The following is a 144,179-nucleotide window of genomic DNA, read 5'->3' as shown; positions in this document are numbered from 1 at the left end:
AGATCAGTTATGTTGACAGACGTGATTACATAAACTTCCTGTGTGTGTGTCTGTGTGTGTCTGTGTCTGTGTCTGTCTGTGTGTGTCTGTGTGTGTGGGTGGTTATTTGCTAATATTTCTTGTGAACATCTGGGGAGTGTGTTGTGGTTGTGTGCCTACGGCTTCAGTTGCACGTACACAAATTGCATACGTGTGTTCATGTTTGCATGCCTGTGTGTGTGTGTGTGTGTGTGTGTGTGTGTATGTGTGTACGTGCAGCTGGTCAGTGTTGGAGGAAACTGGATCAGCCACATTTGCAGCAGCAGCAGTGATAAGAGCAGTCGAAGCCTTAATGACTCCGAAGACTCACAAATCTGTTCTAAGACTCATGGTGTCAGTCAGAGTGTAGCCCCGCCCACCACCTGTGGTGACCCTCAGAATGATTGACAGCTCTTCTCTCACAGCGACAAACAACAGCTAAAGTTTTCAGTGTCTTGTGAAGCTGTTTAAAGCTGTTTTTAGACAGTTTGTCTGTTACTCGACTCAAATTCACTCGGAGGAAAAGTCAAAGGTTTGAACCAAACAAAAGTCAAAATACTGAAACTGTAGTTTGACTAAAATCTCAACTCAAGGTTGACTTTTTCAGGAGCTTTCAGCAGCATCTCAGGGTCTTCAACAGTGGGTGTTTCCTCAGTAAGTGAAGAAAATCACAAATAAAAAACATTTACATTCATATGATTTATATAGTTTAAGATGTACATTTGGTCTTTATTTTATCCTGTCGCTTCAATAACAACATTTGTTTATTTATCAGTGTATTACTCCTGTTATTGTCTTTTTTTTTTCTTTATTATTTCAATAAATGTTTGAAATTAAAAAGCAACTGGTTCTTGGCCTGGACAAACTAAAGAGCTCCAGTGCGTCTGAATGTTGTCCTGTTTCTGATTATGACTAACACGTAAGTATAATTACATTTGCAGGAATCCAACTAAAGCAGTGTCAACGAGAAGAAGACAGAGCAGCTTTAAAAAGGAAACGTGCGAAAAGAAAAGTCATCAGGTTGTAGAACAGAGTGAAAACTTCACTTCAAAACCTCACAAGAAAAATCTTAAAGAAAATTAATTTCTGTCTTTGTCCAATGGAAACGAGCCGGGCAGTGGGGCGGGGGTTTCCCTGCATCCCCTCCCTGCGGCACCGCGACCTTTCGACCCAAACAGGAAGTGTCTGATAAGCTGAGAGCAGCAGACGGTTATCAGAGCTGAGACTGTGTCAGAGTCAACAAAGGCTCAAACTGTGAGTTTCCTTCCAGGAAAAACAAAGAGCAGCCGCCACCGCCAGCTGATCCCCTGTCAGTGACACAACACGACCCCCTGTGAGGTCAGCGCTGGTCCCTTCACTGCTGCGGCCGCACGTTGTTTTTTCAGGTCGTGACAGACCTTCATCAGGCTTTAAACTCAGTCTGTGACAGAAACAGTGGTTTTTTATAAAAACACAGACATGACTGTGTTCAGAAGTTTACTGATGTCAAATACATGAAAATAAAAACTCTGCAGCCAAACAATAATTTAATAATAATTGATAATAACAATAGTTTTGAAAGATTAGGACTGAAAATGTAAAATAACAGCTGACTTGTCTGATTCTAGTCATATCTTATGGCTGTTAAGATAAATGGGTAAAGATTTTTTTTTTTGCAGATGCACTACACAAATATCCAGTGTGGTGTGGCCTGCCTGCCATGAAGAACGCTTTTACTTTGAAAAGGTCATGGAGCAGAAAGATCAACCTTCAATGTTTGAATTTTCCTGAAAGCGAAGACGCCATGTTTGTCAGGAAGCAGATAAAAACAAGAGACTGTCAAGAAAGTCATTAATAATTTAATTTTTTTAAAAGCATTTTGTTCTTTTCATGAAAAACCACAAGTGCAGAACAGTACTTTATATTTTATCACTGAGGGTTGTGAAGATTACTCCAGCTCACCCCGCCGCACGCAAACCCCTCCACTCAGGCTTTTATTGTGATGTCCCTGTTTACCTGAGCTATGTGGAACGTGGTTTTTGTGTGTACACACAGACAGAACTACACCAAACCACAGCAGGTCTACATCTGTGCAGATGTCAGCAGCACCACATCACGTCCCTCTTTTATTGTGAGGTGGAGACTTGCACGGCCTCGACTCCTCTGCACGCTCCATAAACCCTCAGCCTGCTCACTTCCTGTCCTTTGGATCATCGACACACGCGGCTTCATACAGGAAGGTCACAGTGGAGAGGAACCCTCATCAAACACACACCTCCACCTCCACCACCAGCTTCAGTGCCCCCACTGACGTCAGCGTCCACCACCTGACGTCTGTTTACACACGCACCACATGCAACCACACGGACGCCATGCCCCCCCCCCTCTTCTGGATGCTCTTAATGTGAAGAGGGTTGGTGGGCGGGGCGGGGGAGTCGAGCCCCCATCAGTGTGCATGCGAGTGACTCCAGAGCTGCACGTAGAATCAGGTCTTCTCGGACCCCCCGCCCCCCCAACCCCCCCACTGATAAAGAGCGACCTGCTCTGAAAACCACAGGCGACCTGCACTGAGAGGAAGCAGGGGTATCACACCACCACTGAAGCACGTACACACACACACACACACACACACATACTCTGGAAAACAAAACGCCTCAGAGAGTCAGTTGGAATTAAACTTTATCTTATCTTTCTATTAGTGAGGAGGAGGGAGGAGGGAGCAGGGAGGAGGGAGGAGGGAGGAGGGAGTAGGAGGGAGGAGGGAGGAGGAGGAGGAGGAGGGAGTAGGAGGGAGGAGGGAGGAGGAGGAGGGAGGAGGAGGGAGGAGGAAGGAGGGAGGAGGAAGGAGGGATTGTGGGAGTGTGAAGAGGTCTGAGCAGAGGTTTGGCAGGTTTCCAGGCTGCTGACGCTTTAATGACAGAGCTACGTGAGGAGCGTGAGGCTGCTGCTCCGCCTGGACCCACTACAACCACCAGGACTCAGCTGGCTTCATCCACCTCAACACAGTGGTTCCCAACCTGGGGGGTCAGGACCCCCAGTGGGTCACAAGATTAATCTGAACGGTCACAAGGTGAAAAAAAGAGGAAAGAAGATTCAAAAACAAGATTTAGCTTTTTTCTTGAGATTTACTAAAAAGTTTTTACCTGAAACTGTACAAACACAAATCTGATCTTTAGCCACAAAGATTAGTCAATTAACTGATCAGCTGATCAACAGAAACAAACCGGAAACTATTTTAAAAATCTGATTATTCCAAACATTCACTGGCTCCAGCGTCTCAAACATGAGGATTTTATTCTCACATGTCACGTACGGCACAGCGGTGCAGGGGTGAGCACCGCCGCCTCGCAGCAGGAAGGTTCTGGTGATGTTCTCTGTCTGTTCTGCAGCACCTGTCTCAGTGAGACGTGTCACTGTTCTGTTGTTTTATTCAATGGAAATAAAAAAAACGTTGCACCAGGAAAACTAGAAGTAGAAAGTTTGGTCTGAGTTCAGACAGCAGCAGGTTTCAGCAGAGAAACACCTGAAGGTGAGGAGATGTTTACTGAGCTGCTGGAAACTAAACCACAGGATACGTTTATTAAAGGTTCGTAGTGTTCTCCAGACAATAACTTCTTATCCTGCTCATCACAGTTATGTTTACTCTCCTGCACCGTCTGCAGATACCTGTGTGTGTGTGTGTGTGTGTGTGTGTGTGTGTGTGTGTTCCTATTGTAACTGGGTTGACCTGTTTTCTTAAGAAGTCCCATCTGATAACACACAGACACATGTGATAAGGGCTCACTGTACGCTGCTGCACGTGAAGATGGGGCGGACATGCTGGGAAAGTGTGTGTGTGTGTGTGTGTGTGTGTGTGTGTGTGTGTGTGTGTGTGTGTGAGGGAAGTCAGGACACTGTAAATCAGTGGGTGTGTACGTGAATGAGCGGACGAGAGAGCATGACTGAGTGCTGAGCAGGAGAGAGGGAGTGAATAATTGAATAAGTGGGTGAGTGTGTACGTGAGAATGTCTGCATGCCTCTCTGAGCTCTCATGAACAGGTGTGTGTGTATTTAACACACACACACACACACACACACACACACACACGTTGTTCCTCACCAGATTATTTTAGTGTTACATAAACTATGGCAACAACACTTCTTCTAAATGAAAGTTCACTTTTGAAGAGAAAAAAATGAAGAAATGTGTCGGAGCTAAAGCGAAGCCCTGTTTCACTCCGCAGCTGGAGCTGGAGCCTCTGCTGTAACATGAGCTAAACCTGAAGGAAGATAAAACTGAAATGCTTCTGGTCGGCCTCAAGACAAAAGAGACGTACTCTCCTCTAAACTCGGGCCCTTCAGTCAGATCAGCAGCGCGACGCCTGAGCATTATTCTGGATGAAACAGTCAGTTAACAGTCAGGAAGGAGAGCGAGGGCGCCACCTGATAGCTGAGTGGTTAAAGTAGCACATGAGCGTAGATGCTCTTAGCAGGAGAGTCACTGGTTTGACTCCTGCCTGTCTCCTGTCCTATCAAATTAAAGACAAAAATGCCCAAAAATATCTTTAATAAAAGGAAAATAAGGCGACCAAGACAGCTTTTCTTCTTCTTGTTATTTCTTATTCTTCTTGTTCTTATTTTTAAATAGATTATTGCTCTGCTCTTTTCACTGCTCTCCCAAAGCAGCCAATTAAAAGACCTGAGTTTATTCAGAGCTGACCCCAGTTTCAGCTTCTCTCCACTGGCTCCCTGTATGTTCCAGAGCAGGTTTTAAAGCTCACACTGCAGACTCTCTGTCGTTTCATCATCCTTCACCAGCTCTTCCATCTTCCACTGCCAGACTTGTAAATACACAGTTTCACGCACGGGAAAACAGGCGGTGCAGTGTTTTTAACTACGCTCCAGAGTAACACCCTGCCAGGAGCTTTAAGAGATGCAGCTCTGTGAACACTTTTAAATAACAGCTGAAACTATTTCTTTCACTCAACTATTCTCTTTTCACTGACTGATTTACTGACTTACTTACTGTTTTTATTTTTTCCTGTTTTATATTTTTTTGTTTAAGTTGATTGTTCTTTCATTCACACTAATTTTAATGTACTATTCCATTTCTTATGGTGAAGCTACATCTCCTGTATGATAAGTGCTCCATGAATTATTATTTATTATTATTATTATTAATATTAATATTATTATTATATATTAAAACCTAACTAAAACAGTGAAGTGATACAGTCCCACTGAAAGACAAGAGGTAAAAAACCAGTGGAAACAAACCACGATTAATAAAACGATGAACTAAGATGTTGTGGCTTTTGTATTTGTGTTGACGTGTCTGGGCCACCATAGATACTGATCTACTTATAACTAGATTATAGTTTATTATGAACCATTTATTACATGTTGCTTAGAAATACAATTTTATCCCGTAGCCAGAGATAAACACATGATATCATATTCTATAAATCTCCTGCGTGTTTTTCCCAGGAAGCAGCAGATTTTAGCGATCGTTCCTGCCCAGTACCTGCGTTTCCCAGGTATTCAGCACCGGCCGACATGTCTGTGTGCTGACTAATCACCACACGGCAGCAGACTACACCCAGAGAACCAGACCAGGTCCGGTAAATGTCCTGTCCTTCCTGGAGCGTGTTCTGGTTTCTGAAGCTTTGGCTCAGGGCCCAGACTGGGTCACTGGACTGTTGCTAAAAGGCCTGAACGTCACAGAGAACAGGAAGAACACGAAGTGACGCCTCGATCATTTCATCATGTTTCCATATGACACAGATGAAGAGAAAAGACGAGGTTTGTTTTACAGATTCCTGTTGAGCTTGTTGCTCTTTGATTATGAAAAACAGCAAATACACAAACAGCCTCTTTAATTGTTTCTGTGTGAACTGCTGCTGAAACATCACTGATCAACACAGAGCGTCACTAATGAAGTGTGGTGCCACTGGAGAGCCAGTTCATCACAGGAAGTCCTCAAACGAGCATCTGTGTCCAGCGTCACCTACGTGCAGCCTGACAACCTGAACACAGAGTGCGCACAACATGATGGAGGGATCCTGCAAAACTTCACCAAAGTTCCTATAAACTGGTGACCTCTGAGCCAGGACGGTGAACGGAGACCGTTTGTAGTGAAGACGACATGAAGAAGGTGTTTCAGTCACACATCTGAAGGAAAAGCTTCTCACAACAACAAACACTGAGCGCACACAGGGACCTGTCCATCATCGCCCCGCATCACAAAGAGAGACTGTAAACACCGCGACAGTGGGGAGGAATCATAATAATCATAATGATAATAATGATAATAATAACGTGGTGGTGATGTCAGTGGGAGAAATCTCAAGCTTTAAAGTCAAATCTGCACTGTAGTTGTTGCGGCTGCTGTGAACCTCTTGCATCCATTTCCACAGCTGTTCCTATTGTTCTCCTCACAGTGAACTCAGCAGCTCTGGTCCCCCTCAGAAGTGATCCAGTTACTTCTTCTCTGGGCATCTGTGAGTCTGGCCATCACCTAATTCCCACCTCGACTCTGCTAAAGTTCAGCCTGAGCAGATTCAGCCTGAGCCGCTGGAGTAAAGCACCCGTGCAGCTCTGCAGAGCCTGCAGGGAGATCTGTGTTTTCAGAGATTTTGGTTTGCAAGAAGAAAACAAGCAGCGTTTTCACACACTCTGGTGTTTTCTTTAAAGAGATAAAATGAACTGATAAAAGAAGAAAGGCCTGCTCATAAAGATAATAGAACATGTTTTCTTTCCACCACAGGGCCACTTCACACTCTGATTTGCGTGTACGCTGACACACACTCACACAGCTTCATGTGACCTGAACTTTGATAACTTTGTCTATATTTGCTTCATTTCCTTTGCTGTAGGATTTGTGTGTTTTATTTCTGCTGTAATCACAAACCAGGGTCCTGTATCAAAAGCCTTTTGTTAAAGCGCTGAAGTTTTATCAGAAAATGTGACTGAAGTATTAACAGTGAAAGTGCTGATGATCATTTATGATCATAAACCAGCGCAGTGACGAAGTACGTCCAGCAGTGATTTCATTGGTTTATTATAAACTAAATAAATTGTTCATGTTTGTCACAAGCACAGATCGACTCATCATCAGATGAGAAACATCGTTTTAACCTAATGAGGGATTTAATGAAATGTATTTATTTATTTATGTTGGAGAATTATCTCACCCCACAAATGATTCTGAAGAATTCAGTCTGAAGTTCAACAGAAGAAAAACCCACCACCACTGTGATGAGGAACACAGTGGTGTGGACGCGTCACTGTGATTTCCACAGTGGAAGTTGAGCTACGCCGCGCCCCCGGCCCCTGGCCCCCGGCCCCCGGCCTCTGGCCCCCGGCCTCTGGCCCCCGGTCCCCGGCCCCTGGCCCCCGGCCCCTGGCCCCCGGCCTCTGGCCCCCGGCCCCCGGTCCCCGGCCTCTGGCCCCTGGCCCCGGCCCCCGGTCCCCGGCCCCCGGCCCCCGGTCCCCGGCCTCTGGCCCCGGTCCCCGGTCTCTGGTCCCCGGCCTCTGGCCCCCGGTCCCCGGCCCCCGGTCCCCGGCCTCTGGCCCCCGGCCCCCGGTCCCCGGCCCCCGGTCCCCGGCCTCTGGCCCCTGGCCCCGGTCCCCGGCCTCTGGTCCCCGGCCCCCGGCCCCCGGCCCCCGGCCCCCGGCCTCTGGCCCCCGGTCCCCGGCCTCTGGTCCCCGGCCTCTGGCCCCCGGCCCCCGGTCCCCGGCCTCTGGCCCCCGGCCCCCGGCCTCTGGCCCCCGGCCCCCGGTCCCCGGCCTCTGGTCCCCGGCCTCTGGCCTCTGGTCCCCGGCCTCTGGCCCCCGGTCCCCGGTCCCCGGCCTCTGGCCCCCGGCCCCCGGCCTCTGGTCCCCGGCCTCTGGCCCCCGGCCTCTGGCCCCCGGCCCCCGGTCCCCGGCCCCCGGTCCCCGGCCTCTGGCCCCCGGCCTCTGGCCCCTGGCCCCGGCCCCTCTTACCTTGGACCTCTCCCGGATCGCCTTGTTCCCGAGCCGGCCGGCGCACATGGAGACCAGCTTGTCGATGAGGTTGAGCAGGAAGCTGATCGCCTCGCAGCCGCGCTCCGAGCCGCTCACCCAGGCGATCTGGTCCCCGCGGATGCTCTTGCGGTGGATGCCGGGCACGGAGCCGGCCAGCCGGCCGTCCTGCAGCGCTCCGGACAGGTGCATCTCCTTCACCTGCTCCAGCACCGCGTCCCCGGCCAGCTCCCCGAGCAGCCCGTCCACATAGCAGAAGCCGTGGGTGAGCAGGGCCGGGACGACCCGCTCCAGAGCCAAGCGCTCCAGGTCCCTGTCCGAGACGTGCTCGATAAAAGGCATCTCCGCGGCGGTGGAGAGAGGTCAGGCGGACACGGAGCTCTCAGGGCGGACACGGAGCTCACCGGGCGGACACGGAGCTCTCAGGCGGACACGGAGCTCTCAGGCGGACACGGAGCTCACAGAGCGGACTCACAGCCGAGCTCAGACCCGCTGAACGACCTCTGACCCCCCTGTTCTCACCCCGCTCTTATTGAGGCCGGAGCGCCGTCAAGTCGGCGGGCAGGTGACGACATCACTTCCGGGTGCACATTTCAGAATAAGGGCCTTACTAACAAAACTCAGTTCCCATCTCACCTGGGTCTCCTGTTTGTTTCTAATGACCACTTAGAACCAACCTTCAAATAAACCAATGAGATAATAAATACAGATGAATGCGACAGCTGGACCGTGAGAGAGGGGAGTCCTGCTTAATGGAGGACCAAACAACAGGTAAGGTGATGAGTTAACAGAATATTAATCAACTGCTGCTTTGATAACAGCTTTTATTATATATTTAGAAAAAAACAACGTATTTCTGGTTCATGTTCTCAAATGTTTGGATCCTTTGGTTTTATCTGCTTTAGATAAATTTGGTTGGAAAAATGAAAACAACTTGAAGCTGACATCTGGAGCTCTGAACTGAGATGACTGTATTTATAAAGAACATTTTAACAGTTGTGTTTTTAAGAGACAGCCCCCCCGTCATAAAGCCCACACCCATAAACCCACTCCCCTCCTCTGGCCCCCAGCCATCATGAGCAGGTCTCCCTTTGGTTGTCTGGTCGTGCTTTTAACTTGACAGTCCATTCACAGACTTCCGGTCGTGTTGCAGCTTCACAGTGGCTGCGGTGAGAGTGAGACGTGCTGGATGTGATGTGCACTGTGGGGGGGGGGGGGGGGGGGGGGGTCACACTAACTCACCGTGTGTGTTATGATCATCATTATGACGTCACGTCTCCTGCTGCCTGTGAACACTGACGGATCCGCAGCTTCAGTCTTTTCCCGCCTCTGTAGAAACAAGTTCAACAGGATGAAGGGACCTCTCTGCGGCGTGCCCGCGCACTGGGCGTGCCCGCGCACTGGGCGTGCCCGCCGCCATTGAGGACTCCACGAGCAGCATGTAGCCCTCGCGCTCCCTCCCTCAGATCCGCGCGGAAGTAAACAGTTGACGTGAAGTTGGCCACGCGCCGGGAAAAGACTGAGCAGCTGATATGAGACAGATCCCCCCCGCAGGGTAACATCAACAATAACAACAATAATAACAATAATAATAACAATAACAACAATAACAACAACAACAACAATAATAACAATTATAATAACAATAATAACAACAACAACAACAACAATAACAATCATAACAATAACAACAGTACTAATAACAACAACAACAATAATAATAATAATGGTAATGATAACAATAACAACAATAACAACAACAATAACAACAATAATAATAATAATGGTAATGATAACAATAACAACAATAACAACAACAATAATAACTAATAACAACAACAATAACGACAATAATAATAACAACAATAATAATAGTAATAATAATAATGATAATAATAATAATAACAATAATAACAACAACAATACCAATAATACAATTATTATTATTAATATTAATAATAATATTAACAATAACAATAGCAATAATAATAGTAATAATAATAATAATAATAATAGCAATAATAATAATAATAATAATATAATACCACACTTCACATGAATAAATGAATGACCCACTTGGTTTCTTGTTAACATTTGGATTATAAATCATTCATAAGTTGTGTTTTGTTCCAAATATGAACAGAAACTTTCTCATGAACAAGACGACGAGACGCCACAGACGCTGAGACTGTATCATCATCACAAACAGACAAGAGTAAAATTCAGGAAAAATACAACTTTACCAGATGATTCCCTGAGGACATTATCATTAATGGCCAACTTAGCAGCTACTTTTAAAATTTGATGCATTCACACGTCATTTTCTTTTCTTTTAACCATACCACGAACATTTTTAGTCAGCAATGTTGGAAAGTAAATACTCAAATAATTTCAAATCAATAATATCTGTGATGGCCAGAGTTATCGGCTCATATTATTGTCAGTTTTTAGTTTTTCCTTTTCATCTGAGGCCAAATTTAGGAATTAAAACAATTGAAAAATTTTCATTCTATTAGGAAATTCAAAATAGCAGCTACTGATCCCCTCCCCATTTCACCTTTAATATTAGGTCACTGAATTGGCAGCCAACGTTGATTATATTTTTAATTCAGGTAAATTAAAGCTGTCGGATAATGTAGATGCATAAAAGTACAATATCTCTATAATGTAGTGGAGCATTAGTATTAAGTAGAATGAAAGGAAAATACTCACTACTCAATACTCAGGTACACAAGTACCTCAAATTTGTACTTGCAGTATTTCAATAAATCATCTTAATAGATGCTGCTGTATAGAAGCTACAGCAGGAAACAAATGGGTTTGCTAATCTTGTTTGTATGACCATCTTAAATCTAGCTGAGTACTGATCAATTAATTCTAATCAATTAACTAGTAAAATAATTGTTAAGGCAAAAAAAAAAAGTGAATATTTTCTTGATTTCAATGTTCTCTCAGCAAACTGTCTTCCATTCCTCACCCTGTGAACAGTTTAACTAAAGTATAACGATCATAATTCAGTGAGTTTTCTACCTTTTTACCAGCTTTCTACCACATCTAATGGTCTTCCTCACAGAGTGGAGCATCAGAAACTTAGTAGAACACGAACCACAAGCTGAGTGAGGCTGAAAGCTCCAGAAAGTAAACTGACACCTACTGTCACTTAATTCTTTGGTCAAACATCCAGAAGGTTTAGAATTAAAGAGAAGACGTACGTGCTGAGGTTATTAGTCAGTGAGTGTATTATAGTCAGTTTAGAGAAAACTAATCAACAACCACAGATAATTGATTTCTCCTTTAAATTTCCTGCTTTTGTACAACAGGAACATGACGGTTGTTTGTTTGGACAAAAGAAGCCTGAAGACGTCAGATAGTTTTCAGTTGAATCAGCGAGTAAGAAACCATCGTTGGCTGCATGCACACTGTAATTATTGCTGCTATCTGTATGTGTATGGTTGTTATTGCAAATATTATGTATCAATATTATTATCAGTGCTTATTAGAATCATTATCAGTCCCTTGTGACAGTAGCTCTCTGCAGCACAGACACACACTGCCCCTGCAGAATGCATTCAAGGACATCTGGAAAAGAAAACACCCTGTATCTGATTACAAGACACTTAATAAGTGTCTATCAGTGATTGTGTTGGTCCAGCTGGTGCAGACGTGTCACATCGTGCCCCGTCTCCGCCGCCGCCGCCGCCGCCGCTCTCTCCCTGGAGCTTCATTTCTGAGGAATGTGTGTATACGTGAGGCTCCACACTGCAGCCAGCTTCCTGCTGCCAGATGAAACAGCGACGGTGTGAAAGAAGCTGTGCCAGCTCTGCCACGAGGCCTGCTGTTGATCAGTGACGCCCCCTGATCATTCACTGTCCGCTGGAAACTGGTTTCAGAGTAAACACTGGATTCTTTTCTCTCCGCTCAAACACAGAGTTCAGAAATAGCAGTGACACAGATAGCGAAAGGTCACAGAGGGCCCGGGGGGTCGGGGGGTTATTTTGGTAAGTTCAGCTCAGTTCTGTTACAGGAGTTTGGATGGACACCAGTTCTGTCACTGCAGTAACTTCTGATTTAGTAGAACTGACAGAATTATGTGTCAATCAACAGGAAATGGTTCAACTGTCAGCTAATCCCTGACTAGGGCTGGGTATGGATTTCATCAGTGCTAACTGATGCTGTCAAATCAAACAGGGCCGAATTTCAGGACATGAGAGTGTGTGTGGGCAGAGAGCGACAGAGTGCGGAGAAAAAGAGAGAGAGCACCAGAAGAAATCCAGAAAAAATGAAACACAAAACAAGCTGAAAACTGACGTTTACTGATTATATACAGCAGCTCAAAGTCATGAAGAATCCACATTAAGAAGTTTGTCTTTGAGGGAAACTGATGGATACTGACATCTGCTCATCAACTATTATTTATAAACTTTTTTTTCCTTATAGGTCTCGGTTCTATATTAATACTGTGAACGGCCTGTATTCAGAAACTGAGCCTGAGAGAGGAGATGTAAAACTACACTGAGATGGTTTTTGGTTCTTAAAACCACAGATATATGTTCTGATGGAGATCAACACTTCAGATAAAACACTGGAATATAAAACTCAGATACTTAATAACTGTAACAACTATTTCTTGATTTCTCTTATAACTAGGACCAAACTGCGTCGACCTTTCCCAGAAATATCACTGAAATGGTTTATTAGAGTGAGATGAAGCTGCAGCTTCTACAACATAGATCTTAATATCCCTTTATGCCTGAGTAAACAAGTACGCATTGCAAATGACAAAGGTTCATTTCTAGACACAACATTCAAAGGAAAAAACCCAGGAGCTGAATCAACTGCTTTCTGACAGTTTCACCAAAAACAGCATTTTCAAAGGTTTACAACCAGGATTTGTTGTGAGATATTGTCTTCGCAGTATATTGTCAAGTTTTCCTGGTATTTTCTCTATTTCCCTAATGCATGAACCTGGATAAACCACACTGAACATACAAGAAAAAGAACCATCACGTCCCAGGATGCTCTAAATGCTGCTCCAGAGGCTTTTGTTGATTTGTTGAAATGCATTGCTGGTGATTTTACGGGCATGAAAACTATCAGGAATTGAAATCTACTGATTATCATCACCAGAAACTTCAATCAACCCCTTCTGTTTTACTCCCAGTCTTCAAAACCACATCAGTTGAGCTCTAAAGTAAACCTCGGGAATTATTTCTCGAATTACAACACGTACACACTCTGCCAAGGAGTCGCTCTGTGCGTCGCTCTCTGGCATCAGATCAGACAGGAAACAGGGGTCTGGTTACTGGTTAACTCAGACGATGAAGCTATTCTCACGTACGCACAACAAGCTGCTGACTGGAGTTTGAACCGACAGTCAGCTGTGCCCAGAGTGAATTAACACAGTGGAGCTAAACTGTTCTGACTTGTGAACGAGAATCAGGATCCATTTTTTAAAGTGTGTTTTCAGTCACTCTCAAAATGAATGATCAGTAACTGGATGTCATTGTGCCAGAGTGCTGTGTGCTTCATGTGCTTTTCATCCCTGGGCTGCCGCTTTGTAAGTTTAAATGAGTGTCTGATAATGCAGGAAATTACTGTGATAGTCCATATTTCTATAAACATTAATATTCCACATTTCACAGCTTTGCATCTTTTGCATCATGTGCTTCTATGTTGCATGTTTTAAACAAGACCTGATAATGTAAATACATTTTTTACAGACACTAATATTCTCTCTCTCTTTTTTCTTTTTTGCTGTGCATATTTATGAATGATCTCAGCTACATTCTGATCTTAATCTTATATTGTGTTTACAGAGGGAATGTGTAATGTCTGTCCGGGGACGACGGATGAAGAACTGCAGTAATGTTTGCTAATGTGAACTGTACCTGCTGAACAAACCGATGAATATTATAGATTAGTTCTGTCATATACAACCTGCGTCACAGCTTCTGTTTGTTTCCTAAAACGTTGTGTATGGCTGACAGAAGGACACACATATATATTATAATTAGATGCAATTAAACAACATGTTGAAAAACACGATTTAAAAACATATGATTTACTGCTGTTTTATTTATTGAATTTTACATTGTTCATACTATATTCTATAATGTTATGACTGCAATATATTTTGTAATTGGGAAAAGAAAATGTTCATACAACAGTCAGCCTGACTTGTTCTTTGAATGTCTCTATAATCCCACTTCTGGAGGGAGATCTCTCTCCTCCTGACTGTTTTGGGATTTTAAAACTGGACACGTCATTTGCTCCAAGTCAAACAGCTGACTGTTTTTGGCTGACCTTAAATTTTCTTCTACTCATTGAAAAATGTGTATTCAAGCAGAAAAGCATCTAAAACATCACTAATTCTGAATAATGACATATTCTTTTAGTCGTATACTTTGGTTAATTCTCCTTTATTTTCCTTTTTTAAATTATATTTTTCAATGACAAAACTCAGTAAATTATTATTATTTGTATTTATTTTTAATCAGTATTGTTTATATTTTCAGTTGTTGTTGTTATTGTATGCTGTATCTCCGCACTATTACATTTTTAAAATCTTTAAGAAGAGTTCATAAACCAATAAGAAAGGGTCTGTCAGGGGGTGGGGGTCGGGTCAACCAATAGCAGCGTTGAGCTGAGCTGACTAACCAATGAGCTTTGGTTACCGGGGATGGGGGCGGAGTGAATGGGAGCTAACGGTCCTGTGGAGTCTGCCATGCTAGCTTCCAACAACCTACTGTTGTTTTTGTTAATAAAGTTTCCTGCTGAGCAGATGTTGTCAATAAAATCAAACTACGAACCCTGGCAGCGACTTTTCGGGGACTCGGGCGTGTTCGGAGGCTCAGGACCGGGACCTGCTCAGAGTCCGGACATTAGAACCGACATCGTGTATCGAGGATCTTTGTTTACAAACCGTGTAAAAAAACAATATGGCGCAGAGTCTGGAGAGTTCATGAACTCTTCATGTCATTTAAAGGTAGAATATCTAATTATTCAATAACTGGAAATATAGCTGTCAGTTAAATATAGTTGCACTGACATATAAAATCAAATCAAAATAGCTGAACACTTAAAAATGTCTTAGTTACATTCCACCACTGATTAATTAAAGTAGATGCAAAATATTTGTACAAACTTTAAATGAAGACATGTTTTGACAAAGGGCCCAGGGTCAGACACTAAGGCAGGAGCCGCTGTATCATGTCTGTTGATGTTGTGGTTGAATGCTGCAAATTCCCAAACAACTGTTCAATTCAATTAGTACCAAGCAGCTGACACACTGGCAGCCTGGGGCTCCCGGGCTCCCAGGCTCCTGGGCAGCAGGGCCTCGCCACCTGAAACTCTCACTCTTTAAATACTGTTCCTTCTCATCGTGGTGGATGACCTGACAGATCTTCACTTGCTCTGACAATAACCAGCATATTCTCTGCTGTTTAAATGAAAATGTTTCCTGGTGGTCTGCAACAAAAATATGTTTACAGTAAAGTTCTATCAAAATCAAAAAACTAAACTTCATTGGTTGATTACTTTTTAAAACGTTTGAGAATTTGTGTTCAGATCTGAGTGACAGGTCAAAAACATGGAAACACTCCCATCTAGTGATTAATAACAGCAAATACATGGAAAATATAAGAAGCATAGGAACACTCTACAATTTGTTTGTAAATTTTACCAAAGACGAAGAAATTTTTAAATGTAAATTTGCACAAACATAAAAATTTATTTTATCCTTTAAAAAAAAACATGTTGGAGGATTATCTTGTTTGACTTCTGCGAGGCTTAAACAAGTAGGTGAGTTATCAATTTCTCGATGCCCAGAAAATTAATTTGCAACTATTTTGCTTGTTGATTTGAAGTCATCTGTCGAACAAAAAGTCCAAAAGTTCTCCAGTTCTAGTTCTCAAATGTGAGAAATTGTTGCATTTCTTTATCTCGTGTGATCTTTTGGGTCGATCAATAATGAAAATAAGCATTAGTCGCAGCCCTAAAAACATCAATGAAACAACAGCAGCTTTAGACTTCTACAACTGACGGTGTCATGACCCTCACTCAGGACCGTTCAGGTAAAAATGTAATTGTAGACAAAGGGCTTTGGCTTAGTGAAATATCCCTTTAATGATTTCAGAGTTATAGAACAGTATTTAGCATCAGTAGCTCACAAAAACCACAAATATTTTATTCTATACGCCAACATATCCGACTACAAAACTTTACAAATATGTATACAAGATTATATACACAAACTTGAGAAAAATACACAATTTTGCAGGGAAAAATAATCACAATTTTTTCAGTGGGATACCTGTAGCGGTAGGAGTACATATCATAAAATATGATGACATACAAATGGAGCTTCTTAAACATTTAACATTTCTGTGCAAAGAAGAAACCGTTAGCATTGCCTGCTGTGTGGTTTACAATAAAAGTGGGATTTAAAGCACAACTGTGTCGTTTTCAACATGTCTTCCATCATTCTCCATCACGCCGACGCCTGCTCTCCAGGCTACTCTCTATACTGAGCTTTACACATTCCCGTGTCACTTCACCCCTGACCTCAGAACTGTCCCCGCTGCTTTTACAGAGTGATGCATATGTACAAGCAGCTGCAGCCAAGACCAACTACAACCCTGCAGGGTAGAGTGGTTAGGTACTCTGCTCCTGTGGTGCTGCAGTGGGGTGTTTAGATAAGACTACATAAAGGAAATGTGTTCTCTACATTTCTAGACAAAATATTTTTAAAATAAAGACGGTTCTGCTCCAAAGGCTCCTCCATATGTGGCCTTGTTGAGACCACATTTGGAGGACGCTGGTGTAGGGCTGGGTATCATTTAAAAATAAAATATTGGTACGGAAACTGATACCTTGACTTCAATACCGATTCTTAAGGAGACCAATTTTATCAAATTCATTTTAACAAAAAGAAAATTACAATGTTTTATTTCTAAGCTCAGGTCTCTTTACACACTCAAACGTGTTGGTGTAAATTAACAGCCAATCACCAGCATTATTAGATCTTGGTCCAAGCAGTGGAACTGATGCTGCTCTAATAATCATATTTGGCTCAAAAATGTATTCTCTCCATCCACCACTGTGTTTCCCGCTGCTGAAGAAAACTCTGAGACAACAATGATTTGATGTCTTCATGGAATAAAAATAACGCTGTCCAGTCACGCCACACAAGCAGACGTCCATATAATTACACACTTTCAGAACTGGAAGGTGTGCTTGGTTCAAGGAGATAAAAACAAAACACATGAAACAAACCTAAGCACACTCTTCCAAGGCCTCGTCTCCGAGCCCAACACTGTTCACAATCAGAAAACATTGCAGATGAGTGAAGGAGGAACAGTCACAGGGAACAACACCGTCCATCTTGGTCTCCAGCACCACATTCAGAGCTCTGGTGTTTGACACTGAATTAACTTTGGAAAATAGGAGTGACGTTCTGTCTCAGCATGGTTGGAAACAATCCCCACCTCAAACCCAGGAGAGACAGGCAGGCAGGCAGATGGATGGACAAGATGCCAGAGACGGATGGGACCAGCGGGTGGACGGATGGAGTCATCGTGTCATTGGACAACCTCGAAGTAGTGAAGGATAGCCATGATGTGCTGAGGCATGAAGACATAGCCGGTGTAAATGGCCATACCAGCCACGGAGATGAGCAGAGAGTCTGAGGAGGAGACGTTAAGGAAGAACCTCTGAAGGAAGTTTCTACTGCAGGGAGCTGAAGATACAGAAACTGAGCTTTGAGGCAGCTTCACATCAAATCTGAATCTTTGTCAGTCACTTGATGATTTATTCTCTATGAAAAAATGAGCAGGATACCAGGATAACAGCTATGTTTTATACTATGAGTTTTTCAAAACATGCAAAACATGACAGATCATCACAAGTAAAGAGTCCTATGTCAGGATTATGTAGTCTGATCAAATGCCAAACCACCCTAAGTCTAAATATCAAATGGAAATCAAGTTTATCTGAACATTCATGAAGTTGTCACCATGTATTTTTAGCTGTTACTCATTTATTTCCTGTAGATCTATTTAAAAACAGAATGAGCAGCTTGATCCCTGAGCAGCTGAAGTTCGTGTAAACCTTTGATGGGAAACAGCAGTCTGATGGCTGATGGTGAGCAGGTAACACAACCTCCGACTACTTCACTCCAACACACCCGACCCTGAGGGAAAACAGGCTGAGGGAAACACCAACGTACATAACATGATCCTGACGTCTTACTGCACCTCCACAGATCAAAGTACAGCCATCAACACAACACACTTTAATTAGTGACTGACAACCTTTCCTCCTGGATGAACCTGACTTTCCAGGTTTAAGTTTTCCTGACTGACTTCCCGACTTTACTCACTGCCGAGTTAAACTTGAGTTTATGCTTTCCAAAATGAGAATAAAATTGAAAACATATGATGTAACATCCATGTACTAGCATGTGTAGATCACCTGACTGTGGCTAGCTTAGCCTCGACGCTGCCCGGACTCTTTACGAAATCAACAACGTGCCAAATTCCATTGACAATTTTACCTCTTTTGTGTTTTTACTTACAGGCAAAGGTACAAGAACACCAGAACGGAAATCGAGACCTTATCTAATCCGTTAATGGGGAGACTTTAATTCGGCAGTTATTCAAAAAACAAACATGAATGATTTTTTAATACAAATACATTTTCTTTTCCTCTTCCGCGAAACACGTTAGGGACCAATCACTCAAAACTCCATTTAAAATTCTAGCCCTTTAATTATAGTTCCCTTTCAGATTAATGCACGTCCATTGTAGGAGACATATTTGGGACTATTTCTAAACACAAGGGTTGGCTTCTTAGTTCGGCATACATTCAAGAATAAAAACGTTATTTAATTTGATTACACAGCCGAGTTTGTCTTCGTATACGGTTGCGACTGCTTCAACGTTTAATTCATTGCAATTTCAACAACAACAGTGACTCACCTGTACAATGTCTACATGCCGAATTTTTCATAAACCTTTATAAAATGATAAAACGCTTTACCTGTTGTCGCAACACAAATTAAATACGTGTATCCATTGGAAATGTTAGCGTTATATAGCGGTCTGAGCGGTCAGTTAGCCCTGCTACCGTTCTAGCTTAAATTAGCATATTAGCTTGTTTGTTCGGCAGAAGTTAGCTGACACGGAAAAGGATACTGAACACCGTCCGCTCCCAGGGCTCCAGCATGTACAGCGCCGTCACCAGAAGGTACTGGTAGTAAAACCATGATAACTGCTTCCAACAGTCACCCAGGGCCATGGTCCCAACTTCACAGACGACTACTTATTTTTCTTTCCTCGCCGTTTTTTCCCTTTCGGCGTGATTCGCGGTAGGGTGATTTCTCTTAACGTACTGACGGCTAATCATAAGTGCTCATTTTCAGCCAATCACAACTGCGCGTTCCAGCGCACGGCTGTGACGCAGACCAGGGAGTTCCAACATCCGGGTTTCAAAATAAAACACAGCTTAGATGTGAAGGGTTTGTAATTGTGTGTGTTGTATTTGTGTGGAGCTCGTTTTATATAATTGGCAGTTTCATATGATGTACACTGTGTCTCCCCACTACTACAACTTTTCACACTTTCAGAGCTGAATCATCTCTTTTTTTCCTCTAAATGTTGATACAGTGCTACATGTTTGTAATGTGTATTTTATTTAAAGAATAAGTCTCTTGGTATTATATATTTTTATTTGTGTCAACAAATGCAACAAACAACTGATCCTACTTAAAAATACCGTCTCATACCTTATGTCTGTCATCAGAGATCCATTGTCCAAAACCAGAAACACATCTGAGCCACAGTTGCACTGGGTGACATGTTCCTTTATCACTTCATGATCCGCTGCTGAAAATACTTCCGAACAAATGCACCATTTCCTCTTGTTTGTTTGATAAACACTATACAGACCAGCTGCTTAAGAAACTACTGTTTTTATTTCTTATTATGATTGACATTTGTGAGGTGTTTTTAAAGATTAATTCAGTAGAAGCCAAAGAACCTGGGGCTGAGACCACGACAGAGTTAGGAAGTCAGTCGTTTGAGTCTTTTTATGGGGTTTGTTGACAGTAACAAAAATACAGAATAATGTGAGCCCTCTTCTGAAGCTAAACCCTTGCTCAGTAAATCTTAAGACAGCTTCTGAAAACCAAACAAAAACAGTATTTTTATTACAGTATCTATGAAGTTGTTCTGCCTTACAGCCACGACACCAGCAGAAAAAAGGAGTTTCTTTATCACTTGAGACATCCTACAGTTACTGGTGGATGTTATGAGGCCGTACAACTTTCCTGTATATTAGAGTGATACCAAAAAGTTGGCAAATACCTGCTTGTTGCAGCTGTATCACACATACATGTAAGTAGACAAATAAGAAATCTCAGTTCAGAAATGTCAAAGATATATTTGAGATCATGAAAAAAGTCTGTTCACCTGACACCACTGACAAGTTTATTTTTAACTGCAACATGTTCCAAAAAATGAAAAAACCAAACCATACAAAAACTGACCCTTGTTAACAAGGTTTGTGTATCTCTGTGTTACTACCTGATGTTTGTCTTTCTCAAATCTAAAGTCCTGCCTCGGTCAGGCTCTCCTGTGTACAGCTCAGTACGACCAGCAGATGTTCAGAGTCAGACTCCAGTGTTTGTCAGATATTTAAAAGGTGTCACGGACAGGTGACGTGTTAAAAGTTGCAGCTGAGAACGCTGAGGTGAGGAGACTCTGCGTCCTGCTCAGAGCTCGCTCGCTCAGTCTGTCTCAGCAGTGACTGGCCAGGATGTTGAAGAAGTGGTACACCTCTTCTTTATCAAACACGGCCACCTCTGTGGAGCACTCGGAGCACTGCACCGGGTGGTAAACCTCATCAGCGTCCATCCCCGCTGGCGTCGGGTCGGGAACCTCGTTTACTGGTGTTTCTGTTTTCTGCCCCCTCCTCCTCTTCCTGTTCCTCTGTTTCTTCTGCTGCTCCGTTTTGTAGCGCAACACCTCGTCTCTCTTCACTGTGCAGTTCATGACGAACATGGCGCGGTACTGCGTCCGGTACTTCTCATGCCTGAGTGGAAACAACAAAGACATCTCAATGTAGCTGCAAATCCCTAAAGATTGTAAAGACACCAGTCAGCATTTCATTGGTAGGTAACATAGGTAGGTAAAGACGATGACATCAGCTGAGAGGTTCCCATTTTGATCAGGGTCAACCTGACAGTTGAAACGAGTTCACAGATACTGTGACACTTACACAACAGATGAGTTTTTACACAACTTCAGCTGCACAAATCAGTTTAACACCAAATAGTAATATTAACTCAGCCACTCTGACAATGTTTGTTTCAGGATGCAGCTAACACACTAATCATCTGTAGCGTTGTTTTGGTTTGTGGAAGTTTGTTTCTTTCATTTTAAACCAAAGATGTAAAAATTTAAAAATTTAAACATTTTCTGTTTCTGTTGTCACAATAAAAAAAACAAACAAAAAAAACAAGAACATCAAATCAGAAGAAAACGTCCAATCTGTGTGTTTGCTGAGAAAGGCAGTCAGGTGGCACAGAAATACAGGTAAATATTTTCAAAATAAAAGCCAAGAGGACAGCTTGGCCAAGCCTCTCAAATGTGAAGGTTGCTTATATGCTTATATGCTTATATATATATATATATATACAGTGTGTATTCATCATATTTGATAGAAACCTGAATACCTTTTGAATACTGGACTGTTGGTCTAACCTGGGCTCCACAAAGCTGCTGTGGACAATTTTCAGTATTTTCCTACATGTTATGATCAGTTCATCAACAAAATAATGATTCATGTAACATTCTGTACAAGATATACTAGAAGAGGTGCAGCAAAGTTCAGGCACAACGGCCACTCCACAGGAGCACAGTGTATATCTATTGCACTTTAATAAGGAGTATCCACTATGACCTGCTCACTTTTCAAACTTTATTACAAAACTTTTCAGACTTTATTTCTCTTCTTAATTATTGTCTACATCAGCACATGAAGAAGAGAGCAGCCCATCAGGCCACGTGTCAGTCCAGTCAGGAGGCGTCTGGACAGCTGATTGGAAAGGGAAAGAAATCATTTCTTACAGCACCCCTCACTTTCTTGGAGTGACCAGGCTCCACATGATGGGAAGCAGCAAACAAACCCTGACTTGCTGCTGGACCGGCTGTGAAGTCTCACCTCTGACAGTCCAGACAGAGCGTCGTCATGCAGGCGGGACAGTTGAGAACGGCGTCGCTGGTGGGTAAACCCTGAGGCCGGCGAGGCTGCGACCGACACGCTGCTGCTGGTCGTTTTCTGCTGTTGTACCTGGACAGGAAGACAAGACGCTGGATGACTACAGGGTGATGAAATCCAGTGTCAGTCTTTTCCAGGTGAACTGTCGCAGTGTCTTACTGTCTCCTCCTCGCGTCCACCCAGGCCTGGTCTCTGTCGTCCTCATCAGGGTCGTACAGCAGCTCGTCATTGGTCAGTATGACCCGCTGTCTCCGCCTCTGGCCTGTGGAGCTGCCTGCAGAGGATTACAGACTCAGTGTAATGATGCATCATATACATTATCCATCCAGACCAAATGACAACAGTGACTCATGTTTACTTGGTTTGTCCTCTTCCTCTGAGTCAGAGTCAAAGTAGACGTTATCGTACATCCGAGGATTAGGACCTCCAGGACCACTGCCGCCGCCGCCGCCTCCTCCTCCTCCACTACTTCCTGAGGTTTCTGCTTGAGAACAAACACAAAAACATGCAAGTTAAGTTTCACAGAACACAGTGACCAGGTTCGTGCATTCACTGTAGGGTTACCCTCAGCTTTTCAGTCCCACAGAGATAAACTGGGTTCAGTTACTGAGTCCAGATGGTGAACTTGTTGCTTATTTGCACATCCAGCAGTTACAGAGCAACAAGACGACTCTCTGTTCTTGTTTCATGTTACTGCTGATATCTACCTTTATTAAGGCATAAAATACTGCAGACAAAACACCTCCTCACCAATCAGCTGGACCTGTCTGTTCTCACTCTCATTTCCTCCATGATCTCTCCACTGCATTATGTTGGGGGCTGCAGCTTCAACCAGAAAGCTGTTTCACAATAAACCAATCAAATCTCTACTCATCATATTAGCAGGAAGTGGACCCAGGATGGAAGGTGCTGGTTCTAAAGTTAACACCTAAAACCCGTTTGACTCCTCCAGCATAGTTCAGATATTTGCTATATTGTGAGGTGATAGATCGAGTTTTACCACATTTTCACCTTCCAATCAAATTCCCTCCATGTTGGGTTGTTAGTTAGTTTATGTCCTGCTTTCAATGTTTGCTCCCATTTTTCACGTGTTATTAGAAAATTTGTTTCCATCCACATTCTTATCATCACATTCATGTTATTGTGCTTCATATATTTGTGAGACAACCTCTTGTAGTCCACTTCCTTCAGTTTGGATGGAGCTTTACAAATCTTTCCTAGTCCTTGTTTGTGACGACAGTCATGGCCTGGCAGGTTAAAGTCCAGCTGTCCCATAGTTAACCAATATAAATGGCACATTCTGACACAATCTTTGCTCCATTTCCACCACAGACTTTTCTTTTCATGGTATTTGCAGGTGAGTGTTACCTGTTGTCGATGGTCCCCAGGTACCCTCCATGGTCCTCATGGTGGAGCTGAGCTCTGCCTCCATCTCCTTCTCAAACTCATCCCCGCTGGACGACTCGCTCTCCCCCGTCAGATACTCTCTGATCAGTTTCTTCTTCTGGTCCGGAGTCCCGTTCAGCAGCACGTCCAGCTCGTCCTCCGAACTGAAACACGGCGAGAGAGAGGAGTTCACATTTCATTCTGTTTCACCTCCTCAGGCTACGGATCAACTAACGAATCCAGCTCTGATTCACACCGGCCTCCCCAGCAGAGAGCTGTGAGTACTCACTATCTGCTGTCACTTATAGACCGAACACTTCACTGATTAACCGAGAAGAGGAAACATCGACTGAAATTGAAATTGTTAGTCAGCTGGAGGCCTACCTTCAAAACCATCTCAGAAAACTTTGACAATACAAATCAATCCAAACTGGCACCGACCAGAGGCTGAAAAGACCACACCACTGCTGAATATGTTTATAGGTTTTAATCAATTCTTTATATTCTCGAATCTTAAACTCATCTAAATGTAAATAAACCAGATCATCAGGTTCTCAGTGAGCTGCAGGTTCCCCTCAGGGTTTCTGGCTCAGACACACAGGGTGTGTCCACTGGACCAGTAAGATGCCCTTGAGTAAATCCTCAGTTTGGACAAAAGTCTTCTTCAGTCCAGGATCAACATGTGGAACTGAAACAGATCCTGACTGAGGTCATTTTAAACTCAACCGGAGACGGTTTTTGCTGAACATTCAAATTTAAAAATACTATTTCTTCCTACAATATAACTATAATTGTTTGCGTCTGCGTTTAAACACATGCGGCTGTTTGTATCTCTAACCCCAGGCTGTGTTGACCTGTATGACCTGAGTATCGTGTACTGATAACAAACAGCACTAAAACAAAGACAGCGTCGGTGGTAGATCTAAGCACCGGCCGCTAACAGCTCTGCCATCGGGTCTTTAACGCTGGATTAACGGACGTGAATAGAAGAACAGTTGGTCGGAATCAGTTCGCCTCTCCAGCGTGTTCCAGTTTGTTTACGTTAGCATGCAGCTAGCTAGCCGCACCGTAGCCTCCCGGTGCTAACGCTACAGCGGTTGAAAAGCTAAGTGTTGTGCGGAGTTCCGACCTGCTGGCGGCCCTCTCCTCGTCGCTCGGCTCCTCGATCTCATACGAGTCAAACTCCTGTGGTTTATTCAGTTTGTTCATTTTAACTGTTTGACAGAACTCAATTACAACCACACCAGCTGCTAACCAGCTAGCCACAACGGAGTTAGCCGTGACTGTTTCCGCTTCTTCTTCTTTGTTAGTTTGATTAAACGGAAGTTGCTGAACATTAAAATGATTCACTACCGCCACCTACTGATGAGGACGGTGGCCACCGCCGAGAGCCACCGAGTCAGTTTACCCGAAATTATCAACACACGTCCATGAATACAAAGATAAATAAATAAATAATTAAATAAATAGATAGATAAATAAATAAATAGATAAATAAATGTCCTCTGTGCCTCTTAGTAGAACTTTGTTTCAGAGATTTGACAAACAGCCACAGATAGTGTTTTTCAACCAAGGTCTCACTGAAATGGTTTTGTTTCCATTTCTGCTCCATTAGCAGTGGTGAAACCTGATTAATAGCTGTAGAAAAGAGAGATCAGCCTCAGAAATGTGCTGCTGCAAACTGCTGCTGTTACGTCACATTACCTCTAGGTGGAGCCAACAGATCAGCGATGCTGCCACTGAGGCTGCCCCCCCCTCTCAGAGGTCATGGCGGCTGAAGGTTCATCTGAAGGCCTTGTCCATGAAATGATATAAGAGCAAATGATTTCATGTCTATAAATGTGTGAATTCCCATCATTAGCATGGATCTGGATGTTGACCTCTGACCTTTCTGTGGAGAGGGAAGAAGGACTTTCCCACTGTGACAGGGATGAAAAGGCCTTTTCCTCCAGTTTTGTTTTACTTCTTCAGACTGACAGCTGAGGTCTTTCATTCTTGGTTTTGTGATATTTTTTCTGTGTTGTGATTTCCTTTTTTTTTTGCTCAATTTTGGGTTCTTTCAGCTTTAATCTGATTTCTTTTTTAGTCAGTTGCTTGCAGCTCATGCACATCATTCCACATATTAGGTACAGATCATAGATGTGATTCTGAATCTCCAGAGGATCCAGCTGTGAGCAGGTCTTCAATACAGTATGATTGACAGGTGCTACGAACTGAGCGCTCTACTCACACAGTTACACTGGTAACTGAAACCTCTGTGTGTAAACTGTACTGAAGACGGTGTTCTATTATAATAAACCTGCTGAAATGTGGTGGCTGAACTCTCAGTATGACACACCTGATGTTGGTGCCCGACTCAGACCAGTGTAGCTGGGCTGATTCTGGTGCCTCATTCATCTCAAGCCTGGCTTTGGTCCTGCAGCCTGGCAAACCAGGTTTAAACCTTCATCAAGGATCAAGTATCAAGGTAGACTTTATTTTCCCCGAGGGGCAATTTGTGTTACAGCTAGCAGTACAGCATACACCCAAAGGTCACAAGACACATAAACAGTCAACAAGTAGGACAGTTCACAACAAGTATGACGGGCAACATCCACAAGAAATCAGAATTAATAAATTGGGTTGAACCATTTCAGCTACCAGGAATCCAAACTTGGACAAACCAATCAGAAGCTAGATTTATGCTTTCTCAGAAAAGCCTAAAACAGTAATAGAAAAGGCTTCAAGCAAAACAGGTGGAGCCGGATTTAGACTCAGTTTAGTGCAGATACCTGCAGCACTAGATGTGTGCATCACATGCGATTAAGCTGTATCATGCTTTAATTACAATATGCACTGACGTGATGCTTCAGGTGGTGAGACATGACACCACACAGGTAGACCTCTGAGACAGGATTTTACCACTCCAGAAAATTAGAGAGGGGGGTCCCATAGCAATTTTCCCGTGATCACATTGTGATTATTTCATGTAATGACAAGTAAATGTAAAACTAGTGTTGAGTCTGTCTTTTCCTCTGTGTGATATTTGTTATTTGGACGTAAAGTCTCTCGTTAAGTCCCAAACGAGGTGTAGACTGTCTGCAGCTATTTGACATCACAGGACAAGGCTGCACTGAGTTCTACAGCTGTGTCCCAGTTCAGGGGCCGCGTCATTTGGAGGACACAGTCCACAAAGGTGTGGCCCTTTCTCGCCTTTGTAGACCGCAATGGACGAACCGAAAGGAGGCGGTCTGGCCCACGGAGGATTCGCTTTGCTGTGCCCACCCTTACCGTTGTGTCGCAAAGTGCAGCTCCTGTTTCTAGGCTGCATTTGAAGGAGCCTTTGAAGTGGGAAGTCCAGTCAGTCTTCAGATGCAGCCTCTGAAGGATCCGACTCAGATATTGTGTATTAACATGAGACTTTCCTGATGCAGAAAACATACCCAGAAAGAAATAACACACTTCTCTAGACCAATTAAATACATTTGTAGGAGAACGTGTTCAGTGTTTGTGTGTTCAAACACACGTGTTGAGCTTCCTGTGCCTCCGTTCACTGTTTGTGTGTTTATGTCTTCCTCTGTTTTTGTTTGTCTGTGTGTGCTGTTTGTTTTGTGTCTTTTTCCTCCAGTTTGTTCTTCAGCGTGTCTTTCTGTTGTGTGACTGTGTGTCAGTGTGTGTGTTTGTGTGCAGAGCTGCTGGGTGACATTTTCCTTTCCAGGTGTGACATCTCGCTCCCCTGACAGCCTCTTCTCCGAAACACACTAAACAACTACTCTCTGATTTTACCTGCCTCCCACACACACACGCACACACACAAACACACACCTTACCGTCCACCTCTGTCTCAGCTCTGCCGCTCGACAAGCTAATTTAGCCAATTACACACAGGTGTGATGCTAATTTCCCCGAGCTGGCAGCCAGCTCCTGGAGGAGGTAAAAATAACATAATTACACCCATCTGTCCCCCTACAGGCAGGTGGGCTCTCCCACTGGGTGTCGGCTCCACCACAGCCACCACAAAACACACACAGGAGGGAAAAAACACACACTGTTGGTTTTGATAATGGAGGAGAAGACAATGGACAGTGTGTGTGTCTGTGTGTTTGTGTGTGGAGGAATCCAGGCTGTAGCCACAGTTGCTTTTTCTCCTCTTTGTTTGCGGCTTTCAATGGATTTTCAGCGATACACAGCAATTTCCTGCAAGAAAAGAAAAGCAGACTTTCGGTGCAGTGGGATAATTATGTGAGGCTGTTTTCGAAGGCGATGGGGTTGTGTGTGTCATTGTTAGACTGTGTGTGTGTGAGGAGAGGGGAGGAGGATTCTTCACAGCTCAAAACACAAAACACAACGTGGTCCGAGCAGACAGAGGCCTTCAGACAGTGACGGAAGCTCGGAGGCTCGTGACGGGAGCAGCGTTTCTGTCTGCAGGAGAAACCCCTCCATCACAGCTCATACAACTTTTTATAAAAGTCGACAAAACACAGTTGTGAGTGGTTTGTGTCTCCACTGAGTTTTTCAATTCAATTTTCAATTTCATGTGTTTCCACTTCTTGTTTTTAAGTTTCAAATTTCAAATTTTGCATTTTGCAGGTTGATGGAATCAAGCAGGAACTGTTAGCAGGAACCTGATACAGTGCTGATAGAGTGAAGAGTGAACATTAGTAACATGAAATCGGCTGGAATCAGTAGTTATACATGTCTGTCAGTGGGCAATCCTCACTGCTGCTTTAAACCACTACACAGACAGATAATTACTGACTCGCTGTCCTCGTGTTCATTTGAAATCTATGACAAGAAATATTCAAAACATTCAAACTTTCTCTTACGATGAAAACAAGACCAGAACTAAATATAAACTCACCTTTGAAAAGGAGAACTATGACAAACTGAATCATGCTTTTCATCGATGTATAAAAACTAAACATTTCCAAGAGGTATTAATGTTGGTGCTGCTGTCTAGACTGAATATAACAGAATACAGTGACTTATAGATGTTTGTGTCTGGCTGCTAGCGCTAGCGTTAGCAACATGGCTACCACTATCAGCCAGGCTACTGACCAAAGCAAGAAACAACCATAAGAATTATTTGATGATTATTTCTCATGCATTAATGTGTTTCTATTAGAATGTCTTAGTTCGTTCATGGTTTTTGAAGCACAGCTTGTCATAGAGCCAGAATCCAAAGGTATGTGTGAGAGGAAGCTGGTGGAGGGTGGTAACGTTCACTTCAGTGAAGCTGTCAGTGATTTTTGTTGTCTCTGAGTTTAACAGTAATGAAACAGGCTACTGTGCAGCACAGACATCAACATGCGAGTTTTGAGCCACTGTTGTATATAACATAGTGTTGTCTGCATACAGATGAAAAAATTATTTCATTGAACTGGAACAAATCTTTAACAGTTTGATTGCAACTAATGGATTAATCTCGTATTTCCTATCATCTAAACTATTCTCTCAATTAATCAGTTGGTTTTCTGGTTTGAGAAAATGTTGCAGTCACTCAAAGTGACTCCTTCACAATACTGGTTTTTGTCCAAACCCCAAAATTATTCACATTAATCAAAGGAAAAGCATCAAACTGTTACATTTGCAAAACTGGAACCATGAAATCTGTTATTTTCATATGAAAAGGGGATCATCATAATCCAATTAATGGCCAATTAATTATTTTCAGTCAACTGTTGTTCAGTTTAATCATATTTTATTATCTTATATACAACAACCTTAATTTGTAAAGTAACTGGTCACTGTAGCTGTCAGATAAAACATTTCCTGCTGAAATGTAGTTGAGTACAAAAGATGGAAATACTCAAGCACTAAATTCCAGTACTTGAGTAAAAATACTCCTACATTACATTAATACATTCTACAACTAGAGTCACTGTCATGTCTCTGCTTTGGCTCTGGTGTCACTTCCTCCAGAAGATTTATGAAAGACAAGATTTGATAAAAACTAACTGTGAAGCAAAGCATCTGATAAACGGACATAAACAACACCTGTGTGGAGTCTGCAGCCGGCGGCCAGCGGCTCTGCACAGCGCAGAGAAAAACGCTCAGTTTTTCACCTGCAGTAAGAGAAGTAAACATGAGGTGGAGACACAAAGACGCTGATGGGGTTGATCATTATCCAGACAGCCCACGGATCATCCTACGTGTCACCTCATTTGATCTGAGTGTCTCCGGATCTAAATACAGTTTGAGAGGGTTTCATTATTGAGACTTCTGCTGTCATGTGGACATGTGAAACATGTCTCAGAGGCCTTCCCACCCTGCCAAGAAAAATAAATTGGTCCTCGCACATAACCTTCTTATCTACATTCCTGCCGTCACGTAGTCCCTGTTTCCTATGGCGCGTGTGTGATGACTCTGTCCATACAGGTGGTATTATTCTACATTCTCACATAGATGGATCTGTCAGTCTATCTGTCACACAGCAATGTGCTCCGGAGCCCCGCTGAGACCCAGCACACTCTGACAGATAAAGGTCCAGAGTCACCACAGAGGGTCCGTTTCACTCTGGAGGAAGAGGAGGACACAGTGTATGGAGGACTGAAACTACCAAAATCAAAATAAAGAAGTAAATGACTCAATAAATAGAATAATATTCCCTTAAAAGCACTGAAAGTAATACATAAATAAATACAGTTGTTAATGAAGTAAGAAAATGTGAGAAACTGATATTTCGCAGCACCATGCTGCTTCTCTTCACAGTTCTTCAGGATCTGGTTGTTCCAGCATCTTGGAGAACCTGCCTCAGGTCTTCTGTCTCTTCATGTGGTCCCAGCCTGACTCCATGATGCTGAGATCAGGGCTCTGTGGGGGCAGGACTCTGGGGCCAATCAGGAGCCTCCTGATGGAACAGATGCTGGAGAAGAATCTAAATATCTGCAGGGCCTAAAACTTTTCCTCTGTTCTGTACAAGTTTATAAGGAATAAATGTGTTTGTGTGGAGCTGAACTCACCAGAGCTCCTCATCTCTGCTGCTGACTCCAGTTTCACTGCAGAACACAGCTGATTCTGTACAGCCAAGGGAATTGAGTCATGTTGCATTCTGGGTAATGTAGATGCCAGGTTCTCCCATTGTATTGATAAACTGTTGTTCTCTTAATTCAGCAGTGGACGTTTGGTTGTACCAAACTGTGGCATGTTCACCCATATGCAAATATAATGTACTGTACATACATTGAATTTCCATATATTAAATATACATAAAATAAAATAAAAACATATATGTAAAAATGATATGAATCTTGTTGAAATTGGAACAATATCATATATTATTTATTTTACTTTATTTGAGACACATAGGTCCATATCAATTTCAAACTAAAAATAAAAGTAGATAATAAGATAATAACAGAAATGACCATAAAACATATAAACATCTGTTCCAGTGTTTCCAAAAACAAGAGGAGCACCTTGTGTCACTTTTTGTAGGCTCACTTAAGGAAATTATGATTTCATTCCTTGAATCAGTTGTATAAGCATATATATATATTTAAATAAATTTGCATATATGAATTAAATAGATTCTGTTGACATATTTGGTTGCAACATGTTATTCCATATAAAACTTAATCATAGATATTTTGAATATATGTACAGTGCATCTCCTATATGGCAGCATCAGTCTATACAGGGACGTACAGAATATATCATATCTGAAGTGATGTTTCTTCATGTTCAGGACGACTTTGTGATCAACCACCAGACGAGTTCACAGCCTGAACCCGCTGCTCTCAGAGTGTGGGCTCCACCTGTTGGTCTGCCCTGCAAACACAGGAGACGGCCCAGCTTCATTATCTTCTGCCACCTCCGATGAGCTGCACACTCTCTCTCTCTCTCTCTCTCTCTCTCTCTCTTTCTCTCTCTCTCTCTCCATGTAAAAAGTGTGGGGACTTGATTATCAGTCCATGTTGGTGAGCTGTGATCTGCTGGAACCTGCGGACAAGATTGAAACACACCTGTGTGGCCACACACACACACACACACACACACACACACACACATTCTCCATGAAGTCAAATTAAATGACTCGGTCCCTTGTTATTTCCTCACACTTTCAATGTTCCTCTGACACTGGGGAATATACCATAGACTCTGTATGTGTGTGTGTGTGTGTGTGTGTGTGTGTGTGTGTATTTCCCAACAGTTTGTCGCTGGATCATTTCCATCTTTTCCTCCCTCCTTTTCGTACCTCTGTTCTGTTCTTCCTTTATAAATCTGTTTTCTCCTCCACCTCCTTTCATCTTCTCCATCCCTCTCTTCTATTCCTCCTCTCTTCCCTCCATCATTCCCTTCTTTCTCACCTCAGTCACATTTCCTTCCTCCATCTTTCCTTTCTTTTCCCATGTTGCTTTTCTTCAGTCTCTGCTTCATCCCCTCCATCCTCCTTTCGTTCCTCCATCTGTTTATTCTCCTCCTGTAAGCTTTCTCTCTTCCATCCATCATTTCCTCTTTCTTTTCTCTATCCCACTTCATTTTCAATCTGTCTTTATTCATCCCTCCCTCCCTGTTTCTTCTACATCTCCATTCCTCGTTCACTCTTTTCCTTCCCCACCTCCCTTCACTTCCCTTTTTTCTTTTCCTTCATTGTCAGTTTCTTCCAATTCCTTCATCTCCTTCTCCTTATTTCCCATCTCCATCTTTCTTGTATCCCTTTCCATTCTTCATCCCTCTACCTTCACCTTTACCCTTTCAGCACTCCTCCTCCCCTCTCTCTCTTCCTTCATCCCTTCTTCCTACAGTATCTCCACCCTCCAGCTCTATTGTTTCTCTTCTCTCTGACCTTCTTTCAGCCTCTAAACAAACACTTGTTAGACATCAGGTAAGGAGGTGTCTCATGTTTAAATTTACCCATAATGCTCTTTGTCAGTTGAAATCATCAACATTGTGAAATGAGACACATTAACGAGGCTCAGTGGATCCTGTTGTTGTTTAATATTAAAAAACACGATGCACTGATACTGATTTTATACCTGGTGAGGCGGGAGGTGAAGGTGTGGGGGTCAGGGTGGTACCTCACTTATTTAGTGCTTTGCAGTGGGGGCAATTTGGGGTTCAGCATCTTGCCCAGGGACACTTTGAAATGTGGACTGGAGGAGAAGGAAATCAAACCACTGAGCTTCTGATTTGTGGAGGAACCCCTCTAGCTCCACCCCTGGTGGATGACATGTAGCACCACTGATATATTTCGCAACCTGATGAATCATGTTTGTTTTAACAACCATGAACATCATCTTTCCCTGATCTTCACCCTTCTGTGTCGGATTCTGTCCAGATACATTATTCTAAAAATCTCCGTCAACAGCTGGACGTTGTAGCTGGGCTGGTTACAGGAGGCGTCATTGGACCAAACTGTTCTGGGGACCGCCCACTGGGGGGCTCTCCAGAGAACTACATACCTTCAAGGACTTCTACTTCCTGTTTGCATTGCACCAACGACAGGAACGCTGAAGTGACACAACCAGCCGCAGCTCGGGATAGCAACGCTGCTTCTGCATGACATACAACAACCGTTTCTATGACAACAGCGACCAGATGGAGGAAGGTGTGGTCAGAGGTGTGTGTTTGTTGTGTGTCTCAGGTTTCATGTTGGAAAGGAGGTGTGCAAATTTTGAACATTTGGTCCATTTGCTAATGTTTTATACAGGCTTTTAAAGATGGCGGTCACCGCTGCTGCATTGGCTGGTGTGTTCGACCAATCACCAGACACTTACATCACTCAAAGTTCCTCTTGTGCTGGGAGGTCTTCATCATTTACACCCCCCCCACCCCCCACCCCCATCTCTCTCTTATTGCCATTCGTCTATAGATTCAACCTTTTGTTGTTTAATTTTTCTCTCCACTTCCTCCAAACCAGCCAATCGCTTGGCCCAGATTAGCATGTGAGAGAGATGCTGTGCAGCTAAAAAAATAAAAAGAGAGAGAATGAGAGAGAGAGAGAGCGAGATAGAGAGGAAGAGCGAACCAAAGAACGACCAAAAAGAAAGGACAGAAAGAGAGGAGAGAGGAGAGGAGGCGATGGAGAGAGACAAAAGTCCAGCTGTGAGATGAACGTGGGATGAACGGAGGAAGAATAAAACGGATCTCATCTTTCGTGGAGAGAAACTTCCAGAGGGCGGCCCGGGTTATTACCATGTAAATCACTCACTCACTCACTCACACACACACACACACACACACACACACACATTCAGCACGATGTTGCACAAACACAAACCGCACCCACACACACTCCTTTGACTGCATTTGATTGGGTGTTTTTGAATGAAGTTGGCTCCTGCCTGGTATTTTGATGAAGTTGGTTATTTATTGGATGATGAAATTAAGTTAATTGCTTATTGGTATTTTAATTAAGTTTCTTTCTCTGTGGGTGTTTGAGTGATTTTTTGGAGTATTTATTGGTATTTTAATGAAGTATTATTTGGCTGCAGACTCAGTGGGAGAGCAGCTGAACAGGCATACACACAGCAGGTGGCCCGAAAACACACACATGTAGAGACGTACACATGTCACACAGGCCCAGCAGCAGACACACGCACACGTGATGACATATTATCACACAACCAGGCGTAGATATAAATATATATGCATACACACACAGGAACAGACATGCATACTGTAGGTGCATCAATACAAATTTATTTCCAGCTGCGTTTTCCCACTTTGGTCACTTTTCTGATCCCATAAAACCAACAATGTGTTCGTCTGCTGCTCAGCACTTAGTGATTCCTCCTACGTCTGCAGCGACGACCGCTTTAGCTCCATATCAGAAATGATCTTGGTTCAATTGAAGACACCTGAAAACGCACACATGTGACCACTGTGCACTGAGCATGTGCGAGTCCGTGTAAACAGGAAGCAGATCGTCCGCTCTGCAGTTGGTTAGTTACAGGAACAGCAGAGACAGTTGTAGAGTTCAAATCCAGGAGTGAATTGAACAACAGCTGCTGCAGAGACAACAAGGTCAGTAACACTTTCATTCAGGCTCTGAGCCTCTCTTCTGATTGGCTGACTGTTCTCTGAGTGATCCAATAAAAATATAGCAGATTTCAGGTAAACACTCAGAGAAACCAAATTTGGATTTGGTGGGCGGGGCTTGGGGCGTGGCTGAGAGAGGTGGCTGCTTTGTTGTGACATCACAAAGTTCCAGAAGTCCTGACGGCTGGTTTTAAGGCTCAGTTTCTGAATACAGGCTGTGTGCATTTCTCTGTGGACTGAGGCTTTGATACTTTCACAGTATTAATATAGAACCTAGACCTGCTTTATAATCACAAACACATGGACATCTACCTTTAGACTGGGTGGAGCTTTATCAACAAATGAAAAGTATCATTTAAAAAAGAGAATCTCAGTAATTCACTGAAACAGCTGCTCCCTGTAGTTTCTAATCAAACAAAACAGGAAGAAATAGAAGTTTTGGTGGGGACTATTTTCAGCGGCGGATTAAATCACATTTGCTCCTGTAGTGAGTATTTGCAGCAGCAGGATGATGTGTGTGTGTAAAGAATATCACCAACTTATACTATAATTGTCTTTATGTGTTAAATTAACCTCCGGCACCTTATTGATGCCACGATCCTCAGCGGCGTCACTGAGGTAAACAGGAATACACAGAGCTCATAAACAAACGCTGAAATCAGCTCTTCCTCGTGATGCAGCGCTGGTGAGCAGATGATGTCTGACAGGCTGTTAGGAAACACGTCCGCGGCTGCTAGTTTGTGTCACATGTTGTTCCAGCGGCGCCGACATGTGATTCAAGGTGGCATGTTTGGGTTCAACACGCTAAGCGTGGCTCCTGGCTGTGAGGAGACGGACTGATCCTGCAGACTGTCTGCATGGCTGAGAGAGAATCCAAACCTCTGAACCAAGAAGTTTTGGTTTGCCACAAAAATGTTTGACTGAGCATGTGACATGATATTTATATGAGCAGTCTGTGAACACACAGAGGGAGAACACACGAGCAGCTGATCCTGATGCTGCAGTGGATGTTTGTAGAAGAGTCACACTGATTGTTAAACTGTAAAACCACTCAGCTGTTAATAAAGCGTAGGCACGGTGAGCACAGGCAGTGGAGGAGTCAGGAGGAGGCTGCAGCCAGCGAGGCTGCTCATAATGTCTCTAACAGAAATTATAATAATAATAATAATGATGATAATAAGAGTAGGAAACAAGAAAACTGGCCCAGCTGCCTGCACAGCCACAAACTATCAGGGGCTTGTTTTGGACCCACACTCTCTGACCATGAGTCTAACCTCTGAGCAGCAGGATACACACAGACGACACTGAACAAGGCTCTAATTTCTGTGCTGCCTCACAGCGAGCGCTGGTCTCGACCTGACCTCCTCTATGAAAACTGTGTGTCTGCCAGAACTACACAATGCAACACAATCCCACCTCTGGAAAGTTAGGAGACAAAGTGACACTGAGAAACACAAGATGGAAAAAGTTAAAAAAAATAACAAAAGACTAAACGGAAATGTCTCAAAACACAAATTAAAAACTCACACACACACAAACACACACACACACAAACACACACACACACACACACACACACACACACACACACAGTAAGGGCATCGAACAGCAGCTGTTTAAGGTTACGAGCTCAGAGCAGGAAACCAACCGTCAGTCTGTCTGTTGACTTGAGGCCAGAGGAGACTCCTGGGTGAAGAGATGGGACAGCACACACACACACACACACACACACACACACACACACACACACACACACACACACACACACTGTCACAGGCTGTGAGTTGTGAGAACATTTTCTTGAGGCCTCGAGGTGTCAGGAGCACCCATCAAACTACCAACAACTAATTATTACCTTCCTTTCCTTTTCACTGTGTGTGTGTGTGTGTGTGTGTGTGTGTGTGCGCACTGGCCCCTGGGGTCCGTTGGTGTACATAATGGCTTTTTGAAGAGATTGTCGGTTTGTAAAGACGCTTGATTGACACCTCTTGATGTCTCAATCCAATTAGAGAGAGAGAGAGAGAGAGAGAGAGAGAGAGAGACCCTTTGTGTACACTAAGAGTGTGTGTGTGTGTGTGTGTGAGATGGACGAACAAATAAAATGTGTGCGTCTATGAATTCTGCCTAATTCTCTCTCTCTCTCTCTCTCTCTCTCTCTCTCACACACACACACACACACACATTGAACTGATAATTCCTTCTGATAACCAATTAATAATTTGAGCCATTAACAAGGTAAAAAGGTAAAAATTCACATTTTTGTTGCTTGTTTGTGTCGCTCTTAATTGAATATTTTATTTCATTATAAATTTCATTTTATTCGAATTTTCCTGTTGATCAGAGAATAACAGATAATAATGAGAGAATAATCAGAGAATAATCATTTTAAAGCAGCAACAAACTGTTTCTCATCTACATCACTGAGCTGTCAACAGTTCAGTTCCAAATCCAAACCAGTAATTTCATAAACAACTGAAAGAACTGAAACCCGCTGACGGATCTCTGGTCCAGACGCTGCAGCTGTGATTCCTGCCTCAGGTTTAAACCTGCTTGATCACACGAGGAGAAGCTTGGAGCTTGGCCTCCTCTGCTCCTTCGTCCCACAGCTTCAGACACTTCAGCAGTTCGTGGTTTATTCACGGAGACTGTTGTGATTAGAGAGTTTTGCCCTTTGTGCAGCTTTTCATGATTTTTAATGGGTTTAACATTTTGGAAGAATTCATTCACTTTTACATCCTGGACTAATTTATTCACTTTAATCTAAAAAGAGAAAATTATTAATAAATATCTGACCAGAAAAATAAGTTTTTTTTTTAGAAAATGTGTCTCACTGAAATTTTTGAAATCAGTTAAAAAATATGGAGTTGCACAGAAAGTCAGACATCCTTCTACCAGGATTGTGAAAATATTTTTATATTAATACTCAAACAAAAACAGAAATAATGAAATAAATATATTATTTTTTCAATTAACCAAAAGAAATAATAAAATAAATAATAGAGTAAACCAGTTTTTTTAAACCAAGCTATTAGAGCAGGGAAGCAAAAGGAACAATAGAATCATTAAAATCAAGTGAAAACAAACACCACACACACCACAACCAATAAATAAATATGATTAAATGAAAATACATGCAAATATGACATAGGCTACATGTTTATGTAATTTGTTAGTGAAATAATAAGACACATAAAATCAAAATTTTTTTTTAATCACATTACAAGAAATGTCTTTTTTCTTCATTTTATTTATTTATTTAAATTTTATTTCCCCCCAAAATTGTATTTTCTGCTGCCAGGAGCAAAATTATGTGTTAGAAATACTTAATAATCTTTATGTGTTCCTGATTTTGTCTAAAATTAGTCAAGTTAAATATATCAACACTGGAATCAGGGTCCATCTGTGTGTTTTTGATTGTGCAACCGACAACTTCAAACACACAAAAATTAGAATAATATTGTTTCTTTGTCTTTTTCTCTTATATGTAGGTTGTGATTATTTGTATATGTGTATTTATTCTAATGTATGTAAGGTTTTATTTCTTGTTTTTGAGAATGAAATTTTAGAATTAACTCTCCCTCTCTCTCTCTCTCTCTCTCTCTCCCTCTCTCTCTCAGGCCTCTCAGAGTCCTCTATTCAGTCTGAGTAACAAAGCCCGGGGCCTCAACCCAGCATGTCTGAAAAAACACTCTGAGTGTGTTTTGTAAGTGTGTGAGTGTATTTTTTTAGTGTGTGTGTGTGTGTGTGTGTGTGTTTTGTATTTGTGTGTGTGTGTTGCACTAACAAGGTCCAGGCCTCAGCATGATGACGATCTTAACGAGCTGTCTGTCACTCTTCAGCTCTCAGCTCAGACCTCTGTGTCATTAATGACTGTGTGTGTGTGTGTTTGTGTGTGTGTGCGTGTGTGTGTGTGTGTGTGAGAGTGTGTGTGTCTGTGTGAGTGAATGGTATAAATGGAATAATGTCTCAGCAGGACAGAAAAAACATTTAGTCTCTTTTGGTGCCACAATGTCAAGGTTTCAATGGCTGCTGTCTCCTTCAGTGTGTGTGTGTGTGTGTGTGTGTGTGTGTGTGTGTGGGTGTGTGTGGGTGTGTGTATTTCAGTGTATGAGCAGCTGCCAAATCCCTAAAATTTCAGTATTTTACCAGCCACAGTAGATGTTTAGAATAACAGAATAGAACTCTGCCCCCCCCCCCCCCCCTCCCCTTTTTGTGCATTTTTCAACATCAATGACATTGCAATATGTCATCCCATGATGCATTGCAACTACATGTCTCATCTTGGGGGGTGGGGGGGGCAGGTTCAGCCAAAGAAAGATTTGTGTGTCTGCCGGTTCAGGGTGATGAGGCCCTGACAGGATCCTCCTCTGACGACCACGGGCGCCATGACGATCCGTCCGTACGTCAGTCTGGACCGACTGAACGACCGACTGACAAACTGAGGCTGACGCCCACATGATCCGGTGTGTGACCATACAACACAAACCACAGCTGTGTGTTGTGAGTCTGTTCTGTTTTAAAGTGCGTTTGTAGTCAGGTAGCAACCAAAAGAGCCTGAAGCATCAGTGCTGTTGCTATGGTTACCTACAGGTTAACACACCTTGAGCTCTGATTTCAGCCTGAACCATGTTGAAGGTGAATGTGTTATGATTTTAACAGCCAATAAAAGAACAGGAGATACAAGTGGTGTGTGTGTGTGTGTGTGTGTGTGTGTGTGTGTGTCTTACAGCGCTGCGCAGTGTTGTTGTTGTCAGCCTTGTCGGTTCAAACATCAGCTTTCAGCCATAGTTCAATGAGGCAGAAACACACACACACACACAAAATACACACTGCACAGTCACACCTCTGCTTTGGACTGTGTGTGTTTTTATGTGTGTGTGTGTGTGTGTGTGTGTGTGTGTGTGTGCAGTGCGTGTGTTGCTGTTTGAATCAGTTGCTTCACACCCGATGCATCAGTGGACCATGTGGGAGTTTCAGGAGTTTGTGTGGAAACAACAAACACACACATGAGTGAATCAATCCAACAACTGAACAAAACAAAAACTGTTCAGTCACTGACACTGTGGAGGGAGGAGAAATACCCCAACTCCCATATTTATTTAACTTCTGTGATTTATTTGAAGTGTTGATAGAGAGAGACGCTGATCCTCTCTTCTGATTGGCTGACTGTTTTCTGAGTGGTCCAATAAAAATATAGCAGATTTCAGTTCAACACTCAGAGAAACCAAATCCTGCAAGGTTGGATGGTGGGTCCAGGTGGGCGGGGCTTGGGGCGGTGACTGCTTTGTTGTGACATCACAAAGTTCCAGAAGTCCTGACGGCTGGTTTTAAGGCTCAGTTTCTGAATTCAGGCTGTGTGCATTTCTCTGTGGACTGAGGCTTTGATACTTTCACAGTATTAATATAGAACCTAGACCTGCTTTATAATCACAAACACATGGACATCTACCTTTAGACTGGGTGGAGCTTTAAACCAGAATCAAGAGGAATGATTGACCCAAAAAACAGAAAACTTAAAATCAGTTTGAGGATCTTCAGCTTCTGTCGTATGATGACGGATCATTCAGGGCTGTTGTGGGGTTGATGTGGGGGTTGATGTGGGGTTGATGTGGGGGTTGAACAGTGGCAGACACTGGGTGAGATGGTGAGAGGGCTGCCAGGATCTGCTTCAATTAACAGCAACAACAGTGGAAGCAGCAGGAAACTGCTTCTGTACGGTGGCCTTCTTAGGACATGTCAGACTCCACTCTGCTTTAACGAAGCAGTTCAACAATCCCATGATAAGAATCACGTCTGTGTGTTGAGTGTGGAGCTGGAGTCGGCGAGTGGTTAGCTTAGCTTAGCATAACTGTGTCTCAGTTTGCGTTTCCATAGTCACACTTTGAGTCCATAAATACGTTCACACTGATTCATTCGTTCAAAGTACTGGACACTCCTGGTTCCTGTGGTCCAATCAGAGAACAGGAGGAGAGAAAATAAACATATCTGTAAAACATATACACATATTTTTAATACTTTACTCTATAATATTTTAGGGTTGGGCTGATATTCCATTATATCAAATATTGTGTGATTTTCTGCCATATTATAGTTTCAATAAAATCTTTTTTTTTTTTTCTAAGTGCGACCCTCATTTCATTGCGTTACTTCCTGTACATTGTACCTTGCTGTGTGATAAATAAAACTTTGAGCTGTTGTTTAGTGACAGCCTCACTTATACCTGAGACATAACCCTGCACCGTTATATCGTATATCGTGATATTTGGACTGGACTGTATCAGATCAAGATATTATGTTCTGGATTTTCTCCCTGTGTCTCTCTGTGGGTCAGAGTTCACATCTTAGTGACCTTTTTATTGGCTGTTTCCAGCAGGAAGTCTGGTATGAATTATACATTGCACACACACACACACACACACACACACACACACACACACACACACACACACAAGCACACACACACACACACACAGTATACAGTACTTATAGGATACAAGCACATATACAGTAGGTGAACACACAGGTACATGTTGGCGTGACTAATGAAGCATCAATATTCATGAAGGATTCCTTTAGACAGCTGAAATGGTGATTTATTAATTGTGTCATAATGAATATTTCATTCGTGCTGTTATTAATGCTAATTTACTGGCAGCATGAGATAATGCTGAGGTCATTACCACAGAGCTGCAGCCTGGCCTCACTGGAACCATTCACTTATCATCATATCATTAAAAATTCATTCTGTTGTTTGTTGAACTCCTTCAAATTAAAATTATGTGTTTTAAGATGATGCTTTACTTTCTAATTTTCTTTGCTTTCTAATGTTTCAACTCGTACCACACGGCCTTTTACCAGCTGTTCTGGAGCTTTTGATCATATCGCATGAGTCTCCTCAGCAGATGGAGTCTGCACAGTTGTCACTGAATTGTAGATGAGCAAATTCCCCCTACAGCAGAACCCCCCCCCCCCATTTGCTGCTGACTACAGGCTACAGGCTACATTAGCTTCTAGCATAACACACCCAAATCCCTGAGCAAACTGTTGGATGTTGAACGGCATTGTGGGTAATGTAGGATTTAACAAAGAAGAAGAATGTATGGAATAAAGAAGACAATATATGATCTGATTATGCAGCTTCAGTTTTCACACTTTTTCTAAACTGCTTATCATCAGTCTAATAGTTTTATTATATCTTTTTATATTTTATGATGATGATAATAATAATAATAATAATAATAATTATTATTATTATAACTATATTTATATAGCACTTTTAAAAACAGAGTTTACTAAGTGCTACAACAACTATATAACTGCAGGAAGCTGGACAGTAAGGTCAAACAACAGCAGGACATCGAGAGGACAGAGCACAATATACTTCAACATCCATGAAAACAACTGAGGAGAGTAAAAAAGGAATAAAAAACAATCAAAACTTGATAAAAAGACGACTTCACATAAAAGCACATCAGTAAAAACTGGTTTTAAGAAATTATTTAAAGAATTTTAATGACGTTTTGTTTCTAAAATATCTTACTTTACCTCTACTACTCTAAATATATAAATATTCTACGTTTCACCTGCTGCATCTACTCGACAGCTTTAGTCACTTTGCAGACTCAGATGATTGATTGATTGATGATGTGTTGTTACAGACTGTGCAGAAGATACAGCTGCAAACATGAGTCCACTCTCTAAAGCTGCAACATTAAACTGATGGAAACATGAAATGAGTCATTCTGGGTTTTTTTTTTTAAGACTTTAAATATATTTTGATGCTGATATATTTAAACTTTTTCCTTTCCTTTCCTCCTGTCCGTACTGTATATTTCCTCTCCTCTTTTCCTTTCCTCCCATCTTACCTTACCCCCTCCCTTCCTCACCCCTCCTCCTCCTCCCTCCTTCCTTCTGGCTGCTTTTTTTTTCCTTCGCTCAGAGTTTGCGTGCCGTTTTAGAGTGTTTTCATCGATGTCGAGACCTTGCTATCAAACATGACTGCCTCTGCTCTAATTCACCCCCAGGACACCACACACACACACACACACACGCACACACACACACACACACACACACTCAGGGCTTCTCGCTCTCTCACACACTTGAATGAACATCCATAACCACACACACACATACACACAATCACATTCTTTCTTTACACACACAAGCACACTTTCACTTTATACTCACACACACACACATACACGAGTGAACAGTCAGGTCTCCAAACGCACACACAAACACACATTTAATACCAGACTCGTGAGGACTTTACCTTCAGTCTCGTAACCTTCTCATCGACGCTCAACTGACCCGACTGTTTTTTTAATTGTATCCTCTGTGATGACTACAAAACATTTTAAACTTGCAGGGATGACCTGTTTTTATCGACCAACCCCGATGTTAGCGTCACCCTGGTTCCCTCCATTAACAGCCAATAGGATTTCTCCGCTGTGTTTTGGATGATTAGAGAAAATCAGCAACAGTTTCTGATCCTGACAGGTTTGGTTCAGCAGGATCATCTTCACTAATGACTCCACTTTATGATGTTTGAAGCCTAAACACAACCAGCAGCAGTAAAAAGCTCATGTTAGGCTCTAAACCAACGACACCACGGTCACATGACTTCACCGTCACCACCACTAACCTCCAGCCTGTAGTCTGATTCAGCTCTGAGCTCTTCTACAGAAGCCTTTCCTCTGACAGAGTTAGTGACAGTCTGTAGAAACACAGCGAGGCTGTAAAGGTGGACTGGTGAGGAGGTCGGTTTTCATGTTGGACTGATGACGTTTAACGTCCCCGACAACCTCTGTCGTCTCATTTAGACTCTTGTTAGCAACCGGCCTTTTTAACAGACGGAGAAGCTTCAAGACTCAGGACTGAGGGATTTACTGACGGATCTGATGTCAGAGAATCAAACCTGAACATGTCTGAGCTGCTGTTAAACACGGACCTGATTTCAGTCATCAAGCAGAAACATAGAGACTCAGGAACAGGAGGTGATGAAACACTAACTAATGTCCAGGTGTTAGGACTCACTCCTGCAGAACTGTATTAATGTTGATGCCAATTTACAAGAGAAACATCACATTCATGTTTAACACAGTCACGTTTCTGGAAAATCAATTTAAAATCTGTGGATAAAATAATCTATATCTGTATTTGGGTGATGCAGATAATGAAGTACCTGATAACTCAGTGTATTCAAAATCAGTCCTGCTGTCTGTGTCTAATACAACCAGAAATATTAAAGGAATACATGGTTTAAACACTATGTCTGAACAACAAGACAGGAAAATAAATATGAATCACACCATAAATGAAAATACACAGGGAATAATAAACATGTCTGATAAAACTGCAAATATTCATCTATGTGAAGTGGTTTTATGAAGGGATTAATTCATTCACCTGCTTCATGTGGTCACGTTAAGTCTGTTTATTTATGGAGCAAATGATATTATAAAAAAACAGAAATAAATTAAGAGACTAAAATTATTAAAACTTTTTAATATCAGGATAAAATCACACAGAACAAATAAACAGTGTGAACAGTGAGAGGCCATGGTCCCCAGAAGTACAATACACACACACACACACACACACACACACACACATACACACACAAACACACTCTCTCTTTACTCTCACACACACACGTGAATGACCCGTGACCCAGCTTCACACACACACACACACACACACTCACACACGCACACACACACACACACACACACACACACACACACACACACACACACACAGTGTGTTTAGCCCTCAGTGTCACAGGCTGTGAATTTAATATTGATTCCATAAAGTAGTTTCAGTGTAACATGTCACAGCGTGTTAACGTCAGAGCAGCGAGCCGGACAGAGAGGAGAGCAGCTAGCACGCAACGCTGCGGGGGGGGGCATAGAGGAGGAGGAGAGGAGAGAGAGACATAAGGAAAGAAAGGGAGGAAAGAGAAAAGAGCAAGAGGAAGGAGGAATGAAAGGAAAGAGAGAGAGCGAGAGAGGAGAGGAGAAGGAAGAAGTGGTGGAGAAAAAGAGGGGAGGTGGAGGGAGGGAAAGTAGGAGAGAAGGAAAAGAGGGGGAAAGGAAGGATGAGAGGTAAAAGGAAAGAGAGAGAGGAGGGAGAGAGGAGTGTGTGTGTGTGTGTGTGTGTGAGATGCTTTGCTGATACACAAACATACAGATGAGTTTACAGACTGAACTGAAGCCTGAGGGATCACACACACACACACACTACAGACTTTACTCAGCAGTGTGTGACCTGGCTGCAATGGTGTAAACAGGTCAAAGGTCAGAGGTCATGGCCAGTTCAACTGAGGAGAGAAAAACAACACAGACATGAGAGACCGTCACATGACTGTGTGTGTGTGTGTGTGTGTGTGTTCTCAGATGTGAACTCCCTCAGGTGAGTTTCCACCTGTTTTAACGAGGAGGGGGAAACATCAGGTGTGTGTGTGGGGAGATGATGAGGAGGCTGGAGCCTTCCTCACACAGACAGATTCAGTTCTCCGTCGTGCTCTGGATCTTTTACTGAGCTCATCTTCTTCTGTGGTGGTTTGATGGCAGCGACTGGAGGATTGAGTCAGTGTTTTTGTGTTAGCTCCTCCCACAGAGCCTCCTGCAGGTTTCCACATCATGAAGGTTTTACATGAAGAACCATCTCAGGTTTGAGTTTAACAGGTGATGATTTCTTTCTTTCAAGATTTTTATTTTATCATCTTTGTTCAAAAATAAATTATTAAATACATTCCCTGAAAATGAAAATAGTCCAAGGTAAGTAGATCAAAAAGGAAATTTAATTTGTTACAGACACAATTTATTGTCTATTATAATTATTATATTTATTAGTCAGATTTTCATGCTGGGGTTATGGTTTGGACTGAGCCAACACACACACACACACACACACACACACACACACACTGATGGAGATGTTGTTTGACGGGTGAGGGAGGAGGGGGGGCAGAGGAGAGTCTCTCTCTCTCTCTCTGTCGACTCTGCAGCAGCTTGTTGTTCAACACTGGAACAAGAAATGCTAGAGGTAAGTATGTGTGTGTGTGTATCGGTGTGTGTGTGTGTGTGTGTGTGTGTACACAGTTGTGGGAGTGAAACAAACACTCAGTACAACACAAACACAAGGGTCTGTTGTCTGCAGCTGGACAAACTTTATTTAGCAAAAATCTAAATCTGCCTATCTCTCTCTCTCTCTCTCTCTATCCATCTATCCATCTATCTTTCTATCTATCTATCCATCCATCCATCCATCTATCTATCTATCTATCCATCTATCTATCTAACTCTCTCTCTCTCTATCTATCTATCTATCTATCTATCTATCTATCTATCTATCTATCTATCTATCTATCCACTGACTTATCGTTCAGTTGACACTAATACACTTTTGAGCTGTTTGACCAATATAATGTTGTTGTGTAGTAAGTGATGTTACAGTGGGGGGGGGGTTCCTCCTGGTCATGAGGATCATATAACACTCGCTCTGTTTCTCACATCATGGATGACCTCACTGTTTGTGTGCGTTCATGTTTGTGGTTTTGTTTGTTGAAAACACCACTGACATGAATGTATATTTGTGAGTGTGTGTGTGTGTGTGTGTGTGTGTGTGTTCTCCTGTGCGTGCCTACATGTTTGTAGCCACTGAAGCAAAGTTAATGTGACCTCTCTCTCCCCCAGTCTCCTGATAGCTCGCTCGCCCCCAGTGCAGCATAAATCATTCAGTTGACTCCCACAGTCGTGCAAACACCAAGCGTTTGTGTAGCTGAGCTGACACAACAACACGTCCACCACAGCACAGAGCAGAGACAGGAACAGGACCCCCCCCCCCCACCTCTGTCCCTCTGAGGGAAAACTGACCAAACTTTATTTACACTTGAAGGCTGTGATGTGATCACTGCTCATAGTGAATCACAGCTTTGTTGTTAATGAAACACAGACACAGTTCTCAGCTGTTCTCAGCTCAAACACCCGTGAACACTGAGCAGATCATCTCAGCCTCAAAAGTCTTTTCATTCCAAACAATAACAAAGGACGTTTCTGTGTGAGGTCAGACTTATGGAAAATGACTTCAGATTCAGCAGTGCTGCGGAGCCGAAAGATTGATGCAGTTGTCAGGTCAATAGTTTAGGTGGGCGGGCACAGTGACCTCAGCTCTCAGGTCAGCTCCACCCATCGCTCCTCCTCAGCTCCACCCTCTTCTCCAAATATGGTTTCTTCTGGTTTCAAAAAATCAAGATGGCGACGGCCAAATTGCAAACTCGAGGCTTCAAAACGGCAGTTCACAAACCAATGGGTGACGTCACGGTGGGCTGCCACTTTGTCTGTGCACTGTCCTCCACCTTACGGTGCGTTCACACCAAACGCGATGGACGCGATGAACGCCACAAGTTTCCATTCAAAGTCAATGTAAATGGCGCGATGACACGCGATGCTGCGTCGGGCGACGCGATTTGTGCGATAGGAGCGACGCGATGACGCGATGAAGCGTCCATCGTGTCATCGCGTGTATCGCTTGAAGTTGAAAAATTTGAACTTTTTAAGCGACATCGCGTGACGCTGTGCCGCGACATCCATTCAGCGTCGATGTCCAAACCACGCCACCGACGTAGTTACGTCAGACGCACATTTCAAAAAATGGAGGAGAAAATTATTGTGGCTGTCTGTGGACACCATGGATATATTATAAGACCTTATTCTTATAATACATCCATGGTGGATACATGGAGCTATACGACACAACGTCCCACTTTTACCGGGACAGAAACAAAAGAGATAATGCTTGGAAGAAGGTTAGCAAGGAGGTACAGCTGGATTGTGGACGTCTTAATTAAATCAGACGTCCACAACAGATAAAGCGCAGCTACGGTTGTTAACTCAGCCATGGTTGACGAGAGAAAGAAATAAAACAGCGGGATGTGAAGAAAATAGCGGGAGGTGGATTGCGTCATCGCGTGATGAAGCGATGAAGCGATGAAGCGATGATCACAAATGTGACACAAATGTGTCGAGCGACGCGATACTCGCGTTACGGGCGATGACATCACGTCCATCACGTTTGGTGTGAACGCACGGTTACAGGTGTAGCCAGTCAGCAATCTAAGGTGGGCAGAGTCTCCCAGGAACCAGGAAGCCAGGTAATCCAAACAAAGCAGGAGACCAGGGCATAGCAGACAAAGCAGGAAAGCACAGGGGCGGAGGCCGGGGCATGTTGGAGGCTTCAACTGAGAGGCTTCTCTTTCACTTTGACCCAGTGTCAGCCCACTGTGACGTCACCCACTGGTTTGTGAGCTGCTGTTTTGAAGCCTCAGTTTGTAATTTGTCCGTTGCCATCTTGGTTTTTTGAAACCAGAAGAAACCATATTTGGAGGAGAAGGTGGAGCTGAGGAGGAAGGAGGGGTGGAGCTGACCTGCTCTGTCCTCTATCTTGATTGTCAGGTACAGTCTGTCAATCACACGTTAGCCCCGTCCTGATGCAGCCCCTGCTTTATGGTCTATTTTCCTAATAATAATTTAAAACTGAACATCATGTTGTGTTGAAGAAGACTTGAAACTCATCAAGAAAACGTTTCCTGAGGTAATAAATCAGTGAGAAGTAGAAACATTTTCTTTTTTACAGAGTTGCTCCCTGATGGTCAGTAGATAGAATATTTAAACATGATTATAAAAATGTCAGTCACAGCCACTTTAGCTAAACCTGAACCTCAGTCATTCCATTCTTTGATTTTCCTTTCAGACAACTATGTCTTGAAGGTCCTTTTTGTTCACTCTGCACTGCCTCCTAGAGGTTGAGTTTATACACAACTAACTGGCAACAGCAACACATTTTGTAGTTATGTGAAATGTTCACCGACAACGTGTTTGTTTTCTGTTCGGACTCTCAGCACCTGGTTAAAGGAGCTATTTGTAAGTTTTGCTAACAGCTGTTTACTCACTGGTCTAGAAGAAATGCTGCTTGTTCAGCTTCATTCCATTACTCACCAACAGCTGCCTCCAGTGCTGGAAAGCAACCTTCTTTGTTTGCCTCTATTTCTATCTATTTTTCTACTGAAGTTAGCATGCTAACCAGCTAGCCCCAGCCCGGCTGGACTGTCTCGTCACTTTCCAATACCAAGTCGCTGTAGCATCAGTCTGCCCTGAAGAAGCAGCTGCTCAGAGGACGTATTATAACTTGTTATGCTTTATTTATTTATTTATTTATATACTATATATTTATATACATTTTCTATATTTTTTGCACTATATTCCCTATATTATTCCCTTTATTATGATTATAAATTTTATTAATTTAATTTTAATTTCATTTTAATTTTACCTTTAATATTACTCTAAGTTTATTTATGTTACTGTTTTGCACCAAACACCAGCACAAATTCCTTGTATGTGGAAACATACTTGGCAATAAAACTGATTCTGATTCTGATCCTGAACACAACAATGGCTGAAGCTATTGGCAGGACGGGTAAGTAAACAGCTCTTAATGCTAACATTGGCTATGTAGCAGTAGCAAAACTTACAAATAGGTCCTTTAAGGTTAGAGAAAGCTCCTGGTCACATGCCACATGAAGGGAGAGAAAAGGGCTGAACCCAGGGGGTTTATGTGGGTCTGACATACCTGACCTGATCACAGAAGATGCTCCAGCTGTTATCCTCACCTGAAATGAGCTGAACAAACCGTCAGAAGATACTGTGTCCTCCTCTTCGTTAATCAGTCTGTACAGAAAACGTTAATTAAAACCTGTGTATGAGAGCAGTCGGCTGTGTTCACCTCTCAACCCGCCGCAGCTTTGTTCACACAGCCGCTGATTCTGTCAGATTTATCACTAAGTACCTTTTTGTCACCGGTGAAGCGATTACAGTGCAAGCACAGTAACTCTTTCTCCATAATTCATATTTCACACTGCTAAATGACTCACATTTCAACACTGTTTGACACCTGAAACACTCCCGACAATGAAAAAAATTTTACACCTCAAACTAAAGTCCCACAATGCTGCTGTCGCTCCTCCCTGATAATGATTAATTGTCAGGTCTTAAACTCAGTGCCGCTCATCTGTCTTGAGGGGGGGGCCTGCAGGTGCTAACAGTCGGAGCTAATTGGAAGTGCAGAGCCAATTAGACTGACGGCATTAAAGGGGATGAGGCTCATAAACCTGGCAGACCTGCAGAGACACAGTCTGAGCCGCTCATCTGCAAATGCATGAGGAGATGTAAAGGGAAGGAGACGCAGAGGAGAGCGAGCAGCGCTCATACCTGTCAGGTGTTCGCGTGGAGGCAGCCTTCTCACTCTTTTATAAGATCATCCTGCTTCACATCCTGCAGCTCCACACAGGAGTGGACCAGTGTCGAAGCAGCAACCGTCCAATCACAGCCGGGGGTAAGAAGAGCAGAGTCAGATTTCTCAGGTGGGTGTAAACACATCCTCAAAGCTGCTGAAAGTCAATGTTGAAAGTTCATTTTTGAAGTTGGAGGAAACAAAACAATCAACAACAGTTGAAGATTCTTCTCACACCAACATAAAAATGAAGATCGACAGATGTGTGTGGTTGAAAGCTCTGGAAGAGCTGCTGAATGCACCTTCTTGTGAGGTTACTTTTGTCAGGAAGTAAAAATTCTCTTATCCTCCAGTTTAAATAAAAAATATACAACTGAAAATAAAATCTAAAGTTCTATTAATTCATGATTTTCTACTCATGGAAGAGAGGATCTGATCCTGTCCTCTGATTGGCTGACTGTTTTCTGAGTGATCCAATAAAAATATAGCAGATTTTAGTTAAACACTCAGAGAAACCAAATCCTGCAAAGTTGGATGGTGGGTCCAGGTGGGCGGGGCTGCTTTGTTGTGACATCACAAAGTTGCAGAAGTCCTGACGGCTGGTTTTAAGGCTCAGTTTCTGAATACAGGCTGTGTGCATTTCTCTGTGGACTGAGGCTTTGATACTTTCACAGTATTAATATAGAACCTAGACCTGCTTTATAATCACAAACACATGGACATCTACCTTTAGACTGGGTAGAGCTTTAAAAACCTTTAGACTGGAGGGACTGTTAAGATTTGTGTAAAAAAATCTGTAATGATAATGAAATATACAGAGTATTCTGTAAATTTATTAAAACAGCTCCACCTTGAAAAGCTTCAACACAGAGATGCTGCTCACACATTAAAGCATCAGTAATAATAACACAGCCGGGGTGGGGGCCTTTCTCTTGAAATGATTTTTACTTGTGTTACTTGTATTTTTTACAGCGTGCTGTTACGGTGTCTTTCAGCCTGTTCTTTCCCACAGTACAAACAGCTCAGGTGTAGTTTCTACTCCAAAGGACGTTTTGGAAATCTTCTTCTTCTCCTTCTTCTTCTTCTCTTCTCCAACAAACACCACACCTTTTGTCTTCTGAGTGTGCTCTTTGACACCTTGATGTCATCCCCAACCCTCCAATCACAGACCTCACCCTCTCTCTCTCTCTCTCACCCTGGGCAGTTGCTAAGCGACGCAGCCCTTGTATAATTCATTTACCCGCTGCATGCAAATATGTGGACAATTAACCACTTCTGTTTGCATAATAGATTTGGGAAGGAGGGAGGTGGGGGTGGGGTGGAGGGGGTATTTAACTCCCGGTTCATCTCATCCTGCCTGATGACACAAAGCAAACGAGGGGAGAGAGAGAGAGAGAGGTAAAGAGAAAGAGAAAGATGGAGAAAGAGAGAGAGAGAGAGAGAGCACTCCCTCTCATCGCAATCATTGCAGCCTCAATACCTTCATTCTCTCCCTGTATTCGTTCACTCGTCATAGAGAGAAAGAGGAGGAGCAGGGCTGCAAATTACCCCGCACACACACACACACACACACACACACACACCAAAAGTACAAAACACACATACACGTGCACGCATGCAGAAATGCTGTAATTACTACCCTGCGCGGCGCTCAGCCTCCGCTCAGCAGCCATTGATGTGCAGATGAAGATGGCCGCCGCGTGTTTTTGCGCTGAAAGAAAACCATGTTTTGGTTGGGCTCTGTCAACCGAACAGCTGGATTGCCATTTTTCACTCAAATTAGATTTCGGCTGAAGCACCGGCGCTGGGGGAAATTAAACCGTGCAACAAGAAGCAGAAGGAGAGAGCAGCCACTTTCTCTCTTTCTGTCTTTTCACGTTCTCCCTAATTTGGTACAAAAGAGGGTTCAGAGCAGGGCACAGCGGCAAGTCGAGCTGCATCCATCCATCCATCCATCCATCCATCCATCCATCCATCTATTCATCTGCCTGTCTATCCATCTACGGTTTTTATTTGTGGGTTCTTTCTTTCTTTCTTTCTTTCTTCCTTTCTTTATTTCTACTGAGACTTTTAGTGAATATTTTCAGTTCATCTTCTGTCTGATTATAAAAACAGGAACAACAGAATCTGTGCCTGTCAAACAGTCTGCAGGAACCTTTCACAATAAAAGTATCCCAGCTGTATTATTCCTCCTTAAAAAGCCCAAGAAAAAAAATTTACTTTTTTACACTGAGTTCTTCGGCCCTCATGAACCAAAATTTTCGATTTAAGCGCCAGAAGAAACATTTGTATGAAACGTATCAAACGTCGCACATGTAAAATGCCTGATAATAATTAAATAAAAGCAGTTAACTGTTTCCTTTGTACATACGGTGTCACACCACCTGCAGCACATCCCAGTTCACTGTAAGATGGACATGTGCAGCACTAACAGAGACCATCACTTTGCCAAAGTGTATTTACCATAACCTCAAACTTTCCCTCATCTTAAAGCAAGAGAAACGTTGTCATTGGACACTGACATTCACCTATTCAAGGAAAACAAATGATTACAGTCCAGTTACTCTCGGTGATCCTAAACCTGGACAGTTAATCACTGGATCCTGTTTAAACAGGTTCACACTGGACGGACAAGAGGAGGTCAAGTGAAGGATTCTGACTCTGATGTTCTCTGTTGTTCCTCAAGGTCATTTTGCTCTGGTCTTTATCTTGGAGAAGGTTTGACTACAGAAATACACGGTGATGAAAACTGCATGGTTATGTTCATGTGTGTGCCTCATTCTGACACACACTCTTGTCATCATACTAGTTTTGGTCGGGGGGTTGTGGTCCCTTAGTGTCCAAAACTCATCACCAGCATCAGTGATGGACCTGCAGCTGCTTCAACATCTGGAGGAGAGACTGAAACCAGGAGAGTGGAGGCTGTCAGAGCAGCATGTTAAAGAGGGGAAGGAGCGTCCAGAGGGGGGGTGAGTGGTTGTCACTGATGCGAGCGGCAGCGTGACAGCTTCTTAATAAAGTGGCAAGAGAAGAAAGGTCAGAGGTCACAGAGGCAGGTGAAGAGGAGGGGCTGTGCCTCGTCCTGGAGAAGTACAGATGGAGGCTGACGACCATGAACCAGAGTGTTGAGAGACGACACGTGGTTCATTTAACACCATCCTGGTCTAAGCACGCTGCATGCTGATTGGCTCACTGAGGCTGATGAGGTTTACTCATCAACTCCTTACTTCAGTCGGTCCATAAAAGTACTGAGGTTTGATACCCAGCTCTGTTCCCGGCCCACATCTCTCCAGAGCTGGAGAAGGATCGCTGGTAATGACTGAGATGTTTGCATCACTGCTGCTTTAATTCTTGTTCACGTCTTCTATAACCTTCACTCACTTGTCCCTGTCTGTTTTGAACCTGCCTCTCAGCAGTGGTTAAATAAGCCAATGAGCTCGCTTGATGCTCAGGTGTACACAGTGCTCTGTTGAGATTTGGGTGGTGTTCAGCTGTTTCCTTTGTAGCGTGCAGCCTTTTCTATTATGTTCTTTGTCACCAGATCCTCTAACGCTCACGTGTTCTGTGCATGGCAGCGAGTTTTGGTCGTTGTGTTTTAAACGTACAGTCACTGATACAAGTGTAAACCAAAGCGTGGCCCTGCACAGCTCCGTCATGAAGTGACTGACAGGTCTTTTAATTTAAGGGCTAACACCACTAAATGTGCATAAACACAGACATGTACACACAGTCCTCGATATCCTTCTGTCTTTGTTTTTTGCTTTTGCACAGAGCTGATTTTTCCCACACCAATCTTTAAAGTTTCACATTTTTCCGTCTCATTACTCTCCGGTGGACATACGAGGTTTCTGTGTGAAGTGTGAAGCCTCCGGAGGGCTGCGACACCGAGGCAGGTAATTTGTCTCCAGCCTGATGAAGCTATTATTAATGTTGTCAAGCTTCACTGCACTTTGATGCACAATATATTAGTCACATTACTGAAGAGTTTCCCTCTGGTATTCACTGACCTGTCACACACACACACACACACACACACTCATCCTTGCTGACAGCAGATATAATCATAGGTATGACACAGTGACGACGCCTTTAATCAGAGCTGTAAAGGAAACAGAGACAAAGTTCCTTTTTTTATATATATGATAGTCAGAAACTTGCCCTCCGCCCCCTCCAAGAACCGCCAGTTCAATTCCCACCTGACGTGACACCTTTGACCATATAGAATAAGGTGCATAATCATATGGATGACACATTCAGTGACAAGTGGAAACTGCACATCTGCAACAAAAGCTTTTCAGTGGGGAGAAATGAAGCTTCTGTTTTGTTTTTTTTAATTTAAACAGCTTGCAGACCTTTTAAATGAAGAAACTCTCCCTAACATTTTAACAAATGCAAAGGTGTTTACTTTGCAGATGAGCGTTAAAAAGGTAGATATGTGTCTTTCTGCCCCGGGGGCAGAACAATCAGCGTGACGGAGGCTGACAGGGCTGCTAATGTTGTCAAGCGCCGGCGTTAATGTGGAGATTGGATACAGATGCTCCAGAGAAACAGCAAACACGTGTCATCTCCCCGGTGATGTTACAACCTGACACCAACATACAGATGACAACAGGAATAATGTTGTGAAGTTGTGACGGTTCAGCGCTGGTAAAGAATCTTCCCATGAGTAGGCGTAGTTTAAAAGAATCTGCAGACCAGACGAGAGTCGAAGCCTCAGAGTCTTGACACTTTCAATCACACAGGCAGGTTTAAAATTAAACATTGTGTTACTGTAGCATCACTGCCATAAAACCTCAGTTACACCACAGCTAATCATTACAGAGTCACTCCAGTGACTTCATATATTCCCGTAAAGTTCAGGGACTTGTGAGAGACAGACTTAAAAATAAATGGACGCAGCAGAGACCAAGACATCCTGACTTCCACGCTACGTCCACAGTAACACATTTTCATTCTCAAAGACGACTGTTTTAGCTCGGAATCAGAAATGATCTGTGTCCAGACTAACGCACCTGAAAACGTATACGTTACCATTCATGTACACTGAGCATGTGCGAGCCGGTGTAAACAGGAAGCAGGTTGTCTCCTCTCAGTTGGTTAGTTCCAGTAAATCCTCTGAAGGAGGAACAGCAGAGACAGTTGTAGAGTTAAAATACAGAACTGAACTGAACAACAGCTGCTGCAAAGACAACAAGGACAGTAACACTTTCATTCATTCTCCATGTTGTTTCACCACTGGCAGTCCAGGCTGATAACAGCCAATCAGGAGCCACCGTGGGCGTCTACGTCATCGTTTACAGTGGAAACAAACTAAAACGAGTCCAGCAGCGTTTCCAAAAGTCTTCAAATAGTGTGGACAGCAGGACTAAACGTAGCAAAAGATGAGTTTTTAAACTAAAACATAGTAGTGTGGACGAAGCTTTGGTCCCTAGCATGGGTGAAGCCACTAAATTCTACATTTCCCACAATGCAACCGTCAGAAATTTGTGTCAAACCTAAACTGAGATAACTGAGCTCAGTAGATGTTTATTTTTCAGACTATTCACAGAAGATTTTACGCAGTAAACGTGTAAAATTGGTGGGATGTCGCTTTAAAGGTTTTCATATCATTCTACCTGTTCTGCTCGATTTACAAAAAGGTTGTGAAGAGTAAAAGAAGGAGATTCACACTGTAGTCCTGTTGTCAAGAAGAAAAAAAAAACAAAACATTTTTGCAAAGTTTTTGACACATAATGTACACCATAGAATAATAATTAGTAGTAACATTTTTTTTTTAATCTTTAATTCAAAAGAAGAGAAAAAACATAGTAATTACACTACAAAATGTCTGTACTATACATTAGTATTAATTTCTATTTATATGTTATAGACAAAAATAAAGTAAATGCATGTTATTGTAACAATGGGTTTTGTTCCTCATACAAAGAGATGTGTGTTTCTGTGTAAATACATTTTTCACTTTGTCACATTTGTATAGTGCATGTGCAAATGCATGCACACATATGCATATTATGTTTTTTCAGGATTAAGATTATTTATCAAATTAATTATAGGTCTGTTTTTGCAGTATATACAGGCACTACTTGTATACATAATATAACATGACATAACATATAAAATTGTGCAGTATCAGACCTGATGAATAGTCAAATAGCTCTGGTCATACTGGGCTGAATTCTGCACACAGGAGAACAGTGTAAACACCAGGAAATGCTTCTGGAGCCTCAGTGTGAAGGGTAGTAATGTCAGTCCCTATAGGAACGGCCTCCAGTGTGCTGTTTCAAAAGGTTCCTGGTTCTGCTGCTGGTTTCTAGAGAGAGAGAGAGTGTGACGCTGCTGTTGAACAATAAAGGAAATTCGTTCCATTCATCTGTACTTTGCTGAGCTGTGGGCAGAAATCTCACAACCAGAGCTATCACGCCACTGTGGGTAAATGAGAGAAATTCCTTTTTTTGTATGAAATGACCCTTTTCACTCGGTGTGTAAAATGCTTTAAATGCTGCCTCGAGTGTATCTCGCTGTATCATGTGACTGCCACAGGGTCAGAACGTCCAAAATACAGAAGGAACAATAAAGTTTAAATAATTAATCAGCTGAAACCGCAGAGTTTTCTGTCCATGTCTCTTTCTACTTCACTGTAAAAGTGAAATATGATGTCAAAAGTTCATTTGGTGAGAAAGGGTCAGACTCAGTAAGCAGCTGCTGTGATACACTCATCTCTGCTGCCGTTGCCTCCGTCAGGAAGCAGGAATGTTTTTGATTTGATTTGTGCTGCTGGGTGATTCTGTTTTCCACACTCTCATTCTGGTTAAACAGAGGACAAAACACACAATGGTGTCGGCTGTGTGTTTGTGTGTGTGTGTTGTTGGCGGTGTTTTGTCTGCAGTCTGTAGATGGCAGCAGAGAACAGTGAATGAGCCACAGACTGAGCTGCGTTCAGAAAACCCTGCAACATTAGAGGTAAGAGTCTCTGTATGGATCCAAATGGTATTTCTCATCTATATATTTCCACGTAAATCTGCCTTAATTACAACATTAAAAACTCAAATAAAACATCTTCAATTTTGTCATAATATGTTTATTATATTGCGTTTATTTATTTTTTTTGGACATTATGGGAAAACAACAACACTGTGGCTCTGCCAGTTCAAACCATGGATGGAATAATATGTAAATATTAAATACATTTAAAATCAAAATTACATATTTATATTAAAACATAATGTTAATGCAGAAACATAAAGATATTAAGAGTTTTGATAATGAATGTAAAATGTAAAAGGGATAATACACTAATACACATAATATAAACAGATGGTTTTTGTTATTCATTCAGTATTCTAATCTGTAGCATTTGTGAAATTGATCAGAAAAATCAATAATTATTTTGACATGTAATTTTAATTAAATTTTAACTATACAATAGTATTTACTTATATGTATGCATAATACAAATATATATATATGAAATAAATATTAAACTTCATATTGAAACTTGTATGTCAGAGTTATGATAATAGTGTTTGTTAATCATAGAAATAAGCTTATGTATTTTTATGTAAATACATTTTTGACTTATACATACAAATTCGATTTTTAATTTTATTATACTTTCGTAGTGTATGTGAAAATGCATATTTGTGTATCTATTTTATTTTGCAATTGTGTTTTGCAGGGCTAAGTTTATTAATTAACTTATTATAGGTCTGTTTTTGCAGTATATACAGGCACTATAGGAATATACATAACACAACAAACATAACATTGATTTCATGGTGATGCAGTTATTGTTTTATTGTGTCTGGTTTCAGAGACAGACGAAGGCAATCTGGTGGCTGAGACGGAGACACAGAGGAGGGAAGCTGTGTGTTGTTCCTCTGTTTCGTCCTCCTCCGTCGTTTATTTTGTGTGTTTACAGTCAGTCGGAGTAAACATCGCCGCTGTTTGTTCCCTTTACTTTTACAACAAACAACGAAGCCCGCAGGCTGCTGCTGCCGCTGCTGTCACTGTGTTTGTAGTTCAGACGTCCAATTATTACACAGCACCAACCTTCATCCAATTATTACCCAACACACACACACACACACACACACACACACACACACACAGTCTATTATCATCTCTCTTTATGTGACGGCACTGAACAACAAGAATTATACACCTTAATTAACCAGCCAACATGTCAGTGTATTTATAATAACTACTGACAGAGAGAGAGAGAGAGATTCAACAAAACCAACACACACACATACACACACACACTGTACACACACTGTAAAACACACTGTCAAATACAAATACACTGTAAAAACACTGTAAATCAAACTGCTTTGAATGGTTGTAAATCAAACAAAGCAAAAAAACAAACAAACTGTAAAACACATTATAAAACAGACTATAAAATATTATTAGTATAATCTGCTCACTGTGCAGGTGACTAATGTTTCACCTGGCTCCCGGCCTCTGAATCACCACCCAGGTGTTGAGCTGTCAACCAATCACAGAAAAAATAGTTCCACGTGTGGGTCAGATGGATGCAGTTGTACAGGCTGTTGTAAATCCACTTACAGAAATAAAAACTTTTTATCACCATAGTTAATAAAAATTAAAAAACTAAAAAAAACACAGCCCAGATATACTTTAGCTTAGCATTCAAGGCTAACATGTTTACAAACAGTTGCATATTTACACATCCAGCAGATACTGAGCAGCATGGCTTCGGTCCTCTCTCTGATATCCACCCTCCTTTTAGCTCTGCTTTGGTCTCCACCAACTCCTGAGGCTAACATCTGTCTCTTTAGCTCATTTACTTTACCAGCTAGTCTCTGAACGCAGGTGGAGCAGTGCGTGTACACAGGTACATACTGCAGACTACATGCAGGCCTGTTTCATGTGCAGTAATCTCTGGTGTCACAGCAGGAGAACTGCATAATTCAGACAAGTGCTCCCAGTGCTGTTGTGCTGCACAATAAACCAAAACACCCACAAAGCCGTCAGTATGACAGCTGGTTTATTTTGGTTCAGAGCTGCTCAAATTTGTTGCTTTGTGCATCATCAATGTCAAAACATGCAGAGTAAGGGCCAGAGACGTGGTAGTCCTCTGTGAGCGGTGACCACTGGTGGCGGCTGGTGGTACTGCACATTAAAAACTGTTCACTGGAAACTGGAACCCTAAAAACAAAAACACACACTCATCAGAGAATATAAGGCACCACAGTCAAACGTGTTCCATGAACCATTCTTCTAAACATGAACCACTGCTGTTGCCCCGGCAACAAGAGAAGTACATCCACACAGTGTAAACAAAGCTGAGTGTGTTTCCGTGTACAGAGGTCAGAGAAGATTAGAGTGGGTTTTGACAGTTTAGCTAACACACTCATTCACACACATACAGGCTGAAGGTTGGTGAATCATGTGCATGTCAATTAAGAAAATACTGCACACGTGTAAATAAATGTATAGTTTGCATAAATAAACTGAAGACATTACCAACATGCAGAGCTCACCTTCATCTGAACCAACACAAACACTGACACGCCTCAACTCAAGCAAATACAGACGCACTTGTGTTTTTCATATTTCTGGTTTATTTGATGCAATGTAGAAATAATCAAACATCTAAGTGTAACAGCATCTCACTTCCTTCATGTCATGTCAGAGGAGGAAGTTTGGCAGCAGCAGACAACATAAAAGCTGGGATGTTAAAGGGGGGTTTATAATTGCAAAATGTGCCAATGTGAGGGGCCACTGGGGGCCCCTTTTCCCTGTGAATTCTTTTCCCAGCTTCCAAAGAAAGGCAGGATTTGCATCTACAGTAAAACCCAAAATTCAGGCGTAGTTTTTGCACAAGATGTTCAGTGAGCCCAACACCAAAGATATTTTTGTGTTTATGTTTATGTATATTTATGTATGTGTGCGTTTGGTTCAGTGACGAAGTCCTGTTTGTCTCAAGGCTCTCAAGGCTCAACACGGGGTCCAGTACTTTTCTCTAAACACCTCCACTGCGGTCTGATTCACTGCTTTGGGATAAATTTTCACTCTATGCAGATGACACACAACTCTATGTTACTGCCACAAAATCAGTCACTTGCTTTTCCACTGCAGGAACTTTTCTGGCAAACCAGGAACCATCCAGGTGTTTAAATGTCGTTCACAGAATTCAGTTTGTGACCCACAGAAAAGTCCTGCTGGGAAATGGCAAATAATTGTTATATTTTTCCACATTATATTTTGGTTCAACTCTGACCCAAATATTAAACAAAAATATGACATTTTTGTGCAGTGGAGGTAGTTACTGTCACTTTTAGATTCATGTAAAAACAATTTCATTTGATGATTCTTTCAACAGAAATGTGAGGGGAGTATCAGAGGTCACAAGGTTAAATAATAAATGCAGAGTGACTCTTTTTTTTTTTTTTTTTTTTAGATATTTTTTGGGCATTTTTTGCCTTTATTGACAGGACAGTAGAGAGTGACAAGAAAGGGGCAGAGAGAGAGGGGGAATGACACGCAGGAAAGAGTCGGGCCAGGCGCTCGCCTGCTGAGAGCCTCCGCTCATGTGGTACGCACCCTAACCACTCCGCCATCGGGCTGCCCCCAGAGCGACTCTTTAGGTACAAATATTAAATGTAAAGAACAAAGATTTACGATGAAATCTTCTTCATTAAACTTAGATTGTTATCAATAGAATGAAGTAAAGTTAGTGAAACATTGACATGACTGAATAAGATTAAAGTCCCTCACTTGTTCATGTGTCATGTTAAACACAGTTATGCCCATTTGAACATTTTTATCAATGTCTGCAGTAAGATGCCATTTTTTAAAATTCCAAATCATTCAAATTGAATCTCTTGTTGTCATAGAAACCACAGTGAAAATAGCATTTGGTAATTATTTTATGCCTTATATTTTTTATATCACTCTGATATTTAACTGTGACAGGTCACGTTTCATTTAAAAAAGACGTGTTTTAATTGAAGGGGAAATTAAACTTTGAATCAATAACTATATGAGTGATGCCTAATATTTAGCTGGTGAAGTGGATTCTTGGTAACACTGCTTGTTAATAGGCTCAGTGAAATGTGTTTAACCTGTGAGTTAACCTCTGGAAGATACACAGCACTGCTGTGATGGTACGAGGATAACAAACATTTTAATGGACTAATTCACAGAATGTAAACGTGTTAGACATAAAAATGGGAAACAAATGTCTGTATAACATTTCGTCATCCATGATTAACGGTGCCTCACAGGAACATGTTGTTCGGCTGCTGGGACCTCTGAACTTTGACCCCAGTGCTGTTGCTTGTGGAGGTGGAAAGTTATCATTTCTATAAGACTTTAGATTTTCTCCCCCACTTCCACCTTTTTCTGACTGATTTTATTTAACCTCTATGTGCAATGGTGCAGACACATCATATAACAGGATAACATTCACTTCCACATTATGCAGATAATATACAACTATATGTGCTGTATGTGTACTTGCTGCCTTGAATATTCTCAGTCCTCAGTTTTACAGTGTATTATGAACATACACAATAAGAATAAAACAGACTTTTTGGTTTTAGCACCAAGGTGAAGAGACAAAAAATGAAAATGTATCTTGATTCCTTGTTCATTAAGCTAAAAATGAATGTGGACACCTCAGCCTCCTTCTTGATGCCAACTGAAGTTTCCACCAATATATCAACAGAACATCAGAAAGTTTATATGGGATATATTATCTTTACATTCAATGACAACTTTTCTCCACATAGCAACGACTGCACAGTTAATGTTAGGAGAAAGTCGTGGTTACAGTTAATAAAAAAGCAAATAAGTTTCCCAGAGTTGTAAAATCCTGTGTGCAATTTATGAATCTTTTTTCCATCTTGATTTTGAATTTCTGTGTGTAAATGTCCTGGTGGTGGTGCTAAAAGAGCAGTAAAAGAGTAATTACAGTGATTACAGTTCATCCTCTGGGGACCAGGAACAACAAAAGCAAATCACAGGGAAATCTGGCTCATATCTGCCAACACTGTCGTCCAATCAGCAGTGGACTGTTTCATGCTGTTGTCAGATAGATAGATGTCTTAATAAAAGTCTTCTGCCTTCCTCCTCCTCCTCCTCCTCCTCCTGCCGCCTCAGGTGACTCTCAGTCCATCTGTCTGTTCTCCACAGGGAGATGAAGGAGGGAGGAGGGGGGAAGAGGATGGAGGTAAATTAACAAGTTGCCACATGTTTCCAGGCTGTGAGGTGAAAGTGGCTCTGCTGCTTTTAATTACACCTGGACGTCACTGCCTCAGTATCAATGTAACCAATGGAAAGAGAGAGGGGGGGGGGGGGGTGCTGACCTCCACCTCTGCCTCCTGGACATGTTAACACAGCTCTAATGTGCATCAGTAAATATGTTTACAACTGAAGGTAATAGCATCTTCTAGAAAATGTTGATAGTGAGAATATTTCTTTTCCCTAATTAGACATAACTAAAGTTTTCTTGCTTTAACGTGTCAGGAAATCAAAGGGAAAGTCCTTCACAACCCAGGTGATATATTCAGATGTCCAGTCCGTCAACACGACCGGAGGCCTGCAGGTTATTGGTCATGAAACTGTGAAATGACCCAGTTTGCTGAATTAATGCTAAAATATAACTATGTGTTGTGATAAGCTTCTCAGGCTACGTCCATACTAATGTTTTCATTCAAATGATCTCCTTCCAGACGAGTGTTTTAGCTCCACATCAGACGAGTCTTCAAACTAAAGCAATATTTTGTTCACATGTTGAAACGTAGAAAAAGTGGTGTGTTTTAAAACTAAAGCGTATCAGTGTGGATGTAGCTTCAGTAAGTTTCTTAGTTTATAATGATATAAAACAAAGACAGGTGAAAATGCAAAGCTGCAGCCAGAGAATACAGCTCAGGTAAAAAACTCGGACTAATCGTTTCATCATTATTTTCTTGTCTCAGTAACAAATAAACCATGATAAATGTTTGATGGGTCTGTTTGGAAAACCTCCGAGAATTTGGTAAAGTTTAGGACATGTGACCGAGATAACCCTGGAAATGATTGAAAACATATTTATTCTAACATTGAAAATAACCAGTCAGAACACTGTGTGTTCGTGTGGTTTGATCAGATCTGACTGACAGTGGTGCTGGATCCTGATCAGTGCATAGACACAGGTTCATTCTGCAGCGGGACGACAAGCCCAGCCCCCTCACAGAGACCAGAACCAGGAGTCCTGCAGCAGACGGTCTGACCCCCACAGGCCTGATCCCAGCATCCTGGAGTCCGTCTGGGACCACATGAAGAGACTGAAGAACTGAGGTTCTCCAAGAAACTGGAACAAGCTACCTGCCAAGAACCTGAAGAACAAAAACATTGTATTCTACAGGAACCCATCACTGAGAGTAAGAAGGGCCTGCTCACTAAAACTGGTCTCAGCATGTTGAGGATCAGTCCTCGGTTAAAACAGCTGAGAAAGAAATCCAAAGTGTTTCAGCATTAGTAGCTTTTATTTTACACTGTAAAACAAACACAACATAACTCAGACATTATCTCTTCACTGAAACTGTATTCAACGCCCCAATATAATACCTTTACGACACTGATGTTGGTTTTAGCCTAAACATCCTTTATCAATAGGCCTATGCTATATATGTATATATACTGTATATATGTGAGCCAAAGCTTTGGTTTCTGTGGCAACGTAGACCTGTTGTCTGGAACACCAAAGCCCATCAGACACATTTTATCTGAAGTGAACCCCAGCCGACTGAAATCTCTCGTCCCTCCGTCCTGACACTGTCATCTTCATGCGTGTTTGCTGTTGTGTCGTCAGTCGAGCGCTTTAAAAACTTCAGCTTTAAAAATCCATAAAGTTTGTTTTCCCTCTTTTGATTGTATCTTTCATTTTCAACACTGGCATTAGTCGATTCTCCCTCCGTTTCACTCTGTCTCTTTCCACCTCTCTTTTCTTTCTTCTTTTTCACTCTCTCTCATATAATTGGTCTTAGTGTGTTTTTCTAGTCGTATGCTACATTAATTATCACAGCAATCAGACCAGGGACAATATGGCTTTATTTGTTCCTGCGGGAGAGCATGTGTGTGTGTGTGTGTGTGTGTGTGTAGACAGGTGATATTCACATGCATGTTAGATACAGCTGAGCACTTTTATGGCTCATTATAAGCTCTAACAAGGCTTCAGTAGCTGTATGTGTGGAGCCCGCTGGGAGCTGCTGCGAACACCTTCTCTCACAGGGCAGCTGAAAATACACACACAAAAACACACACGCACAAAAACACACACAACGGTAAAGAAAACAATTAGAGTGAGTCAGCCTGTGTACACGCTGGATGTCATTAGTCTGCAAACAGTTTTCAAATTTTCTTTTGTTTTCTCTCTGTGATGCTCAAACTCTAGAATATCTCCATAAATATGTTTGTGCCGACGCTAGCAGGAGCTTCACTGATCACGTGGCTGCTGCTCCATTTCACCAAGATTGATGCCAATAGTGTATGACTAATTTAATGAAGCATTTGACTGTGCACAAAATCAATTTAAGAGCAGAAAGTTGCTCCGTGTTTGACTGCAAGAAGGGCGGACCGCAACCATCCTCCTCTCAGCTTTCAAGTCAGCCTGTGGACGCTACAGAGCCCGAGCGGCATAATTCAAAATCTCCACCACTGGACTCCGCTTCATGACAACTCGTCTGATGAAGACTATACAGCTGCAGTAGCAACACTGGTAAGATAAAAATATACAAAGACATCCCCCACCCCCCTATTTCATTTTCAGAACAAAATTAACTTGTTGGCATCTATCCTGATTGTCTTTTTTCTTCTTCTTCTTCTTGTTTCCAGAAGAAGCCAAAGCTCTCTGCCCTTGAGGAGCTGATGAGGACATGGCAGTTGAAGTAAGACAAGAGGACACACTCAGCACCACAGAGAAGATTTAGGAAGAAATACAGCAGTACAGAGGTCTGCCATCTACCCTAACCTCAGTGAATCCAGTGACCTGGTGGTGGACTGTGAGGGACACTTTGCCAATGCTATCAAACTTGGCAACCAAGTATCTCTGTGTGCAAGCATCATCCACACCCTCAGAGCGTACATTTTCTACTGCTGGAGACACCATCAGCCAGCAGCGGGCTTGTCTGTGTCCTGAGAAAGCAGACATGTTGATTTTTCTGAAGAAAAACTGCTAAGTGAAAAGTATCCTCAGTATGTAGGATAGTATTAGACACCAACCTGTCACTTGTTTGCAACTGTTTTGCACTGGAAATTATTTGTTGTTCCCATGTGACAGTAGCAGTTTATGTTGTTTCTATTATCCATGACCATTCGATGTTGTTATTGTAACCATGACAGTCACAGGACACAAAGGACACAGAGATTGAGGAGAGACGTCACTACAGCCGACAGTCAAACAGACGAACTGACAAAGACACGCGGGAGCACAGAGACAAAGAGGCGAGAGTGACTGAACACAGGTGAAGCACGTCAGGGCGGGGCAGACAATTACAGCGGCGGGAAAACAAGACAAAGACAGGAAGTAAAATAACCAATAGACACACAAGGGAAGTGACTTCAAAATAAAACAGGAAATCAACCAAAAGTCCAAACTTAAAGAATCAACATAGTTAACAGAAATCCTGTCACATGACACATGACAACAAAGATCGTCCAACGTTGAGGAAGAACTTATTTCAACCCAAATCACCAACTTTTCCTAGACCTAGCCAAGACTTGTTATTATAGTAACCATGGTGACGAAGGTAGGTACGCCTCTCTCGGTACAGTCCACATGTTTATTATTCTAACCATGACAATGGAGACCCAGTGCACCTGCCATCACAGAGGCGCTGCGTCCTGTGGATCGTATCGGAGGGTTGTTGGTTGTTGAGGTCAGAGGATGGGTTGGGTTTTCTCTGTAGGTGACGTAAATAAATACACAGTCCGCTGTCATTCTCACAGCTGCGCTATCGTTCTGCGCCATGTTGAGTCCTTGCTGCAGCAGCTCTCGTCTCTGCAGTGTGAAATTCACTTTAAATGAGACCTGTTTACAGCTAGTATTAAAATAAGATCTGTATCCGGACACCAGATCTGGATCTCTGTCAGTGCAAGGTGTAAACACGCTGCGATCAGAATCGGATCTGCCTGACCACTCCTGGAGGTTCTCCGGCTCGCGTTGTGTTCGGATCTTAGGTAGGTGTGGTCTTTGACACCTACAGCCTCAAGGTGCTCACGCAGGTATTGCTCCGGACGACTGCAAGAACATGTTAGAAACACCAAGTGTAAACACAAAGGAAAGATTGGGGCCGGTTGCACAAAGCACCTTTTCTACTATGGCAGTCAAGGTTTCATTTCTTCTTAGCCGAGGGAGTTTCTTAAGGGTGTTGCACAGAATAACAGAATTAAGGTTTGTGCAGAAGTGAAAGACATTTTACAGCTTTGAATTCTAAGGGTGTGTCCCAGTCACAGAGCACTTCCTGGGATGTGTTTATGTTCTGTATTTATCACCATAAACTAGCAGTTAAGTTTTACTTTGGTTGCAATGGTCTTCTGTGCAATGGTTTAACTGACTTTAAGAGATTCCGTAAGATAAGGAGAAAACCTTAAATACTTAAATGAATATTTTAAGGAAACCTTGAGGATGAAACAGAACATTTACTATTTGGATGATGTTTCTGGATACACTTCAGAACCAGGTGTAAACTGGGTGTAAATGCCTCTATTTATTAGCAGATGACTTCATACTTTAAAATGATCCATCTTTTGTTTCTGACTGTGTCTTCACACATACACAACAAAACTGGTGCTTTGTGTTTGTGTCTGTGGAACCTGTGTTCAGCCTCCTGAGTTCATCATACAGTTGTTCTCATGTACAGATTTCATGTATATGTACACTTACTGTTCTGTTGAGCACACAGTAAGTACTTGGTTGGTTGTCCCTCACCTTCATGGTGATAAGCACCATGAGGTTGTCTGCTGGAAACAGGAAACGGGTAAACATCTGACTTTTGATTGGCCGATACATCCACCTCGACCTCGACTGACAAGAGTCAAATCTCCTCCGGTCGCTAGAGGCTGCTGTCACTCAAATGTTGTCTTTGGTTATAATAGAGCATTTACATTAGATAGATAGATAGAAAGATGGATAGAAAGATAGAAAGATGGATAGAAAGATAGATAGATGGATAGATAGATGGATAGATAAATAGAAAAATAGATGGATAGATAGATAGATAGAAAGATAGATGGATAGATGGATAGATAGATAGATGATAGATAGATAGATGGATAGATAGATAGATGGATAGATAGATAGATAGATAGATAGATAGATAGATGGATAGATAGATAGATAGACACTGACGATGTACAAACACACTTCACACACACACTGTTACACACACTCCAACACCTGTGCTAATGAAGCTGAGCTGTAGCACACTCTGTCCTTGAGTCTGTCAATCAAGTGTTCACTAATGGGTCGCTTCACTCCACCGCTACACACACACACACACACACACACACACACACACACACACACACACACACACACACACACACACACAGGAGAGGATGTACAACCCACACACATGCTAAGTGAGACACGTGCAAACACTCAATAACACACACACACACACACACACACTCACAGCTGTACCTTCCTATTGAGAGGAGGATTTCATTGAAAAGGCTGTAATCTGCCCACACACTCTCAACCAGCAGGATAATAAGAGAGGGAGAGGGAGAGAGAGGGAGAGAGAGAGAGAGGGAGAAGGAGAGAGAGGGAGACAGAATAGTGAGATATGAAAATGGAAACATGTAGATGAATAAATAAATAAAAGAGACAAGGAAAGAGATAGAGACAGAGTAAGAATGACAGACATGTTAAGTTAAAGTTATAGTTGGTATTTTGTGTGTTTACATGCTGTAATTGCCTTTTTACTTAGTATTCTACATTCTTTTATAGTTCCCACTGAGCTGGGAAAAGATGTATTGATAATAACCTTGTGTTGTTGCTTTTTGCTCCTGTTTCATGAGGTGGGTGTTATTAGTGTTATTTTATTTGTTTCATTAGCAAGCATCAGTGTCTGCTCCCCATATTTTGCTTGTTAGCTTAGCTCCTGAGCTAGCAAATTAGCCGGTAGATGAACTAGCCTTGGGTTAGCCTTTGAGGAAGATGCCCAGCTGTGCTAAGGATGCTAACAGGAGCGTATGCGTGCCACAGTCATGCACTTGTATGCATCTCTCTGAGTATTTTTGGATTAGCTGGGAGTTAGCTGGGAGTTAGCTGCAGTCAGGCGCTGCCAAGATGGCGACGGAGGAGCAGCTCCCTGAAAACCGCTCTTCAGAAACCTGTGGGTGACGTCATGGAGGCTACAAGCAGGAACAACCAGTGTGACAGCAAAACTCCCAAACATCTCTCTCTGTTCGGAGGTTGTGTGTCTTTGTGTAGGAGACAGTGAGCGAGTGAGAGACAAAAATGACAGAGAGAGAGAGAGAGAGAGAGAGAGATGTTAATGGGTTCTCAATGTAACGACAAGCTCAAGAGCAGCATCTCCCTCTCATGTGGGTCTGCAGGAGAAAGTGAGTGTGAGTGTGTGACGGCTGTGTTGAAACACACACACACACACACACACACAGACAGAATGTGTACAAGCTGTTTGTGCAATGATACGACAGTTTGGGTCGGCCTGCTGGTGTGTTGTCGCACTTTTCCTCCGACACAAAAACATCATCAGGGATCCTGGAGCTTCCAGCCGCCGTCTGTCCTCAGCCCAGGAAAATCAGCACCTTGTCATATTTCAAAACATCTATGAGAATATTTCAAAGATGCTCTTTGCTCTGAAGTAAAACGCTTTTTATTGGTCCTTTAGATCAAAGAGAAAATAAAGATAAAATAATAAATAAATACAAATTCTAACATTTTACTTTCATATTTACATATGTAAAAAAGAGACACTCATGAAGGACCAGTCAGCTTTTTGGTCAAAGTTGAGTGTAACAGTTTTACATCTGCTCGGTAATTCCAGTCAAACCATGAATTATATCCTTACAAAGCTGATGATCAAAAAGGCTGAAGACTGAAAAAAACAACTGTCATAGTAAAATGATGGTGAGAGAGGAACCGACTCAGTCAGGTGGGCAATAACTACACTACACAGAAAGTCAGGTCAAAGGTCATCTTCTTAGCTTTACATTGCATTACATTTACATTCAGTCATTTGGCAGATGCTTTTATCCAAAGCAACTTGCAGGTGAGGGACATGAGTGAAGCTGCAGTGGGAAACCTTGGTGTAAGTGCAACATCTATTTAATAAGTGCAAGGAGACTGTAAAAGAAAGTGTCTCTTTTCCTTCAAATAATTAATGTTTTATTGTTTCTACTGTCACTTTCACCCTCCAGTGATCACAGCACAAATATCAGGAAACACTTCCTGCGGTGTCCTTCAAAATAAAACTTGTTTAAAAAAAAAAAAAAACCTGTTTCTGATCTTTGGTCAGTTGTTGAACTCTGCTGCAGTGTAACAGAGACAGAGACAACTGATACAGACTGTGGAGGACTGTTAGTCAATGCTGAATATCAGATACACTTTAAAACTGGACCATGTTTTCACACAGACCTGTTGGAGATGAGGAGCACTGTTTGAGGTTATTGCTGCTGAAGGAGGTTTAAGTTATTCAATTTCGAGGACCAGGCAGCTGCTCTGATACTGGATCCTGTTCATTTTGTTGTCTTATATGTTCTATTAAAAACAGTGTAAAGAACAGATAATTCAGGTTCAATAATCTACCAAATATATAGTAACTCCGCAGCCCCGCGGTCGACCTTTCTGACAACCTTCTGGGGATTTCAATGACTTATCATGAAACTGCTCCACAGCTGCATCTGAACTGAAACAGAGCTGCTGCAACATCCTGTTGAACACTGTCAGTATCTCACGTTCCACCGCTCACCTCACTCGCTTTAGACAAACCAGGAAACAGTTTGTTCCTGTTCACTAAAGAGACACAGAGTGAAGAAGAGACGATCAGATTCACCTTCAGACCAAACCAACAACTTCCTGTGAGTGAGTCCAGCTACAGGAGAGACAAGAGGAAAACTACAACACTGCTGCTTCAACCTGCTGACGCTCCACACACTGAAGGTGAGTTTGACCAAAACCAGGACTCAGAGTCAAAGTGAACTTCAGTGAAGTCAGTAGAGGGGGGAGGGGAGCCATGACTGACTGGACTTTCTGTCTGCTGTGTTTTCAGCTTCACTCACAGACTAAATGGCTTCCAGATCAGAGGAGGATCTCTGCTGTCCGGTCTGTCGTGAGGTCTTTAGAGATCCTGTTGTTCTGTCATGTAGCCACAGCTTCTGTAAAGACTGTCTGAAGAGCTGGTGGAGAGAGGAACCACAACGACTGTGTCCAGATTGTAAGAGACCTTCAAAGTTTGATCCACCTCGTAACCTGGTGTTAAAGAACCTGTGTGAGTCCTTCTTACAGGAGAGAGATCAGAGATCTTCAGAGGCTCTCTGCAGTCTGCACTCTGAGAAACTCAAACTCTTCTGTCTGGACCATCAGCAGCCAGTGTGTCATATCTGCAGAGATTCAGAAAAACACACCAAGCACAGATTCAGACCCATCGATGAAGCTGCTCGACAACACAAGAAGGAACTTCAGGAAACTCTGGAGCCCTTAAAGGAGAAGTTAAAGGGTTTCAAACAAGTTAAAATGAAGTTGGATCAAACAGCAGAACACATTAAGGTCCAGGCCCGACACACAGAGAGGCAGATTAAGGAGCAGTTTAAGAAGCTTCACCAGTTTCTAGAAGAGGAAGAGGAGGCCAGGATGGCTGCACTGAGGGAGGAAGAGGAGCAGAAGAGTCAGATGATGAAGGAGAAGATGGAGGCTCTGAGCAGAGAGATAGCAGCTCTTTCAGACACAGTCAGAGCCACAGAGGACGAGCTGAGAGCTGAAGACGTCTCATTCCTGCTCAACTACAAGGCTGCAGTGGACAGAGTCCAGCAGCGCCCCCTGCTGGATGATCCCCAGCTGGGCTCAGGAGCTCTGATAGACCAGGCCAAACACCTGGGCAACCTGACCTTCAACATCTGGAGCAAGATGAAGGACATGGTCTCCTACAGTCCTGTGGTTCTGGACCCAAACACTGCTCATCCAGATCTCATCCTGTCTGAAGATCTGACCAGTGTGAGACGAGGAGAGAAACAGCAGCTTCCTGACAATCCAGAGAGGATTGATTCTTACTGGTCTGTCCTGGGCTCTGAGGGTTTTAACTCAGGGACTCACAGCTGGGATGTTGAGGTTGGAGACAATACAGGCTGGATACTGGGTGTGTTAGCAGAGTCTGTGAAGAGGAAGGAAGACAACATAGGGTCTGGATTATGGAGAATAGGATTCTATAGAGATGAATATTCAGCATTGTCACCATCAGATCCAGACACTGTTCTCCGAGTGAAGAAGAAGCTCCAGAGGATCAGAGTGAATCTGGACTGGAACAGAGGAAAACTGTCGTTCTCTGATCCTGATACTAACACACACATACACACCTTCACACACACTTTCACTGAGAAGATGTTTCCATACATTTACACTCAGGGTTTCCTCCCAGTGAAGATGTTTCCTCTGAAGGTCTCTGTGACAGTGGAACAGAGCAGTTAGAGATAAAGAGGATGATTATATTTATAATGTGGTTTATTTCTTAAAGGGAAAAGTCAGTGAATTGAACCAGTTAAACTGCACCTGTCCTCCTGCTGTCTCATTATTCCAAAGCTTCATTTATTTCTCTTTTACTTCTCACTGCTTTTTATTTCCTTTTTCTTCTTCTGCTTTTTCTTTCTGTTGTCGACCTTTTCATAGGTGTAAAATAATTTCACTCATTTTCTGATCTTTAGATTTGTTTTGTTTTTATTGATACTGAGTTATTTTACATTATTGTTAAGTATTTTACTGTTGTGACTTTGTGTGGAGCCATGAACACCAGCAAACTGATGGAGATCCAAATTAAGAAATCACATTGATCAACTGCCTGTTTGATCAGCTCAACAAACTTTATTTTCAATTCTGATCCAGATGATAAAGTTTCAAATATATGAACAATTTTCTCTGATGTGATGAAGCCAAGATGATTCTTTCTGTAAAAGTGTTTTCATTCATTCAACATCCTCTACAACAGCAGCAACAACAACAACTGCTGATTTCAGTGTAAACATGTCAGTTCATCATAAATGCTGAATGTACATTCATTCCTGTTTTTCGTCAACATAATAAAATATCGTCTTGACTTGGTGTCATGTTCTGTTTTTCTGCTTCATGTTTAAACGTCTCCTGTTTCTGTGACAGTTACAGAAAAACAAATACACAATAGTTCATATAAAAAGTGACGACACTCTACAGTTGGACCTACCAGTCATGTTGTTATTGACCACTCCTGTTGTGTTGTCACCACGTGTTGGACTGGACCAGTGGAGCTGGACATGGTTCATATTAGACCTCATTTAATCCTTGTTTTCTTCAAAGAGGAACAGAGCGGCTCTGGAGAGTCTGGAGACGACTAAAGGTTGTCTTCTTAACTTCACTGCTACACAAAAGAGTTTGGGTTGCAGCGAGTTATCTGTATGTATTGAGTGGCTGCTTTTACACAGCTGCTATTTTGGGATGGAGACAGTGTTTCTTACTAAAAAATGAAAAGTAGCCACAGACTAATTTCCTTTGGCTTTCAAATGAGGGTTGGGATAGACATTTTCAGAACAGATATTTATTCTCTATTTCAAGAGTCACCACATCCTTGTTTGTTGATACAAGAAAATCTCTTCCTTTTTTCTCCATATGGCCTCTGATGACTACCATGATGGTACATCATAAAACAGAATTCAAACTCCACCTCTTTGATGACATTGTCTTTGGAGAAGAAAAGGTGAGATTTTGATAGATGCCCCAGAAATAGAACATCCCAAGCAGAAAGAATGGCAGGAGAGAAATCCTTAAGTTGTTGAAGGAAAAATGACTGGTCTGGAAAGCAAGGAGGAGGGTTGAGGAAGAGGAGAAGCAGGATCTGAAGGTTGGCTGGAACCATTTAAAATCCAGGCATGGAAATATGAAGAGAGCAGCATGGATCCATAAAATGCAGGATCAGGGAAAGAGAAGGCACGAGTAAGTTTCTCCTAAGACCTTCAAGTATGCCTGAAATCTGCTGGAGAAGAAGAAATTTTCGAAGCTTGTGAGCAGTACGCAGGAACTGCAGAATCACCTCAAAGAACAACAGCAATAAGAACAGTCCCTTTGGTTCACCAGGGCATTTGCAAATCCAGATGGCCCGACTGCAAGAAATGAAATCTCCATGTAGTCTGGCTGGATTTGACAAAAGCCTTTGGCTCTGTCCCCCACCAGCTCCTGAACTTCATTCTCAATTTCTGTCACATACCACCCTGCATCCAGAAATTCATATCTACCTACTTCAGCAGCTTCTATGTCTGCTACGTAGTCGCTTGATAAAGGCGATGGGTTGCTTGATGTCACTCATCTTGTTCACAGCAGCCTTGGAAATTTTGCTGAGCAGTGGATCAGTGCTGGCAAGGATGAAAATTAAACCAGCCACGTCTTGTAGCATTTCAGTCTGGAAAGGAGCCAGAAATGACAACATCTCTTTCTCTGGGTAGAAGATCCCGCTGTTGGCAGAGCCTCTTTACTGCTGATGTCTGAGACAGTCACATGGGTTCCTCTGTTGTGATGCAGCTCTCTGACTGTCTCGAGAGGATAGACTGAAGCCACCTCCCGGAGAAATGCTTGATGTTGATGTAAAAATTGTGTGAGGTCTCCTCAACAGCAGTACTGAAGATGGACTCAAAAGCCAATAACTACATCTGTTAATAGCTAGGTGTTCCTCTGTGCCTCTCCAATGCAGACCTGCTGGGAAACAACACATAGCAGCTACTACTGAAATTGCTCAACTTGGGCTATAGGTGGGTGGGGGTGTGGGGGTGGGTTTAAGTTCGAGACCCAACTGATCTATTGATGCAGGAAGCCAAGGCACAGGGCACAGATGGAGGCCAGAGCAAGGAATTGACCATGCAATCAACAAACTTTAGTACCAGGAAATAGGCAGGACTGAGGACAGGTGGGGAACAGCTCCCAGCATAAGGTCAAGAGCCACAAAGAGGGAAAGGAAAGAGTTTGTGGTATAAGAAGTGACCAGGATGGAGGATGAAACATATAAGACCATAGCTGTAACCCAACAGCAACAAGGGAGGTGGACAAACTGGGAGTCACCAACAGGACCACCTCTGGTATGGCTCAGAAGAGAACAGCCACCTTTGTGATGCCCAGAACCCCAACTTGCGGCACATTGTTTCAGTGGCTTTGACCCAGGGACAGTATCAGTGGTGTTACGACCGAGTCCTGCCTTAGATTGCAGAGGATTTGGATGCACACGGATTTAAAGGGAACAGGACCAGTCCGTTAACATCTGACAGTGGATACACTTCATCAGGCAAGGAACACAAAACATCAGCCAAAAGGAGTGGTCTGTCCTAACACCTGGGCGTGAGTGGGACAAGAGAGTTGACCTGGGTCAACAGAGAAGTTCCCATTGAAGATCACTATAACTTCCCTATGACCAAGGAAGCAAGGGAGTTTCAAGTTGTGGCTCAGAAGGAAAGATGCAAAGTGGAACAAGAAAAGATTGTAGGATCAGCTCCCGGGAGCAGTAGAGAGATGTTCCTCCTGCTGCCCTGCCACCATGAGATGCCCTTGGATGAAAGGGAGGCTCGGGTGGTGCCATCTGCTTTCATCGAAGGTGGGTCGTTATGGAGGTGGGTGGATTCTTTTATTAATTACAGAACATTACAGCATTTAAAACTTTTAATTTTACATATTTGTAGACAAGAATTTTATAAAAAATTTTAATCCTGCATTTGTGTGATAATGGTCTTAGTTTTGGTTAAACAAATTATAGATGCTGGCCTCCACACACCAGGGGGCGCTGCAGAAAGTGGTTAAAACAATGTTGATGAAGTACACTGCTCATCGACTCAAATATGGAATCTGTGACCATTTTCTGTTAACCACACACACACACACACACACACACACACACACACACACACACAAAATTAATGAAATAAAATGAAACATAAACAGGGTTACACAAGTCCATCACATGATCCAACACACTGGAACTGTAGCCTAAATTTCAAAATAAGAGCAAAATTAATGAACTGTGACTGACTTGCTTTTAGCTAGACCATGGCCACAGAGAATTCTAGTTTCTGATTGGTTGGCAGGTATTTGTTCTGATAAAACAAGCGAACTGAGTCATGTTTTGGTGCTAAATAGCACAAACATCCGAGGGCCTCATTCAAACACCCATGCACCCATTTTTTTGAGCGGGTGCGTTTAAGAGAACAGAAGAGGTGTCCTGACAAACAAGAAGAAGAAGAAAGGTTTAAAGAGAGAGAGAGAGAGAGAGAGAGACGTCAGCTGTGGTTGTTACGATGTCAGTCAAACTATGGGTCATAATAACCTGCTGCACAGACGAGCAGGAGGACTGGAGACATGAGAGTGATACCCATGTGAACGTCTCCCTCAGAAAAGTGACTGAGAGTATTTCCAAGAATGTTGAACCATGGCTTTAATACACACCTGCGGAGGAGGTGGAGTTTCTTAGCTCTGAGAAACATCTGCAGAGCTTCGTCTCAAGCTGTTCAACCTCCACCGATCAGAAGGTAGGGCAGCCAGTATTTGGCCTGGCAGGTGGATTTCAGGGGGAAAAAATAGCTGTCAGCCATTGTTCCCTGTACCTTGCTTTATATACACTAGACTTAATACCCACTGAGGACGGGGTGGACATGTCCCCAAACTGTCCGAACCTCTGACTTTTTTCAGTTTAAACAGTGTCCTCTCCAGATGACGGAGGCTCATCTGAGTCCTCCTCAGTTATTTCTGAACCTTTTCAGATTTTCCCTGGTGACAATGCACAATTTTAATATTGTAATAAAAATGTGCTAAAACCAAAGATGAGCGAGTAAAGCAGAGTGGTGTCTTTCTGAGTACAGCTGCGCTGACTTGTAAACCATTTGCTGTCTCAACGTTTTGTTGGATTTCAGATTATTACTCTAACACTGTAAACCTTTGGAAATACTCAACACTTAATTACGGTCATGTCAGTGAAACATATTTCAATATGAAAAAAAAAAATATGACAAGGAGCGAGAGAGAGAGAGAGAGAGAGAGAGAGAGGGTGAGCGAGCAGTAGTAATTGGTGTGAGGCTGTTTGGGAGGCAGATGAGAGCAGAGTTAACGAGCTCAGCCTCCAGCACCAATTAAACAACAACCTGCAGACGTGGACCGAGGAGAGCTGCTGCAATTAAACACACACACACACACACACACACACACAAACACACACACACACACACACACACATTTAAGGTGAGGTGTGAGGAGGAGGGAGCTGAAGGTTTTTTATTCTGATTCTTCAGTTTCTGACTAATGTTGATCAAACTAGATTAAAAAAACAACATAAATCTGAAACCATGTGAATATCTGAAGCTACATGAGGATGAGGATGTTTTTAGTGCTTCGCCCCATCAAAATAAAACTCACATACTCTGTGTTCTTTTTTGTTTTTTGTTTCTTTTTTTTGCTAAAAAATGATCACAACTTATTTATATAGCACACTCCATGTAAACAACTCTGAAATAAAAGTTCTTCACAAAGTAACACAGTGCTGCTCTCTGATGGTTGTCTACAGTTTGTGTTGACTGTAACATCAGCGTGTTGGTGAACTGCTTGAACCACTGAGGAACCAGATAACTTTAAAAAACACCAGCGAGCATAATTGAATAAAAACAGACCACATCTCACAGACTTTCCCAGACTCAGCCAGGAGACGACGGCTGCTTTATTAAAACCTGTTACAGTGCTACCAGTGAAATAAATCACTGTCTTTCAGTAGGCCTGTTTCTCAGAGGTATGTAATAATAATCCCTAATAATGTAATTCATTACATGAATACAATCTAGACCAGATAAGAGGCAGAAAATGGATGGAAGAAATAACCTTAAAAAAATATTAATTCAAAAGCTATAAGGCAAGTTTATTTAAATCACACCATCAGAAACAATTCAAAGTGCTTTACAGAGATAATGACATTAAAATAGCACCTGAAAACAATAAAAACAAGTGTGAATAAATTAAAATATATAAAGAACTTACATCAATATAATATAATATGGAAATGTTGAAATGTTTTATTGACTTTGATCCAGTTTGAAGTCTTGGTGGTTTTCAGCTCCGCATCTGAACCCGATGAAGGATTTTAGATCTGAAGTTATCAGAGAAACAAGCTGAGGAAAGTTAGACAGCTCAGCTCCAGCCAATCAGAGACGTCCTGTGTCACTGAAGAGTGTCGACCAATCACTGACTTTAACTGTGAAACAGTTTGATTCAGTGTTTTTACTGGTTCTGATCAGCTGATCTGTTTGTTGTGGAGAGGAGGAGACTCTGTGGAGAATTCAGCTCCAGGTCAAAACCTCCTGAACCACTGACACTGAAGGATCCAGACTAGGAGGAGACTACAACTCCCATGATCCCGCACTTGACTGAGAGACCCCTGGAGGCAGAAGCTAGACTGTGCCTTCAAGTTCATATCATATCATATTGAGCTGACAGTGCACACTGGATCCTGGACTTCAGCACCGACACAGCACAAACATGTTGCTCCTTCATGCAGAAACACCAGTGTGGGCCTTTAATCTTTCTTGTTCATCGGACATTTTATTTACTACTACACCGTATTTGATGTGCATTGTGAGCACATGGTGTTCAGACTGATGATCTGTCTGCGTCAGTGACCCTCCCTCTGACCTGAGCACGACTCAGCGCTCTAATTATTACTGCTGCTGTGTTACTTTGGATAAAGGCGTGTGTGTGTGTGTGTGTGTGTGTGAAACGATAAGGGCCTCTGGGAAAGATAACAGTTATTATCACTCTCCCCCCCCAACACACACACACACACACACACACACACACACACACACAGGTCAATTTACAGCTAGAAACTGTAGACTTGCTTGTGTCCCAGCGGGCTCTATTACTGTGTGTGTTGGGCCGTGGACTGATGGTCTACACACAGACCAACACTCACACACACACACACACACACAACATGGGCATTGTGGGCACAGAGGTGGGTAATCAGCGTGCAAACACAAAGACGCTGGCAAGCAAGAAAACATGCAGACTCTCATGCAAACATGCTGTAATATGTGTACACTGTCTGACAAACAACACGTGTGTGTGTCTGTGTGTGTGTGTGTGTGTGTTTGTGTCTGTGTATGATAGCAGAGGTGAGTAAACAATCATAAAACACTCATACACAAACACACAAATTCAAACACACATGTAAACCAGTAAAATAAAACTGCACACACACACACACACACACACACACACACGCTGTAAATGAGGCTGTTCTTTATTCACACCAGCTTCCACATAACAAACATGTTTTCTCATCACGCCGCTCGGCATCATGGGATGTCACTCAACCTCACCGATGACCTGCCTCCTCGCTGACTCCTCCAATCACTGGATGCTGATTTCAGAGAGAAACATCAGGTGAAGCTTTATTTTGAAAACACGATGACAAGTGGCAAGAGAGTGAGGAGCGTTTTCATGACGGTTCATCGTTCTGTCTGAGGAGGGAAAGAAGTCTTTAATAAACAACAGAGGTGAGTCAGCTGACCTCCACACCCCTTTCATATGACACTCATTATTTTCATTTTTAAAGCGCCCTCCATCCACACTCTGTGGCTGAGTTTCTGACTGCACCACTAGGAATCACTGAAGTCTCACTTTCCCACTGGCTGCACAGAGGGAGATCCTTCTCCAGGCCCGGCACAGACACGTTGCTGCATCACAAAAAGTTGTTGTTCACACAGCGAGAAAGTTGTGAGGCCGATGTGGTGAGTGTGGCGAGGACAGAGCAGGAGAGACAGAGCCGGTCCGTGTTTGTGGGCAGGTCTATGGAGAGATGAGGTGCAGGTGTTGGCTGGTGCAGTCAGGTGATGTGGAAAGGTGTGGACAGGCAGGTCCAATGAACTTTCATCTGTTTGGTTCCATTTGAACTCGACTCAGGGTCATAGGTTTGGTTTCAGACCCATGAAATCCAAATACAGAAATACACAAATAATAACAAACTTTATTTATATACAGACTGATCTGCTCCACTGTCGTCATCTTGGCAGTGCCTGACTCCGCCCCTAACTCCTGGCTGATCCAAAAATGGTCAAAGAGGTGTCGAGTGGAGACTTTGCTGCATGCTTGTTTGTAGCAAGCGTATACTCGCCCACCTGTCAGTCAAAGAGGCCACGCCCTCAATTCTCCATAACTTTAGTCCTAAAATGTAAAAAGGTGAGTTGTATAAATTCAGCCGTACAGGTGTCATGAAGGAGGAAATTATCTCTAGAGACCAGAACAGTTTTTGTACCAGGCTGTAAACATGTTTATTTCAATTTAATTTCAATTCAGTTTTATGCGTATAGCACCAAATCATAATCTACATCATCTCGAGGCTCTTCACAGGGTCAGAGCTGAGTTTATTATAGAGGAAAACTGTTCCCACAAAGAGCAGCACTTTGCGACGGGGGGAGGGGGGAAGAGAGGGTAAAAGAGAGTATATACTATAGGTAATGGTGTTATCAATAATGATAATAAATAACAGTGGTAATAACAGTAACAATGAGTGGTGGTTGTGGTATTTCTGCTGTAAAGTCGGACATTAACATGGGAGTCTATGGGACTGACTCCCTGCTGGAGCCAGACTCTGGTGGTCATTAGAGGAACTGCAGCTCTCAGCTCTTCACTGCTGATGCTTCATGTTTCAGGCCATGACTTTAACCAAGTTTTCCTAAATGCAGCCAGTAAACCAACCCAAACTTCAATAAGCTTAACCAGGTGTTTACTATTGTAACCATGACGATGAGTTGTATCATTGATATCATTGACTTGTTGGGATTTTTATAATAGAAGATATGAACGATCACTACTACCTCTCCCGCTGTGTATAAGTGAAACACATATTCATGCAGGTTGGTTTGGTAACCATGGTAACACATATGTAGGGGAGTGTGGGGGTTTCATTCTGCTTCTACCTGGTTGAACTGGATCATTTTAGGATGTGCTGGTGTTTGTTGTTCATGTTTCTCCTTTATCATATTCTTCATCATCATTTTCATTAATATTAAGTATGGTGAAATCTGTGTGTGTGTGTGTGTGTGTGTGTGTGTGTGTGTGTGTGTGTGTGTGTGTGTTAGTGTGTGTCTGTGCGCACGTTGTTGATAACGGACTGTAGCAACTTGTTCCCAGCCTGCTAATGATCACTGTCTGACACACACACACACACACACACACACACACACACACACACACACACACACACACACACCAGTATCCCTAAACAAACAGCAACATCAACAGCAGTGACAAGGCATCTCTAATTATTTTCCCTCTCTGACAAACAACTTTAATTGGCTGTTTGTGTGTGTGTGAGTGTGTGTGTGTGTGTGTGTGTGTGTGTGTGTGTGTGTGTGTGTGTGTGTGTGTGTGTGTGTGTGTGTGTGTGTGTTTCATCCGTTACTCATACTCAGTCTCCCCCTATCTCCAATAATCTTTATTGAAACAAAAATTGAAATTTAATGTAAATTTTCTTTATTTAAATTTAAACTTGAGGGAAAATCATAAAATTCAATCAATAAAATAAAATAAATGTAAATTATAAAATAAATAATCAAATTTTTTTTTTATTTGTAAATTTCAATAACTGAGATTTGTGTATTCAATTTTATTATCATGTATTTAAGACTTGCATGTCCTATGTTATTAGTTTTGGAATTTCATTGTGTTTAGTGTTATTGTAATTTTATGATTTACTGTATGCAGTTATCAAACATGATCCTGATGGATGTACAGATAACATTCACTGGATTACTGTGACACTGAAGAAAAGTATTGCCTTCTTTGGTTTTCTTAAGTCATATCTAAACTTGGAGAACCCTCCTGCTCATTACAAACCCTTAATATGATGACAAAGGCAAATTAAATAAATAATCAAAATTCTATATTTAGAGGATAATTGTGAACATTTCACCAATTACAGAGAACAAGCCTACTGCAAAGGAACAGTATGGCTAAAAATCCTCCCCTTCTCAACGTCCTTTTTTCCCTTTATAAAAAAACAATATTTTCATTACTTTTGGTTCTGATGTAATTGAGATATTGTAATTGTATTTTGTATCGTATGTAAAGTAAGGTAACACTTCCACATGTATAAGTCATTATGTATGTGTCCATGACAAATGTCAGCAACAAGATGACGTTATAGTATAACAACAAATTTGTAAAATAAATCATGATATTGACAAAATTTCAGTTTAGATTTTGTGATTTATTTTTCATTATTATTCTATTATTATGATATATTATTATATCATATTTATGTATACACATACTGTATTTCTGAACCCGCTGACTAAATAAAAATGTTCATAATATATGTAGAACCATGCTGATATGAAACAGCACAGTTTAATAAAGCCCATCTTTATCCCTTCATTTACCTAAAAGTAAACACATACGCACACACACACATACACACAAATTCATAAATCATATGATGATTATTTTACATCATGTTTTCCTCAAATGTTTGTCTGTAAACACACAATGTTGTGTGTGTATGTGTGTGTGTGTGTTTTCAGTGGGAGGTCTGTTTCTTAAACACAACACAATCACTAACATTCATAACAGGCTGATTAAAGCCTCACATCCACTCTGCTGCTGCTGTTTATTCTTTACTGTTAAGTTAAATATTCATTATACCCACAAAAAGCATAATTCAACATCTCTACAATCACAGCAGGCAACAATCATTCTGTAAAAACCCACAATTTGTCTCTATGTGTCATTATTTCACATACAGTTCCATTTTATTTTGAAAAACAACTCTTTATCTCCATCCTGTTGCCTGTCGGAGCCTCGGGCTTTGTGCGATTGTGTGAAACGTGCATCACTGTTTGTAAATTGATAAATGATTCACAGCAGGATGATCACAGCACACGCAGCAGGATCATCAGCAGATTTCTGACTGTGGAGTGAAGCCTATATGAACGTTACCCTCTTCTAAAGCCTCGGGGTTCACATGCTGCCTCTCTGACAGCAGGGTTCAGCACTGTTGTGTTAATATTGATGTGTTTACATTGTGCATGTGAAAGTTTAAGTGGTGGTGTCTGTTTTCTCTCAAACTTATAGTTTTCCTTTGCTGCAGCAGGCATCAGCTTCTTCAGCTCCTGCAGTGAAATATGTGTTGTCACTCATCATAAAGACATTTACACTGACATTTACTTGCATGCAAAAAAGTGAATGTAAAATATTTGTAAAAGTACATTTGTAATTGTAAATGTAATTTATTATATTTATAAATTGTAAATTGTAAATGTAATTTATTATATTGGTAAATGTAATTTGTAAATGTAAATGACTTGAATATATATATTTTATATTATATATTGTGTGTATATATGTTTCCTGCCTTGTTTTACATTTATATTTACATCCATTCATGTGGCCGAAACTTTAATCATAGTGATGTACAAATGTATTTACGGCTTCCTGTTCCATGTGAGTCCACACATACAAATTGAGAAGCACTTTCACAACTCTTCACACACATTTGTAAATAATACTGCGACAATAACCTGACAGAGATTTTCAGGTTAATAGATTTGTTATTAAAAAAAGTGCCATATGATGAGTGGAAGGGGCTTTTCTGAACATCTTGAATCTGGCACATATATCACAATGGAAATAAAAGGAAATGACAAGTTGTTGATTGCACTCTTTTTAATTATCTGTGCAACTGCAGCGATTATGTTGTGATGATCATATTGTGCTCAGGAGGTGTCGTCCTGATATCAGTCCAGTGCTGTGGGGTTGTATTTGTTTGTCTGCGCTGCTTCATTATTTTCTCCTTGAGGCAACAACAATAATGAGTCCTGAAGTTTCTGAATTACAGCAAACACAGTTTCCAACCCTTCACCCTGGGGCATGCAAACACACACGCACACACATTATTGTGAATATCAGGGCGACAATGATGCCTGCTCCTCCATGCTTGCTGATTCCCCGGTGAGTCCTATGTAAATATTGACGAGTCGACGCCTGCAGTCATGCTGCGGTGCAGGAGCTGTCAGCTTTTATGTTTCATTTCCTTTGACATATGTTGATGAACGACAAGATGGAAGAGGTACTGCAAAAGGTGACACGTCTCGCAGGTAAATTTTATCCTGTGATGAAACCTGTCGAGTTAGTTTACAGCTCTGTAGTAGCCTCTGTTCATTGTCTTTTACCTGAAGTGCAGCTCTGCAGGTCACCACACCTGCCTGTCAGAAACTGTGTTTTTATCCCCAACATGGCAACGCAGCAGTGGACCTGCAGTGCAGATGGCTGAGTTGTTTTAGAGGCAGAAACTGGAATACTCTCCAGCATGTGAAGAGTTAAACTCCCGTTTTGTGAGTGGAAACACAAACACAGTGTGAAGGTCGTCTTTTTTGCATGGTAGAGGAAGATTCAGATCACTGAGAGCAGCAGAATCTCACTGTATAAATACTGTTAGAGGAGAAATCCTGCATTTAAAATTCTACTTTTGTTGATGTATAAAATTGTTGCAACAAGAATACACATAAAGCATCAAAACAAACATTACTTCTTAGTCACTACGGCTGTCAGATAGAGTTAGTGCAGTAGAAGTGTAACCTTAGACACCGCTCTAAGACTGAGGATCTTAAATGAGACGGTCTGGCCTACACAACATCCCGAGCTCAGCCCGCCATTACTGTTGCGTTGGAAAGTGCAGCTCCTGTCGCTGCGGTGCTGTTGCTCCGTTAGCGGCTGAACTGAGCTGGAACCCTGTGGCTCTCTGTGGTGGTGTTTGCTGCCAAATTATTTTTATCACCGCTGTGCAATGAATCTTTGGATACGTTGGGCCATGAAGGGTCCACCTGCTGGAGCCTTTGTTGCCCAGGAAAAGGACAACACATTTGAAAAGTGAAGCCAGAGCCTTAAAGCTGCGTTTTATCCACTCACCATCAGGGGGCGACTGGCTGTAAAAAGAAGTCTGATTGTGTTGACAGGCATCGACAGGTATTGATGACAAAATGACCACAATGTGATGCACAACAAGACACAAAACGAGACACAAAACAACACATGGCTACAAAAAGACAAAAAAAAAAGCAGTATTAAGAAATGAGACACAGAGCAGCTACAAACAGAGAGCAGGACTCACACCCTGATCCCGTCCGTGATTTAGGCAACAAAAGCACTTTGGTTCCAGTCGGGGAAAGATCCTGGTTTTGGTTTTATTTGAATCCGGAGCCACAGCACAACAGCAACAACAGGTTTAACACATCACGGATTCATTACATTACAAAGAACACACACATTTCCTCATTGTAACAGTTGCAAATTAGTATAAATGTAATTTGTATTAGACAAGCTTGTTTACAAAATACATAACTTTATTGTTTTTATGCACATTTTTGCAGTGAGCAGCTCATTATGGATTTAAATAAATTGTGCACATTGTTTTTAATCAGTTTGAACTGTGGCCACAACAATAAAAATAAAAGTGGAAAAACAGCAAACTGTCACTTTCTCAAACACGGAACCGTAACGAGTTCCTTCTTACAGTAAAAGTAAGAACATTTTCCCAGATGTTATTTTTCATCCCGCCACCTTTTACAGCGCCGGTGTGGAGACGTGATGCTGCCACCAACAGCGCAGAGAGGCGTCAGTCTCCGAGATGATTAAATAAAGACTGTTTGGTAATTTATTCCAAAGTGTTGTGGTGGAACATATGTCGTGAGAAAAATGCTGTTTCTCCTGAGGAGGCCTTTTGTTACCGACTCATTAATATACTTTAAAAATAACTAAATCAGCTGCGAGTCTGAGCTGAAACCCTCGGAAGAGAAAAATGATGTTGACAAATGATTTCTTTATGAGCCTTTATACCATGTTAGTGAAATAAAAAGACATTTCTCTCTGCTGTTGACCTCAGTGTGAGTCACTCTGGCTGAACGAGACACCTGAATGATAATTACTCTGTACTGTGTTTATGATTTAGTCACCTGGACATTTTAATCTCTTTACTGGATTGGACAGTGAAGAGAGAGGAGGCGCCTGCTGCAGAGGGTCCAGCTGCTGGGGGTCAAACCAGGGACTTGCTGCTCAGGTGCTTCCACCTTTGACCTTTGTGGTGTGCAACATAAACCATATTGTGATTATTTTGTTGTTGTGATATGTGATTTCAGTTGGAATGGTTGTTTTTTAATTTCATTTTCACTGAAAAAAAAATTGTCTTGTACCAAACAATCATGTTCCCTTTAATCTGGAGAAGATGACCTGTAGCACCACAACACTTGGTGCTAACGATGCACAACAACGTGACATATTTTACCTTTATTTAAAAAGTAAATAAAGGTAAAATATGTCACGTTGGCCATATTACAATAATACTTTGATTAATTGTGCAGCACTACTTGAAAACATCACATATAAACCACTGGGCCACTCGCTGACAGTTTCAGTAGTAATTGTTTTTGGGCGTACTATTATTACTTGACAGGACAGTGTAGACAGACAGGAAATGTGGGGACAGAGAGACAGGGATTGTCAAACCAGGGACTCGTCTGCACAGAGAATATATGCCTCTGTGGTCTGAGCCCTCACCATTCGGCGATCGCGTCACCCAGCCCACAGGCCACTCTCTGGGACGTGATGGGGGACAGAGGGTTTGCATCAGGACCCTGAGGCTCTGGAACCCAAGGAAATCAGATTGCCTGATTTTGTGACCTCTTCTGAAAACTTTATCTGAGAGCTTTTCCTGGTTTATTTTCCCCTGAAGTGTTTCATTTCTCTTAAACTTGCTCCTTTAATACAGATTTAAATCACCTGTCCCCAAACCGACTCTTTATTGGCTCAGGAGGTTTTTCACTTTAACAAACAAAACCAAAAAGCTGGTGGAGCGTCTGCTGCCTCCATGATGAGGTGGGTGTTGTGGGTCAGTCCTGCAGAGCCAAGTGGACTGTACCAAGTTCATCCTTAGTACAGACGGGTGTGTGTGTGTGTGTGTGTGTGTGTGTGAGTGCAGTTTCAGCAGTGAGCCGAGGAGGGCACTGTCACATCAGACAAACAGGAAACAAATAAGATGTTTATTAGGAGATAGTTCATTTACACACACACACACACACACACACACACACACACATACACACACACAAGCTCCCAAGTGGCCAAGTAAACAGCACATTGTGTGTATGTGCATCAACCTGTGTGTGTGGCGCTGTAACACAACGTGTCATGAATCTGTGGCTGCCCCGATCAATCAGCTGTGCATGTGACAGAATCTAAAGCTCTGTGATTGGATGTTTGTGGGTGAAATGCATCTTGGGAGTCGTAGTCTCTCCTTGGGTTTTCTGTTTATGCTACATCCAGATATTTGTTCCTCTTTCGTTCTGATGCCTGAACCAGAGAAGTTTCACATTGATGAACAGATGAGGCAGAGGAGGAAGACGAGCGACAGTGGCTCCTGATTGGATGGAACAATCACAACATTCTTCCTGTGACTGAGAAAACACACACATGGCGCCTGAATGATGCCACGTGTTTGTGTGTGTGTTTTTAATATTTAGTGAAAGCGAGGTACAGTTTTGGGAAATGTGAAAGTAATTAAGACAAACTGCGACATGCGGGAGGCGTGACCTGTGACCTGCAGACTGACACGTTTCGCTTTCCTGCGGCGCGTCCCAGGCCCCTCCCGCCGCTGCCCTCCGACTACTGTTGTACCTCGCCATGCGTCCGCGTCGGCAAACTTCCCCTCAAAACATTTGCACAACAACATACAACAACGACACCAAGTTTACTGGGAAGAGACGGCGGCTTTTTAGCACTTTGCCGCGCCGCACACACCCCACAGTGACGGGGATAGCACCCATGGAGGGAGGAAGGGCTGTAAAAATGTATCGACGGGTGGTGGGTGTCAAATCTGTCAGAGTGTGTGTGTGTGTGTGTGTGTGTGTGTGTGAATGAAGCTTTAGTGGTGTATGAGTGTGAATGAACAGTGTGTGTTCATGTTGCTACAATGGTGTGAATAACTGAAAGCAACTGAGTGATGTGTGTGTGTGAGTGTGTGTGTGAGTGTGTGAGGTGTTGCAGGAAGTCTGATCATTCTGAGCATGCTCACTGCAGCGCAGCAGACAGCCACCATGTTGGAGGAGACAGAGAAGCCACTCTGCTTTTTTTTTTTTTTTAACGAGATGATTTGTTGAACAGGTTGTGTAACATGATGTTGTGTTGTGTGTATTTCAGTCCATTAAACTGTGTTTTTCTTGTGTGGTGGAAATGAAATATGTTAATGACACTCAGGACGACATTTTGACCCTGGTGAAACAGTTGTAGACGGGGAGGGTGGGGTGGGGGTGGGGGGGGGTGGGGGGGGGGGGCATTCAGACCAGAGTTTTAGCTCCCTACAAAAAATAATCTCCGTCCACACTAACACACATGAAAACACATATCACATGACCATTCCACACAATGAGCATGTGCATGCCTGTGTAAACAGGAAGCAGTTGGTTGCTTAGTTGCAGAAAACACTATGAACGAGGCGAAAGGTAAGACCAGATATTTCTTTGCTTGGACCGACAACGGCTGAGGGTAACACATCAGTGTGATGTCAAACAGACTGGGAGTGACTGCCACCCCTGACTTTTTAAACTAAAACAGGTCCAGCAGAGGTTCCAGAAGTCTCTGTTTTTGGGGCTTGAAAACTCAGAGGTAGTGTGGACACCAGGAGTAAACGTAGCAGACGTGATGCGTTTTAAACTTTCAGCCTGATTCTTCTGGTTTCCTCACTGTCACTGCTCTGAGGCTCATAGCTGTGACTCTCAGTCAGTGTGTTTTCACACCAGAGCCAGGGTCCCGGACAGAGCTGCCAGTTTCAGGCCCCTCAGAGTCTGTGGACCCACAGATGGACCCAGAGAGACCAGGCTGTCTCTGCATTGAGCTGTTAATGTCACAGTGTGGCTCACACGTTACATCCAGTTACTATGGAGCTTTAGTCGAGACAGCTCAGTAACTTAAACTGATTGGCTGCCTGTCTTATTGACTGGTTGACTGACTGATACATTGACTGACTGTGTGTTGATTTGCTGTCTAATTGGTTGTTTGTCTTTTGTAGGTTTTCAGGTGTTTAATTGGCTGTTTGATTTGATCAGATGATTGGCAGAGCAGCTGTTTTATTGGTCAATATATTCTTTGTCAGTTTGATTTGGTTGGTCGGCTGTTTTAATGAGCTGCTTAATTCACATACTTACTGTTTGTAGGGTTCTCCATCTCAGTAAAGACGGACCAGTATTGGTTCCAGGGTCAGACTGGGAAAGAAATTCAGCCTTGGACTGATCCACTGTGACTGGCTGCAGGAATGACACTGATGGAGCAGGTAAAGACACTGATGGAGCCGCTTACTGCACTGTGTCATCTCACCTGTGGGCAGTGCCTAAGTGTTTATGAACATGTAGAGGAGGCTCATGCGTGCACTTCCAGGCCTCTGCACCAGTGTTTCCATTTCCACCTCTCAATATCTGAAACCTTTTAACCTTTGACAGTCAGGAAGGAGCATAAACCTCATGTAGGAGTAAATTAAACCACTAGACAACATCATTGGTCACAGATATCAAATGTCTTTACATATCACACATTATGTTGTTTAATCTGCTCCAGCTGACCCAGCCTGGAACAGACCCAGTCCAAATCGGCCCCATCAGTCATCACGACCAAATCTCGTCCCTGCCATGAAACATTTTCCAGTCTAATTGCTTCCACTGAGCTCTTGTGTGTGAAGTTATTTTTGGTCTGCAGACAGGAGCTGAGCAGGTCAGGCTTGGAGTGGGAGCACTTCCTGAAAGCAGACTGCTGACTCACCTCATATCAAAGTATGATTCAGCCACACAGCACAGTCGCCTGACGCTGCTCACACACTCAGATCAGGGATGTGTTCAGGAGCATCCTTCAGACTGACTTCAGATGTCATCCACCTGGACATTAAACTGCCTTGTTTTTCAGTGTTGTTGACTTCAGTCCATTAAATCTCTTTGATTATGTTTAAGGAAATATTCATGGTGTTCATGGTTGAGAAAAGAAAGCGTTCACTGTTGCTAGGAGACCAGACCAGAAGTGAACATTGTTCTGCGTTATCAAAGTAATGTTCTCTCACTCAACCATCCATGCTGGTCGCTTGTACTGTAGGTCACAGAGCGTCTGTGCAGGTTCAACTCAAGACAGGGATCTGAACATCCACTTGTAGGCTACACTCCCTGGTCAGTCTATTAACGTGGGCAGATCTGACTGAGCCACTCAACCCCCTACCAGACTGTGAAGGTGATAAATAGTTGGGTTTGAGTATCTGAGCCTCTGTATGAGTTCACTGTTCACAGCTACATAGAAATGAAAAATGACCACAAAGAGACACACAACAACTCAAACAACCACAAAATGACCACAAAGAGACAAGCTTTTTCATTGTCTCTATGCAGGAGGGGTGGGGGGCCTTTTACATGTCTGTGTCAGGGGCCCATTGCCTTATAATTTGTCCATGGCTGGAGGCTAGTTGGGGACACAAATAGCAGCTATTTCTTGATATTATCTCATACTAGAATATGTAAAGATAATCATTTTTCAGTGGACAGTGAGTGTAGCTTGTTCTGCAGCTTCAGCACCATGATGGGTCATTTATGCACATTTACATAGTGACTGTCTCTTTCTTGTTTCTCATGAACTTGGGCTCACAAGGCAGGTTTGCACCGGGCTCATCGTTTACATACTCAGTTGTAATTGACTGTTATTTCCTCCTGTCTGTTTCCATGCAGTTGTTCTTAAAGTTGAAATAGGTCATTAAAGTTATGTTTTCAGTTGTGTTGTTTTGTATTGTAGATTATTAGTGAGAAGTTGAAGGTGACGATCAGCTTTATCTCCACGTTATGTAGATGAGTTGAGTAGAAAACAGGAAATCAGAACAAGCCTGTCGCCAGTATTAACATCAGGTTGTCGTCTGCATAATGTTGTACTTTTCACAACTTTGCCACATTGTGTGGCTGTATGACTTTTGACCCACTGAGTAGAGAGTAAGTGGCACCAACATCTTGTTACATCTTCAGCAATTGAGTTTTGAAGTGTGAAGAGTTTTTGTGGTGGAAAAAACAACATTAATGTGATTCTGACTCGACCACAACAGGTCGTTGTTTGAGCAGCGCTGCCTTGTTTCCGGTGTGGACTCTATCTTCTCTGCTGACAAATAAAGTTCTCCCGTCATGAAGTTTACTGCCAAAGCATCATCTGCTATGACTCATCACCATCGTACTGTTTTAACAAACGCTTCTATAAATAAGGACGATTACTACACTCCACATTCTCAGCCTGGGCGGATCTACAGGGAGCTGAACCCTGGCAGAGTGAATCACTGCAACCAAACGCTGAGAGGAAAAACAAGAGGAGGGATCTGTCTGATACAGATGAAGATTTTAGAGGTCTGTGTGTAACTGAGAGATACAGCAGTAAGATTATTATATCCCACACTCACGGTTGTTAGCTCCTGTGATGGGATTATTGCTGGATGTCACATCCTCTCTACCAGGCTGAAAATTTAATCTTTACTGGAGCGGATCACTTCCTCCAGGTTAATCTGTCTTCATACAGGATGTGGATTAATCCTGAAGGTGATCTGGAGATGATTTCTTGAATCAAGCTGAGGCCTGACTCATAAAAATACCTCAGACTGAACTGAAGCATGTGGTTCTAAATTTGCATGTTTTAAAGCCTGTGTCGCTTATCTACAACTTTTTTACTCTCGCACGTCCGTACGCCTTGTTGCGTGTCACACCTGGATGATCACCATCGAGATGCTGAGGTGTGCTGGGGTCTATAGAAAACAATATTTATTATCATTTTATTAATATAAATAGTCTAAATAAAATTTGGGCAGCACAGAGTCATGAGCAGCTGATGAAGTTTACACCACATCAGCTCTTATGGTTTTGCAGTTACATGATGACAACAAGAATAATTAGTTATTGGAGCTTTATCAGCAGCTGTTTGTTCTTTTCTTTTTGTCTGTCAACATCATCCAAGCACTGACCTATTGACCTGACACACACACACACACACACACACACACACACACACACACATGAACCATATGCCACGATTCTGGCATCATTCCTGGTAATAAATGGCAATAAATGGAGGCGAGGTTGAAGCGTGGGAGGCTGACAGAAGTGTGTCTTTTGTATGTGTCTGCATACATACATATATATGTGTGTGTGTGTGTGTCTTTTTTTGTGTGTGTACATGTGTGTGTCTCCTAGCAACCAATACATTTCACTCTCTGTGTTGAGCTGACAGAGCAACAGCGCTCTGAGGACTCTGTTCTTAGATGCAACAGGTGTGTGTCATAAAGACAGACAGAGAGATTGAGAGATAACATCTCCTCCATCCTTGCTGTCATATTTTTGGTCATTTTTCCATCAGCGTTTTTGTGTCTCTGACGTCCTTGTTCTTGATCCTGTCTACAAAGCTCTGATTGGCCTCATTGTTTCTTTAATGGGGGAAACAGCCAATTAGGGCCAATCAGAGGTGTGGTGATGCCACACTACAGGAGAGGTCAGGAGGTCACCACCAGCTTCTTCATCTTCATCATCTCATTGTATTAGATGATCTGTCTTGTTTCTCGATTACTGAGTCTAAACTGGATCAGGAAAACTTTGTCATCATATCGATTATCAGCGAGCACGTTTCTCATTTCACCTGTTCATCCTTCAACATGTGGTTTGAGGTTTATTTATCCATCCAGATCAGGGCTGTAGCTTCTCTTATGTGTTGGTAGGTAAGCTCATTCTTAAAGCTGATCCCATTTGTAGCCTTTGATTAGTTTCGGGCCAATAATATCAATAACTTTCAGGTAGATGTCCACGTGTTTGTGATTATAAAGCAGGTCTAGGTTCTATATTAATACTGTGAAAGTATCAAAGCCTCAGTCCACAGAGAAATGCACACAGCCTGTATTCAGACACTGAGCCTTAAACCAGCCGTCAGGACTTCTGCAACTTTGTGATGTCACAACAAAGCAGTCACCGCCCTCAGCCACGCCTCAAGCCCCGCCCACCTGGACCCACCATCCAACCTTACAGGATTTGGTTTCTCTGAGTGTTTACCTGAAATCTGCTGCATTTTTATTGGATCACTCAGAAAACAGTCAGCCAATCATAAGAGAGGCTCAGATCCTCTCCTCTGATTGGCTGACTGACCTGTTGTTACTGGAGCTCCAGAGAGAAGCCTGAGAGAGGAGATGTAAAACTAGTACGAATATGGAGCTTTAAAGAAAATAAAATCACAAATTCTCCACCAACATTCAGTGTAGGCAAAGAGAAAAATAAATGTTTGTTTAAGGTTTATAATTTTCTAATATTTTCCTGGAGTTTCCTTGAAAAATCCAAGTGTAATCTGGTGTTAATGTCTGAGAAGGTTGGTGGAGTTTAGTTGAGTTTAAACAGGTTTTTACTTTCACAGAAGCAGCTTCATTAAATTGTCTTAGGCCAAAGCTTTTGTTTTTAAGAGGATATTTTTGAAATGTAAGGATTTTTAATTTCCAATTAAATGCCACAAATAAATGAATGAATTAACTCAGTAAAATAAAATAAATCAGAATCACTTTTTCCTCTAGAAAGTCTGCACTTTATTCCCAGTACCAGATCTCCGTGCCTGGCCAGTCTTCCCAGTCCCTCCATGTGGAGGTGGAACTCCAGTCTCCAGTCTGACTGCAGATGAAAGCAGCTCTGCCTCAGCTGCTGTGCATCTCTCCGTCGTCCATCCGTCAGTCCAGGAGGCTTCCCTCTCTCCTCTCCTCCCGCCTCCTCCTCCTCCTCTCCAGCCACTGTTGACGTCCATGGCTCTGTCACCCGCATCACCGGTCTCCACGCTGCTCTCTGGTCCAGTCATGTAGTCACTGTGGCTCTGTGTGAATTCTCCCTGTGTTCAGCTTCCCTCTGTTTGTCTTCTCGCGGCTCCTCTGCGCCTCCGCTCTTAGTTTTCTTGTAGTTTTTTCTGCTTGTTTTTTGCGCTTCTCTGACGCTTTGGGGAGTTCTCGCGCGTCCGAGCCTCCGGCACCTCTCCACGGCTGAAACCCCTCTGGCTGCACCGCCTGGACCCGCCGTTAATTTCCCTATTCAATCACCGGCTCGGTCATTTTCGTCGTCGTGACTCCTAATTGTTTCTTGGCAGGGCTGGAAAGCACCTGGGAGAAGACTCACATGAGTGCGCCTCCGCTGATCCGTGCGCCCAGCCCGCTCCCGTTCTCAGGGGGGACAAATAACACCAGCACCGGCGCCGGGGGAGGAGGAGGAGGAGGTGGCGGCGGAGGTGGAGGCGGGGGAGGAGGTGGCGGTGTGATCTCCTTCCACATCCAGATAGGTCTGAGCCGGGAGCCGGTGCTGCTGGACGCCGCAGAGCTCAGCCTCAGTCAGGTCCGGGAGGTGGCGTGCTCCATCGTGGACCAGAAGGTAACCGAGAGTGTAAACCAAGTCCGGGTCAGACCCTCTGAGTCCTGCAGAAGTTCTCATACTGAGCCACAAGTAGAAGTAGAAGAACTCACTCACTGTAGGGAAGTTTTCAGCTTTATATGGCGCAACCTGTTTTTCTCACCTTGACAGGTCATCATTGTGTGTTGGTTTGGTCGAATCTGATCTAAGAACAGTTCAGTGTTCAGTGTGAACATACAAACAGAACAGAGTCAGAATAAAATCAGATGATTAGAAAAACTCATTAAAAACTTTGATTGAAACAAAGATTGAATGTTTGGTTGAATCAGCTGTTCTGAGAGAGGGTACAGCTGCGTACTGCCAGCAGCAGATACCTTTGTGCATGTGTGTAGCTTCTATACTAAGACCTGGCTCATATGAAGTGAACGAAGCTGTGACAGAAACCAGGAGCTGAACCTGCAACCTGCAGAAACACAACACTGACATATCGCCTCCTTGTTGAACTTGTGAACAAACAGTCGCTCATTTGCACATCCAGCAGCTGCAGAGCGACCTGGTGATTCATGTGCTGTGGTGTTCGAGTCCAGCTGATGAATCTGAGTCCAGCGTCCCCTCTCTTCAGCTTCTGACAGCTGTTTCTCTGAGAACAGCTGCTGCAGCAGAAGTTGTGTCTGGACAGATGAAGTCAGTGTGCAGCTCTGTGAGGCCACAGGAGCTGCAGGGTCAGCTGATTATTCTCTGCAGGTTCAACACTTTTTTCACATGGCCATTGTTACTATAAAAATACTGACTTCAGCCACATTAAGGTCCCTGTCATGTCAGCTGATGTTGTGCATCAGTGGTTTTATTTCCAGACTATTATTGTTGGTAGAAATAAAAAAAAAATCAAAAAAATAGGTCAGTGGTTTCCAACCTGTGGGCTGGGGCCCACTGGGTGACCGTGAAGGTATTGTAAGTGGACCAATAAATCAATTGTTCTGCAGAACAGTTGTGTTGAAAAGATGTAATTATAGAAATAAAACCTATAAATAAATGTTAATGTTTCAAAACAAAATGATTGTTCCGGGGTCACCAACACTTTTCAGATTTTTAAGCGGGACACTTGAAAATCTGAAAAAGGTGGAAAAGGTTGGGAACCACTGTTCTTTTTACCAGCGTTCAAATGTTGAAATGGTTGTCATGGAGATGGCTGAGTTGTCGTCATGTGACTAGAAGCTTTGTAGTTAGACCTGATGGTTCTGGACTCCAGCCTCGTTCTGTCAGTCCGGTCACAGCGACAGTGACCGACGCTGTGTGTTATGTGTGTGTGTGTGTGTGTTTGTGTGTGTATGTGTGTTTGTGTGTGTGTGTGTGTGTGTGTGTATGTGTGAGTGAGTGTATGTGTGTGTTTGTGTGTGTGTGTGAGTGTGTTTGTGTGTGTGTGTATGTGTGCGTATGTATGTGTGAGTGAGTGTATGTGTGTGTTTGTGTGTGTGTGTGTGTGTGTGTGTATGTGTGAGTGTGTGTGTGTTTGTGTGTGTGTGTGTGTGTGTGTGTGGTTCCCTCTGCTGGTTCTCCTCAGGCTCTGATGCTGTTGAGGCTCAGTGCTCATTTACTGCTGTCGTCATGAATCTTTGTCTCTGAAGCTGTGAAATCTTTCTCTTCTTCTTCTCTTTGTATCCAGTGAGCTTGTTCATAAATTGGCATCATTTTACTTGAACTGAGGGAAAAATGTCTTAAATATGGCGACAAAAATGTTGGCTAACAAATAAATGATTTATCTAATTCTTCATTTAACAGACTTGATCCATGACTAAGACAGAGTCAATATTGTTGGTGTGTTTCTGCTCCAGTAAAGTTTAACCTCTGATCCTGTGGTCAGCAGCAGAGCCGATGGACTGACGTTTCTTTTGTTTTTTAATTGAGAAACTTTTCTTCTACATTCGTAAATAACTGATTTTATTACACTGGACTCATAACTCTCTGTTTATGATTAGCTGACAAATAAAGACAAAGACAAAGCAGGTGTTAGAGGATAAAAACCAACCAGTTGTTTTTATCGAATGCTTATAATGATTTATTCAGCATTAATAAACCCATTTTTACAACATATAAATCCTCTATATAGAGGTGTCTCTTCAGCAGGGCCAGACCTTTAAACACAAGTGTCGCTGACTGACTGAGTGATGAAGTTTCCCCATTGGTTGATACTCTTTCAAAGGGATTTGGTGCAAACAAGCAGTGCTGACAACTTGGCGCCTTTGTTGACGACTTTTTCTGACTTCACATCCTGTTGAAGCGAGTCGCCAGTCAGTGAGCGCGAGGTCGGCCTTCCCCTCCGCAGACGCACCTCTCTGTGCTGACCACATGGCGGCTGACGAGAATGAGCCTCGAACTTTCTCTCCGATCATTTTACAGTTAATATAACTGAGTGTTTGTCTTTAATGATGTGTTTGGTGACTTCTGTTATAAAATTAGGATTTCAGCCATAAGTTTTAATCTTTGTAGAAAGCGATGACAAATGATCAGTTCTGAGTTCACTGCAGTGCAACACATCACTACCATTTGTTAGAATCATTTACAGTATCAAAAGGAACCAACGCTCGCTGACATGACCGGTAGACGAGACGTGAAATCATCTGGTGAAGTCGCATGTAACCTGAACTCTGGACTCCCTCAAAAAAAATTGTTGTAAATAACTTTATTCTGTGGCCTGTAGATTTTATCAAAGTGTATCCTGGCCAATAAAAAGCTGATTTAACATGTCAGGTTTCTATTAAAAATTTATTTAACCTCCCAAACGCTGGTACCTGCCATCATTGACGTGCCGATTGTGATCCAGAGTGAGTGCGCTCTCCGTGACTGTCAGTGCCACAGGTTTCCAGCTGTTTACATCAAATTGTAAACCACTTAGATGGGACCAGAATTAAAAGTCAGCCTCCAGAACATGTTGGGACATGTTGTAAAGGATATTGTTCACGTTAAGAAAACGTCCACAGCTGGAAACCACAGCATGACGTTTTCCATCATGACAGGACTTGTAACAGACATTAGGTATATATGTGTTTGTGTGTTAGACAGAGAGAGGCAGGAATAGTCAATAACATGTATGGATAATGTGCAGAGCTGCAGGCGACGCCATCTATAGTAACAGTCACTACTGGATCAGACACGACTTTAACCTTTGTGACCTGCTGGACTCTCATGTGGCTCCAGCTTCTACAGCTCAGAAAATACAAAAGGTTATTTTAAAATCTAGGGAAACTAGTTTGCACTCCAGCTGGTGACCTTTGACCTTTGACCACCAAAATCTAATCAGTTCATTGTGGAGTCGAGGTGATGTTTGTGAAGGCTTTTCTCAGATATCAGGTTTATGAGAATGGGACATGAATAAGGACAACCTGAAGATGTAATACGAAACATGTCTGTGCTACTTCAAGTCTTATTAGAATAAACAGCTACATCGCAGCATGAAAAGGGTTAATGACAAGGTGCTCAGAAGACCACCCCCCACAGGGATGTAGCCTCTGAATGGACGAGACCTCACAGCTACCATAGTCGCGGCTCCTGTCGCCTAGCAACTGTGACAACAGGTAACCTTTTTTCACAAAAAGGTTTTTAGGCCTTTGGTTTTAGCAGTTGTACCGTTAGCTGTTGAACTGAGCCCGGTACTCAGGCTCTCTGCCGGTGTTGTTTGCTTTCATTATTGCAATGAATCTTGGGATATGTCGGGCACCTGTTGGAGCCTTTGAATGGGATGGTCTGGTCTCGCTGCTGTGACACCTTTTCTTCAAATGCAGCCGCTGAACTGGGACAGAGCTGGAGTACGATCTAGTGTAGAGAACAGAAATACACAAACACAAACTGTCACAAACGTCAGTCATTGATGAGAAAAGTTTAAAAGTTAAACCGTCACTGAGGGCAAAGTTCTGGACCTGTCAGTCCAAGACTTCTATCTTTGGGAAAGTAGTTTTGGAAGATCAGCTCCTCTGATGAGGCCGACCTTTTCACAGCCAGAGAACTGGAGGGAGGTTGATGGTCCAAATGGTCCAAATGGTTCTGATGGTTATTTTTAGCCTCCACCAAACAGCTTGGGTGAATTATCCCGTCTGTCTGGACTGAAGTAGAGTCAACCCTGGTTGTCACGTAGTCCAGGAACACGGCAGATTGTGATCAGATGTGTGACCTGCCTGGCACAGATGTGTATCCAGCACGAGTGTAAACTAAAGTATATGAGAGCGATAGCAGCGCTAATCAAAGCTAACTGGTGGTGAGCAGCGATTGTCGGGCTGGAAAGACAAAGGGGCTGATGGAGCTTTGGCGTCCAATAAAAGCACATTCATGCCCTTCAACAGAGAGTCAGTGTGTGGGTATCTGCGTTGGCTCCGGGCGTGTCTGACAGCGCCAAACATGGCCCCGGTCAACCTGTGTAGAGTCAGCACCCCTGGTCATCAGAGCAGATTCAGCCCAGGATGTATCTGTTACTGATGTGCCCACAAAGAACATTCTGTCTCATCTGTGAAGCCTTGTTCATGTTTCCAGCTACAGGCCGGGTTCAGTAAGCCCCGGCGTCAGCTCAGAGTCCAAGTTCCAGCAAGACCACAACACGAAACTGATCCACGATGACTGGAAACACCAGTTAATAAAGTTCAAGGCTACAACACACAGATCAGCTCAAAATCAAACACCAGTCACCATTAAATTACATTGAAATGATAAAAATCATTAAATTTATTTATACAGAACTTTTCAACACAAAATTACAAAGTGCTTTAGGTGTTTGAACCATGATTAAAACATCTCAGGACATTAAATCAATTCAATTAACAATATCACTAAAATAAACTAAAGTAAAATAACCAACAACAATATAAACATATATAAACAGCAATAATAACAATAATAAAACTGAACTTTTTTTTAACTTTAAAGATGCTACAGGGGCCAGGTCTCCTTTGAGATGCTCCTCACTGTGGAGCCTGACTCGCAGGTCTTTGGCTGATCGGAGGTTCAAGGTGCAGCTGCAGACAAACATACGAGCACATTTCTCTGACGGCCTGCGGTGTGTTGAGCAGTATCTCCCTCCATGCCTGAAGTGCACAGTGCTGGAGATCGGCTGCGGTGTTAGACAGCGTGGTGAGTCACTCTCAAATGAGAATTCAGATAGTTCAGCCTCTGGTCGCTCGCTCTGCAGAGGTTTGTCTGTTTCTCTGGTTTTAGCTTCATGAACTGAACTGAAAAACACACACACACACAAACACACACACACACACACACAGAGGAACTGGGCCAGGATCAAGATGGGATTGAGACAGAATGGATCCAGATCAGGATCAGGATTGAGATAGACTCAGGGATGAAACTGGGATTCAGATGGATTGGATCAGGACTTCAGGGTCTGGTTAGGTTCCAGCCAGGACTGATACAGGAGCAGGACCAGATTGAGATGGGACCAGGAGAAAATCACGGTGAGATCTGGGAGGAACTGGGACAGAACTGGGATGGGACAGAGACAGGATCAGGACATATCGTAACAGATGTAGGATTGTTGGGATGAGACTGGGTCAGACTTGGAACAGGTTACAGGATGAGATTGAGATTGGAAAGGAATCAGGACTGGATTGGGACCGGATCAGGACAAGACTGGATTGGGATCACGTCAGAATGTGACTGGAGAAGAGTAAAGTGGGATCAGATGGGACAGAGATGGGATGGTGTTGAAAACAGACACAGGATTGATCGGGACTACGTCAAGAGCAGGATTGGGTGGAAACTGAGTTGGGATGGGATCAGATTGAGACTGGATCAGGATTTGAACAGGTAACAGGATGGGATTACAATGGATCAAAATGGGATTTTAGAGGAATCAGGATCGGGTTGGGGTAAGAATAGTGAAGGGATTGTGACAGGACTGGAATGGGATCTGGACTGAATCAGAGCAGGATAAGGAGAGGTGACTTCGGATGAGTTCTAGTTGGGATTATGCTGGAATTAAGATGGGAATGAAATGGAATTGGGACTCTAGACGAGACTGGATTGGGACGGGGTCAGAATGTATAGAATGACTGGAACAGGATGAATCATTGGTGGGATTAGAAACGACACTCAGAGGATTCCTCCTGCTGGCTGTGGGAACAGAGGGAGGGGACGACGTATAAATGGGACAACACTTTTAAAGACATGTCACGTGTCACGTCAACGCATTTTTTATGTCATTCATGGATGTTTCAGTGAGAGTCCGGGGTTCGTCAGTGGAGAGAGGCTGTGGCGCGAAATCACAGGTGAAAAGTAGAAAATACATAGTGTTGTGTAGAGTTATTCATATGTCACTTGGTGAATCCAGCCTCTCTCTCTCTCTCTCTCTCCCTTTCACACACACACACACACACACACACACACACACACATGCACAGTGTGACGTGTCCATTATCTCTGTTCAGAGTCACTAATCGTCTCATTTCAGGTGAAAATCACCTCATTTCCCCACAGTGAGACTGTTACACCTGAGTGTGACACACACACACACACACACACACACACACACACACACACACACAGGTTGATGAAGGTGTTTATTTGCAGCTTGTATTTTATTCTGTGGAGGAAGGTAAAGTGCAGCAGGTCACTGCCTCCACACCTGTTCACACACCGAACCTGTGTGACATCACTCGCAACATGCAACGCTTAACACGTCAAATAGCACCAAATGAACTGATTAACAGGATAAGGTGTGTGTGTGTGCGTGTGTGTGTGTGTGTGTGTGTGTGTGTGTGTGTGTGTGTGTGTGTGTGTGTGTGTGTGTGTGAAATCAGGTTTTTCTGAAATGGCTTTTTTTTTTTTTTTTTTTTTAAATAGACGTTCTTCAACCAAACTTGATTCTGCAAAGATCAAACTTGGATGTGAGCTCAGATCCGAGCTGCAGCTTCCTGCTCGGCTCTGATTGGTTTGCAGAGACTGTGGTTTATGTGACGATGTCTCACATCAGGCTAAAGGCAACTACACACCAGTGTCTCGTGTGTGTGATAAGTTGCCGGACGCAGGGGTGACAGGTACCCGGCCGTGATGGGAGGCGCCTGTTTTGCCCACCTCAGCCTGCCGAGCTGCTCTGACGTGTGAATGGATGTTAAAGTGTGTGTGGGTGACGCAGGACATCCAGGACCATCAGCCCCAGTGGCAGGTCCTGTTCTGTGGTCTGGTGAAGGTGCTCTGTGTGCCAAAGATCTTTTGTGAGGGAAGAAGCTCCACTCTGTAACAGTCAGAGTGGACTGAATGTTTCTGTAGTTTTAACATATGTGGAACAAGAAGCTCATGTAACACATTTCAGATTTGTATTTATTCAACATTGAGCTGAATATTGTGTGACCACTGGATAAACTGTCGTGGTGAAGGCCACAGGCGGAGACCCGTCGCTCTGATACACTTACTGCAGTGTAGCTGCAGGTATGTGGAGGCACACGCAGGTCTATAAATCCCAGACACAGCTGCCTCTGAAGCAGAGGCTCATGACGGAGCTGCTGTCTGAATTTTAAACATCATTACAAAGTGAACTCTGGGACTCAGTGACAGGGTAATGACGGCGCTGCTGTACCTGAAAAACAAGCCGCAGCCTCGACTGGAACACCTCCCGCCTCCCAGCAGCTCGACCACCTCGCACAGCGAGTTCAGCTTTGTACACAAAATATTTCCCTCCTCTCAAAGGGCTCACGTTTGTAGAAAGGTGAAGGAATCAGGACGGCGACTAATGAGATTCACAGAAATGAATGTTTTGTGTTTGTTGAGATGAGAAGTGTTTACGTGTTACTGAGAAATGACCTCAACACTTTGGGTTTCACTGCGCATCCCTGTTTTCTTACCAGCTCCCTGCATCTCTAACACACACACACACACACACACACACACACACACACACACCTATGCCACTCTAACAGTAATAATAAAGCTGTGTGTGCTGTTTCTGTCGGTAGCAGTTTCTCCTTGTTGCCTGGCAACTGATGATGATTGCGGCTGTGAAGTGTCCTTCTGAGGGCCATTATGAGACACACTCACACACACACTCACACACACACTCATACACACACACACACACACACACACACACACACACACACACACACTGAATGAAGCAGGAGAGAACAGATATGTGTGTGTGTGTGTGTGTTTTCTCTGTCTCATTGTTCTCTCTTTCATCTTCACTTTTTCATTCATGTCTCTTTATTGATCCTTCTCTTCATCTCCTCTTCCCTCTCTCTTCCCTCTTTGAGTCACTCTGGTGATGTTCACGCGTCACTTTTGGTTGAACATTTAAATTATGACCAGACAAAAGTTATCAAAGGACATCTTCAGTTTAGTTTCCTTTAGTTGGAACAGTAGCAGTTGTCGGAGGTCGTCCATCGTCAGGTGGAGAAAACACCAGACCGACTCTCCTCCACTGAGGTGGCAGACGTACATGTACATGCACACAGGAAACCAGAGAAGCACTGCAGCTGGTTAGTGTCGGATCTGCATCTATATGCAGCAGGTCAGTGATTAGATTTCTCCCCCACACAACCTCACTCCAAGAGCTTTATCTGGAGCCTACAGACTGATACTCTGTGTGTCCATGTTTTATCTTCTCCAGTGTTTTATCTGAAGTGTTGATCTCCATCAGAAGATATATTTGTGGTTTTAAGAACCAAAAACCATCTCAGTGTAGATTTACATCTCCTCTCTCAGGTTCTCTCTGGAGCTCTAGTAACAACAGGTCAGTCAGCCAATCAGAGGAGAGGAACTGAGTGATTGAGTGTTTACCTGAAATCTGCTATATTTTTATTCAGAGAAACCAAATCCTGCAAGGTTGGATCGTGAGTCCAGGTGGGTGGAGCTTGGGGCGTGGATGAGAGCGGTGACTGCTTTGTTGTGACATCACAAAGTTCCAGAAGTCCTGACGGCTGGTTTTAAGGCTCAGTTTCTGAATACAGGCTGTGTGCATTTCTCTGTGGACTGAGGCTTTGATACTTTCACAGTATTAATATAGAACCTAGACCTGCTTTATAATCACAAACACATGGACATCTACCTGTAGACTGGATGGAGCTTTAAATGAGTTTGAATATAAAGACACAGTGCTCTTCATGCTGCCTGTCTGAAGTCTACGTCTGATCATGTGTTTACACGGCTGAGAAACTGTCGTTGTCCTGGAGAAATGCTTTATGTATTTTCAATTTTAATTTGAGGATAAATCACTTGAGATGAACCATCTCAGTTTAAAGTTTCATAAACCCAGACCACACACACACACACACACACACACACACACTACATCTCTGTTACAAGAGTCTAATGAGAAATACAATAAATGAAAAATGAACATTGTCAGACAGAACGCCTTCATATCAAGGCAGTGCGTCGGCTGATGGAGGGAAATGAAGCTTAATACAATGAAAACAAGACTGAGATGTGAGTGAGTGTGATGGACTGTTCCAGCCTTAAATTCAGAAATTATACATTTAAATTTCAATGAGTGGATCAACAAACAGAGCAGCACAACAGAAACAACAGCAATCAGCCTGCACATCTGTTTCATGAGGATTTCTTAAGTGTGTGTGTGTGTGTGTGTGTGTGTGTGTGTGTGTGTGTGTGTGTGTGTGTGTGTGTGTGTGTGTGTGAATATTCATCAGGTCTTTGACCCCTTTCATCAGAGCCTATTGTCAAATAACATCTCTCTTTTTTCAGTTGTATGTTAGTGTCTCTCGGTTTATACTTTACAAGAAGCTCATTAAACACACACACACACACACACCTTCATAAATGGCATCATGCAGCATGTCCTGTCGTCATGGTGATAGCCCTCTCTTGTCCCTGTTAGGTGTCTAAGCAAGGACGAGTGCATCTGTGCCTTGGTCACGTGAACGCCTCACAGCTGACCGCGGCGGTCAGGCTGAGTGAACAGGCTTCAGTGGGCGGTGACCACGCGTGTTCACGTGTGTCACATCAGGAGCAGCACAGGTGGAACTCATCACACCACGGCTCAGTTCCATCCAGTGTGAACCAACATGCACATCTAAATGGAATGCAGCCGTTACCTGTGACACTGATTTTCAGAATCTGTGCTGTGAAAAAGGTCTGTTAGTGTCGGCAGAAAACCTTCACCAGTGAAAATACATTTCTGATAAAGACATGACAGCGATGTTACATAACTGTCAACTATACACTACATTCACCTTGTTTTTAGAGAACATGAAGGAATAAAATATCACCTGGAAGAAAACGTGAATGCTGTCAGTCCGGTGTAGTCGGGGGTGGTGGGACTCTCACAACAACAAACAAAAATACTGACAATGATTTTATTTTATGTTATTTTCACTTGCCTCTCAGGGCAGGTGGAAAAAATGTTTTTACAGATGAAATATGATCCTGAAAAAAAAACTCTCTGGGCTTCCATACTAAAGGAAAGACATGTGTAACAGATTCACTTTTACTTCTAACTTTTCTCATTCGTGGGTGTCATTTTTCTCTAATGTTACAAAAGCTCGTAGAACAGCAACTACAGGAAGTGATGTCATGATTTCAGCTCTTTATATTTCACAGTGATCAATATATCAATCAGTTCACATTTTGATCAGAAACTTGATTTTGTTTTGGACAGAGATGGTGAGATGAGCTGTTCAGAAAACTACTGTACAATGGCTCCAGTACCCACAATGCCTTGCAGGGCAGAGCACAGAGCTGGAGTTAAACACACTGTAGAGAACATTCTGTTCACAAAGACCCTGAACAGACAGAGACGCAGGAGAAAGAAGGAAAGGAATCAGCCTTGAGTTCTTTGCTGCCATGACGACAGGAGCAGCACTGCTGCTATGGTGACACCCCACACACACACACACACACACACACACACACACACGCACACACACACATACACACACACACACAAATTAAGATGTACCTATGAAGTGTTCAGGATTTGACAGAGAGGCAGAGAGAGGCTATAAGGTAACCAGAGTGGGAGAGGGGCGAGAGACAGACAGACAATGGGAGAGAGAGAGAGAGAGAGAGAGAGAGAGAGAGAGGTGAAGGCCCAATAGCTTTCACAGGAGAGTGGTGTTCGATTCCCGAGTGAAACCAGCAGTTTATGTTGTTTCTTTCATCCATGACTGTTACTGTAACCATGACAACAAAGATCGCCAAATGTTCAGGAAGTACTTATTTTGACCCAAACCATCATATTTTCATGTGTATGAAGGTGAGACGGTTCAGGTTGTGTCCTGAGATCTGCATCACAACAGGTGAAGCTGAGTGTTGAGGCAGTTAGCAGCTCACTGAAGCACGGCCGGTTTCCTGTGTGTGCTTTAACGTTTGTCTGTGTCATGTGTATGTGGTGGTTCTCAATGTGTGTGTGTGTGTGTGTGTGTGTGTGTGTGTGTGTGTGTGTGTGTGTGTGTGGTCGATAGCAGTCTCAGTGGTGCGCCGCAGTTTGTCGATGTGTTGCTCATTTCAGTAGCGCGCCATCGATCCTCAACATGACAGCGAAGTGCACCTTTAACTTCCTGTGGTTTCACTCCTGTGTGTGTGTGTGTGCGTGTGTGTGTGTGTGTGTGTGTGTCTGTCTGTGTGTGTGTGCGTGTGTGTGTGTGTGTGTCTGTCTGTGTGCGTGTGTGTGTGTGTGTCTGTCTGTGTGTGTGTGTGTGTGTCTGTGTGTGTGTGCGTGTGTGTGCGTGCGTGTGTGTGCGTGCGTGCGTGTGTGTCTGTCTGTGTGTGTGTGCATGCGTGTGTGTGTGTGCGTGTGTGTGTGTCTGTCTGTGTGTGTGTGTGTCTGTCTGTGTGTGTGTGTGTCTGTGTGTGTGTGTGTGTGTGTGTGTGTTGTGCCCTTCAGTGGAACAACAGCTCAGCTTTAGGTGAAGGTGGATTTTTTGAAATGTAATAAATCCTGTGAATGTACTTCATTACCAGATAGTGTCACACATCTGTCAGGCTGCTGTTGATCATTACTGGATTCATTTGATTGGATCATCGCAGACTGAAGTCGTCAGTTAATTAAACGAGGTTCATGACATGAACATGAGTTCACTCTGTAAATTTATCACATCACTGTTCCATTCTGTTCTCGTACGACTCGGCTCTGTTCGACATCGCTGTCACTTCCTGATGAGCAGTGATCTGATTTATTCATCTGATGATCAAAGCTGCGTCTCTCTGCTTGATCTTCACTCATGTCTCACATTCAAACTCTTTAATTAACCACAATTAAATACAATTTTACCAAAGCAAAGGTTATAATGGGACGAAACTTTAAACACTACTACAATATGTACCCTGCATTATACTGAAATACAAGGACACACATTTGATGTCAGTGTATCACTGTGAGGTCACAGGTCGTCTGTCAGCAGGTTATTATGACCCATCTTTAGGTTCTGTTGCTAGGCGACATCTAGTGGTCGTAGTGATGATGACAGGAGCAAAGGGAAAAGTGCGGTGACGTAGTTTATAGAGCGACAGAGTCCACGTCAGGAGGAGGTTGGGGTGGATGGATGAATATGACCCAGGAGAGCGGTGTTCGATTCCCATGTGACAGGAGCAGTTTATGTTGCTTCTATTATCCATGACCGCTCACTGTTGTTATTGTAACCATGACAACAGAGATCATCTAATGTTGAGGAAGTACTTATTTTAACCCAAATCACCATCTTTTCCTAAACCTAACCAAGACATGACTGTTATTATAGTAACCATGCTGACGAAGGAAATACAGTCTGTGTGTTTATAATTGTAACCATGGCAACCAAGGTCCGATACGCCTGCCGCTTTAGGGGCACAGACACTCCTATGGGTCGGATGGAAACTGGTTTGAACCTTTTTACACCAGAGTTCACAGGTAGAAGTGGGTTTTTTAAACGTGGGTAAACCTGAGTAAAAAGGAAACTGACTCCTTCACACTGCCAGCAGACACACATCTGCAGGGAGCAATGTTACTGTGTGTGTGTGTGTGGTGAAGCTCCTGTGCTCTCTGTCTTCTCAGTTACCAGAGTGTGGATTCTATGGGATGTATGAGAAGATCCTGCTGTTTCGTCATGACCAGACGTCGGAGAACGTGCTGCAGCTGCTGCGGTCTGCTTCTCAGATCCAGGAGGGAGACCTGGTGGAGGCCGTGCTGTCAGGTGAGAGGGGCTGATGGTGACGTCAGTGGTGGGAGGGGCTGGTCATTAGCATGGTTATTAATGAGTGAAACAAAAATTACAACAAAATGACTAAACGAGAAGCTGCTGTGACCTGTTTTGGCACCATGTGGGTGTCGATATCATTAAGTGTCCCACAGTCGTGAACCCTCTTCAGAATGAAACCTGGTGAAACATCTGGACACAAAACACATGTTGATTCAGTGTGACCTCCACTTCCTGAGGATGTCATTATCACTGACGTCCCTCCAGAATAAACCTCCAGAAATCCACTTAGAAACCAGAGGAAACAAAGGCTGCAGAACTCCATTCAGAATCCTCATGTTTTTAAGTTTTCTTCAGTGTCACAGTGAAACAGTGACAGTTGTCTGTGCGTCCACATGTTCACTGTGAACAGATACTGCTAACAGCTAATTCAGCTACTCTTAATGATGCCAGTTTGATTAAATGAGAATATCAATACTGTCTATAGCTGACATAACAGCAGCTATGTCGCTTTTGCACGATCTTGCTCTCCTGGTAGCTTTAATTCAGATAATTTGTGAATTTTAATTTGTGAATTATATTTTTATCTGTTGTCACATTGAGCCATTAAAAAGGTTTAAATGAGAGAAAAACACCCACATACGCTAAAATCCCCCCACCTCCCCTGGAGGCATAAATCCGGTCCGAATGGGACGACACGCTGACACACAAAGAGAACGAAAATCAGGTGTGAAATCAGAGTTGTATTCAGAGTTAAGTTGTGTGTTTGTGTGTATTTGTCTGAGCTGTGGGGAGTTGTGTATTTGATCCTGTAAAGGTGCCAAATGCTCAGCAGGTCAGACCTCACCCCACTGGATGGATGAGTGTGTGTGTGTGTGTGTGTGTGTGTGTGTGAAGATGTCTCACCTTGCTGTCACCAAAATCAATGAAAAACAAGACACAATCAGTCACCTTGAGACACAAGAGGATTCTGGATAAAAACGTGTCCTGTCCCAGGTGCAGACTCACTGGTTAGTTGGTTAAGCAGGTAAAAAGAAAAAGCTTCAACTTCCACATTTTGAATGAAAACCAGTGAAAGTCTCCAGATGTGTGGAACATTTTCCTGTCTCCGTCACGCTCGTCGCTCTGGCTGCTGTCCAGCTCAGGGCTCAGGTGTTCGCACCATGCTACGCTAATGGCCTGACAACTGCTGCTCCCAATTTCCTGCCTCTCTGTCACCACCCACTACAGTGTGTGTGTGTGTGTGTGTGTGTGAGTGGTTCTCTCAAAGGTCCCGCGTTGTATAAAGGTAGATGTCAGGGTCTTTGTCCTTTACCTTGTCACCTTCACTGACACTACTTCCCTTCACCATCATCTTTCCATCAATCCTCGTCTGTCGTCTCCTCACCACCTGCTGAGTTTGTATTTTCAGAATTCACATGGTGAAGACGTGTATGGATGCAATGTTGTGAGGTGCAGAACTAAACCTAAGGTTGAAGCCGAGTCAACAGAACCAAACTCAGACTCAGGTGTGTCCGTGCAGCTGGGACATCGACACACCTGCCACAGGTGTTCCACATATGCTCATCAGCTGCAGACAGACAGAGGCCCCCAGGGGCCGTCACCCTGCTCTTTATGGTCTTCTTTCATTTCCATATCTTTTACAATCTTCCACTGTCTTTCACTAATCCGTTCCTCTTCTTCTTCCCCCTCCTCCACCTCCTCTACCTTTCCTCCTCCTCCTCCTCAGGATGCTGACACTCAGTCAAAAACACTTTTGTTAACGGCTCTCTGCCAGTCCCAGTGACAGCTCGAAGTGTGGAGGAAACAAACAGGAAATTAACCTTGTATGGTGTAACAGGCAGCTCCAGCCAAGCGAGCTGATTGGTCACAAACGACCTGTAAAAATAAACATGCTGATGATTCCTGAAATACTCAGACAGGTTTTATTGGCTGTGATTTAAACCAGGGAGCTAGTTAACAAACTCTGTTGTTTCCTCCTGTTTTATTTAAATCAGCCTGCATGTTGGTGCAGGTTGTTTACAATCCACAGTAAACCCAGAGGATGATGGGATTTCACAGCTCAGCTTTCCTTCTGATATATTGTTTTCATTCATTAGTAATTAATTAATTAAAAAAAAATCAAACAAACCTAAGCAAACACAGACATCTCGTCAGCCAGAGTCCGACATTCAGGCTCATTCAAAGCACATTTAATGGATGTCGTCCTGAAACTCTTCAGCCAAGTGTCAGCCCACTGTGACATCACCCACTGGGTTGTGAGCTGCTGTTTGAAAGCTTCAGTTTGTAATGTGTCTGTCGCCATCTTGGTTTTTTGAAACCAGAAGAAACCATATTTGGAGGAGAAGGTGGAGCTGAGGAGGAGTGAGGGGTGGAGTCCTCTATCCTGATTGTCAGGTTCAGTCTGTCAATCACACAGTAGCCCCGCCCTAATGCATCCCCTGCTTTATGGTCTATTTTCCTCTAAATGGATCATAATTTAAAACTGAACATCATGTTGTGTTGAAGAAGACTCGAAACTGAGACTGAGACAGAAACTCATCGGGAAACGTTTACTGAGGGAATAAATCAGAGAGAAGTGGAGACATTTTCACAGAGACTTCAATACAATCAGACTCTGTTTACAGCCAGTGGAGTCGCCCCCTGATGGTCAGTAGATAAAACGCAGCTTTAAGGCTCTTCAGCATCGGCTTCACTGTTCAGACCCAGTGTCCATGTCCAGGTTTAGAGACAGTCTGAAGTCCAGCTGGTAACATGGGGATTTTCTCCCACTATTAAAAATTTAGTTTATAGTTTCACATGTTTATTGAGCTGAACACCACCACACCCGACTGCTCCACCACTGCTGGTTCACACTTTCTCCACCCGCAGTGTTTGTTTTCTGGTTGTGGGTTAACAAGCTAGCAGCGAGTGCTTCTTAATGCTCCTAATTCCAGCACAGAGAACACACACATAAACACAGGCATTTATATTCAGACAAGGACTACCTAGGAAACCCTCACACACACACACACACACACACACACACACACACACACACACACACACAGAGTCATTTTCTGAAGCATATAATAACAGTTCGGGAGCTTGTTCAGACTTCCAAACGTATGTTGGCCCTCCAAACAAAAGGCATAAACAATAATTTGAATAAATGGAGGTAATTTCCTGCAGCAGAATGTCTAATCAGAGCCGTATTCTGCTGGAGGACCACAGCACAGGGCGAGTGTGTGTGAAAGTGTGTGTGTGTGTGAGAGAGAGAGAGAAAATGAAAAGGCGAGAGAGATTCAGAAATAACATGCATAGAGAGAGAGAGAGAGAGAGAGAGAGAGAGAGAGGAATGACGTGAAAACCATATCCCAAACTACCCATCATGCCTTGCCAAGCCTGCTGGCCAACCAAACAAACACTCAGTCCATCTGCGCCCGCTTACAGCCTCTCATACCTCCAAACATTTACAAAATACCCCTAACAACCCATTCATTACTGCTTCTCTCTGTTGCCCCCCCCCCCGTCTCTGGTGAGTTGAAGGAAAACTCGGATGTTCTGTATTTTTCTGAACCAGCGCTGAACGTCTCTATTAACGAGTATTGTCTGTATCTCAGGCTGATGCTCTGTTGTTTCCAGAAACTCTTACAACACATCAGTGCTGCTCTGAGCAACATGTTCCCTCGTCACCATCAACACACACTGTTGTTTATTCTGAATTCGTCCCACACACTCCCACCTGCTGCCCCAAATACTCACTGGAGCACCAAACGTGGATTAATCCGCCACTGAAAATAGTCCCCAACAAATTCACTGTTTCCTCCTGTTTGTTAAAAACCACAGTGAGCAGCTGTTTTAGGAAATGACTGAGACTTTTTGAAAGGGTAAGACTGTCAATTCATAAACATGTATTCATCACTTTTTTATTGCCAATGTGTGAATGGTTTGTAACTTAAAACAAGACTGTGGACTGATTTCTATGGAAAAGGATGTGAGGTTTAAAGTCACTACTGAGAGCCTCACCCCAGAACCACAAATATATCTTCTGATGGAGATCAACACTTCAGATAAAACACTACATGTGATGTCACCAATCAATCAATCACATTTAATTACAACAAATGACATCAACTAAACCTATGAAAAGGTCCATCAGTCTGTTGGTCAGTGGATGTGTGACTGTGTCGTCTTGTCTCATCTCCACCTGCCAGGACCTGAAGGGACCCACAAACACAAGCAGCCCAGGGCAGGACACGCAAACCTGCAGAGCCTGAGCACCATCACAATGTCCCAATCAGACAGATAAAGCTGCACATTTTCCCGCCTTAACAGGTGCAACGCTGACAGAGTGTGAGGAGAAATGTTAATCAAGCCCAGTGTCCACACGCCCGCTCGGTCCTGAGAACAGGTCCAATCAGGCTCTGTAAGGGAACACACCTGTGCAGCATACATCCACTGAGGCCTGTGAAAACTTTAAACAACATTTAGCTTCTGTTTTAAAATCACCAAGAAAAACTGGAGAGTTTAAATGTCCTCGGTTCATCTGCATCACTGTTCTCCAAAGGGAAATAACTGGGACCGGACCAAAGGTGAAGCAGTTGGATTTTCTAAATTGCTGGTTTAGTAATTCTGACATTCTTTTAAAAAACTCTTTTAACTCCCCACACAGGCCAGTTGATTCCTTCCTCTGTGTTGTGGGTTTCTCAGCAGGATCTGTTGGTGCTGCCGTATGTACCCAACTGGGTCTTTGTGGGACCAGCTGGAGGATGTTTGGGCTCAGATGGTTTTTCTGGCTGCGAGCCGAGTCACCCAGGATCAGCAGCTGCTCGTTGCTGAGCTGCTGTAATGGAACAGGAATCACTGCAGAGCCACAGAGTCTCTGGTTGGACCTGGAAAACACTGGACTGTTGTTTCACTGGAAAGTCTTGAGTTTGGAAAATGTTCATTGTCTTTTATGGAACATTTATTTATTTATGTCAGCGACTGTTCACACATGAATCTCACCGTGGAACATTTTCTTTCTTGGTGATCGACTTGGCCGATATCCAAAACTAAAAAAGCAATTTGATATCTCGATTCAGTCAAATCCCAATATCACGACATACAATATTATCGTGGTTGAAAACCTACTTCCTGCCCAGTCCCAGGAAGGCGGGACTTAGCCCCTCAGCCTATCAGGCCGCACCTGAACTGATAAGAGGCCTGGATCAGGTCTGGCTCAGTCTCTGTCTTTGTTGCGGCTTGTTGATCTGATGTTTGATGACTGTGCATCAGACGCATCATCTGAGTGAGTTACTGATATTTGTTATAGTTGTTGTTGCCTTTAAGCCTGAGTGGAAACTCTTTGGAAAAGACAAAGTGTTGAAATGTTTCTCTGGTCCATCAGTGCAGAGGCTCTAACCCACAAACCACTGAGTCAGTTTTCTACAGTCGTGGAAGAAATAATTATATTGTTGTTTTTTATGTGTCTATAAGCCACGCTGCCACTAAACAACAGTTCAAAGTTGTATTTGTCACATGGTGAAGTACTGAGAGTACTTAGATCTTCTGCTCATTAAAAGTGGCAAGTCCTGCATTTATTAAAGTGCAGACATTTCAGAATAAAATAAAGAGCAACACAAGGAATAAAGGTGAACCAGATAAAATGCTGAGCTGCACGACACAGTTTCTGAAGAACTGTACTGTCCTCTGGCCCACAGCTGGCTCAGAGACTGGCTGCTGAATTGACTTGTACCCAAACATCTGTTCATGCTCTGCAGCTTCAGCCACGGTGGAGGACTTCCAGATCCGTCCACACTGTCTGTTCGTCCACTCGTACCGAGCCCCGGCCTTCTGCGACCACTGTGGAGAGATGCTGTGGGGACTCGTGCGGCAGGGACTGAAATGTGAAGGTGCAGACTGAGACTGAGACAGAGACAGAGATGAGTGTTTACATGTTGATGATGTTTTGAGGATGAACAGCTGTTGATTGACCAACAGTTCCAGCATCAGGTTTCCTCTTGTCTCTCTCTTCCAGGCTGCGGTCTGAACTACCACAAGCGTTGTGCCTTTAAGATTCCGAACAACTGCAGCGGGGTGAGGAGGCGTCGCCCGTCCAACGTCTCCCTGACGGGGGGGCTGGTCAACATTGGCCGCCCCCTCTCTGCTGAGCCCTCGCCGCCCCACTACACCGATGATGCTTTACTGGTCAGTAGGCTGCAGCTCATCCTGTCATTGTTCCAAAGGTTCATATAGTTTGTGCAAATCTGAGGCTCACAAAATAAGACGTCAGTTTATTTTCTTTCATAAGAACATTCAGACTCCACTTTAACTCTCTCTTCCTCTTCTTCTCTCCCATTGGTCAGTCTCCAGTCAGTCCCAGCATGGAGGTAAGTCCCACCACTTCATGATGATACTCTAAAAACAAAATGAAGGGTGACTGCATTCAAACCTGAAGGGATCTCTGGTGTAGAAGCTGGGAATTCTTTTTGACCTCTTTTAAGTTCATGTTAGAAAATTTAATCTGACGTGGATCCAGAAACTGACTGTTTACCTGCAGCTTTGTCAGGAAACCAAAAATGATCTGGAACCAGCTAAACATCAGTGATAAAGCAAGTTGCCTGTAAATGAATCCACTGCAGTAAATCAAGTTGTTTTGGGTTGAACATGTCGAATGATGCTCTGCTTCCTCCGCAGCAGAAGAACCAGTTAGATTACTTCCCCGGCAGAGAGCGTCGCTCCAGCTCTCAGTCCTACGTTGGCCGTCCCATCGAACTGGACAAGATCCTGTTGTCAAAGGTCAAAGTTCCCCACACCTTCCTCATCCACTCGTACACCCGACCCACCGTCTGCCAGCACTGCAAGAAGCTGCTGAAGGGCCTCTTCAGACAGGGGCTGCAGTGTAAAGGTGAGCAACTTCCTCTATAACCTTTCCTGTTAACAGCATCGTTTAGATGTTTGGTGACTCTGAGGAGTCTCCAGATGGACAGAACTAACAGCATCCTGAGGACTGATGTGGTCCATTCATTGGATCATCCTCTGAAGCAGGAATGGGGTCAAGAAATTTTATCAGAAGTTATTAAAACGTATTTCTCCAGCCCAGAATGTTAAAGCTCCATCCAGTCTAAAGGTAGGTGTCCATGTGTTTGTGATTATAAAGCAGGTCCAGGTTCTATATTAATACTGTGAAAGTATCAAAGCCTCAGTCCACAGAGAAATGCACACAGCCTGTATTCAGACACTGAGCCTTAAAACCAGCCGTCAGGACTTCTGGAACTTTATGATGTCACAACAAATCGCCCTCAGGCATGTCTCAAGCCCCGCCCACCTGGACCCACCATCCAACCTTGCAGGATTTGGTTTCTCTGAGTGTTTACCTGAAATTTGCTGTATTTTCATTGGCTCACTCAGAAAACAGTCAGCCAATCAGAAGGGAGGCTCAGAGCCTCTGTTTTAAACCAGCTGTTTAAAAATGACCTTTAGAGGGAGGCAGGTGAAGTTGTGACCAGCAGAGTGTTGGACTGTGACCTGACCACCTCTGTCCTTCTCCCTCAGATTGTAAATTTAACTGTCACAAACGATGTGCTCCCAAAGTGCCCAACAACTGTCTGGGAGAAGTTTCCAAAAATGGAGGCAAGTTCCCGCACATGAAAACACACTCGACCCGAACCAGCGTCACCACAACACAAACCGACACAAACATGAACCTGAGTCTAGTTCTGCTTTAAACCTCAACGCACAGAGCTCCTGAGCCCGGGGGCGGAGTCAGACGTAGTCATGGTGGAGGGTTGCCTGGACGACCACGATGTTGACAGAGGCGGCGGCCTGTTGGACGACATGGACGAAGCACTGACATCAGAGGGGGGTCTGTTGCTGGAGGCGGGGCCTAGTGACCTCTGTGACCTGCACGACCCCGACCTGGACGAGTCCAACCGAGCCATCAGGTACAACGCACACACACACACACACACACACACAAATACAAACACACACCGTACTCACGTAGACCTGAGGTTGTGCTTTGCTCCGCCCCCTGCAGCCCGTCCACCAGTAACAACATCCCTCTGATGCGAGTTGTTCAGTCTGTCAAACACACAAAGAGGAAGAGTAGCAACGTGATGAAGGAGGGCTGGATGGTCCACTACACCAGCAAGGACACTCTGGTACGGTGTGGTCACCTGTTTACCTGTTCACCTGTTCACCTGTTCACCTGTCTGAGTAATTCAGTTTAAATCCTCTTGAATTGTTCGTTGGAGCAGAAGTGAATCAACAGTTTGGTTTCTCACCATCGATGACCTGATGGCTGCAAAAGTAAAAACACAGCACTGAGGAAACAACTTGTTACTGTCGCCCACGGTGAAAAGTGTTGCTGTGTTTTGTGTTTAACTGAAGTTCAGGAGCCAAACATAGGAAATGTTCACAAAGAGAAACCATCACAGATTCACTGGTCATATCAGAAGTAACCACACATCCAGCTCTGTGCGTGGAGAGAGGACGATCTCACAATTAAAGCCATGAATAGTTTTTATTTATCAATGAACTTCATACAAAGTGCAGTAAAGAGAATCACTATAGGACTAAATAACAGTGAGACAGTCTAAACACATTGTAGTGCATTAGAGAAGCGGCTCTGTGATGTCATGAGTGTCCATTATGGTGGATGAACTGTGGCTCAGTGGACAGAGGAGAGAGCAGGCGGCTCAGGTGAATTCAGTCCCAGTCATCAGTCATCATCACACACACTGGGGTCAGTGAATTTCTGAGTTTCCACTCACATTTCTGACTCCGACCTCAAAAATCCAAGATGGCTGCTCTGCTCTCCAACATGACTGACAGCTGCTGAAATGTTGTGATTATTAGCTCTTCTGTCTTATTTGTGTCTCATTAAATTAGTGGTGCTGTCTAACAAATGCCACATAATGCATTGTTACCAACTGGGATTGTTCACAATAACCACAACAAGCAGGAAACAATAATAATGATCTTATTGGAACATGGTCAACTCTGTGACATCACTCCTACCTCTGACATCAGACTCCTGCTGGCTGGAGGTTACCTGCAGCACCTGTGTACCTTCACTCACTGCTGAATTTGTCTTGTTGAGGAAAGTCAGTTGTTCTAGTTTCACTTTCATGGCTCTGCCCTGGTACTCAGAGGGTGTGGGGGGCAGAGAAGCAGTGAAGCCTCAGTTGTGCTCGGCTGCAGGTTGATGAGGTGGGGAGGCCCCCGAACTGTTCATCCATCCGTGAAGGATGAGATGGGTCAGAAACAGGACAGAGTGTCCCAGACCCAGCTCAGCTGCCTCCCCTGACACCACTGCAGATATTTCCACACTAGAACTCCACTCCTGCTGCTCTGATGGTTTAAAGCTGCTGCAAACATCTTTGGATAATTTTTAATCATAAAAACAAGCCTCTTATAGTCAAACAACAGATTTTTGTTTAAATTTGAGACTTGAAACTTGTTTAAATCCGGACTTCAGTCGGTTCTTTTCTTCTTTTCTAAAACTGCTTTCATCAGAGACACAGGAGGAAGCGCTCTGTGTGTGGGTTTGTTGGCAGCTCTGAGCTCAGACGTTGCTGTGACTGACCTAAACACAGGTGGAGCAGGTGAAGTTCTGGTCTGAGGAGCTGCTGCTCTGGATGTTTCAGCTCTGTGAGAGTTGACTGTGATGTCCGTGTTTCTCTGCTTCACGCCGACTCCGCTCTTTTCTCTCCCCCTTTCTCTCTGTTCCTGCTCCTTTTTCCGTCTGGATACTTTTATTTCTTTTCTTCTTCCTTTCTCCTTCTTCCCTCTTTTTCACTCTTTTCATATTTCCTTACCTCTGTTTCCCTCTTTCCTTTTTTCTTCTCTCCTTTTTTTGGTGTCCTCCTCATCTCCTCATCTCTATGTTTCAGAGGAAAAGACATTACTGGCGGTTGGACAGTAAATGCATCACACTGTTCCAGAACGACACAGGAGGTAAATACTACAAGGTAAGAGGAGCTGCACCTTTCTCACCAAGTCTCTCTAAATAAACGAAATCAACTTTTCATAATTTAAACTTTTTGGTTCTTGTCTGTGCAGTTACATGAAATCCACTCACATCTGCAGATTTATCCTGATTTTAGCTTCAGGAAACATTACAATGAATGAATCATCATAACAAATGTACAGAAATTAATTTTAGGTTTGAATATATATTTCTTTCCAGTAACAGGCCTTTGAGGAGAGATGCATGTTCTGATGAAATATAATTTAAGGTATAAATATGGAGCAGTTCAGTCTGAGCTAAAGCTACTGAAGTCTGTTTGTTGTCGAAACACAAGCAGCCACAGTGATTATTCAACCAAAAGCAAAAAGTAAAAGTAAAGAAATGAATGAATCTGGCCGGACATGCAACACCAACTGCCAAGTGTTTTCTTTACTCCCATGATCTGTTTTCTATGTGTACTGTGTCGGTCGATCACCATTTATTTATACAGCCCTGTGCAACAACCCGAGGTGAACAAAGTGCTTTACAGTAAAATCATTAGATCAATAAAATCAACAGAATAAGAACACAATATACAATAAAATCATAAAAAGCATAAAAAGTACATAAAAGGACAAAAGTAAAATGTCACAGCGCTTCTATATATTAAAAAAATCTCTGCAGGAGATCCCTCTGTCAGAGATCTTGTCTCTGGAACCAGCTCAGACCCTCTCTCTGCTTCCTGATGGAGCCAATCCTCACTGCTTTGAGATCGCCACGGCGTCGCTGGTTTACTACGTGGGAGAGAACCTGCAGAGGGCGGAGTCGTCTGTGAGCAGCAGCAGCATTCTGGTGAGTTAACGGGATCCTCACTCAGAAACAGCTGGTTAGATAAAAACAGTCTCTACAGACACATGGTGTACGTCTGTGACACATGGCTCTTCCTCCATATACAGATGTTTGTTATCATGTTCATTTAATACTTAGTTCAGTTGTTACCATGTGGCCTATCTCCACGACAACTGAGCAAACTTCCTCTCATGATTATGGACTCCTCTCATGAAATGGCCCAAATGTTTTATAGGTCACAAATAAATTCTCAAGGAGCATCTAGATTCAAAACTTTAATCCTGCATGTCCAAAACCTGGTCCACACCAACCAGTTCTCCAACCTGATCACCCATCAACCCTCTGATACCACCCACAGCAGTGTCTGCTGAAAGAGCGCCTCTATGGCAGCGAGCGTACCGGACCTTGGTTGTCATGGTAACAATAATAAACACCAGCAGCACCATGGTTACAATTACAAATGTTCATGGCTTTGTTAGGTTGAGGTTAAAATAAGTACTTCCTCAACATTAGACAATCTTTGTTGTCATGGTTACATCAACAACAACATGTTTCACTGAACGCACCAGTGTTCTGTCCTGTCTTTTGTTGACCCATCCATCCACCCCAACCTCCTCCTGACGTGGACTTTGTCGCTCTATAAACTACGTCACCGCACTTTTCCCTTTGCTCCTGTCATCATTACTACGACCACTAGATGTCGCCTAGCAACAGAACCTAACGATGGGTCATAGTAACCTGCTGACAGACGACCTGTGGGCTTGGTTTTTACAGGACAGTATCATCCTAACATTCCTTAAAGTTTTCTGTAACACAAATGCAATTACTGGCATTGTTCTACTAAAAAAAAATCAGTAAAAGGTTGCACCTGGTTCTCCAGGTCAACTGTGCTGTAACAACTGTTTTTACCGGCTGGTTTCAGATCAGTGGTGTGGGGCAGGATGTAGCTCGGATGTGGGAGATGGCCATCCAGCATGCTTTGATGCCGGCTGTTTCCACAGGAGTTTCCCATAGTTCTCACCGCAGTGGACACAGTAAGACACCGTCACAGTTTAAAACCTGTACACACATTTCTAATAATCGTAGTATTTGTCTTTTAATCTGTCTTTTCATGTTTTATTTGTGTTTTATATTTAGTTTTTAAAAGGTTTGTCTCATCCTAAAACTGTTGACTGTGAAAGTCAAAAGTTCACATCAGTTAAATGAATTTTAGGTTAAATTGTGCAGAACATGAACCATTTTGTGTTAATGCTGAAACATAAATTTATATCATCTGTTGACAGCAAACTGCCTTCACCTGTTTTGTTGATCCCAGTATTTTAATAGCTTGGAAACATGAGTTAAGGTCATAGGTTAAACCCCGAAACTAGACTCACTCATAACTGTGAAGTGTCCTTGTTATTGTCTCAGTTCAAAACTTCTCATCACAGTAAGAATGAATATTGAGTATGGAGCAACACAACAACACAACATTCATTTTAATCACTATGCAGATGACTCCTGACTCTATATACTGTATTTGTCCACGACCCACTACCTTCAGAACTGCTTCTGCATTTAGCATACGTTCATATAGATGTTATCTTTTTATGCAATTTCAAGTTCCTGTCTTGACCTCGTCTCACAACAGGAGGTGAATTAACCAACACGAAGTTTGAGTTTGCATCAGAATTGTTGAGATTTGTCATCTTTTGTGTGACCTACAGTAACACATAACACTCCATCTGTGTGTAGCCTCAGTCAATACAAACATGTTCTGCCGCCAAACCCACAGAACTTTATCCAGATTCCAGTGAAGAACATAGTTTGTATGCAAACCAAGTGAATCAGGCTGAGTTTACAGTGTGTGTTAAATCATTCGTCTGCACCTCCAGAGTGTTTTACATGTGATGTAATAGTATACAGTAGTATAGTGCTCTTGGGTTCCGTCTGGTGGCTGCAGGGGCTTTAACCAGGCACCCTGGTTTGCTCCTGCCTGGATCTGAACCCCGCTGTATATGACAGGGTCAGCCATGTTTCCAGCCTTGAAGCTGCTTGGGGAGAAATAAAAGGGGAAGAAAGACACTGCTCTGTCTTGCTTTATACTTTAATATGAACCTGGGGCGTGCTCCACCCTCCCTGCAGCCGTGAAAATCTATCAGGAAACTGGACAAATGTAAATGTTGTTATAGGCTGTGAAAGGGCTCCGCACACGTTTCCTGCTCAGGTATTAATGTTCATGTTGCTGCTGAATCCTCGTACAGACTCAGATCCCCTCAGGGCCACCGACGCCCACACACACACAACCCATCAGAGATATTTTAGACCTTCACTGACGTCAAACAGATCATGACTAACACTTCACTCTGGCCACAGTGCCTTCCCTGACTCTGAGTGTTCACCTGTTCACTAAAATAATCCTGGGTCTCGACTGCCAGAAGGCGACAGACTTCACATTTACATCTCTTCTTAATGCACAGTAGATATACTGAAACACAAGCTACAGGGAGCTGTGTGTAAAGCTGACGTTTCATCAGTCAGCTCTGCACCTGATATAGATCTGATATAGATCTGATATAGATCTATTGATTATGAGTCTTTATTTATTTACCTTTTCTTTCAGGATGATTCATGTTTTAACTCTGATCATGTTTGTGTCTCATCAACAGAGGAAGTTTCCATCAGTATTTCTGTCTCCAACTGCCAGATCCAGGAGAACGTGGTGAGACAACACACACATACACAGACACACACACACACACACTGGACATACTGAATCTCACCTAACAGTCTGTGGTGTTTACTGCACACTCAGGACTTTTATTCCCTGACTTCTGCACCTTGTCCCAGGTAACAGACGCACCACCTTACAGCAGGATCTCAGGGGTCACGTGTCCCTTCACCTCCTGTCATTCCTAACCTGCGAGTTCACAGGCAGGTGTGAAACGCAGCAGTGAGGCAGCTGCTTGGACAAATGCAACTATGAACAAGTCCAAGTAAAAACCAGCTGACAATAAAGACACCGGTGCAGCAGGAGAGAGCTCAGACTGATATAACATGACAATACACACAGTTCACATCTGGTCAAACATCTGCAACACAGGTGAAAGTTACATTTTTAAGTCAACACATGTTGTTTTGTTCCACATTCACAGAACCTGATGACTGTGAAACAAGCTCCTGACTGACTGTAGAAAAACACAAGTGAATCAACAAAAGGAGAATTTGTAGTTTCTGTGTTTTTGGGGCAGTGATGAAGTTTGGTCGAGTTAAACACAGCAAACATTTCAAACTAAAGGAATCGTTCTTTATTTCTAAAGCCTCAAACACAGACTTCAGATCAGGTCCTGGTCTCTGCTGAAGAATCTTTAACAAACTTCACTGACACAGTGAATGGTCTGTCACGTTTTCAAAATAAAAGAAAAAAGCTTCTTCAAAGTAAGAGTTCTTCATATAGAAAAGTACAACATTTGTCTTTAATGCAGTGGAGTAAAAGTCAGACGTTTGTAATAAAAGTAATACTCAGTAAAGTACAAAATACTGGATAAATATACTGAGGTACAGTACTCAAGTAAATGTACTTTGTTACTGGATCCAGATCATCTAATCTGGCTTTATCTCTGACGTCTGGTTTATGTTGTTAAGTCTGCGCTCTGGTTTATCCACCAATCAATATATCAGCAATGAGTGAATATTGGCCAATATATTGATCGGGCTGTGGTGCATGTGACCCTGATGCTGGAGAGAACCTTCTCCTCTTTAACTCTCCCACAGTTTTAGATGATGATCAACATCTTCCTCCTCTGCCTCCTCTTCCTCCTCCAGCTGATCCTTTTCTGCTTCTCATTCACTTGCATTCAGCCTCAGGCTTCGAGGACGTGTCACAGATTTCCCTGGCGCAGGTCGAGGTGTTTCAGACACATTTACATCATAAAGATTTACATAAAGCTCAAATGTCTGCAAACTCCCCTCATGCAAATGTAACTGCAGAGAACATCAAGTCCCATTTCCATGCAGACGTGCACCTCGCCGTCTCCAAGGTGAGCACGTCTTCAAGCACCTCAAATGGAGATTACTGTGATTACTCACTCAGCCAAACGGTTTCCATAGCGACAGATGGTAATTAGGCAGCGGGCTCGGGGAAGGGGGAGGAGGTTTATAATATTGTATTTCTGTCCTCTTTGCTTGAGGTGTGATATTAGGCTGTCAGCTAACGGGGGAGAAAAGGGAGACGTGATTGCAGACAAATGAAGGAGAAAATATTTTGCAGTTTTGGTGTCAAAGCTGTGGCAGAACACTGACGCTGTGTAGTTACACTCGGGGAGGTGCACAGTAGGCTCTGCTCCACAAAAACCTTTCCTGAAAGCTCCTCCACCAGGTGATGAATTGATGCAATTCACTTTTTTGTTGGACCCACTTTCTGTCAGCCTGTCTCTCCTTCCTCTGCTGCGGCGGCGGCAGGTTTCCATCAGAGCTTCAGGCTGCGTCCTGCACAAGTATTTGTGTCTTAAAACGGAGTGAGTGCATCAGATCATGATGTTTGCTCCACTGCATGAACCACACGTCTGCTGGTTAAACCTGGTTTTGGTTGCACAGCTGATTTCTCCCACAGTTGACATCTTTTCCCCAAAAATGCTCTTTAAAGCTCTGAAATCCAGCGATGCTGTCGGCTGGATCGGTGCCGACGATCACTGTCATCAGACGCCCCTCCTCCTCTGCTATGTAGCCAAGATGGCGACTGTTAAGGCTGAGATGTGTCCATTGTTTTACTCCCAATTTTTTGACTGTTTCACGTGACCCACAGTTCTCACAGTGCTCTGGATGCAGCTGTGCTCAGTCCGCAAACTGAGGCACTGCAATAAGAAGACTGAGTTACAGCTTGTTACACAGCCCATGGTTTACAGCGTTATTTCATTATCTGTGGGAAATGGAAGAAAACAAGGTTATGAGGAGCAAGAGAAAGAATTTCAGTAAATACTGGACACATACAGGGTCCAGCACTGACAAACAACCAACCATAAAAAGTAATTACAAGCTAATATGCGAACGAAACTGTGGGGGAACAGAACAGTAAAGAAAAGAGCGAAATGCTATCAAGAAAAGTTAAAATCCACAAAATGAGTCAACAGAAACCTTCATCACAGAGTTACGGACGACTGACATCGCTCTCAGCAGGATTTAGAGATGATTCCTAATATTATCATTCATTAAATTAACCTGGACCCTGATGAACAAAATAAACCAGATTGATTTTCTAGTTAAATGTTCATCACAGATTTCGCCAGCCGGCGGTGAAGAGGCGATGATCCTCTCTTTTAGTTCACAGGTGTGTGACGTCTCCTGAGAATCACATCCAACACATTTTTTAACTTGAACATTACTAACTACAGACACGAGAACATGTTACTGAGTTTATAATTTAAGACTTTATATACCATCCGTGACCTTTTTGTGAGGAAACTAAATTCAGACCTTTCAACACCTGCAGATACTCAGTGAAAAACTGCAGTCTGGGCCTCGGTCTGACTGCAGGGTGGGGTCCTCCTGGGTGATTCTAAGGGTGCCCTGGTTGGGGTCCAGGACCTTTGGACCTCTAACCTCAGCTCCACCTGCCCGAGGGTTCGATGTCTCCCTCAGTGACCTCCCCTTAAACTGGAGCCTGCACTTTACACTTCACCTCAACCAAATTGTGCGACTGTTGTAAACTTGTGTTGTTGTGTTTGTCAGGACATCAACTCCGTGTACCAGATCTTCCCAGATGAGGTTCTGGGCTCAGGACAGTTCGGCATCGTCTATGGAGGTGAGAGCACACCTGCACGAAGTGAAGAGAGACAGACGCCATCATCAGACACATGGGCGTCTCTGCAGGGGGCAAAGGTTACAGACTTCTAAAGAGCTTTTTAATCCCTGTTTCAGGCTGAAGGATGAAAAACTGGTTGGGATGATGAGACCAGTAATCATGAATGGATGAATGGATGAATGGATGATGGATTAACCAATTAGAAAATGTCTCATTCATAGTCATAGTTTTGGAACAGTAATACTGGGAACTTTTCAACCTATTTTTGCTAAAATGACATATAAAAAACATTTTAGAACGAATGTAACTTCATGTTTCTATCCCAGGATTAAGTTTTTTTTTTTCATGTGTGAAAACAACCTATGAGGAGCAAGTGAATGTGAGTTTTTTTCTTCCCAGAAAATAAATAAGGGTTAGATATAAGAATAAAAAATAAATATCGATTAAAAAAAATTCACTCGCCTCTCAGGTCTTATTTTCACAGATAAAAAAAACAAAACAAAATCTTGCCTTTCAGAGCTTCCATATATTTCAGACCTGATGCTGTTTGAAGGCCTGAAATCGCTGCATGTTCTCTGGACCAGCAGCTCAGTCATTTTAATCTGACATTTACATATAATTGTATAAAAGGGAAAAAAGACAGTATTTTGTGCAATATTTAAAAAATGAAGTCCTAATAATTGTCCTAATAATTGTATAAAATAGTTTATTATCTCTTTACTATCAAATGTTTGTATGTTTGTGTTTTCGCGCAGGTAAACACAGGAAGTCCGGCCGAGACGTCGCCATCAAGATCATCGACAAACTCCGCTTCCCCACCAAACAGGAGAGTCAGCTGCGCAACGAGGTGGCCATCCTGCAGGTACACACACACACACACACACAGCGGTGCTGCTCAGGAGCCTGTTGGCAGTGAGTGAGACTTCCTGTCGTGAACGACTTCATTACCGTGGCAACACCGTGGGGGTGTGACATCCTGTAATGTTTCAGCGCTGCTCAACCTGCAGAAGCTGCTGCTGCAACACACACCTGCACATCGAGCACTTCAGGTTCTAACTGCTGAGGAAACGTGATTCACTGCAGCCTCAGCTCTCCATGCATCCGGGGCTGTGTCGAGACAAACCCAAAAATTCATGTTGTTGCCACGAGCAACGTAGCCAAGTAGATTTACTCAGGTATTATACCTGCATCAGCTCATAGTTTGACCCCCCCCCACTCGCAGAGTCTGCACCACCCAGGCGTGGTCAACCTGGACTGCATGTTTGAGACGCCGGAGCGAGTGTTTGTCGTCATGGAGAAGCTCCACGGAGACATGCTGGAGATGATCCTGTCCAGTGAGAAGGGACGGCTGCCTGAGAGGATCACCAAGTTCCTCGTCACACAGGTGCACAGACAGACACACACACCAGACCAGAGGAACAGGATCTTTTATGCATCATGTGAACTGTCTGATATTTTCTGTACCGAACCACAAAGAAGCACAGCTGTGACTTCAGGGGGCAGCGTCTGTCTGCAGCTCTTCGACCCCCTCAGGACATTTTAGAGTTCTGACTGTTAACCTTCACTAAGTACTTTGTTCTGTGTGTGTTGTGTATTCCTGTGTGTTGTGGTCAGATCCTCGTGGCTTTGCGTCACCTCCACTTCAAGAACATTGTCCACTGTGACCTGAAACCTGAAAACGTCCTGCTGGCTTCTGCAGACTCATTTCCACAGGTACAGTGTGTGTGTGTGTGTGTGTGTGTTTCTGTGTGTGTGTCTGTGTGTGTTACACCTTTCACAGGTGTTGTGATAAACTGACACTGACAATAACTGTGACATTAAAATAATGAAATATTGAGCATAAACATGATGATGTGGTGATGGCTGATGTTTTGTGGATCTTTAGTTCATCAGTTCATCTTTTTGCCTTTTCATTATTATTAAGTGTAACTGTTGGCACAGTAGCTAGCTTGCTAAGCTAACAAACAACTACCAAGTGGAGACCAGCTGATTTACAACGTGCAGGATGTTCACTGTATTTTTTCTGTCCAGTAACGTTGATTCCTTCATGAATGTGCAGGAACTGAGCTGGCTTCCATTGAGGTTATTGTTATTTAAATCTTTTTCACCCATTTAATGCTAATTATTATTATTATTATTATAGTTTTCTATAGGTGTCATGATAATGTTACTGTGAGTTCTTTTGGCCTCGATAACCATGTGGTGAAAATCTGACCTGGTTCCAACAGCAAACGTCTTTTCTGTGCAGCTGAACAAACTGTGGAGCAGTGATTTCTCACATTTTGAGAAACTGGAAACAGTGACAAATCAAGTATCTAAATACTCGTCTTTTTAGTCGTCCTTTTTTAGCTGATCAGTGAACTGACTGATCATATTAACCACATATTTAGATTCTCTGTGACGTGACTTTCTTTGTTTACATAATCTGGACATCCAGACTTTTTTCTTTAATCTTAAAAAGTTTTATGAACCTGAATCAGATGTAACACTTTGTTTAATTACAAACTATGAAAATACTCATACCATTATACCTCTGATAATAAAATAATAGGTATTTTTTACCTAATGGCTGGAGTATGCTGGTTATCTGAACTGAATTCATCTGAATTCACGATCTGATGACTCGCGAACGTGAACGCAGAAAATCCCATCAACCTCTTGACGACATTAGCATTTAGTTAGTTTCCTGGTATTTGAGAGTAGCAGGCTGTGCAGATGACACACAGAAAGTAAAGTGTGTGAGAAATCAACAGCCGGCCTGATGCATCATTAGAGATAACAGTTAGTCTGCCACAAACAGCTATTTCTGGAGAGGAGACTGAAAACTGTAGAAAGCTGCTAATAGTTGCACTGACAGCTAATGGACTGTCTGTGTGTGCTTTTGTTCGCCTGCCTGTGTTTGCCACTCTCCTCTGTGTGTTGTGTGTTTTTGTCGGCGTGTGTGTTTGGTCTTGGTTTGCATCACCTGTCAGAGGCAGCAGTGATGGGCTCTGTCCTGCAGGCTCCTGTCACAGTCTTCCTTGGGTCTTTTTAAACGCTGGTGTTTTGTGGAGATGTGGAGATTGTTAGGACATGTTTAGCTTAGCGTAGGAGGCAGAGGGAAGCTGCGAGCCTGGCTCTGCTGAAAGAGAAAAAAAATCCACCTTCCAGTGACTCCAGAACTGTCGGCTTCACATGCTGCGTGAGGTGTAGCAGCAACAATGTAAAAGCAAGACGTTCTGGTTTTAGCAACCGGAGCTAAGGTTAGCATTGGAGCTGCCACAGCAGGACGTGTCTGTGGCTTGTTGAGGTCCAGATGTTCTCGTACATCAATCATGTGTCAATCAAGAATCTGAAACACAAAACTCTGTGTTGTTCACCCGATAATCAACATTTAAAAACAGGGTCAGTCCTCCCACACTGGGACATGTGCAGCCTGGATAGGGAGACAGGCTAATGTTATGCAGCAGTGGAGATTCGATGGCAGGGGCCTGCTGAGGAGAACTGATTCATCACAACAGGACTGCGATCAGAGCCAAGGTATCCCTGATCAGTCCGTCCTCCTCCTGCGTGTGTGTGTGAGTCATCCTGCAAAGACAGCAGCCAACCGCTCTTCACTGTCAGCAGCTTCATTACACTCGTCCTCTCTCCCGTCTTTCCATCCAAACACTTACTGCTGCTGCAGAGCTGACAGGACGGAGTTCAGAGTCTCTGCAGAGCTGCAAGTCTTCAAAAGCAACAAGTTTGGCCTCAGAATGTTTTAATCGCCTTATGCTGCCTTTACAAAGCTCTTGAATGTTTGTAGTTGCTGCTGTAGACAGTCTCATCTCATTGACTCATGACGGACAAATGTTAATTTTTGGAAAAACTTCAATAAACAATTTAAAGCTCCACACAGTCTAAAGGTAGATGTCCATGTGTTTGTGATTATAAAGCAGGTCTAGGTTCTATATTAATACTGTGAAAGTATCAAAGCCTCAGTCCACAGAGAAATGCACACAGCCTGTATTCAGAACCTGAGCCTTAAAACCAGCCGTCAGGACTTCTGGAACTTTGTGATGTCACAACAAAGCAGTCACCCACCTGGACCCACCATCCAACCTTGCAGGATTTGGTTTCTCTGAGTGTTTACCTGGAATCTGCTATATTTTTATTGGATCAATCAGAAAATAGCCCGCTGTTGTGTTTTATCAGCTTCTGAAGGCTCCTGTGACGTGTTTTGCTGCCACGGAGGAAATATACTCATGAGGGCTGTAAACGAGCTCACAGCCTTTACAGCAGAAATGAACCAGGAAGCAAATCACAGCTGTGACAGACCAACGTGGAAAAACATTCATGACCTGGTTCGTATTGTAAACTGAAAACCTGGAGGGTTTTGTGTGACAGGTGTTTTATCCTCCTGCTGCAGGTGAAGCTTTGTGACTTTGGCTTCGCTCGGATCATCGGTGAGAAGTCGTTCAGGCGCTCGGTGGTCGGCACGCCGGCGTATCTCGCTCCAGAGGTGCTCAGGAACAAAGGCTACAACCGCTCGCTGGACATGTGGTCGGTCGGCGTCATCATCTACGTCAGGTAGGAGGAAACACAGAACACAGAGCATGATGTTCATTCTGTCATTAACATCACTTGTGTGTCTCCACCTCGGCTGCAGCCTCAGCGGGACGTTCCCCTTCAACGAAGACGAAGACATCAACGATCAGATCCAGAACGCTGCCTTCATGTACCCTCCCCACCCCTGGAAGAAAATCTCCCAGGAAGGTGCGTAAAATCACAGACCTCAACCTCACCTGTGGTCTGCAGCACAACGAGACCCTGCTGGACTTCTCCAGCCCACTGAGACTGAGGCAGGGAGGAACCTGGATCCTGAGGGGATCACATCAAAGACCAGGTTCTCCCTGCAGGGTTTAACGAGTCCAAACCACGTAGAATGAAATTTAATATCTGTCGAGCTGTAAGTAACAAACCAGGTGCAGACATTTACTGATGTTTGTACTCCAGCAGTACACGACAGTGACTCCCAACAATATCAACATTTAACCAATAAACACAACCTGGACCTGAATAAGCAGCAGGGAATCAACCAATCAGAAAATAACTCATCTCTCAGCTCCACATATGAATCTGACCAGACAGAAACCTTTTATAAGTGACATCACTGCCAGTGACAGGGAAAATACTATTTTACTACATTTAAAGACCTTTAAACTGAAATCAACTCATAGCATCAAACAGTTGTTGGTGTGTTTACACACACACACACACACACACACACACACACACACACACACGTGTCCCGGTTTTGATCATATTCAGGATGTATTGTTTATATATATATATATATATATATATATATATATATATATATATGTATGTATGTGTTGGGATGTAATTTGCTGGAGATGGTTGTCAGCCTTCTTCTACCAAAAGCTTGTCGGACGGTTTGTTTCACCTTTCTGTGACTCCATCGTTCTTTTCTGTCCTCAAACATCAGCTGTGTGATAAGTCCGACACGTTCTCGGAGTCAGTTTGAGCCGCTCTCCGCTGCTGCGTGACTCATGTTGTTGTCATCATTGTCTCTAAATGCATCCACCGTGTGTGTTGACCACGAGACAGATTTAAAATCAGCCTGACTCACTCGCTTGCTCGCTCCTTGGCCGGATCCCTGAAGAGCCCTTAACCTTCCCTCCACCTCCTCATCCTGCCACAGCGACTTCAGAATAAATGCGAGTGGTTTCTGTCGGCCGCAGGAGGATAGACACTCAGTGCGCCAACAGATCTGCGTTTTCAAAGATCACTTCAAGAGGACTCTTTAAAGGACCTCTGCTGTAGGACCGAACTTGTCTCCAGCCCACACGCTAACACGATTCAAGTTTGCACGTATGCATCGTCACGCTGTGATGACAAACATCACATTTTCTCTCCTGGACTCCCAGCTCCCAGGTTAAGGAGGGGAGGGGCACAGCTGACGCTCCCTGGTGTCCCTCCCCAGCCAACAAGTGAAGGTGGTGCATGTTGTTTTGCTGCCGTCTGAGCAAGTCAAGGTCTGAGAAACGGCAGAGTGGAAGCAGCAATGGAACTCTTCACTGCCGACCTCCTGCAGATCTCTTGCTCCTCTTCTGTGACCAGCTGAAGGAGCCGCCACTGGAAAAACCATCCCTCTGCTCTCTGGCTCCCCAGCAGCTGTGTTTCACACAGCTGGAACAACAGTTTCTGACAGTTTCTGCTGAAATTACAGACAAAGAGTCTTATAAGTAACATAACTGCCTGTGGAAGGCTGAAGATAATATGTAGGACCTTTGTAAATTGAACTGCAGAGACCTTTAAAAGCCTTTTGTGAAGAAACAGAAGTTAAGACGTGCAGATATGCTGTGAGCTACACTGTTAGATCGACTGACGTCGCCAACCTTCGGCCCCAGTGCAAAACCAAAAAAAAAAAATAAAAAGAGGACACTGCAGATTAAAGGTGGGTCATGTGACTCCCTGAGAGGAATGAGCCGCTGGAGCAGAGACGTGTGGGAGGGGAGGAATATTTCAGAGTCCAGGCGGTTAGACAGATTTGAAGGCGGGGGGGGTGGGGGGGGCTATCTATTCATGTGGTGGTCCATTCATGTGCATAATGCCGAGCGATGGAGGCCCCTATAGACCTGAGGGGCCGGGGTGCCGGAGCTGTTCAAACCACTGACCCCTGAAGAAATGTTAACATCATGTTAGCTTTGCTCATTAGCCCCGACTGCCCCTCACCACAGGGGTGGCCTCGACCCCACATCCTCCCCCCTCCTTGCTTTACCTCAACATTTTCTCCTTCATCACTTCTTCTCCCCTTTTTTCTTGATTCCTTGTTTCCTTCTTTCTTCTTCTTCCTTGCCCTCCTTGCAGCGATTGACCTGATCAACAACCTGCTGCAAGTGAAGATGAGGAAGAGATACAGTGTTGACAAGACCCTCAGTCACCCCTGGTTACAGGTAAGACCCTAATAAGGTCAAACATTTATTCTTTTTCATTTTGAAATAGAACGATAATAAAAATAAAACAGAGAGAGACTAACATGGGAATAACGTGACGCCTGGACTGAAGACTGAAGCTAAACTGAGCAAACTATCTTTAATGCCACTAAGTTAATAATATGTTGGATTAAAGACTAGAGAAGATGTGAGAGGGAAGGGGAGGTGAGGGTTGCTCAGAATGGGCCCCGCACTTCCTCAAAGGAAGCTGCTCCACTTCCATGTTTCTACGGAGGCCCAGAACAGACAAACCAACACTGGCTCTTGAGAGTGGCTTTTGCGTTTTTACGTTCCCTGAAGGCCACCGTAGGTTCTCATGCACACTTGGAAGGAGAGAGGTTGCCACTAAATCCTACACACTGGTCCTTTAAGTGCTCCAGTTTATCACATTTTTGTCAGTGACTGTCTATAACAACAATTTCATGTAATATAATGAATTAATTGCTATGACATGGACCCAGAAAATTAATTAACAATTAGACAGCAACAGTTTCTACAGGTGTGATGGTGCTGACTGGATCTCCTCCTCCATCCTGATGGTGGCGCTGCAGGGGAGGTTAGGGTGTTACCTACATTATAACAGTTCATCCTCTGGGGACCATGAGTATAAGTTGCATGTTTGTTTGGCCTCTAATAGACAAAAGACGTGGATGGAGGATGGAGGGGGCTGCATGTTGTACCTTCTTGTGGGCCGATGGACGGACCAGCTGGCTCGTTCAAATAAATCTAAAGGAAAACTAAACTAAACTTCTTCAAACTAAAACTGAGCGGATGAAAACACTGACGATGATTCTGAAATCCTAATTCTAATTTTTTTTTAAACAAATCAGAGGGTGTGTTTGTTTTCTCCACCAGGACTACCAGATGTGGCTGGACCTGAGGAACCTGGAGTCCCGCATGAACGAGCGCTACATCACCCACGAGAGCGACGACCTGCGCTGGCATCACCACGCCCAGCTCAGCGGCCTCGACTACCCCCCCCACCTCGGCAACGGTCCCCGCGGTGACGGTGGACAGGGGGTGGAGCGTTACCAGGAGAGAGAGGAGGAACTGGAGACCCTCAGTGAGAGGGTCAGTGAGCTCTGATGACGTGGCCACATGAGAAGAGTTTTGTTCTGAAATGAGACAAGAAACAGAAACGAAATGAACAAAAGCACAAAATCAAAACAAGTTGTTTTGCTTATTGAAAAAAAAAAATCTATATCTTGAATATTAGGTAACTTAAGCTGTAAACTCATCTTCTATGGAAGCGCATTGCATTTAACCATGTGAGGCAGTTGGAAGTGAGAATCCAACAGACTAACTGGCGTCCGATGAGGGAGGAGCTACTTGCAGCTATGGGCGTGTCATAGGTGTGACGACAGCGAGAAGCGAGTGCTCGTTAACAACAACGGCGGCTCCTAGAGAGGTTAGCGTAGGTGCTACTGTAGCATCCGTCATCTCAGGACCGGAGAGCAGAGAACGACACTGAGGAGGTTTTAAATGAACAACGCTGCCTCCAGTGGTAGTGGAAAAACATGGGAAGGAGGCAGAATGTGATTGGCTGGTCATCCTGCGATAGACAGATGGTTCATCCAATCACCTGCCCTGTCCGATCTGCGTGACGCGTCAGGTTACATTGCATTCACAAAAGAAAAAACTAAAGCTTTATCTGATAATTATGATGTCAGTGTCCGTATCTCCCTCTGTGTAAAAGTCTCTCTGCTTCAGCTTAGCTTGAGCTAGAAGCTTTACAAGATTTCTATCTCGCATTTGTGAAATCCCAATGTAAGGATCTCATAATTATTTTATCGTGATATTACGAGGTCACTGTTTTGTAATTCTAATGTAAGAATTTGGTAATTATTTCTCATAATTACAAGAGCCGTGTTTTACAAGCTTTTATTGTGTAATTAGGAAATACTGGTTTTGTAATAATGAGGTAAAGATATTATAATTATTTGATTTATTTATATTGCAAGATAAAGACCTCTTAATTACTGTATTAATTCATATTACGAGGTAAGAATCTTGTAATTTTAATGATAATTTTAATCCATCTCTTCATCATTCTATTGTAAATATGAGATCTTTGTTTTGTAATAACAAGATCTTGTATTACAATCTTTGGATCTTTGAATTATTTTATCTCATATTTACAAGGTCCTTGTTTTGTTAGCACAAAGTAAGGATTGAGATCCTGTTTGCTAATTAGAAATGTTGTTATGAAAAAAGAATTTCTTAATTATTTTATCTCACACTTACGAAGTTCTAGTTTCATAATTAACAGGTAAGAATCTCATAACAATTTCATCTACTTTTGTTGGTTGTTACAAATCTTGTAATTACAAACAAGGATCTCATAATTAGGAGATATTGTGATAATAAGATACAGATCTTGTAATTATGAGTCGTAATTATAAAATGATACATTTATCAATAAAATAATTGCAACATCCATATTTTGTAGTTATGAGATCATTCACAATTTCTTTTTCCTTTGTACCAGTGTTTATATGTATTATCCCCAATAAATCAATAAAACGTAATTACAAAATCCCTGTACCTTGTAATTACAAAACAAGGATCCAGAACTTCTAGGTACGGATCTTTTATGTATTCATATTTTCTAATTATGAAAATGCACAATCATGATGAAAATGAAAAATGTATTAATTTTTTCATTATTGCAATGCGTTTCCATACGTTCAGCTTTGAGTTATTTATCAGAAAGGCTAAAAGCTGCAGTTCCTCTTTGAGACAATCAGAAAATCAAAGACACCATGACATCATTTCATTTAAATGTGGAAAACACAAAACTTCCCAGTTTGTGCCTCAAATGTCGTCATCACTTTTCTTCATGTGACTTTGTGCTGATGTTCATGGTAACGTTCTGAAAACCAGCCACAGCTCTTATCCAGATTCAGCTAAATCATGAAAAAGGAGCCAGATCACTATCAAAACAAAGTGTTTTAAGATGAGCCGTTTCTACACTCGACAGACCACATCTTAAGAAACTAAAGGTCAAACTACAACTGTAGGAGAATTAAAATTCTTAATCCATATAATAATTAATATATTAATCAATAGTTACAGCTCTAAACTGGTTTAGTGTCTTCTGCTAACTGGTTTAGAGCTGTAACGTAGTATTCTCCCTGACGAGAAGTATTTTTTGCGTGTAGTGTATAATTATTTAAAAGCCTTCTGTTTTATGAAATTTAAGCTGTACTGACATTCACAATACAAGTTCCTGCTGTTTTCCTTTGTGGAGGAGCAGTGACAGGTCTGGAGTCAGGGTTTCATTCCAAAAGGAAATATCCAAAATAATGACGTTGTTCAGTAATTCATGAAAAATGATTCACCATGATGATGACTCAGATAGCTGCGCTTTCTGGATATGGATATGTAGCATTTTGGAATGAAAATTGCTCAAAAGTCAATGCCGATAAAAACCCAAAAATTACAAGAGATAATTATTTTCGTTTGTTAGTATTTTTCTCATTTGGTTTTTCATAACGCTGCATCCACAGTTATCCAACAAGTACAGATGTTTGGAGGTTTTTGGATTACAGAGGTTTCATTTTTGAAAAAAAAACCAACCTTGAGCTTTTACTCAAGTCATTTGAGGCTCTCTCTGGACCACAGGGAGGCTACTGTCGCTAACTGTGCTTGAAAAACAAAATGGCCACCTGTTCAGCTGAGAGGGCGATGTATTTTCAACAGTCTTTTTTTTTGTCTTGGGGAAAAAAAAGTTCCTAAAATAAATTTAAAAAAAGAGGAAAACTGCTGTGTTGAAATAAATAACGTACAGTGTTGTGTGTGTGTTGTTTTCACTTGGACAGGAAGCTGGTCTGAATGCTACGTAGTGTCTCCTGCTCACGGTGTGATTGTTAGTTTCAGCACAGCCACTGGACGGTCTCTTCTAGCTGTAAATGGGACATGACTTGAAGGCCGTGATCACGCTGGAAGCTTTAAAACAGCAGGTTTACTGTCACTGCTCCAAGTTTGCGAGACGTACAGTATCTACTGTAACGAATCCTCAGCCTGAAGGACGGAGCTGCTGCAGAGGCTGGTAGAGGTCACGATGGTGGGGGGGTGAGGGGGCGTGGCTGGGGTGGGGAGGGTCCTTCACAATGCTGAGGGCACCACCCACTCAGATGTAATATGACATTTATGTCCCTAAATCAAGAATAATATTGCCATATATTAGACATATAAGGGGGTATATTACTATCATATATATATATATATATATATATATATATATATATATATATATATATATATAAACATATATATACACACATCCTCTGGATATATGAAGATAATTTAAATGAATTTTTACATGGTGTATCATGTTGCAACCATGTATTTTTATACATGCAAGTTTATTAAAATAACATACATATAAAAATTCTATTTGCTTATACATATATCTTTCTCTTATTAATTTCTCATTAATTTTAAACATTTTTTTCCATTCTGCAAAAGTGGTCTCAGACTTTTGGACTCTGCTGTATATAGTAACATATATTGACTGGGATGGATATAAATGTATTTTACATATGTCTACAATAAGCACACATACATAAACGTACATATTTGTATCGCTCCAGACATATATGTCAATATATGAAATAGTTCTAATAGATGTCATATATATTTTCTACATATATGTTTTTAAAATACACATATGGAAATCAAATATATTCAATTTCCATATATGACATATATGTACGAATAAATGTACATATAAATGTAATTAAATTGTGTATATAAATTAATAGATATTTAAGAAGTATATAAAAATCAATCATATAGATATTTTTAAGATATGTACATTTTACTGTGGGTATTTCATAAATTTCATAAACTTACATCTTCAGAGGATGTATTTATGTGATGATAATAAATCTCCTTATAGGTGACATATATGGCAACATCACATTGATATAGAGGCTTATATGTCACATATTACACGTCCATATTAATGTACCTGTTGCATTCGAATGACGGCTCCGTCACGTCAGCATAAATAACTGAAAGTCAAATTCCAAAACTAGAATAATTTCAGTGGCACTGTGCCAGTCTAGCACTAGCATGTTACTGGCTAGTTAGCACGTTAACATTAGCTTCTCAGCTACAGAAGCTAAGCCAACAAACCCCAGAAGACGTCACTACATCAACAATTTTTAGCTCCAGATATTTCACACAGTTGAGCTGAGGCACTTTTTAGTTAAAGGAACCAATTTTATTTTTCTTGTGATCTTGTTGAAGGTGTTTTGTGTCATTGCTCTCCACGTTCCTCCTTCAGAGCCGGTGTGCACAGAGACAGAGACAGCGTGCATCAGGGTTGTTGTATTGTTATATTCCTGCTGTGGATCTGAACAATAAGGGCTGCTCCTCTGACGCCTTCATGGCCTTGACTTCTTCGTGCCTCTTTCTTGCTGATCGATGCTTCTGTCCTCTCAGAAACACAAACCTTCACTGTCTTGCATTTTTTTCTTTGCAAAGAGGTGATTTATCAAGCATTTGTTTAAATACTTGTTTTATAATTGTGTGTACAAAAGGTCCAGCAGTGGTGTGTGCACGTTATCTATTGTGAGGAAAGTGTAGATGAGAGGAAGTGCAGGAGCTCTGGAGCTCAGTAGTTAGTAAGGACTGACAAAATACACAATCAGATATGCACCTCACTGCCAGTGGCTGCATTTCTGTCACTCATTTTCAGTTTGAGCATAAAAAAACCTGAGAGGCAACAAAAAAAGAAGAAAACATTTTTCCACCTGGCTGAGGTGGAAAAGTTATCAATAAAAACAAAACATAGCAAGGTGCAATGAAAAAAGAATCATGACGCACATGAATCATGAAACCTAAAAACATCAGCTGTATGTGGAGCGATGATGAGGAGGCTGGAGCCTTCCTCACATTAAGGCATGAAACAGATTTCCATCACGTTTTCTATCGTTTTTAATGACCTCATTATCAGCACCTACTTATTACCTAAGAGTAAGTTAGGCTAAGCTAGGCTAAGCTAGGCTAAACTAAGCTAAGCGAAGCATCTCCTGGCTGCAGCTTCATATTTAATGCTCAGATAAGGGAGCGTATTGATCCTCTCATTGAATTCTTCTCAAGAAAGATCATATGTGAGTTTCCCAGAATGTCTCACTATCCCTTTAACACGTATATTTTTAGCTGTGGCCTCGTTTTACTTTTACTAATCTGAGAAAAGAAACTTTTACTCTACTTACTCCAGCTCGATAAGAATGTTGCTTTTGGTTTTGGATGCTTGATATCCAGCAGCAGAGGATGGAGGGGTTTTTAAATGTGAGGTTACAGGACCCTCCAGTATATAAAAGGTCGCAGGCTCAGAACTAAAGGAGCAGTTTGCTTCGGCTCAGTGTTAGCGGGGGATGAGATGTCAGCCTCCATGTCGAAGTGTGTGTCCGTGTGCTGAATGGGCTTCTCTCCTCTGGCGTCTGTGCTCTCAACCCGCCTGAAGTGTTCACACGGTGTTTGCTTTCTGCAGGAACTTCAAAGATGTATTTTTCTCTGGATCATGTTTAAATAAAGATATTTTAAAAACAACACAAAGGTGCGTTCAGTGGCATTTTCTGAGCTCATGTGTGTTAACAGTTGATTGATGGAACAGTGATGGAACAGTAATAATGAGCCGCCTGATGGTTTTGTTTTTTACAGTGTAATTATTGTTATATTATATTGTTTGAATGATCAGAGGGAAACACTTGGTACCATGTGGTCAGAAAAACAAAGAAAAAAAGATTATTAATGTTATGGTTGTCCATTTTTCTAAAAAAACAAAACAAAAAAAAAATCAAAAAACAACAAATTAATAAATAAAATAAGTTTGAGCAAATCAGAATTAGTTAATCTGATTCCAAGCTTTGCTGTTGAACTGTGTTGTGTGGAGGGTGGTGAAGTATTTCTGAACGACCCCTCAATCAAGTACAAGGTCCCACCCTGCTGAAGTTGATACTTTAAACATATATTTTAGATTGAAAATTAAATGTTTTCCCCCTAAACAAACTGTAGCTGCAACATCAAACACATAGCGACAGCTCTAATCCACATCCAGCAATGCAACCCTCCAGGTTTTATACACAATTCATTTTCAAGAGGATCATATTGTTTTTATAACTTTTCTAATTCATATAAAAATGTTAAATCCTCGAACTGAAGCTGTCTGTGAAGGCACCAGGTAAGACTGGTCTTGGTTAAATGTTGCAGATGGGACGTGTTTACTTTGAATAAATACTTGAAACCAACATGTTTCTGAACCTTTCATGTGTTTTAGCAGCTTAAGGAAGCAGATCTGGTCTGAACTCCTGCACTACTGCTACACTTCACTTAAAGCTAAGCTAGGCTAATCACATCCTGACTCCAGCTCTGTTATCAACACCTGATCATCAGAACCCCCCACACACATTACTACAGTTGTACCCACACTACTGCTGAAACTATACTATTACCACTACTGCTATACTTAGAGTATTAGAAGAACACTCTAAGTACTACATGGTTACTTCCTCCAGGACTCCTGTTTTTAGTACAGTACTGCAGCTGTAAGTACTACTAATGTTTCTGCTGCAAGAACTACTAAACCCAGCATTACTACTCTAAGAGTACTACCAATACCACTGCTGCAAGTAGAACTACTGTTGTACTACTACTACAGCTTGCTGCTGTTCCTGGTGGAGGAGTAGTAAATCAGAAGGTCACATCAGAGGACTGTAAACTCCTTCTGGTAGTACATCTAATACTGCTGCTACTCCAACTACTGCAAGTACTAAGACACCAATAGTGTAATTGCTATTACCACCACTGCTGCAATTAAAACTACTAACTGCAGTACTACTAGCACCAGTACTACTACTTATAATACTACATATGCATAACATTGTCTACTCGCCTACGACTATATATTCAAAACAAACTGTGCAGTTGTTTCATTGTTGGCAGTTTTGATTTCATTCTCGTTAATTGTGACATAAAACACACAAAAATATGTCAAACATGAAGCTGATGTCCACCAGACAGACTCACACAGAACATCACACAAAGAAAGCACAAAGTAACGGTGACAGTGAAGGATCATATTTACCACAGTGACAGGATCAGTGCGTTTCACTGATGTGAAAACATTTGCTGTGACATGTTCGAGTGTCATCACCGCCTGGTCCACTCTGACCCGCCTGCTCACATTAAACACACTGATAGTTTTTATATGACATCACACAGACATGAAAGAGTCACTGTGTTCACGACGCAACAGAAACAGCAACACAAACTGCGTCTGCAGGTGTGTGTGTCCTCTCTGATGGGCCCAGTCGCCACAAGATGGCGCCCCATGAGCGGCAACTGGTTCCATCTGAGTGTGTGTGTGTGTGTGTGTGTGTGCGCCTCACGCTCACTTACACTGTTTTAGTGTATATGTGTGTGTTTGTGTGTGTGTGATTTGTGTGTCATTTTGCTTGTGTGTGTGCTTTCTGTGGGGATGTGTGTCTTTTTTGTGTTTCTTTTTTATATTTTCTAACAGGGTTTGTCTCTCAGTTGTTGTGTGTCTGTGTGTATTTGTGTGTGATTCCCCATGGTATGAGTCTCTGCATGTTTGTCGTCTTTGTGTGTTTCTGTCCCCGTCTGTGTATTTCTGTCTTTGTCATCTATTTTGTGTTGTGTACTTCTTTGTGTATGTGTGTGCATGTGTGTGTGTTTCCCATGTTGTTTTTATTGTGTGTGTTTGTTGCCGCCGAAAGCGCCTCCCAACACCTACCGCGGTGCTTGTTGGGACACCGGGGGCCACATGAACACGAACACACACATTTAAGAAACAGCAGACAACAAAAACAAACAAGCCTCCCTATATGCCAATTAAAAAAACAGAGAGACAGAGAGAGAGGAGGAGAGCGAGAGCGAGAGGCGGGTTTAAGACAAAAAACAGAATTATTGTAGAGGCTCACTGAGCGACTAAAGAAAGATGAGGATCAGTGGAGGATGAAATCCTCCTGATTTCACATCAGCATCAGAAATATGAAACATGAAAGTGACAAAGGGTCGAAGCAGAAGAGTCGGGTGTGAAACAGAAACAGGAATTTTAACTAAAGAGTGAAACGCAAACAGCAGTTTCCTCTGTTCCGTTTCTTCTTCTGCTGCAAAACACACGTCGATACCAGAGCTTCATGTTTTCACACCAGTGTAGCACAGGGATGAAAACACACACACACACACACAGTGAAGCCTGTCATGTGTGTAAATGAGTTGTTGAATCAAAGCAGATGCAGGGAAATTGAACTGAATCCGTTTTGTCTTCACATCTACAGTAAAATAATAACAACATCACAATAACTATAAAAATCATATCATTTGAAAGCTGATGCAGAAATAAAAATCCTTGTTTTTTTATTATTTGTTGAACAAAATAAAGTTAATTTATTTGGTGTCAGTTCAGTTTGAATCTGTGAGCTGTTGTTTATCAGTTTGTTTACATTTAGAAAAATAACTTTGCATCATTGTTTTTGATTATCATATATTATGTGGGCAATATATATCATTTAAATTATAGAAATGTTGATACATAGTGTGGAAAATGATAAACATAAACCACAAAAATCACCCTGAGCTGTACATACAATTACAATTACACTGAATCTATATCTAATTATTGTACTAATTACTATTTTTGTTTTTATTATTATTTTATTATTTTTTATCATACGTGGTAACTTCATCTTAAAAAAGTAGTAATATCAATCATAATATCTTCATGTTATTATTATTGTTGTTGTTGTTGTTAATAATGATAATAATAGTAATGATAATGATATGTTTGAACAATTGTTCATTTTAGTAAATGTGAGCCAGATGATTACTCTCAGAGTCGGTAAATAAATAATACAAATAATACATTTAGTTATGACGAATGCTGATATTGTTTTTCCTACAATATTCTTGTTTATGTATATATATATATATATATATATATACATAAACATATATATATATATATATATATATATATATATATGTAAATAATAATAACTGAAATGTATGCCAGCATGTTTCAAATAATAAAGCAAATCATTTTGATTTTATTGACAAAGGCATCATTTCTAATTATAACCATAATAATAAAAACAATTAAATAAATGCAAGACGCTGAGAATTTTGTTAAAATTAATAATTGTTGTACTTTTTAACATAATAAATAACAAAATAAAATACAAAATAAATAGCAAGTTAGTAAATAATAACACATATCTGTTATATTTGTTTATTTATTTGTTTAGTTTGTAAATTTTAAATTTATTCTTCCAAAAATTACACATGTTGGGTGTTTTCAATTTTAATTTAGACTATGTATGTTTTTATTTCACTACTATTAATGACTATAAGAATAATAAATAAATCAAAGCATCTGTATGTATCCTCACATTTATTCATTGATATAGATTTTTCTATGAAACAGAATTTAGACTGACATTTAGACAGAAAGTGTAATTTCACAGCTAACTTTAAGAAACATGCAGTCCTTATTATAATCCTTAGGAGGATTGAGAGTATTCAAGGTTATACAATAAAATGCTTTTATGGATAAATTATATCGTGAATAACCTCATTTTACTTTTTTTTTTTCATTTGAGTTTTTTTATTTACAATTTTATTTAAAAAATTCACCCACTGCTCCAATCCTGCTTGCGTCTCTTTTCGTTCAGTTGAGCAGAAAGAAGCTTCAGGCTGTTCGGCTGACGAAAAAAACCCCCACATTCTTTGTGTTGAGACTCTCGTTAAGCGTCCGCCTGCTGAGGCAGCTACCAAACCATAAAGAAACCTACATATAACACCTCATCAATTATTCTATAGCATGTACAATGAATTCACAACAGGGAATTCAAGCTGCATTCATGAGAACCTTCAGGTTGGAGCACAAACATCTACGCAGCTTTAATAAGGAGATTAGAAAAATAGGTATATCTTCAAAAGTTTAAGAAGAAAATAATATCAAACAGATTTAAAAAGGAATACACAGATTCATCATTTGTAGTGTTTAATGTCATGGGTGATTTGAAAAGTAATCATTTCATGATATGCCAGCAATAGTCAGCAAGCAGATTTTTCTAAGAATCCCCAATAAAGAATAAATCCAAAAAGGAAGACAAAGAGCAGGGGGACCATTTCCAATGGTTTCATTTAAATACACCAATAAACAAAATATAATATAATTTTTATTATTTCTTTATTTCCTGTGTGAGAGTTGACTGCTGCTGCATCAGCTTTTGATTTCATGTTAATATATATTTTTTACCTCATTCATGATGATTATTTCTCTTCATTTTCTTTAATTAAAAAATAAATGGATAATAATCTTATTGTTAATTCTGGAGACCAGTCCACGTCACATTTATTCCTTTTATTATAATTTACTTGAAAAATGTACTATGTTTCTCTTCAGTGTTATTTTATAGATGGTTTCTTTTTTATTCTTTATTTCCTGCTCTCATTGCCATTTACTGTGCACACTTGTGTCTGAGGACACATTTAAACATGAGATAAAGAATTCAAAAGATTCATCCTTAAATTTCAGATTAATGAATATATGAAACAAAAATATTTATTATTATTTAAAGATTTTATTTTATAGTGTTTTCTTGTCATTTTTTTTCTCCTTTTTGTTTTTATACACATTTTACTTAAATTGGCCATTGGAAAAATTGGACACCCATGTGAAAAAAGATAATTTGTTAGAAAATTGCAAATACTTACATTTGTAAATAAATATACATCCAAGCACCTTCAGCAAAGTGAGTCTGTGCTTTGTTCTTTTTTCTTTGTTGACTGCTTCAGTTTGAGCTTTTCAAAATCCCTTTTTTCCTGCTGTGATATTTTGTTAATCTCATTTCATCTGTAATTTATTCAGAGATTATATTTGTTAGTGTATTTAAACATGTAAACATTAGCTAAGATACCATTAATCTCCATGCATTCATCTCTATAGTTTTTAATTTGCCTGGTAGTTTTTTTTAATTTATTTTTAATTCCTGATTTAATTCCTACTCCTCCTTTTATTATTCAGTCGACGGATCATTATATTTATATCATTCCCTCTTCCATTGTATTCAGAGCTGACATTACAGTCTGCACACACAAACCTGTACGTACGTTTCACACAGATCTGTATTCATATCCATCACTCCCTGTGTGGTTTTTTGCTGCTGCTGCTTTTACTTTTCACTGCTTGCCTGATTCTATTGTCTCTACCTTTTATTTCTATTTTTACATGTTGTGTTCCTGTGTTATTCAGAGTGCCGAGGCGAGCTGTAAGCTTGACGCCGCAAGGCATAAAAGTCTGCAAACCACCAGCCACCATATGTCTCTCGCTCCCTCTCGTTTTCTCGCTTCATTACTCTCTCTCTCCGTCTTTTCACTCCCTTTCTCTCTTTCTTACCGTTATCGCTGTATTGATTCATTTCTCACTCTTTGTTTTTGTTTTTTACCATTTATACATATAGTGTACATTTTAAAAATTTTAAGGGTTTTATTGTAATTTCTGGTACAGTTTTACCAAAACAGTCCAAAAACTGATATTAACCTACAGTACATTACAGTAAGTGTGTTTCTTTCTTCCTCTCAACAAACCCCATGTGTCGACCCAAACCAGCAGCGTGTCTGCTACCAACAAGTATTGTGTGTGTGTCAGAGGCTGATCTGTCTTCTTCCTCTCAGCCGAAGAGCTCCATTGTTTCCAAAAACTCTTAAAGCACATCCATGAGCCACCCTGTTGCACCGGGTGACACGTTCATCGCCATGAACACACATTCTGTAGTTTATTCTGACTCAGTCCCACACACACCTACCTGCCACAACAAATGCTCACTAGACCACCAAATGTGGATTCATCCGCTGCTGAAAATAGTCCCAAACAAATGCACTATTCCCTCCTGTTTGATAGAAACTAAAGTGAGCAGCTGTTTAAGAAATTACTTAGGCTTTTTTTAAAAAAATGTTGGTTCCTAACAAACCAGTGCTATGCTGAAATAATAGTTAATGAGTATTGGTTCATGATAATTTGATCAAACACAACTTTATTAGGAAGTTGCACAATCAAAGAGCAATAAAAACTAAAACAACAAAGCTCGTTAAAGAGTTTAACATTGACCACATGATTAGTGAATAATGCAGGACCCCCCTTTGTTAATATTTTACTTAGGAGGTACAAATTCCCCAACGCATTTGCAATTAATCAAATGACAAAAACTAATTAACAAGCAGTGAACCTGGGACTTCCAGGACCCCTTGGGGTCTGCGGAGGTTCCCCACATTGCCTGTAATTCAGCCTTGGATATACAGTAGTGTTATATCGTTGATGCACAGTGTTTTTAATGGTCACATGACCAACTCTGCTAGTAAACAAACAAAAACAAGCAAATTATAAACACAGGGGACATTCCCATCCTCAGCACCCGTGCAACAACAGCACCAGCCTCTGAGTCTGGTCGCATCAGCATCCATTCAGAGAAACACACGTGATCTCCTGGTCCCTGTCCCCTGCTAATAAACAAATATTGATCAGCAACTGTAAACAGTCTCTGAGTGTGATGCTGCAGTTGTGGTCTGCTGGTGTAATATTGTACAAAACAAGGTGATGAAACGTGACACAATAATAGCTGCATAGCTTCAACAGCAACTTTAACTCGCTCCAACTCTGTCTCCTAGAAATTACTTGTGTAATTTGCAACAGTAAATACGTTTTGAAGGAAACATAATTACACGATGCATAAAAGTATCAGTAAAATCTTCACGAACATTTCTTCTGCTTTCTGCCACAATATCCCGTCTAAAAATATCTGCTCACAGGCTAACCGCTCTTATTAAACCTCTTTAGGGAGCATCACGGTCTGGTTCATGCGGGAAATCTGCAGTGTGCTCAGACATAATGTTTATGTTTATTAATCTTTAGCAAAGTGCTTTTATTGCCTGAACCACAGACAAGAGTCTGCATGTGAATC

The 144,179-nt window shown here is 42.4% G+C and overlaps 5 protein-coding genes and 1 long non-coding RNA gene across 9 annotated transcripts in view; 3 read left to right on the top strand and 3 right to left on the bottom strand.

The window, feature by feature from the left end:
* egln3 (egl-9 family hypoxia-inducible factor 3) overlaps window positions 1-8,524 on the bottom strand; it is a 12,880-nt gene extending 4,356 nt beyond the window's left edge. Inside the window, exon 1 of the mRNA XM_071499030.1 lies at window positions 7,963-8,524. Coding sequence (XP_071355131.1) covers window positions 7,963-8,322 — 360 coding nt within the window. The 5' untranslated portion in view covers window positions 8,323-8,524. The remainder of the gene's footprint in view (window positions 1-7,962) is intronic.
* Window positions 8,525-11,398: 2,874 nt separating this feature from the next.
* Window positions 11,399-14,035, top strand: LOC139633385 (uncharacterized). The gene is made up of 2 exons (XR_011693732.1): window positions 11,399-13,537; window positions 13,797-14,035. It is a non-coding gene; the product is annotated as an uncharacterized lncRNA (long non-coding RNA).
* A 2,044-nt stretch (window positions 14,036-16,079) lies between these two features.
* On the bottom strand, window positions 16,080-19,275 carry sptssa (serine palmitoyltransferase, small subunit A). Its single transcript, XM_071499031.1, has 2 exons — window positions 19,173-19,275; window positions 16,080-17,662 (listed from the first exon to the last, which is right to left on the bottom strand). The coding sequence occupies exons 1-2, from the start codon at window positions 19,273-19,275 to the stop codon at window positions 17,559-17,561; spliced, it is 207 nt and encodes a 68-aa protein (XP_071355132.1). The 3' UTR covers window positions 16,080-17,558.
* Window positions 16,080-24,966, bottom strand: eapp (e2f-associated phosphoprotein). Of its 3 annotated transcripts, XM_071499028.1 has the most exons (8): window positions 24,773-24,966; window positions 23,626-23,807; window positions 22,616-22,741; window positions 22,417-22,531; window positions 22,201-22,329; window positions 19,173-21,069; window positions 18,088-18,169; window positions 16,080-17,662 (listed from the first exon to the last, which is right to left on the bottom strand). In XM_071499028.1, the coding sequence occupies exons 1-6, from the start codon at window positions 24,850-24,852 to the stop codon at window positions 20,775-20,777; spliced, it is 927 nt and encodes a 308-aa protein (XP_071355129.1). In that variant the 5' UTR covers window positions 24,853-24,966; the 3' UTR covers window positions 16,080-17,662; window positions 18,088-18,169; window positions 19,173-20,774. The 3 variants fall into 3 exon arrangements, with proteins under 3 accessions (XP_071355129.1, XP_071355128.1, XP_071355130.1); XM_071499027.1 differs by lacking the exon at window positions 18,088-18,169; XM_071499029.1 differs by lacking the exon at window positions 18,088-18,169 and having other exon boundaries at window positions 22,616-22,738.
* Window positions 24,967-68,653: 43,687 nt separating this feature from the next.
* Window positions 68,654-72,189, top strand: LOC139633381 (nuclear factor 7, brain-like). Its single transcript, XM_071499025.1, has 2 exons — window positions 68,654-70,042; window positions 70,152-72,189. The coding sequence occupies exon 2, from the start codon at window positions 70,169-70,171 to the stop codon at window positions 71,561-71,563; it is 1,395 nt and encodes a 464-aa protein (XP_071355126.1). The 5' UTR covers window positions 68,654-70,042; window positions 70,152-70,168; the 3' UTR covers window positions 71,564-72,189.
* Window positions 72,190-93,413: 21,224 nt separating this feature from the next.
* prkd1 (protein kinase D1) lies at window positions 93,414-132,500 on the top strand. 2 transcript variants are annotated; one of them, XM_071498507.1, is made up of 21 exons: window positions 93,414-93,564; window positions 106,520-106,658; window positions 112,406-112,537; window positions 112,663-112,832; window positions 112,991-113,014; window positions 113,322-113,532; window positions 114,180-114,257; window positions 114,367-114,568; window positions 114,664-114,787; window positions 116,522-116,599; window positions 117,262-117,429; window positions 118,349-118,460; window positions 120,075-120,127; window positions 123,133-123,205; window positions 123,961-124,067; window positions 124,428-124,589; window positions 124,820-124,918; window positions 127,593-127,753; window positions 127,833-127,939; window positions 130,058-130,143; window positions 131,038-132,500. In XM_071498507.1, exons 2-21 carry the CDS (start codon window positions 106,544-106,546, stop codon window positions 131,266-131,268), a joined length of 2,493 nt encoding a protein of 830 aa, XP_071354608.1. In that variant the 5' UTR covers window positions 93,414-93,564; window positions 106,520-106,543; the 3' UTR covers window positions 131,269-132,500. The 2 variants fall into 2 exon arrangements, with proteins under 2 accessions (XP_071354608.1, XP_071354609.1); XM_071498508.1 differs by lacking the exons at window positions 93,414-93,564; window positions 106,520-106,658 and adding an exon at window positions 111,840-111,933.
* The last annotated feature ends 11,679 nt before the right edge of the window (window positions 132,501-144,179 follow it).

This window comes from Trachinotus anak, unplaced genomic scaffold (assembly GCF_046630095.1).
Source record: "Trachinotus anak isolate AG129_WGS33_773 ecotype Australia unplaced genomic scaffold, CSIRO_AGI_Tana_v1 ptg000015l, whole genome shotgun sequence".
NCBI classification, from domain to species: Eukaryota; Metazoa; Chordata; class Actinopteri; order Carangiformes; family Carangidae; genus Trachinotus; species Trachinotus anak.
Note: the sequence above shows the minus strand (reverse complement) of the source record. Positions and strands in the feature narration are given on the sequence as shown.

What these genes read in the sequence shown, in the direction of transcription:
- sptssa (XM_071499031.1), bottom strand. Translation starts at nt 19,275, where the DNA reads ATGGCCCTGGGTGACTGTTGGAAGCAGTTATCATGGTTTTACTACCAG. An exon ending in CTGGGAGCGGACGGTGTTCA is followed by an intron (nt 17,663 to 19,172) that starts GTATCCTTTTCC and finishes TCTCCTCCTCAG; the next exon opens with ACTCTCTGCTCATCTCCGTG.
- eapp (XM_071499028.1), bottom strand. Translation starts at nt 24,852, where the DNA reads ATGAACAAACTGAATAAACCACAGGAGTTTGACTCGTATGAGATCGAG. An exon ending in GAGGAGAGGGCCGCCAGCAG is followed by an intron (nt 23,808 to 24,772) that starts GTCGGAACTCCG and finishes GCCGTGTTTCAG; the next exon opens with TTCGGAGGACGAGCTGGACG. An exon ending in CTCTGTCTGGACTGTCAGAG is followed by an intron (nt 21,070 to 22,200) that starts GTGAGACTTCAC and finishes GTTTCCACTCAG; the next exon opens with GCATGAGAAGTACCGGACGC.
- LOC139633381 (XM_071499025.1), top strand. Translation starts at nt 70,169, where the DNA reads ATGGCTTCCAGATCAGAGGAGGATCTCTGCTGTCCGGTCTGTCGTGAG.
- prkd1 (XM_071498507.1), top strand. Translation starts at nt 106,544, where the DNA reads ATGTATGAGAAGATCCTGCTGTTTCGTCATGACCAGACGTCGGAGAAC. An exon ending in TTCTCACCGCAGTGGACACA is followed by an intron (nt 118,461 to 120,074) that starts GTAAGACACCGT and finishes TCTCATCAACAG; the next exon opens with AGGAAGTTTCCATCAGTATT. An exon ending in GAAGAAAATCTCCCAGGAAG is followed by an intron (nt 127,940 to 130,057) that starts GTGCGTAAAATC and finishes CCCTCCTTGCAG; the next exon opens with CGATTGACCTGATCAACAAC.